At 38.6% G+C, this 141,696-nt stretch overlaps 1 protein-coding gene and 1 long non-coding RNA gene across 7 annotated transcripts; one reads left to right on the forward strand and one right to left on the reverse strand.

The window, feature by feature from the left end:
- Positions 1-13,323: 13,323 nt before the first annotated feature.
- LOC116783241 lies at positions 13,324-41,458 on the forward strand. The gene is made up of 2 exons (XR_004355577.1): positions 13,324-13,486; positions 40,369-41,458. It is a non-coding gene; the product is annotated as an uncharacterized LOC116783241 (long non-coding RNA).
- A 7,659-nt stretch (positions 41,459-49,117) lies between these two features.
- On the reverse strand, positions 49,118-91,231 carry DEUP1 (deuterosome assembly protein 1). Of its 6 annotated transcripts, none has more exons than XM_032680932.1 (15): positions 91,151-91,231; positions 89,789-89,853; positions 85,800-85,971; positions 84,341-84,436; positions 78,886-79,020; positions 75,857-75,964; positions 74,505-74,579; positions 73,211-73,423; positions 68,423-68,568; positions 67,691-67,796; positions 65,875-66,072; positions 64,821-64,907; positions 62,091-62,290; positions 55,575-55,878; positions 49,118-49,595 (listed from the first exon to the last, which is right to left on the reverse strand). In XM_032680932.1, the coding sequence occupies exons 2-15, from the start codon at positions 89,830-89,832 to the stop codon at positions 49,425-49,427; spliced, it is 2,055 nt and encodes a 684-aa protein (XP_032536823.1). In that variant the 5' UTR covers positions 89,833-89,853; positions 91,151-91,231; the 3' UTR covers positions 49,118-49,424. The 6 variants fall into 6 exon arrangements, 5 of the variants coding, with proteins under 5 accessions (XP_032536823.1, XP_032536824.1, XP_032536821.1 ...); XM_032680933.1 differs by having other exon boundaries at positions 91,181-91,210; XM_032680930.1 differs by lacking the exon at positions 91,151-91,231 and adding an exon at positions 90,840-91,124.
- Between the last annotated feature and the right edge of the window lie 50,465 nt (positions 91,232-141,696).

Genomic DNA, 141,696 nt, shown 5'->3' on the forward strand with positions numbered 1-141,696 from the left:
AACTCCTTCCAAATGTAAGAGTATAAGAATATCAATTATGTAAAAGTCTTTGCAAGACCAACTTTGAGGCAGAAAATTAAATCCGTCAGATTTTAGCTGAACTCTAGAGGCTGTAGTCCATTTCCAAAAATTTACAAAGACTCAGAGGTTAAGAAAACTCTACTAATCTCAAAAATCAAAGGCAACATTTAAAAAGGTATGGAGATGCCTCAGAGATGCCTTTTTCGTGGTACAGTTTATCATCAGGGTGATTTTTATCTGTCTCCCATGGCAGCACTTGAAAGCATGATGCTGGTAAGTTTTAACAGATTTTCTAGGGAAAACTTTTCCTTTTTAAACAGTAATAACATCCTTCCTGTACAATACATTAGAAATGTATGAATTTTCTGGTTCACAGAATGTATTATCAAATAACCATGGAAGTGAATTCTATTTCATTGGCTGATGTTTGCTTATTTAGGGTAAGGCATATCCCCTTTTATTTTTTAATTATTGCACTAGTAAAACACAATGAGGGTTAGATGCTAAAAGCAGAGATACAGATAACGAGATATAGTCTTTCTGGGGGAAATCTATGATTTACACTTGGATTTGTAATCTTACAAGGATTGGGAGGGATATGTCCCCATCCCACTTTCTGTCCATTCTCTGCCTTCTTCCCCACACTGGTCACAGAGACACAGGGTGAGAGACTGTTCTTTTTCAGTGTCAGTGTATGACCAGATCCGCAGCATGAATAACCTTCCCTGGGGTTACATTCACCCACACTCAGCACTCAGCCTCCTGTTAAGCTTGCTTTCTAAAAGACACTTGTCATAATATAAATTGGCAAGTCAGTCAGGGATATGGCAGGATCAGGCCCATGCTTAACCAATGGAATAGCCTTTGGAATCCTTCAGAATTGCCCTCTCTTAGTTGACCTTGCAGCTTTCAAAAGCACGGACCAGAAACAGAGGAAAATGCTTGCTGCCAAGTTAAGCTTACTCACAGGATTTACCTTCCCAGTTCCTTACAAAACAAAATGTAAAGTGCTGTAAGACAGTGGTTTGTAGAAATACTGCAGTAGTCTCCAAATGAATGGGCACAGCTTTATCACTGCAAACGTGGTCCCAATCTCCTATACCTCCCATTTATGCAGAATTTATTTTGACAACAAAAGATGTCTAGGCGCTTGAAACAGCTGTAGGATGAAGTAAATCTCCCAGATGAGAAACAAGAATCTTCATGTCCCCTCTCTTCAGAGAGTCTCATGGCTGCTCTTCCATAGACTTTCATTTTGGACTTGGACAGACCAAACAAGGACTCCTCCAACTCCTTCTGTAGTCAATAGGAACAATTCAGGTTGACTTCAGTCAGATTGGTTCAGGCCCCTTAATCTCCCTGCATGTACTTCCATTCAAACAAGCAATAAACATTGATATTACCAGGAAAAAGAAAGAAGACAAACAAAATAGATTTACAGGCCAGTTGGAATTACAGCACATTTATTTTCTTTAAAGTTAATGAGCAGCATAATCCAACAATAATTCTATCTTATGCTTTTCATAAAGCTCTCAAGGCATTTCATAATCAATTAACAGCTCAAGCACGTCATCATTACAGAACATTTTGCAATAAACCATTAGGAATTATTGTAGAGTGAGCTTTCCATCATCACTAAACAAACCACTACACAGCTAGGATCCATGCCAAGCAGGCTTTGAATTTTTTAATGAAGTTCATACATTCCCTGCAAGTATAGGATAAACCAGGGACTTTCTATTTGCCTTCTCCCCACCACCTGCAATTTTTTGTTATGTTTAGCCATTTCCCTGTGCTTTGGTGAGATTAATAAAATCCAGTGCTTCTGTGCTGCATTACCTTCAATTCAGATCTTTATGACAAGATGGATCGCAGTAAATGCAATATGGAGTAGTTATACTCGTGGATTGAAAATCAGTCCCTAGAATGACTTCATGTATTTCCAAAGCATTTCTTAGTGGATCTGTGAATAGGACTCCCAAACAAACTTTTGTTGCCTGTTCTTAAAGTCTCGCTACTCCTGGTTTTTTCCAGTTAATAATTCTGGACATATCCCTACCTCCTCAGATTAAACACAGTGAAGAGGGAGACAGCACCCCTGTAGTTTTTTCCAAGCTGTTGTCAGACACAGCAATTAAGTGCCTGGTCCTCACAGGTATTTTAGGGCAGCAGTAATGCAGTCTGGTTCCTTATATTCCAGAGATAATATCTATATCTGAAATTCAAGCTTGCACCTAAACAGCTCCCTCGCCTGGCAATAGCAGGCTGTTCCTTCTCCACCTGTGGTACTTGTGGCTTTCCCCACTAATCTGCCCAGCAACAGTTTGTCCCTTCCCTTCTTATCTTCAGCAAGTCTCATGTAAACATCGTGCTCTGAGATCAACTGCAGGAACTTACGGTATGATTTACAAGGAAAATAAAAAGCTGCTCCTTCAAAGATTAGACTCCTTTAGATCTCTGACTTTTGGTCCCTACACTGACAGCATCACACAGGACATAACTTTTAAGCTGTTTAAGCAAGACATGTTTTTGTTTTACAAAGAGAGCACACAGTGTATGATTAATCTTTTTCATGAGAGACATGGCAGTTTCCCTACTGTTATGCAAGACAATATGGTGTGATTGCTTCTGCCTCCTGTCAAGTCTCCAACTGGAAATATGTAATATGCAATGAAGTGCAACAAAACAGCTAAGAATTTGATGAGGTAGTTAAAACAATACTGGAGTAATTAAGGATCTGTATCTGTACTAGAAACAAAATAAGCCCTTTGTTTGGATGGTTTGATTAATACTCCACGATTGCAAGGCTACCAGTGGCACATAACTCTGTACAAAGTAGAAGATGTGAGTCAAAGAGTTGTCCCAATGGGAAGACACGAGAGTGGAAGAGCTGTACCAACTGGTAGATGACATCAGCTACAACATCTGGGACAATCCCTTGGGCCTGGTGAACGGTTTCTTCCCAGAGCAGAAACAGAAAGAGAAAACTGTTCTTGCAGCAGCTATAGCAGCAAGTTATACAGCGACAGGCCACTATATTTTTGCTAATATGTATTGCATTGCTATGATGCATTTAGACCTGTGGCAAATGTAGCAACAACAAAGAAGACTGAATGGCAGTGGCAGAAAAAAACTAGCAGCAACTGAATATATAAAACATGAAGAATTCCTTCTATGCACATCACATAAAAAAAAAAAAAAAAAAAAAAGCCAAGAGCTCATTGTTTACCTGCACCAAAAAAAGATTAGGTACTATTTAGAAGAGCAGTACTGAACCATGAATTGCTCTTATTTATACTATATCATGCAACATCACAAAAACCCTAAACAACCTGCTGTGCTCCAGAAGGCTCAGAATATAAGCAACAGAGTGAAGCTTACTGCTAGGCATCTGATCCATCATTCCTGTTATTTTGCTCTTGGTATCCTGTAACCTTAAAGGGATTGATCCCCTCCTATGTCCAGCTGCACTTCTTTTACACTCAAAAAGAGTAATTAATTCCTAAGTCTTTAATTCTATATTTGCAAAGTAATGGGACCTCTTCTTTAGAGAAGAAACACAGTCTGTGCACAACTGTTGAGTTACACCCATAGCCGTGCAGTCTATGCAGTTTATGTGGAAAAAGGGGAAAGGGTGGAAGCATAGACTCCCATTGGCTTCAAATGGGATACATGACAATAAAAGAAAAAAAATCTCCTTCAAAAAGATCAAGAAAAAATAAATGAAACAATTCCCTCCAAAAGACATATTACTTCTCTTTCTTTTCCCTCCTGCTAATCATGCCCTGTCTTGTATGCAGGCATCATCTCTGTTTTCAATGAGGGAGATACTCATGCAGTGTAGCCTTGCTCAAACTGAGAATATTCCTACTATATCTCCTAAAGTGGATGTATCAATTGATCCCACTCATCATCTGGAAATTGCTGTGCATGAGCCAACCCCAGCTTTCTGTGTTGTCAACTGAATGATGCACATTGCTGACAAGCTTGACAAAACCAGCCATTTCACCGTGGTGAACTGCAGAGTGATTGAGCCGATGCAGAATTCCGGCAGTATGCTTTCCTAAAGAGCTACTGCTTCACATTCCCCTCGCGACACAGAGAGTGTTAGGGCTGATCTACCCTTATTCCTTCTGCATGAATAAAACACAAACCACTGCAGTGATTATTTCTAAATAACGATTAACACCAGAGGAAGGCATACTAATATGAGCCATGATCTTGTGATGACTGTACTGCTACAAACTGCTTTAGATTATGTTCAAGGCTAAGCTCTGCTGTGCCTGCTGGATGCTCCTGATAAGTGTTTTACCTGACAGCTCACTGATAAGGATTCAAGTTTGAATCCAGCCCAGGACAGAAGTGCCCCAGTTGCTTTTTTGCCTTAGAGGTTTGAGCTTGTTTTCCCTTGGAAGTGCCATAATGTCAAAGTTAGAGAGCCCTCTGAATGTCTCCACCTTTGCTGAAGCTATTCCATTATATGTAGAATAATTGATATTAACAGGGACCTTAGAGAGTATGGCTTGTAACTTAGTGATTAAGGTGAGCACTAGAGACAGGATGGGGTTTCTCATCTGTTCTCCAGGGAGTATATGAGCTCTAATTTAGTAAGTATGTTATCGAAAGTTTAAGATGAATGCTAGGCAGGCAATGTATGACACAGTCTTAAATTTGTTCATAACAGTACTCAAAGGTGAATTGCTGTGGTAAAGGAACATCTTTACCACTCATTTCTCTGATGTGGATCACCACTGGATTCTGGTGCCTTCTGAAGTGACTTCAAACTGTGATCAGTGCAATACTGTGGGGTAATGCAAATTTTTGGAGGATCGAGTGCAACCATACAGGTGTAGCACAGTGGAGCATTTTCCTCTAACTACAACTAAAGGGGAGGAACCAGGCAACTCCACACTCCTTGGATGCAGAGAGGGTTGTGCAGTCATTTAAATCAGCTCCTGTTCCACTGCTGGGGAACAATGTGAAGATATGGCAGGCTTCAGTAGGTCTCTAAGATGAAGTGAAGCCTATTTCCAGTTGTTAGGGTATTTTTTTCATGATCTTGACACATAACATTTATGAAAAAATGATTAATACAATCAGTGGACATTAGAAGAATTTCATTAATTTCAGAGGGTCACAGAAATGACTTCAAACCAAAAGTCTTCACCTTAAAGAATCACTGACAAACTAGACTAGTCACACTTTTTAATATAAACAATTTCCAAATTTTGCTTTGAAAGCACCATTTCTACAGAGGTGGGGACTTTATGTGAAATTATCAATTTCAAAACAATTTCTATGAGGAAATAGTGAAAACCTTCCTCTTTCGGTATTCTCCAAATTAGAAATGTTTGACTTCAATACTGTATGCCATTTAGTGATGAAGCTCATATAAAAAATTAAATTGAAGCAAAATATTTGGAATACAGTAAGGTGAAACATGGGAAGTCATTTAGAATGATTTTTTTTTAATTTAAAAATTTAACAGAGACAATTCTCATCCCACTCATCTCCCTGCCCATCAGAAAAAGAAGAAACTTTTGTCCCACTTGGAATAAAGAAAACTTCTGTCCCATTTGGAATAAGAAAAGGTTATTTCAGGATTTTCACAGACTGAAAAAAATAATTTCCAGCCAGCTCTACCAAATAGACTACTGTGTCTCAGAGCTGTAAATACAGCTTGCAAATCTTCCATCTGTTTTTTTGTTTACAGTAATGGTAAGGTATCTGTCTAGGTAAGTCAGGTTTTCCATGACAACAGGGTGTACTTCTACATTTCCAGCTACTGGTGGGTCTTGAAAACACAAGAATAAGAGAATACAGAAAGAGAACCTTACAGGAAAAGAAAAAAAAACCAGCAAGAATCTCAAAAGGCAGAATTAGGTAATGCATTGTGTAGCTGAGCATGTTCAAGTAGGTAATTGTACTGGTATTGACTCAGTGTAACCATCTCTCTTTCATAAATGAATGCTTTGCATGACTGGTTTTCTGTGAGTATAAATGCATTGGATTTTTTCTTCTTATTGAATTTTATAGGAAAAAAAGCCAGCTACATAGACGGAGGTGAAGAGAACTAATCCCTATTATTTTATATGAGAGGAAGTATGAAACATATATACTAGTGAATCCATATGTAACTAGAGATTATTTGAACTGCTAGGGTGCATAATCATGTTTATCTCCACTGGGAAAAGATCCAAAGCTAGAATTCCAAATCTCAAGCCATTAGGAATGTACTATTTCAAATACCACCACCTCTGAGTGTGGGCTTCCATGTGGGTCCAGTCTCAAACCAGAATTTCATGCCCACCTCAGCTTGGTGAGATTGCTCCTGTTGTCCCTCATGCTGAGTAGCACCTGCTCGTGGAAGTTATTAGACTGAAGGAGAAGGGAGTATCTCCTCATTTCACTTCTCACAACACTGAAATAAAAGAAGTGCAATATGTATCTCTGCATTATAAGTATAGCACCTTGAGGGAAAGAAATAAAAGTTATGAATATGGCCTCTGGGATCCACAGGACTGAATTATTAAGAATGGCCACAGATACAATGTTAGATACTATATCCATGGATAGAATGTGGAGAAAGACTTTGGAATTGAGCCCAGAAAGAACTGCTTATACAAGGCTGTTCCTTGTGCTTCTCCTAAAATCTCCAAGTCTGATATTAATAAATAAAAAGGTTTGGAGGTGGAATTAAAATTACAGTTTTATAAGGGACAGGTCTTTACTGCCTAGTTCAGTTTGCATGGCAATATAGCCCTCACACTCTTAACCCTCACACTGCTTAAGCTTTCAAGAAATGTAGTAGTTGGGAAGGTCTTTACAGTCAAGTTACAAACTTCTTTTCAGTGACAGGTAAACAGGAACAAAACATTCTCTTTTTATCATGTTATGTATGGAAATGTTTTATAGTGCCATCATTAATGATATTTCTGGAACCAGCTGATCCACAGCCAGAATCTACTCCATAGCTCCACCCAGCTGTAAGCATAAATTCCCAACCCTTCCCATCTGACATAAACACATATATCCACCTTACGGTCCAAGCCTGACCGATCTCTCTTCCTAGGCCAAAAGTTGGCTCGTGAATAAGACGTTCCACCAGCCAGTCCAAAATCTTCACCCCCTCTAGCCACCAGTCCACGCTATCCAGCATCTCACTTTTGATGGTTTTGGTGGAGGAAAAGATATATAAAAGCACATCTGTCCAGTTTTGCCCAGGCAAGTGAGAGGCAAGGAAGAGAAGACTTCCTAATCACTTCAGAAAAATCATCTGAAGCACTGAGATATGACATTTAATTACAGACACTGGTCTATTACAGAACTGCAAGTAATATGAGCAAAGCAAGGACTGTGGACACAATTTTGCTCACTATGCCATGATCCACAAAGAACGGAAACGCTTCACAGATTCATGGTTCCTGAGACCAAAAGCAACTGCAGTGTCTCCAGCTGATAACCTCAGCCACAGGGGCTGTAGGTTTCTTCCAGATGATCTAAGCATATTTTGTAAAAAAAGATATTAATCCCTACTTTGAAAAAAGCTAAGTTAGAATGATCTACTACTTTCTTGTTAAAGCACTCTACTGTTTAATTATTCTCACAGATTGCATTTTATTTCAAGGTTGAATCTATTCCACTCCACTTTTGCAATGTCATCAAATGTGAAGACCCATCACAAAGAATTATAGTGACACCTATGTCAAAAAAGCACAGGACCCATATTTCTGCTAAACATGCTAAGCACAAAGCTGAATAATATACTGCTATGTGATTTTCTAATGATACCTGGAGATACCCACACTCCCTTTAATTATATTATTTTACTTCCCCAGTCACTGTAAGGTGATAATCAGGGAAGCAGGAGGAAGCAGAAGACTCTGTTATATGCCAGAAAGAATAAAGGACATGCTGTAAGCATCTATGTGCCAAAAGCTACTGAATCTTTCAACAGATCATTGAGGAGTCAACAACTCTGGTCTGGAAACAGGTTGATTGTTTAGAGAAAAGTCCACAACCGAAGCGGTCCTTTGGATATCTGGCTGCTATGATTTTGGAAAAATATAAAAGAGCTCACAGCATTAGTACATTTATATGCATAAGGAAGGCAAACTATCTGCTGAAATACATGGATCTTCACGTTAACTTTTAGAACTAAAGCTTTTTACACATAAGTTCCTCCAAAACATTTTGTCTTCTAACATCAACAGCAACAGAAGAAGTTGATGGCTGGTGTGAGAATCTTAAAGGAAGTGATAGCAAAGTGTTTGCTAGTCAAGTATACTTTCATGTCAAGAAATAAAAATAGAAAATGTCAAAATATACCTAAAAGTAACTACAAACATGTAAGCTAATAGAATTAATTTGCACTTTATTCTTGAAAGGTCTCTGCTCTTCCTGTAAATAGTCAACTTCCTTCAATTCCTACAAGATAATAAGAGTTGAAAGCATTTAGTAACTTCCAGGAAGTTGCTCAGCACTACACCAGAGTGTTTATAGTGCATAGTTTGAAAGTCTGACTGGTATGACAGGTTCTTCAGAGAGAAAGACATCTTGAGACAAAGCAAATCTTTCCCCTACTGTATGTCTTCAGGGATTCACCATAAATCACCTAACTGTTAACATATTTAGGTTGATTGAATGTGAGAATGTTATATGTAGACATCAGCTTTCCAAATGGCTGTGATTTAGAGAGCTGCAGGTGTTGCTTTTGTAAATTTCATATGGTTCAGTGCCAAAGCAGGCCACAGCGTGAAAAATTACAAGCAGATTTACTAAAACATTTTTTTCAATAGTCTGTACTGAAGAAAGCTTTGTCAACGTCTGTGACTTGTGTTTCCACTTCTGTAAAACATGACACTAGATGAAGCTGTCTAATCTGACTTTTAGTCACAATATTTAGCTACCTGAAAGATAAAGTATAATGAGACACTATACATTTCTCCTTTTTCAGTCTTTCTCAGTTTTGGAACTGTGAGCCTTTGAAAGCAGATGACACACTCAATTATTATCAAGTAAATTTTTTATCTGTCATTTAATCACTTGTGACAGCAAATGAAATTTAAAAAGGCTAAACTTGCACTACAGAATTAGCCTGCAAAATATAATAGTTACTGTAGTGTATCCAACATACAAAATGTAAATTACCTGTCAGGAGTTTCTGAATATTATTTTTATATTTTTTCAGGTAATATCAGGCAAAGTTTGCATTTCTATAATCTCTTTCAGAATGTTATACATCATGTCCTGCTGAAAAAGGAATTCTGAAGTCCAAGGGTTCTGCTGTGATTTGGAATACTAGGGAAAAAGGATAGTGTCTTAGTGTGTTTTAGTCTTAGTTTCAAATGCCTAGTTAACAGCAGCAGATGAATCCAGTTTTTTGTTTTCTATAAAAACTCACATCTTCTTCTAACCCTTATTTGAGAATCTACACTGAGCAAACTGTTGTGACTGTGAAACTGTTGTCAAGATTTCAGAAAAAAAAGAGTTCTGCAGGATGGTGATGGTACAACCCAACTTTACAACCTTGTCAATATGGTATAGTTTGTAAAGTCAGAAGAAAGTGCTGTGATCATTTACTCTTGTTTTCTGTATATATAGAGGTCATCATAATTTTTGGGCCCGAATCAGGAAAGCATCCTGTCTCAATTTAGCCACTATTAGTATTGACAAATTTTAAGTCATATCAGAGGTATATTACTCTCCTTGTTTATTTGCTTGCATGCTTTTAATCTCATTCTTAGTGTGAAAATGTTGAGCTTTAACTTTAGTTAAACAATCTGTTCCTAAGACCTTGTTCCTTACATAGTTACTTCCAGTTCATAGCTGATGAGCTCCTTAAAGCATTTCTTTGAAACACTTGTTCTATCATAGTTAGATTGAGCTCCAAAGATATTCTCTCCAGAAGAGAAAGAGTATTATAGTCTCTGGGACCATTCAGTGAGTGACATCTATCATGAAGCCATCTTTGAGAACATAGATTAAGAGCCAAGTGGATTTCTCATTTTTCCAAGACTACCAAACTACTTTCAGACAGTAATAACTAATTGTCACTTGTCTTCTGAAGTAGCTGCTGAGCTAGAAAAGAAGGCATTCATTGTCCATCATCTCAGGTACCATCGTTAACAGAACATAAAATTTTCTGGGCCTTATCTTTCAGTACTGAAATTACTCAGAATTTGTCTTTGACTTCATTGGCAACTGAGAAGTCTTGTAAGATGGAATTCATCTCACCCTGCTTTAAATATCTAAATCTGACCTACTTTTTATGGTTTTTTTTTTTGTCAGTAAAAGATAAATAGGTACTTTCGTGGTATATCCATCCCACCCAAAACTTGACAGATCATCTAGTCCGAGTGTTTGAAGTAATTGTATATGAGATTTCCATGTTAAATCTCTCTATCCATCCCACCCAAAACTTGACAGATCATCTAGTCCGAGTGTTTGAAGTAATTGTATATGAGATTTCCATGTTAAATCTCTCTATTTGACATGAGAAAAAGAAGACTGATGATGAGATTTAGGAGATGTCCCACAGAAGTATGGTATGAACAGAAAATAATGAAAACAAGAGTCCAGAGTAAATATGAAGAAAGTGTAGATCCAAAAAGAAATAAAAGAAAGGTAAAGGAGTTCTTAACAGGCAAAGACACTAGCAAAACTCAGAGGTGCAACTGCACAGAGGTGGAAAGTATCTGTGGTAAGAGTGCTGTGGCTCCAGCACACATTTGAGAAAAAGAAGTCCAGAACTGCTGGAGTTTATGAAAATCACAAATCCAAAGAGTCTTGGCAAATAACATTTGTTTTTTATTATCAGGAAATGTTTTGCAAATTGGGAAAGATATAACCCGGAAGGTTTTGCCTTCCAAGTTCTCAGAGAAGGAAAAAATTCTCAAGGGAAAGGGCCTCATAGGGCCCTTGTAGGGTATTGATAACACACTGGTGTTTTGGCTGTTGCTGAGCACAGCATCAGCACTGTGACATTCCTTCCTCAATCAAGGGGAAGATCCTGGGAGGGGACACAAGCAGGCCAGCTGATCCAAACTGACCAAAGGGATATTCCATACCATATGATGTCAGCTCAGATACAAAAGCTGAGGCAAGGAGCAGGAAAGCAGGCATTCACTGTCTCCAATGGCTGCCTGCTGAGAAACCATCACGCGTGCTGAAGCCCTGCTTCTCGGGAGCGGCTGACCATTGCTGCTGATTGGAAGTAGAGAATAAACCTTGTTATCTTTTGCTTTGCTTTCGCGTGTGCGAGCTTCCGCTTTGCTTTTGCTTCAACTAAACTGTCTTATCCCAATCCACGAGTTGTTTTCCATCTTACTCTCTCCCCTGTCCTGCTGGGAAGGGTAGTGATAGAGTGGCTGGGTGGGCACCTGGCATCCAGCCAAGGTCAACCCACCACAGTTTATTAAAGAACAGTCCAATGTCTTAAATGTGCACCAAACCTGCAGGTGTTCTGCAGACTTCACTGCTGCAATCAATACTCCAAAGAGCCCTATTTTTCTTAGACAAGAAACATACATATATCTGACATTTGAGGAAGCCAGGTGAATAAATCAATAGCTAAACAAAAATGCACTTAATCATATCTATTCTGGACAGATGCAGATTGGAAAATCCTATATGGCCCACGTATTGCCTTCTGCTTAAAGCTTAGAAATGAATTTGTGTTTCCTAAATGGCAACATCGTGTTGCTGAGCATCACTGAAGCTGGAGTGATCAGTAGTAATCAACTGTGTGCCAGCTAGCATTAGACAGATCTGTTGCTCAAACCTAAATTCAGGTATAGTTTGTTATTGGAGAATTTTAGCATACATACATAACTTAATAGCCAACAAATTATGTACTTTGTAAGTTTAGCAGCTTTACTGGAATATGTAGCAAAGATTCACACATTCACTTTAAATCTACTTGGCTGCATTTTCTTACCTAGAGTCAGCCCAAGGAGGAATTTAATATATACACATAATTTATCTTTCCTTAATGGTTTTAATCGGTGACCATTACTGGACATTTCTCATGGTGCTGCAAGTGATCATTAAATATACATAATAGCTCTACTAAATGAGCAGATAGCTCTAATGCCAACATTTTCTGCATTCAAAGGTACATTTGTGCATGGAATGGCTGGTATGCTTAAAGGTGCACCTTTCCTTGACATTACTTCATAAAGCCCTTTGAGATAACCAGAGTGCGAGAGATGTTTTAGAAAAACACGGTTTTATTTCTTCTCTGCTTTAGCCCTCAGCAATTCAGCATTATTTGAACATCAGCAACAGCAGTTCTTTACAACTTCAAAGTCAGATTCTAACCTCAAATTGGCAGTGCACCTCGAGATTAAAAATCTGCCCAGCACTATAAGAAATGGATGTTTTCAGCAGAAAGAAGAGAATAGGAGTTAACAACACTACAGTCTAATATCACTCAATTATGAGGTATATTAAGGCTACACTAAGGTGCCTGTCATGAACACTCTCGCAGGAAATACTTAAAGGATGAAAACCACTAGGCTTGGAAACAGTTTTGTAGCTATTATTAACCCGGAAAAAGGGTGAGATTCCTATCAACTGACCTTTTCAGTGAAAACCTATGTGTCAGGCACTCTGCAACCATGAAGCCCAAGTAATGTCTTTTATTTTCAAAATGTGTAATCCTGACGAGAAGAAAACGCAAATAGATGTCTGAGGTCTTTTATTTTTCTACCAGTTACAGCTACTGTCTGTTTTAGAAACACAGTGAGATTTTTCTCCTAAGTAAGAAAGCAGAGTGTCTCCCTGGTGGAATGAGCCTGAACTGGGAAGCAGCTGCAGGTGTTTTGAGGTCTTGCTGGTACAGAGGTAAGAGCAATTCAGGCTGCATTCGATGGGGCTCCTCAGTAAGTCCCTGTTCCTGGAGGCCTGCTCTCCATTTTTATTTTAGGCCCATTATCGCAGACTGATCAACTCAACAGGAGCTTCCATCCTGCTGATACTGCAAGAAGGCAACCTTTGTGATGTCACCTTATTTTGGCATCCTCCTTTTTAACCTCTCTAACCCCTCCTGCGCGCCTGCCCCACACAGCCAGTGGGCCGACACCTGAGGGGACCGAGTGTGACTCGCAAAGCTCCCAGGCCGGCAGCGCTTCCCTCCAGGAGAACCTGTCGCCGCGCTACCCGGGCGTGCGGCGGGGCCGGGGCGCGGCTCGGGGCCGGCGGGTCCCTGGGCGTGCGGCAGAGGGCGCCCCGAGTTCCGCAGAGCGGGGCCGGGAGGAGCCTCCGGCGCGGCCGGGGAGGGACGGAGGGAGGGCTGGAGCTGCCACGTCCTCGGCGCCGAGCGGCGGGCGGGGAGCGCCAGCCCGCGCCTGAGCCCCACGTGTGGCGGCGGAGCGGGGAAGTTGCCGGCGGCCGGCGCTGCGGAGTCTGCCCCTCTCCCGCCGCTGCCCGTCCCTCCCCGTCCCTCGGGCGAGCGCAACTCCAAGTAAGGGCGCGCGACGGCCCCGCTCCCGCCCGCTGTCCCGGGAGAGGCCGGTGGGTGCGGGAGGCGCTGGGAAGGGGGCGGCGGGGAGCGCTGTGACGGGGCGCGGGTCGAGCCCGCGGTGTCCCGGGGGAGCCGCGGGGCAGCGGGCTCTGCTCCAAGGCGGGACAACTTCCCGCGGACTTTGGATCCGAGCGCTCCGTCCCGGCCGCCGGGGCGTCGCGGTTAAGCCCGGAAAGTTTTGGAAGGCGGCGGGCGGGCTGGGTGCCGCGGCGAAGAGCCGGGAGCCAGCCTGGCTCGGCGCGGGCGGGCGGGAGCCGCCGCCGGGCCACGCTGCTGAGCCCCCGAGAAGCACCGCTGAGAGGTTAACGAGGAAAGTAGCTGTTCAGATGACTCACAGAAGACTTTCGGGATTTGTGTGGGTTTGCCCTTTTTTTTTTTTTTTTTTTTAATATACCTAATTTCGGTTCCCAGTCGCGAGTACAGTTGTGCCGGGAAACGACTGAGACCTGTGTTTAAGCAGCGTGTTGGAAAAAAAAAAAATCTCAGGAAAGCATTGAAAGGTGACCCAGGATAGAATCGAAACAAACTGTTCTGACTGTAAAAACGTGGGGTTTGTATCTTCTTTGTGCGTGTTTTGTCCCTGCGATGAGCTGACGTGAGTTCGGTGCGTAGTTTTGTGGTTCTCTTTATTGTTGGTTACCTTAAAAAAATTTATTTTCTGCTGTTTATAAGTCGATAATGGTTCATAGCTTTATTTTCTCTACTGCTTTAAATTTTCTCGTGTCACAGAGATTTACATTCCGTGGTTCCTGTCCTGCCTGAAATTTGTATATTTTTATCGATCCGTGCAGTACCACCCTGGGCCAGACCTCTCGGGATTTCCGTATTTCTCTCAGTTTTGAAAATCTGATTATCAATTATTTTTAGGTTTGTTCAGAATTTCCTCCTTCAAATGAACTAGAAGTCTTATAGGAATTCCCTGATGCCCTGTTAAAAAAAAAGTGAAATGAGTTTCTCATTGGTACATCTTTAATAACTTTTTGCTCTCCCTCACTCTCTTAATTGCCTTTTAGCGGTCTATTTATAACATACAGGTCTCCTAAATTGAAGCTAAGAAGAAAATTGACTTTAGATTGTTCTTAACTGTTGTTGATTTTACTGATTGGTGTCAGAAAAAAGAACTGCTCCTTGTCACAGCAATTTTAGCCCCTAGTTTCCCTCATACTTTGTGGGAAACATAGAAAGGACACCTACCAACAGGAATTTTGGGTACAGCTGTCAAATACCCCCCAATATTTTGGGAGAAGTAGGAACTACCTGTTTCTTTATCGCTTTTTCCAGCGTGGACTTGCACAGGTCTCTGTTCTGCTCTTCGAGAGGGTTTTTGGTGGAGCTCTTGGCTCTAAAGGCATGGTGGCTCAGAACAGCGTGGACAGCACTGGCAGACATACAGAAATAAAGACAAGCCATTAGCAGAGCTGGGCATTTTCAGATGCTGCCAGGGTGGACATTGGAAAGCTCTCCTAGGGAGTCCTTAGCACACATAACACGCTTTTGTGATATAATTGGTGTTCACAGACTGATGGGTCTGGTTTGTGTGAGACATAAGATGTTTAGTAGTGGCCGCATGTCCACACCTCCTGTTTGTAGAACACTATCAGAGCTTTGTAGCTACCCCAGAGCATCAGACACGGGTGGAAGTTGGCCTGTGTGAGGTGACAACCCTCCATCGTGCTCCCTAGCTGATCACGGGCTCCTCGCTGCTTGTTTGGATGTGTGCATGCAGTAATAGTGCAAGAGAGGACTATATGCTCGCTGGTTGCTGCTATATCCATATGCTAGCAAAATAACTTCAGTATCTTTTTAAAAATCAAATAATGTTTTTTCATGCATTAAATGAACAGGGTAATGCTTTTGCATATATATAAGATATACGTGCTGATTAGGTGATATGACCTATGTTCTTATTGGATGGTAGCTAAACTATACACTAAATCTTTGATCATGGTAATGTAATGCAGTTTCCTTGTTTGTTTTTGTTACAAATTTTCCTCCTTCATTGTCTTTCTCCTTTGCCTGTCACCTTGAAGCTCAACAAGGCTTGTCCTGGTGGTGGGGGTCCCACCAAGAAGCAGTGGTGAAGAGATAATGAGGGAATTTCTCCATGAGGAGTCACAGGAGTCCAGATTCAGCAGGCAGCACTGCTGTCATAGGGACCGCGCTCAGAGAGAGATACATTGATCTTTTACAGTAGTATCAGGGTTTGAGGAAACTGACCGCTAATTCGCTCTGCTGAACTGGGCTGGGTTTTGCTTGTACAGCTACAGCTGTGCTCCAGCTACTCCCAAAGCCATCTGAGCCCTTCAAGAATGGATCTGGCATCTCTTGATTCAGCTACTTTGGTGCAGGTGCTCCATAATAAAATGATCTTTATTTCTGTACTAATCTCTCCATCATGGATTGAAAGAAACATATATGGGTGGATTGATGTCTTATGGGTGGATTGTTGTCCATGATGTGCAATTTGTGTTGCATGCCAGTATGGATTTCTCTAGTTTTTGACTGATTATGGAAATCCTGTCATGCTTGGAGAAATGTCCAACAAAGAGATCTTGACTGTTGTCTTCTCTGGAGATTTCCCCAGGGCTGATTGCTGTAAAGGCCCACCAGAGCAATGGCAGGGCTGTAAGACCACAAGTTCTGTAACCAGGTGAGGTTATTCTTCACAGGGTGAGAGATCCTGAGTGGTCTCCATGACTGTGTTGTTTTATGTTGCTGCCTTTTTGGTTTTTGGTTGTTTTGTTTTGTTTCTTTGTTTGTGGTTTTTTTTTTTTTTTAATTATAGCAGTAACAGCTTTAGAGTAAGTACTCCATAAAACTGAGAAGTTACCTTTGTTTTTGCTCATTATGGGAAAGAGTTATGTTAACAGATGTGGGCTCTGTGAGGATTTGCTGAGCTCTTAATCCTGTTTGTGGCTAATAGGCCATGCTAATGTGGAAGGGCATCTCTTTCAGTATATAAAGGTCTTAACTGCTCCCTACCTTACGGAAACATGATGTTAAAATGCTCTAATTGTCTTAGCAGTAGTGACAGGCCATGAATTCATAGATGTAAAACCCTGCCTTTTTTTTTTTTAGATGGAGAGAGATATTTTTATTTGTTAAGATAAACCCTAAAATAATTACTGTAGGCAACAGAGGAGCAAGGCTTTGTATATTGAGTGGGGCAAACAGCCAGAGGTCAGGTATTTGAGTCCTTTAGGCACACGTGTATCTTGAGGGAATGAAAATGTGTGTTGGTATTCTCTTTGTTGTCTTTTGCCCTATCACTAGTTTAATTTCAGGGTTGTTTAGGTTTGGTGGGGTTTTTTTGTTTGTTTTCATCCTTCTTTGTTTTTTGTCTTGTACACTGGTTTTAGGTGCAGAGAAGTTAGTCACTTCTTTCTCTCTTAAATGTCCAAACTCTACACTTTTGGATGTCAACGTACCTAGAAGTTTCTGTTGCCTGTTGTCATTAGAAATGTTGTAGAATTTCTCAAAATATAGGGCATGCCCCATCAAAGTATTAAAGTTCTGAAAATGCAAGTATAATTTTAAGTTTATTAGCAACTTGACAGAGACTTATCTTTCTAGTCCATCAACATGCTGGTCAAAATTTAATCTAAATAAAATAGTGTGCGGTGACAGGACTTTCCACTGCAGTTTCATGTGTTTGTACAAAACACTGCTTTCCACCCTGTGTAATTAATGTATGCTATTTAAGTAGCTACGTCATTGATGGGGGCTACATTCTTGGAGGTCAAAGGAGTTACATTGTGTAGTTTTGTGGTGAGATGCTTTGTGGACAAAAAGCTTCTGAGCAAAGTATCTGCTTGCCTTCCTGTTTGCTCGTATGCAGTATTAAAGGCACATGCAAGACAGGGACCGTAGTTCCACCACAGTTCCATGTTAACCAAGCATTCAGTGGGAGATGTTGATAAAACCAGAAACTGGAGCTGGGTTTCTAGATGGAACATGGAGGGTAAGTGATTTGTGACACTGACTTGCAGTATGCAAGACACTTGATTTTTGGGTTTCTTTTGAGTGGAGGTTGCTAACAGTGCTACAACACTTCTATTTGCCCCTGTCCATAACAGCTGCAAGGGAAGGCTGCTTCCAAGACCATAATGCATTCTCTACTGGGCTTATAAAAATGAGACAGTAATACAGAAATTCAGTGAAAGTGTCAACCTTGAGGAAGTTTTTTTTCTTTAAACAGGTAGTAACAATAAGGGTGGGCTTCTCTCAGTCTTCTGCAGGTGCCTGTGGACCTGGAGGTAAACGGATTTAGAAAAGGAGTCTGCATGCAGACTGGGTAGGTTCTGAGCCACTCAGGTGGATATTGACTTTCTGCTTTATAGCAGAAGGTCAGAGGAGACAAGTGTACAGGGTTTTGCGAAATGGCCAAATGTGTGGTAGCAGGAATGCTGAAACTTACTTTGGACTTACTAAAACCTGTGAACCAGGACAGAATATGAACTCGTGCCCTAAGCCTTAGTGCCAGCTTGTCTCTTATCTGATCCCTTTCATGATTTTTATTTTATCTTGTTTGGATTGCATGTTTTCCATTAGACTTTTCTTATTATACTTTTCTTTACACTACAGGTATCTGTATTTTTCTTTCCTATTTACGCCCAGCTGTTCTTTGTCAGTTTGTCTTATTTTATTTTTAATTGCATTGTTAGATTTTTCTCCTGTGCACCCCCCATGTTGTTTACATTTGTTCATCCTTTATTCATCTTCTTATGTTTTCCGCCTTTTAACTCTTATCCTTAGAGGAACCAGTTTTACACTTGGAGACCAGCCCTTTCGTATTGATTGCCAGCTGCTTTTATTGAAACTAATTTGCATTCTCTGCTCTTATTGTGCTAGACAGAGGACTAGTGATTTTGAGTAAAGCTCTTTCCCGAAAGGCTTTGCTCAGAAATTGTCTCTGTATTTCACAGAAAGAGTGGAAAATAAAGAGTAGCATCAGTGCAAAAGCTGCTTCTGCCTAAACCAATGTGTTTGTGTCTCTGTCACAGAAAGAGTAGAAATGTGGCCTGCCCTGCTGCAGGCACAAATGACTTCTCCAGGCTGAAATGAGCTGGTGTGGTGAGGGGAGTGCAGAATGACGTGGCCTTATATTTACTTACGTGGGCAACCCTTAGACTCTGGCAGTAACAAATCCAATCCATTTTGACTGTGACTGTGTACTGCCTTGGTACTTTTGTTTATGAACACTTATGTAGCTGTGATTTTTTTTTTCTACAGACAGGTCAAAAAAAAGCTATGAATAGTAAGGATGTACTACAGTTAAAGAGTCGAAGAGCTGTGGTTGCGTAATGGTAAAGTTGGGGGGGGGAAGAGTTAAATTAGAGGAGATGACTGGAGAGACTTTAAGACTGGAAGTACCATCTGCCTTCAGATAGGCTCTTTCAATGAGTCTCTAATAAGGCTCCTGGAGCCTTACTAATTATTGCTAAGTATAAAACCCTTGTGTTTGGGTCATGTTGATTTTGGGCTTTGTATCGTGGTAGAGCTATGGATAATCATGACTTGGATGTACCAAACCTCAGGATGTATATCCCATCTCCTTCTCAGACTGCTTTGGGTTTATAAATTGGTCTCACTGCTTTTTCACCCGATGTCTGTTTGGTTTTGTCCAACACCTTGGCTTTGTTTGTATATTTAGAAAGGAGTTCTCTGACCATGATGCAGTGCTTGGTATCAGGTCTGGAGGGGAGGTATGTTACATAAATTTGTTATTAAAACTCACTGAAGTGTTTTGCCTCTCAAATGTTTATTCTTAGCATGGCTGCTTACTGGTAATTATGTGTCAATAGCATTGTTGCATCATGAAAGATCTTGTACTTTGACACCCAGCTAGAAGGATAACAAAGAGCAGGATACAGCTTTTAGTTATAAAAATGCACTCTCAAACACAGCTTAGGTACATGGCTGTCATGATACAAATAAGATGGAAGATCCCAGAGCCTTTTATTGGATGATACTGGTGCCAGTATAAAATATGGCTCTGAGCTTGCAGTCATGCCACAGAAGGGTTCAGGAAATTCACCTCTGGTTGCTTGTTTTTGCAAATTTAGGTCTGCTTGGACAAACTAGTACACTTGCTATGCTGAGTCTGGCCATCAACTCAACCTTCACAATGCAGCCTACTTTGAATAGAGGAACATACAGTTAAACTCTGGAGTAGTTTAGGACAGAAACTAAGGATCAACATGTGTCTGAAGAGGCTTGAGAGGTTTCGGTGTTGATGCTGCACAGCATCAGAAACACTCAAGTTTACTGAAAGGAGAGGCTTGTAGTTATACTATTGTAATCTATGAAGTATGTTTGAAGGCTTGGAGACTTGGAGTTGTGATGAAGTACTTTAGCATAGAGGAAAAGTCTGCATGTCAATTTTTTGCCTTAATGTTAGAGTTTGATACCACTATTCAGAAGTCCTGCTGCTGCTTCTTGCTGCTGAATTATTATTTCAGTCTGCAGAGCTAGCAGTTTCCCTCCATTGTTTAAGTCCTACAGTTGTAAGAGAGATATTTAACAGTACAGGAAACTGTCTGTAAGATTTGATCTGAAATCTGATTGCCTGAACTATTGCTAAGTCTTTTATATTTCTAAAAATTGAAGGTGACTTAGTTCTTTCTGTTCATAATTTATTTAGGATGTTGAACTCATTGTACAGTTATCTCCAACAAACACACTTTTGTTTTGCTTTTAAATTGCTTTATAAAGTGAGGAAGAGAAACAGAAATATTTGTATAAAATAATTTTACTGGTTTTTTTCCCATGTCTACCAGCGATAGCACTGCCTTCCTGCATGGGAGAAAGTGAGACCTTTCTGTTTTGTTTCCAAACAGAACAAAATGTAGAAGCCAATAGAAGTAGAATCCATTTGACTTTTCAAATGGTTGCCTTTGTTAATAACAGAAAGTTATTAAATTTAGCATGTGCTTAATGGCGGAGTAAGGGGAGTTCCAAACACCCAAAGAAAACTGTAGGAATAAATCTTTGGAGCAAATTCAGTAACAAATAGAAATATTCAAGTTGGTCTGTATATCTTAACATTGATTTCCTCCTGGACTAATTGTGCCCCTCCTAACACAAAGAGGGTACAACTGTACTCTGCCTTGCAGACTGACTGACACTTCTTTGCCCACTCTTTCAAATAATTAGAGAGGAGTAGGATCTTGTCTGTAACCCTTCGAGCTTTATTTCGGTGCTGTACTCAGTGTAAAATGCAGTATTGAGAGACTGGCCTTCTTTAGCACAGGCACAGCATCTGGAGCTGGTTTGCATCTCATCCCCTCTGAACAGGAGTGAGGAAGTTTGGGTCTGCCTGTGGTGTTCCACCCTGTCATACCCCATGACTGGTTCTGGTAAATCAAAGCTGTTGACAGCTGGCTTAGCTATTTTTTCATGTTTTTCCTTTGGAACTAGATGATCTTTCAGGTCCCTCCAACCCAAACCAATCTATGATTCTCTGTATATGTTCTTGCAATGCCCAAATGCCCGAGGTCAATCCTAGCTGTCCTTTGTGACTGAAAAACTTCAGTGGGGTTTGGTGAGGGCTGCAGTTTCTTTGGGATGGGCTTTTTTGAGAGTTGGTTTTTTTTTTGTTTGGTGTTGGTTTTTTTGGTTGGTTTTTTTGGTTGGTTTGGGATGTTTTGGGGGTTTTTAGAAGAAGGTAGCAGTGCAGTTGGTGCTAAGCTTTTAACTTCTAGATATGTTTTGGCAAAGATTATTTTTGGTCCGTCCCCCCCCCCCCCCGGTGCCTCTCAGAATAGTGAAAAGAACCCACTGGTCCCTAAAGCTTTCTTACTTAATGCACTTCCTTGACCTTTTCAACTACTTTGTGCTTTTGCAAGGATATAAACCTGGATATTTTACATATCCCATGTTACTGAACTAAATGACAAATTTGGGGTTTTGAGAGATAGGAGCTTTGATGATAAATGCATTTTTTCCCCCCGTATAACTTTATTTGTATTCTCCGTGCTGGGCACTCCTGAAGGAGAGATTCAGTGTGAAGAGAGGTCTTCTGACAGTTTTGCCCTTAGCAACCCTTAGAAGCACAGGAGAGGAAGAATTAAAGGAAGGAGCTGCAGTGTGCAAAGTCTGAAGAATTAACATCAGTCCCTTTTTCATATAAAGGAAGGAAAGAGTTGACTGGAGGAAGAAATCTTTCCTGTGGAGCTGGTAGAGAAGCACAGACAGTATTTGAGAGCCAGATAAGACCTCAGAAGCAGCAGAAGTGTATTACACTGCAGAAGCTTTCTGGGTTGTGATCAGTGTTCTAAAATACAGTCTAAGAAACAGTCAACAAAATACGTTTCCCAGGGGTTGAAAAGACTTCCAGTTAGTGAGTCCTGTTCAACTGCATGTATTTGATAATCCCCATATAGTGCAATTCAAAAGTATTCTTAAGCTTAACCTTATTTTAATTAAAAAGAGCATCATGGCAGAATATTCCACATTGCATGTTTATTGAACAGCATATACTGTCTGGACAAATGACTGAAAACTTTTCCACATGGTTTTTATTTGTTGCTATATTTCATGCCAAATTTTATTTGTTGCTGGGTTTTTTTTCTTATGAAATGAATGGGTATGAACCTTTTGCTGAATATTTCTATCCCATGAATGTTTTTACTCATTGTGTGAAAATATATGATACTGTGTTACAAAAACAGGAAAAAATCAGGTTGTAGGCATATATTGTAATGTCATTGGCATTTTTTTCCCTGTAAGAATTACATTAGATGCCAAAGGCATGTTAAGCTTGAGGAGGGATATAGTTGCTTTCCAAAATAAATGCTATTTATGAAAGTTTATTTCAAGTTGTCTACAGGAGAGTGAACATGCAAGCAATAGGGTATATAATGTTTTCTTTGTAACATACCTTTGGTAAATGTATTTTTAAAGGTTGGTAATCTGTTTCCTGCCTAGGAAACCAAGGAAGTCAAAGAGAAAAGGAGATTATGGACATATTTGTTATTCAGTGCTGTGTTGTTTCTCTGACTTCCATCTCCTGCACAGTTGTAAGCTCTGCAGGAAAGGGATATGCAACTTGTGTTGAAAACTTTTAGATTTCCTGTTTCTCTGAGCAAGTAGGTTTCTGGCTGAGCAAGTTAACTTTTACTGCTGGGCCATCTCTCCATATTTTCCCTTGCCCTGGAAAATTTGTGGTCTACACTGTTCCTGACCACCCCGCATAGTTAGCAATCCCTCCAGTCTCACAATGCCAGCAGTGTAGCGACACCAGCTCTATACAAGTCCCTTTGAATTCTGCTGTCAGTTGTATTTCCTGTGAATAAAGTGTTGCTGTTTTAGAATTCCAGGGAGCCCTGAATATAAACGTATCAATTATGTGTCAACACAACAGCATCTGTCGTTGAAATTGGGTATCATTTATTTGGCATCAGCATAGCAAAGATTTGGCTGACAGCCAGAGTGAAATATTCCAGCAGAAACTGCTGCAACAGGAGCCATCTCTGAAGTAATTCTGTGAAATTCAGGTGCTCTAACACAGTATTTTAATATATTTGTAAGACATTAGGGACCTTAAACAAAAAGCCTTTCATGTTGCACATTCTTACCTGCTGTTATTTCTTTTTCATGGCAAATTTTTTTTTATTGCTCCTGCTCTCTGAAGAAATACATGCAAGGTTCTAGGATGTATATATCCCACAAATTAATATCCTTTTTTGACTTTCCATTTCCTATTTCAACATAGTTTGCATAAAAATTCCAAATGAATGCAGGTCATGCCTGCTTTGGGGAAACTTTGCTTAACTATGAAAGAGGCAAGGCTTTCAAAATAGGAGCATAAGAAATTGTCCCTTTCCTTGTAAAAGATATACAGTTTACAATTTTTAATTAATAATTTAGTCTCTCTCATCTTCCTTGCTTTTTCTTAAATTTGTTCATAGATCTAAGTAGGTTTCACATTCCTAAAGATGTGAGTCAAAACAGTATTTACATAACTGAGTAAATATTTTAGAGTACCTGTGGGAAATGGGGAACTGGGATCACTTTGGTCTTATAGATGATCCTTATTATACTTGAAGGAGGGGAAGAGATAAGTCTTTGATTAATGATATAGCTTGTAATAGTTAGCTGGTTGATTCTAATACCTTTTAAAATATGAAAACAGGAGCATCAGAGTTAGAAAGACAAACTTGGGATCATGTAATGTATCCAAATGTTTACCTTCTACCTTTTTATTCACTCTGGGCTACAATCAGTCCCCATCCCTTCATCAAATTAAAGTTTCTCACTTGTGTGCTAAAAAACCTCCTTTCTAGGAAAGCTTTAAGAACAATACAGAGATAAGAGTAGTTGGAAGAAAATACACATTGGATTTTAAGTGCTGGAGGAAAAGCTTGTAGAATAAAGATGAACTGCTTTATTTTAAAGTTTTTAGGGTTTTTTTGTGTGTTCCTTCCTCTTACCTGAGGTTTGAAGTCCTGTGGAAGTTCAGTTTCTCTCAGAGGGGAGAGAACAGTGAAAGGGAGGTCGGTCCATCATATTGTCTGCATTTTAAATGAGTTGGTTTCTCTTTGGGCAGAAAAGAAATAGTAAATTTGGATTAGCTCTTAACTTCTTACTCTCAAAAGAAATCACAAATCTAGAGTTAAGTAATGAAACCTCTTTAGGAAAATCAATGTTACCTTTATCCGAGCTCAATTTATTCAAGAGGTCAGCTTTGTTGGCTGCCCTGGCATATCTTGAATTTAATGATTAACCTCTTAATGACTGTTCATGTAACTTCCATCTGGTATTTTATATAAGCATAAGCCAAGGTGATAATAGAATGCTTTAGTAGAATGGTGTGTGCTATTCAGGGGAAAATCTCTTTCCAAATCCTATATGCAGAATGCATCAGCCCCAGTGAAACTGAGAGAAGCCCATTAGGAAATCCGATAAGCTGTCTGCTCTCTAGGTGAGTTAAAATCTCTGTCCAGTGTGGTAATCAGTGATGTCTAACTGGTGGCTTATCTGGTAATGGTGCTGTCGCCTTTTATAGAGGCGCCTTCCCTTGCAGTTCCGCCAGGCATGGGTATTCATTTCAGCCACGTACAACACTGAGTGTCGAAGTGAGACCCTGTAATAAATTTTAAAATCCTCTTCAGAGTTGAAGCCAGCACCGTCTTGTTCTGTTGTGTCGCCCTTCGTTTCAGCAGGTTTCCTTGTGAGATCTCTCTAAGTGCTATGTATGCGGCAGCAGGCAAGAGGAGGGAGAGGGGGCTTTCCGTGAAAGCAGCACGGAAAAGTGCAGCAATAGGTTCAAGTTTCAACGTAGTGTCAAGTGGGCTTGCTCCAGTGGTAATTTTCTGCAGGTTAAAAAAAAAAGAAACATATAGTTTTGGGAAGTAAATATCAAAAATACTTCAGAAGTAGCTTTAGTTAATGTAATAGCTTGTAAAGTCTAAATCATTTTCCTGTTAAAATGGAGAATGTGAGGAAGAGCAATTCTAATGTCAGTAGTCCTTTATGTATTTATCTCTATAAAACACAGACCTGGTGTCCTTTCCATATCCATAGAAGTTCATGCCCATGGAGAGACCTGGCTGAAACCTGTGGAGAACTGCAATAGCAATCGAGACAAGTTGCCAAATGGGAACTGAACTTTTCATCAGCTCTTGCCATATGAACGTAGTCCTCTGTCTTTTGAAGGTGTCATCTGTTGGTAGTTGCTTCCCATCAGTGTTTGTTCATCTTCCTTCTTTCCTTTCACTCAAAGAGGGGGAATTTTGAATGCAGCTGTTATGATGGTTGGAGGGTTTTTTTTAATTGTTATATGCTTTTTGCTTGTGGGTTCCAGGAAGTTAGTTAGCATTAGCCATGCTTTGTACCTTATTTTGTATTTCATTCTAAACTTGCTATTGTGAAAGATATTAATATTGTGTCATTTCTGTCTAGAGGTTTATGAAAAACTCTGACCTGTTGTTAGCATCCCCAGTTGACTGAAACTGCAGCGTACCCTCAAGGAAAGTGAGATGATACATATGGTACAGCACAGTAGATAAAAGGTTATGCTTCTCTCTTCCCTTTTTCAAAAATCTGCTTTCTGGTTGTAATTCTGGTTTCAAGTCTTGGATAATTTGTGAAAAGAAATCTCACTGTTGGACAGAGGGGTAAGCAATGGCTGATGGCCTATATCATAGGGTGAATAAGCAGATCTGATACCTCTAGCCCTTTGTAGGAAAAAGATGGTTCTGACAATCCTTTTGCAGGTGTTGTGTATTGTCCTCTCCTCAAAATGCACAGAACGTGCTTGTTGATTCCCACAGGTTTTGGAGAGCCCATGCTATGGAGTATGGGTTCATTACACTTGGCATTATTTAGAATATTTAGGCTTTGGACTGGTTAGTAAGAGGCTCCGTGAAACCACTGTCTTGTTTTCTGTCCAGATATTTGGTTTATTTGCCTCTCTGTGTTGATCCTCTATCCCTCTTCTTAGTCTCCCTTCTTCCTCCCAGTTCAAATTAATGGCAGTTTTCGAGGAAATGAACATTTTCCTTTTCCTTTACACTTGCACTAGAACATCAAAGGACAAAATGCCACTTCTTCACTCTTAGGAGTGAAGTGCTATTTTATAGTACCCTCAGATTAAATACTGGGGTTGCTATAATCTACTTCTCGCACCGTAGTTCTTGTACTGAGGAACAGCCTGTTTGGAGCAGTGTTTGCAAAACCATTTCAGTACATCTCACTATTACCAACTCACTACTGCAACCTTATATAAGCCAGTCTCCATCCACTTAACTCCAGAACAACTGCGGTGATTAATATTTATATAAAAGCTTTCATGTTTCCACTGCAAAATTGTCTTACTTTGAAAAGAAAAGGTGGCTTTTTCCCTGTTGACTTCATGTGAAAAAGCTTGCAAAGGCTTTCAGCAGCACTGCAGCTGAGGCAGGCATCAGCAGAAGAACTAGGGTCATCTTTAATTCTGTATTTCACTTTGTGAAATTGCCTATTCCAAGAGAAATAAAACATTTACGTGTATATTAACCAATGTTTGCCAGCTCTTGGAAAAAAGCCAGTTCTCTCAGGGCCAAACAAATGCTCCGAGCGAATGAGTAATAATATGCTATTGTCACTCCTAATTTATGGATGAGTAGATAGAGCAATGTTTGCCATTTTAAGTTGTCCTATTCGCATGAAAGACTAGAAATCACGATTAGCTATCAACTTGGATTATCGATAGCATGTCTTCTTATAGCTGATTTACTCAGTATAGCTGTTGCAAAAGTTCAAAACCTCCCCACATGATAAAAAGTAATTGTGGAAGAGGATGAGAATACATGAAGGTTGCAGAGGTTTTGGGACACTAATTTGGAAGCTACGGCCAGAGGCTGAAAGATACATGGCATATCCTCTTTATAAATGACATGTCAGGTCTCTCTGTGCCTCGTTTATTTTCTGAGGAAATTTGTATCGTCATCTCGCTTGTAATAGAAAATTAAAAATCTATGGATTCTCAAGATAATGGCTGTATTGAGCTTTTGTTGTTGATGGATAAGTAAGAGGGGGGGCATAATCCTGAGTACCTTACAATGACATTTTTCTGTGTCTGAGCCTTTCCATTTGCTTAATCTTTGAACAAATGCAGTTAAAAACAGTTTTGAAAACTTTGTTTTACACATTTATGAACATTCTTTTGTCATGAAGTTAACAGCCATCTTGGCACAATTGGGGTGAATAAAAATAGCAATGAGAAAAATGGGTGTTTTTAAAGGGAACACTTAAAATCCTACCCTATGAAGCCCATATTAAATACTGCAGAGAGGCACACAGCCTCTGGAGTAGGAGTTTAAGGGAATGAGAGTCACTCTTGAGATTAAATTGTCCACAGAGTGTCCTGTGAAGTCTTCCATGAGATCTCCTGACTGGCTGTGGAGGAGTGTGCTATATCACACCTAAATACGTACGTAGGAGATGGATGAGAAGTAGAAACCTCAGCTGTCAGCCACTAAAAGCAAAGAAACACAGTAAAGAGGTGAGGCTGATCACTGATGTCTGTCTTCTCTGATGGATGGACTCTTCCACTTCTTTCAGTCTTTATTCCACTTCCATGCAGTTTTTCTCCCATGCACTGGTTTGTCTTTCTTTTCATTTTCTTGCATGCTGAGGGGGCTTTCCTGTGCTTTCGGTCTGGGCTTTATTGCCTTGCTCACCTACTTACACTGCATCATAACTTTCTTTTTTCCTTCCCCCCCCCTTCATTAAACTTCCTATCTGTCATCTTGTTAAAGGAAATAACAGCAAGGGCAGTTGGTGCTGATGTTGTAGATACCAGGATGCCCACAGCCCAGAGTGCAACCATTAATTCTCTGTCTGTAAGCTGTGGAAAGCTGACTCTGAAGAGATGCCTAAGGACATGATTCCTCAGCCCCTCTGAAAGGTCAGACGTAGGACTTAACTTTTGTACACTATGCAGCCTTAGCTGTCACTTGGTGTTCACAAGCACTTTGATAAGATTAAAAACTAATATGTCCCTGTTTTGAGAGAAGGTCAAATAATACATGATTCAAACTCTACATTCAAACCCTGGATCATGGGTAGGAACCTTTAAACACCTGTTCCCTGCACGTGCACAGTTCCTAAAACCATCCATGGGCCCCACTGCTGACTTGACTTCCACTGTTAGGGGTTCAGGGAACAACTGAATACTCCAGTAAAATAATATATAATAATACACATATCAAATGTGACTGATATAAACAATGAAGTAAAATAAGTCGTATTTTTAAGAGCTGGTCAGCAGCATCTTAATAAAAATGAGGGGGTGGGAGAAGAACTAACTGTACCACAACACAAACAAAACCCCCACATTAAAGACAAAAAACCCCCAACTCCCCCAAAACCCAACCCGCAAAAACAAAAAAACCCCAAACCAAACATAAAAAACCAACTCCCCACAACCAACCTACTCAGCAACTTGGAGCAATGTTTCTTGAAATTGCTCTAAAATATGAAACTATTAAGATTAATCTGAATCAATCTATACAGAGTAAGATAGATGTGTGCCTAGATCTCAGCAGCAGCAGGTGCTTGCAGTATTATAAATAGAAAGCAATACAAATTGAGGTGCTTATTAAATTTGCCTTTATGATGCTTTGAAGAATTGCCATAGAACAGAAAAGAAAAATTACCAGAGGCTCTGGATTAGAAGGATGACTTAAATAGCGTGCTGCCAAAGGAAACGAACATAAACTAGAATAAGTGATAGACTTGTTCAGAAAAGGTTATCTAACAGCAATTTGTCTCTAACATGCAGAGGTTGGCCAAGAGCTTTGGAGGGTTGAGATTGAACAGAGGAGGGCTTAATTTTTTTCGTCAATTTTAATACGGTATTGAGTTTTAATATATCTTCCAGGAGATTGCACTGTAATCCTTTGTAGCATTTACGTTTCTCAAGTTTTTCCTTAGTTCCCTTTTCTCCTTTCCCCAGCTGACAAAACCTTGCTGTGCTGTGACAAAATTCTTTGCTGTGTTTGTGAAATGGACTCGTTCGGAATTTTTGTTGACTTTCGGATAAGGCCACGATGAGGATCCTGTATGTTGTCCAGCATTTTCTAAAATTCTTGAAATACTGTAGGACCTCTGCAGAGAAGTGGCTGAGCAGAGCAGCTAACAAATTGTCAAGTAAACCAGATTAGAGCAGAAGGCTCAACTGGCAGACTAATAAAAATAGATCAAAATCTGCAATGTTTTTTTCTTTAATGAGATACTCAAATTGATTTCATTTGGCAGGGAGTATACCGGGAAGTCTTAGTGTGGGAAAATCAGTGCTTTGGGGAGCAGTGAATTGCCCCATGTGAGATCTACGATACTACTTTTTAATAGCAAAACACAGGCGCGCTTGCTGGTGGAGACAAGGTCTGCAATGGCACGGTGTCGCTCCTGCACCTTTCTCATCTGGTTACTGTCTTGTAAAATGGCTGGCATAGAAACAGTGAGGACATCCAGGTTAGAAGTGGTGATAACACATGTGCACATGCAGAACAAGTGAGTCATTATCACAGAGTGAAGGGGGAAAGGGTGTGCCATACTAAGCATTTAATATATTTTACCTATGGTTAGGAAATCACTTGCATCCATGTGCTTATGAGTCGCAGGAAAAAGACAACCTAGCCAATGCACGAGCACCTCTACCTTTGGAAAAATTCAGCAGGGAATGAAGCTGGTATCTTGAATTAATCTTACTGGGTTAATGGAGTATCATGTATCATTGGTGAGTCTCTGAGAGCACTGTGAATATAGCAGGTTGCTTTAAAAACAACCCGAGTGGAAAAGAAGGCTGTACAGGACTAAATGAGAAGGGTCAATGTGAATACTGTTGCATAGGGGAAGGTCATGTTTTGATCTTGGTAAGTGCTATAAGAGGAGGTCACTTGTAGTTTACAGTGGCTGAACTGTGGTACTGATCGGTAGCTGTTTGCTGAATGTTGCAGAGGAACTTCGGAGATCATCCTTCTCTGACTACCTGGGCTTGCTCGTAATGGACTTTGTTACACACATGGCTCCACATCATTTTGCTTCTGAGTTTTTGAGCTGGTGGAAAGTCTTGGCAGTAGAGGCGTAAATAAGAGTACATAAATAGGTGGTGCAAGGGCCAGTGTTGCAGAACTGATGAGGCAAAATAGGATTATGTTTAGAGGGTGGCTTTGCTGGAAAACTGTATTTGGTTAGACTATGCAAAACCTTTTTCTTTCCGTCTGTAATTTTATTAAGTCTTAATTAAAATTTCTGCATTTAAATTAGTTTACATTAATGTCACACTGTCTTATTACGTGTATATTGACAGACACTAACAAGGATTTGATCAACCTAATCCAGCTGTATGTAATTATGTGCCTTCTCCTTAAATAATTGCAAAAAAATCTATCAATCATGGCAGGAAAGCCAACTGCTTCATTATAATGTGGGATTATTTAGTGAAATGTAATAAGACTTCAGGTTTAAGCTGGGGAGTAAACAGAATGAGATTTTACTGAGACCAGTAATAGGAAGAGAAAATTCCCCACCCATCCTGTGTTGCAAGTCTCAGTTCTTAATCTTCCCTTCCCCCCCAGAAAAGGTGTCCGGATTGCATCGTTGTCACACTGATGTTGAGAATATTTCTGTAATTTGAAAGGAATTTGGGAAAGATGTAGATTCCTGGCTGCCAGAGAAGAGGTCTAGCCTAAACCTATGGTGCTGTTCTAATGTAATGTATTCATTGATAACTTGATTACGCAGATCAAATGAGAGCATGCAGAAGGCCACTGAGGTGGGAATGAAAGCCAAGCACTGCATAAGCTCTAAAACATCTGCCCTGCTTGGAAAACAAGTAAGGAAGGGAGTAACACAGGCACCCACTTCATCAATTGTATTTGGGTCGATTTTTGTGTGATTTAGTTACGTTCTAGTGCCATACAGTCCTTCCCTGGCACATGTACAAGCAGGGAGAGACAGGCATTTTGCCAGCAGTCTTTCCTCAGCCTCCTACTTGAAAATCATCCATGCCAAAAAAAGGTTGAAAAACCAGAACTTCAGACAAGCCCCGGAGGGGGTCAGTTTTGAGATCTGAACCCTTTGTTGAGCGTGCTCCAGCATTGCATCTAGCTTGCTTTAAAACGGTGAATACCTCCAAGTTACTGCATAAAATAAAATAAGTGCAGTTGTTGGTGCAGTGCTGTCCATTTTCCCCTGCAGGACTGTCTCAGGAGTATTTCAGGAGCCCAGGTACATGTACTTTTGCTTATACCTATGGCAGAAAGTTCTGTGTCTTGAGCTAGAAGAGCAAGATTTCCCTTTGTGCCTTTTGAAGAAACAAACTCTTTGTTTCACAAATAGTTTTGAGTCCGTCATACACAGATTGTCATGTGGTCAGAAAGTATACATATCTACATGTTGCCCTGGTGTCTTGGGACTGTTCTTTCAGCTTTTCTCTTGGTCACTCTCCATTGTCCCCCTCTCCAGTGCGCACACACGTGTACGCGCACACCCCCTGCCGCCCCAGGCTCAGCCCTTGCGCCTTTGTGGGTTTTGTGGTTTTAGATTTAGCATTCCATTCTTGATGTGGGCATGGTTTTTCTGCCTGCCAGTCTTTACCCTGGACTGAATTTTCAGTGCCAAAGCTTTAATGATAGTAGAATTATAATGAAAAGCAGTGACAGTCCCTCAGCTCTCCTGTTTGCATTACAAAACTGTAACATCAGGCTTCGGACTGCCTGGCGTTCTGCCTGGCGCGCATGCCTCAGGGATCTGTTTCCAACACCTTTATAGCGATGCTGTCTCACAGAGTGACTGTGTTGGGAAGCTTGTAGTTCGAACAGGAGAAGTATCAACCAGACCTCATGCTGGATTGTAGGAAAAGTGTGTTTCCCATTTAGGTTGTCATAATCTCGGAAGATGAGCACTGCTACCTCCTAGTGACAGTTCAGCTTGAGGCGTGACTTAGCAGCGACAGTTGAAGGTCTCAGTGGGCTGGCACAGTTGTACTGGAGAACAGGAACGTGGTTTTCACACCAGATTCCTGATGCTACCCCTTCTTGCAGCTGCAACATTCTTGGAATTGGTCTAGGAAAGCAGCACTTCAATTTTGAGGAGCTCTGACACCAGTTACTAGTTTATTTTTATTATTTATTTAGTGTAGCTATTTAGAAACTGACTGAATTTCCGTAAATACCCTGGAAAGAGAAATGTTTTGCATCCAAAGGAACATTGTCAGAAGCAGCTGAGAAAATTACTTTTTAAGAAACCAGCTGAGCAAACACATAATATCAAGTCACCTGCTAGGTGTTGTCGTTTGCTGCATTTATGCACGAGATCATCTGTAGCTGTAGAGATGGAGAATGGCAAGCTCTTCTTGTATAGCCTCCTCTATGAATCAAATTTATGCGGTGGCAGAAATTACATGTTTGTTTTTCTTGTGTTTTCAGTAAACATTAGTTGTATTTCTTCATTGGACTGCCTGTTGCAAAAATTGTCTTGATGCTGGTTCCTTATCTACAAAGAAAAATACGCGTTATTTATCCACCTGTTCGTGGAGCAAAATGACTTGTCTTTTTATTTATTTTGTTTTAATTGAATTCTGCTCTGTTTCTTTGCTGTGTTCAGGACAGGTAGGATTGCACTGCTATGCCGTATGCGCCAAAACCATTGTCACCTCGCCTCTGTTTAACAAGGCCTTCCCAAATGCAAAGATTCAGAGCTTTTTGTTTCTAATAGAGATTGCTCGCTATACCCAAGTCCTTAGAATTGTGAAAATCATATTGAAATAGCTTTCTGCTTTGGCGGCCTTGCTCTCCCTGACTCTCTGGCAGCATTCACTGCTGGCTTTCATTTTCCAAATGCTGTGAGTAGTTTGGAGACTCTCAAAGCTACATTTACAGTAAATGTGATGTTGCAGGAACGACAGGTCAATTCAGATTTAGAAAAAAACCCACCACCTCTCACTGAAAAATAATGTTAAACTGACTTCAAACAGAATCTTAATAGTTCCATATTGTTATGTGTGTAATTAAAAGCTTTTACCCTTGAAAACAGGGTTCTTTTGATTTGCTAATTGTAATTCCTTGCTACAGTCAAATAGACTGAGGTAAATTTTTATGGTATTAAGAATTGGTCTCATGCTGTAACATGAAAATCCATTTTTCACAGAGCAAAAAATTTCTCTTAACGCTTTTCTTCATTTTTAGCAGACTCTGAGATCGTGACAATGTCACTGAAACAGAAGATCTCAAATTTAGCATTGCAAGCATTATCTTCAGCTATGCATCAATTCTGCTGTGCAGTTTCAGTCTAAAAGGAATGGAGGACCCAGAGCGTTTGACCATGCAGAAGCAAAAGTTATTTGTGTGGCTGTTGTTGCAGTTGTTTGTTTTGTTATGGAATGACTCCTACAAATTAAAAGTTGTGGTTTTTTAAAATAGGTGATAATTTCTCTTCTTTAGTGATTGCACAGAGCTGTGTTTTGCTACCAAAAGAAGCTGTCCTGTAGCTGTAGGAATATTCACTTAATCATGGGACTGCTTTTGTGTTGCTCAGAGTGGTTTGGCTGGGAAGGCATGGGGGAGAGATGGAGGATGAGACTAGGACTGAAGTGTTTTGTTAATGCTCTGGGCAGGCTTGCCCTTTATGGTTCAGCTCTTTTAGTCAAATTGGCAAATCTCTGCTTCTAGTCTTTGTCACCCACACAAGTGATTACACAGAACCAGTCAAATAATGAAGATTTTTTTAAACTATAATTTACATTTAGTGTTTAAAATTAAGTGTCATAACTGGGCTTGAATGTGATGGAAATAGTGATGGACAACCTCTACTGCAGTTGCCTAAAACTGTTACAGTCAAGCTTTTTTGCTTTTTTTCCCTCTAGAACCCCCTGCATAGAGCCAGTTTGGTGAGGCACTGGGTGCCTAATGTGTCTGATTCAAACACAGGGGCAGGTTTAGCTTCTGTCTCTGCTTGGGAGTTGGGTGTGAACTGGTCCAAGCGCCCTCTGCAAATCCTACCCAGGTAATAGCCACACAAAGTAATGAATATGTTCTTCAGAGATGATGTCAGGATTGTTATTCTTCTTACACCTGCCAAAACTTAAACACAAGCTAAAAAACAAGGGACAAATTTGGACCTGGGAGGATGGAAAGGCTGAATGCAGATTGTTGTCTCTGGAGACCCCATCTAGAGCTCCAAGCACCAGTATTCCTGTTTGTAAATTTGTTCCAAACTCCTTCTGAAATACTTTTCCCGTTTAGCTGCATGTCTAAGCTGGCCAAAACACCTTAGAAATTTGTGACCTTGCTGATGCTATTCCTGCAATGACCAGATTCTTAGAGTTGCAGGAAAAAAAATTCCTCATCCAAAATGTGGTATGTCACCTTGAGGTAAAATCAGTTATAGAGTAATGATTAAAAAAATAAATCTGGGTTCCATGGGGTAGCCTAAAATAAGACTTGTCCTTCATTAAATTCATTCATGTAACGTGCAGTTCAGTCATTCACTAAAACCCAAACGATTTGCCTGGTTTCAAAGGTAGGAAATAAAATGTCTCTTGCTTAGACCCCACTTTAATTAAAGCTAGAAGTAGGAGTGATATAACTTCAGTTAATTTGTTGATTCTGGGCTCCCTGTGCTGGCTGGGGCAGCACATCATGTTAGGTTTCCTTCTGCTCTGTCAGAGCTGCCTTGCAGCTCACTGGCTGGCCACTGGCTCAGCTGCAAGGAAGTTGAAGTTGCACGAGGTAAGGGGAGATTAAAGCCTGTAGAAGTGTAGAAGACCCTGCACTGCTGCTCTGGCTGCACAGAGCTGCTGCCTCCGTTCTCCTGGGGCCATGCAAGGAGAGTGCTTTGTGCCATGGCCTGGGGCTTCAGCAGCGTTAGTTAGAGGAACAACCCTGTTTCCCTGGTGGGAAGGGTGGTCTTTGTCATGAGGATGGGGAGTGCTCCTGTTGTAATGACTGCTCAATGCCGAGCAGTGGTTCCCTGCTAACCAGCCTTCCTCTTGCCCCTTTAGTTCCCACTTCCTTCTCTTCCCAACTCTTAGACTCAATTCTTCCAGCCTGTGCGTAGCAGCTTTGGCTGCAGTACCCTGAAGTAATCAGCCCAGCAGCAAAAATAAGTAACAAGCTGATAAGCTTGTTGGTTTGGGTTCTTGACTGATGCTGGTATGTCCTGGTGATTGAGAACTACTGGTTTGGGGGCTTTTTAATGCTCAAATAATCTGAGGAGTATTGTCTGGTTAGATGTCTTGTGTCCTTTTTCCCTAGTGTTGACAGGCAATCTGAATACAGTGTGTCCAGACTGTCTGCTGGTTTGTTGTTTGGTTTTATTTTTAATGTCTCAGTAACATCCATGGCCCTAGGGGAAAATTTAAATTATAAAAATTAATTCTTGTCAGATTGATTATTTGAATTTCAAGTTGTTTTGCTGTTCCAGAAATGTTACAGTGTCGGTTTCAGGATCATGAAGCCAGGTTGATCCAAATTGGCTTGCAAACACTTGTAATTTTGGATTTGGGGAAAAACTAGTCAGTTTAAAACACACGGCTAATATGTTCATACTGTAAGGTGGGTGATAGTAAGTTCTTTAGACATTTTGAGACGTGCAGTTACACCAAGTGCAGGTAAACAAAACCTTTTGTGCGTGTGTTGCATTTACAACCATCTCCAGGTTTGAGATATTCCACAAGCACTGGTGTAGCCAGAGTCAAGACTGCCTTTCGAGGCTCACAGGAATAGCCATGTGTGGTGTGAGGAGCCTTTAATTGCGGATTACTAAGGGTCAGAGTTAATTTTACCAAAAAAAGGAGATGACAGACTACCATAAATTCTGATTGGAAAATTGTTGACGTGTTTTGAAGGTTACAAGTTCCAGTTGTTGAAGGATACTACAGGTTCCACTACAGCCTTCTAGTACAAAATTATCCCTGCTTAGTCACAGCTGATTTGCTCTAAGATGCTGGCAAACGCTTCAACATTGATATGATTGATTCAGTGAGTCCAACTGATTCATGCTTTTGGGTTTTGATATTAGCTCTGCAAAAACAGTGTAGAGTAACTTAATCCAGAAGATAGAACGAAGAGCACTTTTGTATATAAAAAGCAATGTGAATGATGGGCAAGGAGGAGTGTAATTTCTCTACCAGGCAAGACAGACTACTAAATTTGTGAATTTTTATTATCTTGAAGAATGATGTCTTTAGGTTTCTCTTCAGTAGTTTGAACTTTTTAATGTTTTGTTATGCTTGAAACCTTAGTTTTTCAGTGTAAAGCTGGGGTAGGCTCTGTGGAATGGGTGTTTCAAACAACTATACCAAGTCAACACTTATTTTCTTGACTTGGCAATCAAGATTGTTTATTTCTAGCCAGCACATTCCTGCTTTTGGGGGAAACTTGCTATAGTGACCTTAAAAATAATCTCATTGTCCCATGCAATTTTATTGTCAAATTTTAAATTGCAAAATTAATAAAAGGAAGGTGGAGTTAAAGTCTCTGGCTAGTGCCAGGCTGCTGTCATGGTGTTGTGAACTACAGATATGCCCCTTTTGCTAGAGTCTCTTAATCCCTTCTGTTGCAGTTCTACTTCTGTCCCAGTTGAGAGATTTGCTGACTTTCCAGTTAAAGCAGTAGTTGAACTAGTTTGGCGATCGTTTCTAGCCTGGTGATTCCACTTTAGTGATCAAGCATCCAGCAGATGCTTGGGCCGGTTGAGCAGTTAATAGAGACGGGAAGGAGCCTTAGGAGGATGTGTACAATCTACAGCAGTGAGCCCTCTCCTGTTCAGGGGAGACTGAAATGGAGACTCTCAGGCTCTGTTAGAGGAGGAAGGGTGAGTTTCCAGTTCTTCTGCAGCTGTTTGAGGGTTAGAGTTTGCACAGGATTGAAGTCCCCATGGGACATCACTTTTGCATGGACCTTTTGATAGCAACTTGCTCTGAAATGTTTTAAATGGGCGGTGCTAATGAATCTGTTAATTACATCCATCCCAATGCCATATTATTTCCTTCCTCTCTTCACTTGAGTTCAGCCTTCCCAGTGCACAAGCAGGGTGATTGCTGACTGAAGGAGGACATATCTCAGTAATGTCAGATAAAGTGTTCTCATGGGCTGTGCACACCACAGGAAGCAAGACCCTAATGTTGTAATCCTGTCCCTGTCACTGACTTGATGTGCTTTATGGATCTGTTTCTTTCCTTCCATAATTTTTAGTAGTCAGTTAAGTCCATGGGGGCTGGCAAGAGGCTTGGCAGCAGAAGGGGATAGCTGTGGCACCCTTACTGTGCTTGTGTACAACATGGGCTGTAGAATTTCCTCATATACCACTGAGCACTGGTTTTCCACTGCTGTTTCCTACCAAGATGAACATAGCAGAATCTACAGCATCCTGGACTTTTCCTGTGGGGAAGTGTTGTCTCTTGCAGCAACTTCCCCAATCCTGGTAGTCACAGCCTGGCGCCTGGTGGCAGCAGGAACCTGGCAGCAACTTGCAGAGATTCACTGCTTCCATTTTATGGTTGAATTAAGATGAACCCTAAGGCTCATCACTCTGAAAACTGTGGGCCAGTTTCTATGCGAGTCCCTCTTTGCCAGTAGCAAAGCCAAGCAACCCAATCTACTGGAAACATATCTGGAGATTGATGCCAGATTCCCAAACTGGAGAGCATCAGCTTACAATTCAAGTGGTGCTGACATTTGCGGGAAGGCTTTCTGTTCTAAGCCGTCAGATGTTAGCCAGTGTATGTAATTAACTTGGTATAATTTTGCTTCAGAATTAAATATTCATTCAAAAGAGACACTAAAAAACATCCTGATGTTTTTAATGTCTGGCTAGCAAGTGATGCTACATAGATCAAGGCATACATTTATTGTTAGAGGGATTGGTTTCATGGCAACTCCTGTTTGTTACTGTGGTACACAGGAAGTCCCAAAGGCTTTTACTGTCTGTCACTTCTTGGGTCTTGTGAGTAGTCTGGATACAAAACCCACTGACGTACACTAACAGTAGAGACAGAAAACAATACAAAAATACAGCCTGAAATGCTGTGGTAGTCTAATTATCCCAAAGGACAAACGTAGAACTTTATTTTTTGGATAGCAGTTTTTCTAGAGTTTGGTAATAAAGCTTGTGACCTGAGCAAGAGGAGAGGGAATGGAAATGGAAGGGGTAAAAGAGATTTCTTTTGCCCCAGAGGAAATTCAGGAGTTAGTTAGAGAAGTGATAAAACAACAAAACCAAACCAGAAACCCATTGTTCGCAGAACATGGAATACCAAAAGCTCTACCCTGAATCACTAAGAGGGTTGATGATTTGCTGAGAAGAAAGTTATGAAAGTTTAAAAATTAAGTAGTCCCATTTGATTAAAAGACTGATACAGGGTGTTGTGTTTAGTTTCTCCATCCAACTCGTGTCTACCTCTCCATCCCAAAGTTCATTGACCACTGTTATATATTTTGATTCTAATGGTGCAGCGTGTAGAAGGAATTAATTCTTTCCAAGACTTTAACTTTACTGTTTTCTCTTTTGAAAAATATCCCAAGCACCAAAATTTCTCTTCTGTGCTTTATCAAAACTGAAATGAAGGGTTTGCGTTCAAGTACAAGTTGAATTTGCAAAGTTTATGATCACAGAACAACTGTCTGTGTGTGCAGGGGATGCGGAATCGATGAATCCGGCCGAACACTGATATCTTGTCGTGCTTGAGATATTTTTTTTGGGGGGGTGTGTGCTTTTTTGTTGTTGTTTTCATTGTTTGTTTGTGTAGATTGTATCCAGGAAGAACCATTTAAAGCCAGAAATACTGATGGTTTGATCTGTTATCGGTTTTCTAGTACCACGTGGTTTCTCTGATAGTCTGGTTGATTGCAGCAGTTCAATTTAGCAGAGTTATTCTACATTTTACCTTAAATATTGCAGTATCTCACTAACCTAATTGCCTGAATGAGATTCACAGCAGGCAGATTGCTGCTGTTATGAGCAAGGTTGAAAACTCCTTTGTAGCTGCAGATAACCTACAGGTGAGTATTGTTGCTTGGTATGTGAGTGTTTTAGTTCAGTTTTGCTTTTGTGGTTGGGCTGACAAATCAGGTTGAGTACTAACACCAACAGAAAGTATCCCATTTTCAGTGAAACCTCTTCTTGTTATTTTAAAAAAAGTAGTCACAAGACAGCTTGTAGCATTGACCAGAGACAATACATCAAGAGGAAGTTGTGTTTGGGGTGAACTGAGAGAGCTTTGCAGTTTTGCTTGATGACACATGCTCCTCACCTACAGCAGCACATTAAAATCATCTTTATATTATGAAATAAGAGGGAAAGAAAAGAGGAGGTTGCAGTAACCACTAATTTCTACATACATTTTATTCTGAATATGTTAGAGTGGTGGAAAAATGTGAGTTCATAATTTACTTCAGTTCAGCTCACGATTTGACACCAGTAATCGTTACTGTCCAAATTTGTGTTTAGGTACGTGTGGCCTGTGTCCAGCTGTTGTGCTGCAGCAGAACTGAGGAATGTAGTGAAGAGGAGCGTAACCAAGGGCTGGCACCCGCCCTCACTGCACAGTCAGCCTGATTTTGGAGGCTTCTGTACCATGCTGTGTTTTTGTTAATCTCACATTATAGATACTTCTGCTTTTAAACATTGTCTAGTAGATGCTTCAGAGCAACAGCCTTCTCCTTTATTAGTGACTGCTTGTCTACACCAGTGATTTGTAAGCAGGCTGGTTATCACTTGGGCTCTTCTTCTTCTATCAGTGACAGCTGCAATGAGAATGACAGCACTGAGTCATGTTACGATTTAGACTTTGTTCTGTGGCAGCAGAACCAGAAGTATTAAATTAAGCAGTTCTTTCTCCCCATTCCTTCCTGTTAGAATACCCTTTATTCTAATAAAAACATGTTGTGGGTGATAAACACTTAAGATAGGATGTGTGCTTGCCTGTCCTTATTCTGCAGGTTTGTGGGGAGCCACAGCCCCTGAGCAGGGGCCTGCTGCTCTTTGAAGGAAGGGGCAGCTGGTACCTTTTGTTGACACAAGACTAATTCATATTATTTTCATTAAGTCTTCAGGTGTGTTACCTTGTTTGCCTTGGAGGATAAAATGTATGGTACCAGGCTTTGTTTCTGGCTTCACAGAGTGCAATTTCAGGGCTCTTGGACAGATATATGCCATGATGAACTGCTCTAGTTTCTAAGGGGAAACCGTTATGTGGATGATCTGAGTGAGCACACTGAGATTCTCTTTCCTTGAAAGAAGCTGCATTAGTGTCTGTTGGATGAAAGATTTACCAAGTGGAACAGCAAACGGTTTTAATAACTGGAATATGAATTGTTCTCTTTCTCTTGCAGTTTCTTGCACAGCCAACCACTTGAAGGAGAAGGAATTCTTCAACTCCTTGTTTCAAAAGACCTTGGACTATTTTCTGCTGTTCCACTCCCTTTGCTCCCACATTTGGCAAACAGAAGATCCGAAGAGGAGGATGAGGCAGCTAAGAGGAAAACCCAAAAAAGAGACCTCCAAAGATAAAAAGGAGAGAAAACAGGCAATGCAAGAGGCTCGGCAACAAATCACCACTGTCGTGCTTCCCACGCTGGCTGTTGTAGTACTGCTGATTGTTGTGTTTGTTTATGTAGCGACTCGTCCAAATACAACTGAATGATGCAGCTTTTCAGACTCTCTAGCTTTGGGGTATTAATAATTTTACCAAGAGCCAAAAGGAACTCTCTGCCACTCTTTCAGTACTTTACAAAGGAACTTGCTGGTATTTTCAATCTTTCTCTTGGTTAGGGTGCTGCGGATTCTCTTTAGGAATGTAACATAAAACGTATTAGTGAATATGCCAGTACGTTTTATGGCCCAGTTCATGTGCCTTTCAGACTTTTAAAATGGTGTTTTTCTTAAATCTGTTTGAAGCTCTATATTGTAAAAGGAAATTGTGTTCTGCTATAAATTTGTAAAAAATCAGCTTTCAGTTTTTATCGTTGTTATGGATAATGTTGCTCCCATGAGCTCTTGTGTGTCTACTTCAGAACTTCCAAAGAAGTACATTTCTTCTTTGTACTTAATGTCATATGAAGTGCTTAGATTCAGAAAGGATATATTTATTTTTTGAATAAAAGAGAGAAGTCTTACTTGGAATCTTCAAATTATTTTGCAAAAAATGTGACTTACTGTGAAAGCCTACATAGTGTAATAATTTTTTCATTAACCACTATATAGTACACTCAAAAAGAATATCTTTTTGGTGTGAGATGCCAACATGAAAAGTGAATACTTCAGGATCTGCTGGAAGGAATCTTACAGAATTTAGAAAGGGAGATTCTGCCAGGTTATGGTGAAGTAACTAATAACAATCTGCATAAATACAGATAGTTGTTTATCTGAATGTTCAATATTTAAATCTGTATAAGTGGCAATAAAAAGGCGATTTTGAATACAGCTCTTGATTATTCTTTTAATAAGGAAAGAAAAGTAACATGAGTGTAACTTTCGTCTCTAATCTCTTTGCTGAAGTGAACTGCTGTCCTGTGACATACCCCATCCGCTCATTTGAAGGAAGCTGTGAGTACAGTTTGGGCAGTTTTATTCTAGTAAATCAAGCTATACATTCTCATCAAAATGCTTCACTGACCCTGTGTTCTACTATACAGCTCTTTCTCATCCAAATCTTTTAAGGCACTCAGTAGGCATTAACCTTCAGAAGACTTTGGGGAGGGAATTTGAAAACTCTTCACTGCTGCTTAAACACAGGCCAAGCAAGGAAGAACTGATGCTACAGTGCACTGAAGCATGGCAGGAAATATTTCTGTGTCGAAAGTCAAAGACCTCTCGGTTCTTTCCCTCACATGTTGTCTTTTGACACAGGGATAGTCCCAGCAAAGTCAATGGGAATGTTCAGAGTTCCAATGACAGAGGGGGCTATGCTTCCTGTGTTACCCTTTTGTACTGCTGTGCAGAATGCTGCTGCCAGCCAGAGTTACTGTACAAAAAACCAGTTTATGCAAGCAAATGCAGGTCCTTGTAGTGCTCTTTGCCCTAAGGCCCGTGTTCCCACAGTGGGATGAGCCTGTGGCCAGCTGTAAACCAACTCCACTCAGAATGACACAGATACCTGATGGTGCAGGGATGGCCACGGCTCCTGACGCTTGCTGTGCCGCTGCTGGCAGGAGCATCTAGAATTAAACTAGCCCTGCAGACTAAGGTGTTTTTGAAATTCAAAATTCACTGAAAGCTAAAAGGAAGAGGTTGGATGAATTGTTAGATTGTTCCCCTGCTCAGCTTGCATCATAGTTTTTGGGATATAAGCACAACAAACACAGAGAGGATGGCCATTGTGGTGTGCCCACGAGTGACCAGCGGGAAGTCTGCTGTGGAACCCCTGTGCTCAGTGAGCTGTTACTGACACTGAAATTATCTGTGCTTTGCACTGAGAACTGCTTCCTTCAACTGGAGAGTGATGCATCTGTAAAAGTAATTGCTTAGTCTGTGTCATCTCCCAGCTGTTTCTGTTTTCCCAGGCACCAAATCCTTGTCCTATTTTTATTTCATCCTCAGTCAGGGATGGCTGAGATGGAGCTCTGGTAGATTGCACCTTTTTCACTGGAGCTGTTCAGCTTGAATAAAATTTGTGCCTGAGGATGCAAACAAAAGTGTGTGTAGTTTACATATGTGTGTCCTGGGGTGCTTGGTATCTGGGGCATCTAGAATGGAAGCAGAGTTTCTGCTAATCACTTCCATAGATTCCTCCTCATGCTCCTCTTTCATAGATCCTTAAACAAGATTTTCCTGTCCCTGCTTGTTCTGTGATACTTTCTGATGGCTCTAACAAAGTCCCTGTGACATTCCCATCTCCGAGTAGTAGGCTTATTTCAGTCCCTTCCACCTGCAGGGCTTTTTTATGAGCCCAAGCAATGATTTTATAATTTGGAGAGCTTTCCCTGAAGTTGTTCAGAGTCCTTATGTGATTTTTCCCCCTTTTCATTTTCTGCAAGAGTTGAGTCTGTGACAGAGGAGAGCAATGAACTGATGTACTGGTTGATAACAGCTAAATAGGTAAAAGGTCAGTTGGGTTAGATAACATTTATGATTACTTCTCTAATGAGATGTTTAATTTCTGCTGCTTTTTCTTATTCTCTCTGTCTCTTGTAATCTGCAAATTCTTCAGGTCACATTAATAATCTTTTCAGAGCCAAATGTCCATTAATATGAACCTATAGCTTGTTGCTCCCAAATTCCCAAATCTTCATTTGCGAAGCCTAGCCATGATGATAGCTTGTTGCTAATAAGAGACATTGTATATTTCAATTCTCTGAGATGTGCAAATTATACTGAGTGCTAATTGAGAGGACAGTAGTGTTACACATTCTGAATGATTCCTTATGCAGAATTGATTTCACAGTTCGACTCTTAAAAAAAATATTTTTTTCTCTAGTAAACAGTGAACTTGGATTCTAACATTTTCTACCAAATTCCTTTTTACTAGTATTGAATATGAGAATGTGCATTTGTAAAAAAGGTATGAAGCCTCTGCAGACAGAAACTGTCAAAAATCACTGGGTAATAATGGGGAAGTAAATTAATGGCAGTTGCTCAAATGTCAACTTGTGTGAGCTTCTCAACCGAAGGTGTAACTCTGTCTCTGGTTTTTTAACTGTATGTATTACTCCAACTGTCAGTTGCCTTCAAAAATGTTTTAGAAATAGGGTTTCAAACCTTTTCCCAGCATACAGTAGCTTGTGGGCAAAACTGAATGATTTATTACAAGCATTTTACCAGAAAACTCATGCTGAGATACTTCTTCAGCAGTGTCTTATGATATGGTTTCCAAGAGTGCTCATTATCAGGTGAAGTCATTAAAAACCTGCCATTGCATTCTGATAAATCAAATTATAGAAGCAGTTTTTTAAACCCAATTTTCCAAAGCATAAATCAAATCTGAGTCAAATACTTAAACATCAAAGTTTGAATGGAGTTTTATAAATGTCTGCAAAGTGCTAAGAAAACAAAGCAATCATGTCAAGCATTCTTGCAGTGGCTAAGTGCCCATCTGCATTACACATGGACCCAGCTCACCAAAGCCAAGTGAGAGAAGCCAGTGGCACTGCTTGTGGTCAGAAGGAAGAACTACACGTACTTTAAGAGCTCAGAGAGATTTACTTATTCACATCCTGATGTTCAGTTTAAATACATACATCAGAGAAGATGAACTGTTCTTTTTCCAGACTGTTTATGTTCAGGTTTGAACACTCCTGTAGCTCTGGAAGAGGTGAACTAGAGCCTGCACTTTGCCTCTGATTTGGACCTGCATTACAGAGACGATGACACTAAGTTGGGAGGAGCTGATGACTCCTTTGAGGGCAGAGAGGCCCTGCAGGGAGACCTCGACAAATAGAGAGATGAGCTATCACCAATCTTAAGAAGTTTAACCAGGGCACATATGTGCTGGATTCTCCACATGGAACAGGGCAATCCTGATGTGTGTATAGACTGGGGAATGAGAGGCTGGAGAGCAGTGCTGCAGAGAGGGACCTGGGGGTCCTGGTTGATGGCAAGTTGGATATGAGTCAGCAGTGCCCTGGCAGCCAGGAGGGCCAACCATGTCCTGGGGGGCAACAGGCAGAGCATCGCCAGCTGGTTGAGGGAGAGGATTGTCCCGCTCTGCTCTGCTCTGGTGTGGCCTCAACTTGAATATTGTGTGCAGTTTGGGGCATCACAATATAGGAAAGATGTTAAGCTATTAGCATCCAAAGGAGGCCAACAAAGTTGGTGAAAGGCCTTGAGGAAAGCCATATGAGGAGTGGCTGAGGTCACTTGGTCTGCTCAGCCTGAAGAAGAGGAGACTGAGGGGAGACCTCATTGCAGTCTACAACTTCCTTGTGAGGAGAAGAGGAGGGGCAGGCACTGATCTCTTCTCTGTGGTGACCTGTGACACGACCCAAGGGAATGGCCTGAAGTTGTGTCAGGGTAGGTTTAGATATTAGAAAAAGGTTCTTCACCCAGAAGGTGGTTGGGCACTGGAACAGGCTCCCCAGGGCAGTGGTCACAGCCTGACAGAGCTCAAGAAACATTTGGATGATACTTTCAGGCACATGGTGTGATTCTTGGAGTGTACTGCACAGGGCCGGGAGTTGGACTTCGATGATTCCTATGGGTCCTTTCCAACTCAGGATATTCTATGATTCTTACCAGGAGAACTTTCTTACCAGAGCAGGTGGTTCCAGTTCACATACCATGCACCAGCAAAGCAAAGCCCTGCCATCCATGCCCCAGCTGAGCATCTTCATAATCACTACAGATGGATTTCTTAGTTGATGTTGTCTTCTGCACAATACCTTTATTTGGTGAAGCTTCAACCAAAAAAATTCTTGCTATGGTGCTTACATGGGATGCTGAGGACCAGGACTTCATTAGGATTTCTTGCTCCATGTGTAATTTTACAAGGGTTAATATCAAGTAAATTCTTCATCTGTTGCAGGAAATTTGGTGACAATGGTTCAGGACTGTTCTTTGCATGCAAACATGTTCTCATAAAGTAACTGGGCATTTTTTCTTGATAAATGTGTTTTGAAGTCCCTGGTAGTTTGGTTAAGAGTAGATTAGAAGAACAAACTGATCAGTCTGTTGATTTAGGAAGGGACACCACAGTGCAGCATATCAGTGTCTAGCGGCACTGCTCAACCCACTAGCAGAAATTTATATGCACTACGTTAAATTACAGCCTATTTATGGATTTGAGGGTGTCCGTGTGATTAAATAGAAACTCCAACACAGTGAACTTTGAGATCTGATCCATACAGTGAGGAAAAAACAACACACAGTTCCCACATTGGTTTGGCCAATTGCGACAAACTCTGCTCTGAACAATCCTTATCCTAGCATTGTCTCAGCAGATTGCTGTGTCTGAGAAAAAAAACCAAAACACTTCCCTAGCACAAGGCAGTTAGTGTAAAATTTAGTGCATAGCTATTCTGAATGGAATGTGCTTATGAATGCTATAATTGGTTCTCAGGTTGTAAAGCCAGACAAGAATGTAATCCCATGATACAGGCTAAGGACCTTCTGCCAGTGCCCTCTGTCTTCTCCCAGCTGTTGAGTCTCTGGGAGACCCAGGAGCAGAAAGCAGCAGGACTGAATGGAGTTCAGTGCATACCTGAGCTGGCTATGTAATCCAAGCTTTGATGACTGGCATGATACACCACAGCTGTAAAGTCACCTGAGGCTCACCTCATTAGGCAGTCTTTGTTGATGATTTCCATCTCATTCTCACTGCTGGTGTTAGTCTAGCTTTGAATTATTAATTGCTGGTGGGCTTGATTCTAGGCACTGTTGTACCACTGTTAAATCAGGAATTATAAGCCATTTCAGTACAATAAAACCAGAACAGTGAGACTGGGGGGGTCAGGCACTTTCTGTAGAATGTCTGATCACAGCAGAGATTTATTAGCCTTTTGACTGGGTAAGCTAAAGTCATTGTTTAAGTCTACCCATTGGAAAAGCAAGAAAGCTGTGCCTGTGCTCATTCTTGTGTTCATTTGGCATTTGTGTTTTGCTGCTGCAGTTTGTATTCCTCTCTGCGTGGCTCAGAGTACGCACCATCTGACACACTCCCATTCTTACACTCCTAAATTTCCCATAGATAAAAGAGTAAGACATGGAATAAAATGCATTAAATACCCAACTTTCATGTGAGGCCCTTTTAAATGATTCTGTTCAGTTACTGTCATTTCAGGCCTCTCAGAGTAAGTTTTGGGGAGTGAATTGGACAGCAATGCTCTGGCAGCTCTTATGCCACTGACTATTTCAAAATTACATCTTGATGAAACATGTTGGCAATTGCGTGCACATGACCTCGGTTTTTCCTTCAGCAAAAGCTGGTGGCAGCCTGAACCATTGTTCTTTGTATTTAAAACAAGTCTTTCAACTGGGAGCCAAAAAAATGCTTTTCAGTAAAGCTTTGAAAAATCATCAAAGTCCAGCAGCTTACAAAAATTTTCCATTGCCTGGCTATTCACAAAGTAGAATAGAAATTGTCTATATGTTTTGGGCAATCCATAGCTCCTGAACATTGTGCCTTGTCCTGTCAAATGAACTTAATGATTAATAATTTTTTTTTTTTTTCATTTTTATTGGTGCTTTCAGGCATTTATAGCCTTGGACCCTTCTGATTATTCCTTTTTATGACAATATACATACATGCCCAACCCCCGTTTATAAGGTGTATAATTTCTCAGTCTTTATTATTTTTGCTGTCCATCATTCTTTAAGAAGTTTTTTTTGCCATGATAATATCAGGAACATGTCTCTTCCTTCAGAAACCTCTCATCAGCTCAGTCAAGCTTCTACCTTTTAATACAACTAAGGTATTCAAACCAGTGGTGTGGCTCCAACCATACTGTGGCAGCAAAGGGCTCATTTAAATTGGGGATTGTCAGATGAGCAACTTATGCTGTTTGGCTGGGGAAGAGAAGGGTGACCTTTCTGGTAGGTAGGTGTTAAAAAAATGGCACTTTGATCCATACTGTCTGAGCACATTTGTGGCATAATATACTCTGAGCAGGCAATAACAATAAGAAGTAGGCTGTTAAGCTACAGGTATTTTGCAGTTTTCAGTGCTTTTTACAGGGACTTTATTATATGGCGTTGCACAAAAAGCAGGCTGAAATTATCTCTATTGTTTCATTAGCCAAAATTAGTAGCTTGGCCAGACCTTAAAAAGCTTTAGAAAAAAAAATCTTATTCATTTTTTGATAATTTCATTCACTCACTCTGTATCATCACACAGACCTTGAGAGGTCTGTGAGATACCTTGAGAGGTATCCTCATGCCTGGACTGGACTCAGACACATACAGTTCTTCAAAGACATGGAGCATACTGTTGTCTTGTGTGTTTAAATGGCTAACTGGTTAATTTATTTCTCTTGAACTTCTGAAAGACAATATTTTACTGTCTTTTTGCTTCTACAGATCTTGCCTGGCTTAAAATTGAGCTTCATTTTCAGAGGCTCCTGAATTTCTTCACTAGTTCTTTTACAACTCCCAGATGCATCTCCCTTTAAGTTGAGGATGCATACATATTTAGTTTGTTCAGATGTCCTTCCGTCATCTTTTTATTCAGTCCTTGTTCCTCCAGCTGAGTCTAGTAATTTTCCTGAATTTTCCTGTAAAAGGTTCTTTGATGTCCTCATCTTCATTACTCATTTTACTGCAAGCTGAGCCAAACTGGTATTTAAAATCTTGGTATTTTGTGTAAGTGTGATGTAGTGTATTTTGTCTTAATGGAAATATCGCATCGAAAAAGAATTTACATTTTAGCCATGGTCTTGAATATTAATGAGGCTTCTTTTACTCACAAACTGGAGCAGTTTGACAGCCTGGTATTATTTTTATCCAGATTTTCCCAGGAAGTTGGCAACAGTATATGCTAGAAAGCAGTTCTTCAGTATCTCATTCACTAAAATTGGTGGTTCATCAACAGTGTCTGTAATTTCTGTTTCGCTTGCACAGCAATAGAATTCAGTATGAATTGCAAATAAAAGGAATCTCAACATTTTGCATTTTTTCAGCACATGGAGTTGAATTAGCTCTGCTCAGTTATATAACTCTTCCTATGTTGTAGATAAGTGTAAAGAATTTAAGCCCTTACCTAAGACAGATCACAAGTTGTCTGAAGTTAAAGTTTTTTTGTCCTGTTCCAATGTAGTTAAACAAGGAGCCAAAACATCAATACCAAAGAGATACTTTTGAATACAGGATTTAAAAATTTTAAGATGTTAATGTAAAGATCAGGCTCTGCCCCAGATGAAATCTATAGGTCTGGTAAAAGGGGCAGTAGGGGTGTCTTTAAAATATATACTTTATCTATTTATGTTCCCTTCATGGACAGACATGGCTTAGAGTGTAAGAAAGAAAGAGGTCGAACTTCTCATTTCCAGAGTCCCAAGGGCTACTTCCACAGCCAAGAATAACCAGAGCATAGATAAGCTCTTTATTCCAGGAGCTGTAACATGGCTAAAGGCCCTTATTAGTCTTCTCTACAATCTAGAGAATTTCTCTTGGCTGATTCCAATTTCAAGGGAATAATTCCACTTATTAGCCCTCTGTACACTACAGAATTTTAATATCTTACTTATTTTACAGAGCTGCAACAGGGTCTCTGCTGCACACAATTTGACTGTGCAAAACCAGCCTGTATATTTTAGAATATGTTTAGAGTTTATTTCGTAATACAGTCAAGTTACAATGTACTTAAATCCATAAGATAATGATGATCTTATTGAAAACATGGTACTAAAAATAAATGCTATTGGCAATGTGCCTAAAGACATTAAGCAACTAGTTGCAGATTTTAGTTTTGAGAAACTCATGTGTCATTACTTGGTTTTCTTTTCTTAATTGTGTGACTGACTTAAGTATGTCTGCTTTGCTGTATCCTGGCATGTTTTTTTAGAATATTTTCAGAATATCTTTGCAGCTCTTCAAGGTGCAAATTTAAACGTTCTTCAAACTCTCTTGCATGTTTATCTTCCTCTTGAAGGAACTTTTCTGTTGTTGCAAGGAAGGACATCTCATGGGGAGACTGAGCAAGGAATAGAAAATCATGGTTAGTAAAAGCCAGCAAGTACTACAACATGTTTTCATTATCAAATTCTAGATGTGAAAAACATCTTGACCTATAGCAGCTAGTAACACTATAACACTTTATACCTCACCAAGAAAACATGAAATCGGGCATAAATTTTTAAAGGCATCCATGTGCCTAAATGACATCAAGTGAACATGATGTTTGATTATCTCTGATATTCACAGCATTAGAATGTAGATTTAGGATTAAAAATTTAAATATTCCATTAGACAGAATTGTGCTGCTGCAGAACTTCTGAATTCTTTGGATCAGCTACAGGTTATGTTGGTTATTTGTATAATGTAGACCAATGCAGAGGACAATAACCTTTTTTGGAATTACAAAATATAATTAGTGTTGGATACTGCTGATTGCCTCCTGGAATTTTAGCTCTGCTTCTGTGATGTGATGCTTTCTGAGGAAAGGAAGAAAACCTATGCTCATTTCAGTACTATTAACTCCAAGCCCTGACATTCTGGAGAATGCACTGAATTTTATTCGCTGCAAGTAATTCAGCTGAAAAATCTTCTTTCCATTTAATGAGCATTTAGTAGCCTTAGACATAAACCATACCAAAAATCAGCCTTAAAATGGTTGTCATGGGATGCGGAGTTGTATGAAGCAAAGGACATTGAGTGAGTCTTTGCTGGAACAAGTTCTAAATTTTTAAGCAGCAATTTTTGTTAATTCTTTTGCTACTACTTAAGATGCATTCATTGGAATGTCTTTATCAAAAGAAATATGAAATAGTTTTTCTTTACCTAAAGATACTATGCTTGTTTAAATTCATTCAATGCTTATTTGTATAGATAAATACAATTTTATGACATGAATTTTTAATATTTGACTAAGAAGAAAACTTAGTGTAGTAGCTGTAATATTAAATGAAAGATTATTTTCTATCTTTATATGGTCATACATTGAGAAAAATAATTGGCATTTTTAATTTTAATTAAACCATATCTTAATAGTTTTAGTTACTGATTGAGTTATTAGTCTGGAATTTTGGGTTTTGCTTTTTCTAGAATTTAGGAGAGTTAATATCTCAGCACATCAAATAAGAATGCAACTATTCAAATGTTCTGTGCTAAAGGCCAATTTTATTACACTTGTAAGCTTTTACTCTAGGCTCCATTGTGTCAAAGTGAGATAGTCTGTATTTCCACAGCAACTAGAGACAAATTTGGGTTTTGTTTTCAATTTTGTTGAAAACTACCCTTTAGCAGCTTGTAAGTCCAAAAGATGCTAGGTAGAGAAATGCTTTAAAGCACCATTCTATTCAAACTCTTTGCAGGAGACTATGAGATGAAATTTAGAGATTTCCTATAGGAAACCCCTTTTCTTTTTGAAGTACAGCAAGTGATAGCTGGAAATGAATTCTGAATTTAATACCATCCTTCTAGAATGAGACAGGCTTCCTGATGTATAGGCCTCCTTAAATGAAATTCACAGATAAAGCAGAATCTTCCTTTTCTCAGTCCCTCCAAATTAGTGTTTTACAAGGATGGGGGAGAAAAATTTGCCCTGTACGAGTAAGAAACTCAAAGGTATTGGATCACTGTGTGCCACAACAGTCCTCTATCAATCCATGCACTAGCAGGAATAAGAAAGAATGTCAGTCTTCTAAAGTTTAAGAAACTGGAGGGACATCACCTGTCTTCTGGTTTTCTTTATAAACCCATGCATGATTTCCCACCCATAAATTATCAGTGTTTTCACATGAAGAGTTTTTTCTGAGATTCTGAATGCCATGGCCATATGCACATATATTCCTTCATGAGGATCACAAATACATCTCCTTTCAATGTTAGGACTCACTGATAGAGTTGGCAGTACTATTTTAAATTATTTGAAGAAGGCTTTTGTATTATGAAGAAGACATTAGATTTGGAGGCTTTACTTAAAGAATCACCATGTGTTTTGCTTACTGAATACCAGCTCTGAAATCACTGATTCAATACTGAGCAAATACTTGCAGTGAGAAGCATGAGAAACTGGGAAAATATAAATTTAATAGGTGTCATCACCTAGAGAAAAAAAGTCATGTCGGACTTTTCCATATGGACAGCAGATTTACACAGGTGCTAATCTTTGGAAACACTGCATCAAGTTACAAGAGATCCTTAGAGATTAATTATAACAATGCTTACAGTTACTGACTTGTCATTGGAAACAGATTGGCCTCATGATCAAGCTACCTTCCTAAACTGCTTCCTTTGCTTCAACTGGTATTTACTTTGATGTGTTTCTTCTTGAAAAACAGTGTAAACTCCAAATGAGACATTTCTGAATTCCCTCACAGTTGAGAAAAGAATGTTTATCACTTAGAATAAGCAGGTCTTGGCTCCCCACTGAGGGTCAGACATCACAGACTATGATTTTAGATGGGTCCCTAATGCACTGTTTTTCATGCACTTTGAGAGAAGGTTTTATCTAAACAGGTCTAAAAGGCAACATTCCTTGTTAGCAACTACGCTTTACTTTCCAAGCCTCTAGTCTGTTCTTTCATTACGTTCTTTATTGTCTTTATTTTTGGCATCTGAAGAAGAAAAACCATAAAGAAGCTGCTTTAATCCATGTCTCAGATGAGATTCATGCTCCCTAGTTTTGAATTTCTTTTCCTCAGATATCGTTTCTTTTATGTTTTTGGTTTCCTAACAGGATCTGGATAGAAATGGGTTCATTGTAAGCTTTCCATCTAACTTGTTTGGGTAATTAGGCAACAAGGATTCTACTTTTTCATTTTCCACACTGCAGCTGATCTCATATTTCTTTGGTGTGTACCAGTAATGAGAACCACCTTTTTGCCTCATTATTTTCTGGAAATGAAGAAGTGCACCTGATAGAGATGCATATTTCTACACATGAAATATGTCTTCTCTTTAAATAAGAACTACTCAAAGTGGTTATGCATTAACTCTGAATTCCTAGGGAGAAGCCCTTCGGGAAGGGATGTTCTCTCTCAAAAACTGCCTAATTAATTTGCCTAGAGTTAATCTCTCCTTTGCCCCATGAGTTGTCCCAGCATTCTTGGATGCACCTTCAGCAGGGCAGCAAGAAAGTTTTAACACTTGGGATATTTTAGCATTTAGTGTTCAAATCATGAATGGTCAAACCCCAGTGTTTTGGGAGTAATTTCCTCTAACCCTACACTGCAATACATCTTAAGCAGCAGGTACAGATGTCCGTCTTAAACATGCTTCTGCTCATATATGAAAATCAACGTTGAGATGGTTAGGAAATTGCTGAGTGACATAGGAAGACTTTTAGAGGGCCTAAGTACCTAATCAGCTAGGTAAAAATAATACCTAAGAGTGAGAGGCATGGATGACAGCATGCCTCATGGTAGGATCACAACTGTCAAAATGATTCCTAATAATGTCCAGTGGTAGAATTTCGACAACTTTCCATTGCAATCTATTTATTAAGCAAGTTCCCATAATAATGCTAGAAAGTTTCCTAATGCCTAATTTAAATTTTCATTGCTCCAGCTCAAGTCTTTCTTTTATTTCCAAGCCTTGAAAGCAAGAAAAAACATCTGTCCAGCATCTGAAAAGAAACATGAGAAGGTATTTGTGACTAAAAGATGAGGCAATCATTTTCTGAAATTGTTCATTTCAGAAAGAGAGCACAGCCCTAAGTGCTGTTCAGAGAAAAAGTATTTCCCTAGATTTGGAAAGCCCTGAAACAAGAATTTTTGGGGTTATTTCCAGTGACTCCCAGCTGAGCTTCCTAGTTTATTCTAAGGCAAGAATTACTCTACACATGTAACCTCTAAGTAAGTATGTGAAAGGGCAGAGGTTCCAGTGGAACATTTACTAATCTTTGTCTGAAGACTCTCGACCAGGAGGAGAGATGTAAGTCTTTGTCTAAAGCCCAAGACACTGTTTTTTCTCTTCCCTCAATACCGCAAGAGTAATTTTGGTATGTATCAGGACATCACCTGGAAATCTGATGTTTTCAATTTGTGCTACAAATATTCTTCAGAAAAATAGTGCCTTATAACATTTTCAGAAGTTTTGAATATACTGGAGATTTCACTTGGGTCCTGTCCCTGTGTCCTTTTCCCCACAAGTCCAGAAAACTCTGTCAAAGAACTCTGGTTTGCAATATACTGTATCTTTTTTTCCCTCTTTCTCCTTGATGCAACAGCTTTCCATTTGAACACAGAACTCTAGAGTAACATTCTGTTGAATGATTTCAGCACTAAAGCTGTGGTATCCAATGTCAGCCTGAATGATGATTTTATTTCAGTGGTCTGAACCTGTACTTGCTTCAGTGCCACTGATTTAGACTTAGTCTCTGTACAGGAAATATCCCTTGCTTAATAGTTTTGTTATGTACTTTGCCCACACACCAACTGGGAAGTGTTTTCCCTATAACCTAGTCAATTGTCTTAGCATTGACCCTGTCCTGAGTGCCAGCTGGGAAACAGTTTCACTGCAAAAGTGTCTCAGAATGGACATTTTTCCCAGGCTGACTGGAAACAGAAGCTTAGGGGTCTCATGTCTCTGAAACTTCTGACAGAAAAGAACTGGTGTTTGGCAGACTCTTCTGAAAAAGTCCAAACAACTCTTTTCATGATTAGAACTTTAAAGAGGAAAACCCTCAAGGCATGAGAAACCAAAAGCCATTTACTTAAAATTCCTGTGAAAAATAAGAATATAAAACTGGAAGTGCGGTCAAACACCCAGGACTACGTGGTTTTCACTGTTCTCAGGCTAGTGGGACACAAATGATGGGCCCACAGTCAGTGAAGGGCTGCACTGCAATCCCTGCTTCCTAGGCAGGTGATTATTATGATGTTTCCTATAAACAGTGAGATTCCAGAATGTGGAAATAGTCTTCCAGCAGCCATGTCTCTGATAGGAAAGGATGTGTGTTTGCTTCCAAAGTGGACAGCAGAACTGGGATACACAACAGACTGCTTGAAGATGACTGTTGGTGTCATGATGCCTCTTCGCTCCTACTTCAGGTGACAAGTGGCAAGAAAATTGCCTGTAAGTTCCCCCTAGTAAATGCTGAAGTCTTCCCTCTTCTACAAGTTCAGCCACAGCCCTGCAGCTGAGGATCTCCTGGTTACAAAGATCCATGTATCACAGCTGGACAGAAGGATGTTGACAGTTCATTCCTTACCTTGTTAGTTCCAATATTTAATGATGGTAGAGTTCTGTGATTTGAGGTCAGGAAAATAAGTGCTAAGTTTTCAAGTGCAAAAAAATAGTGGCCTGTAGTGGAGGCCTAAGGAAGAATAGCAGATACTAAAGAAGAGGATAAAACTCAAATTTAAAGAGAGATCTAAAGCCAAAGAATTACAGAAAGTTTTTTTTAAGTTGTCCTAGGCAAAGTGTAATTTGTGCCACTTGTCATGGAGATTGACCATTTCCAGCCTATGAAGACTAAAAGAATGAATGCTGTGCTATTTCTCTTTCATTTTAAGAAAAATAAGGATTACAGCAGTTATAATTTCTGTTCCTTTTCAGATAAAATAGCTAACATAGAAAATAGTTGCTGTGATTCCTCTGATTTCATCCATCAATCAGATGCTGTAGAAACTTGACTTGTCTAACAGCACTTAAAAGCAGTAACTTTGCAGGTATTATGGAAATACACTTAGAACAGAGTGCTCTTACACAGGTAATATGATGCAAAGTGCCCCAATATAGAAGCCAATAAGCTAAAATTTAGAAATCTTTCTCACAGTCACACAATGGCAGGTAATTATCACCATCCTTATTAGAACAGAGGTATGGCACAGTAGGGGATGTTTAATCTCCAGAAAAACTACATTTCTGTTAGGGTAAGATATTTCCATTTTTGCTGGGCTGGCACTGTATAAATAATAACAAGAGTGATCTAATTTTTGGCTCCTCCAAGGCTGCACTTGGTCCACAGATGGATTTTTGAGAATGTATGTGTTAAACAGTTACTTACTGATAATTTGATTTCTTCTGATAATTTCATTTCTTCTCCACTGTAAGCAGGGCTCAGTAAACTGCCTGTTCTGCCCATTTTAGGATATGGCCCACCAAAGCCCAAAGGATACCCCACTAGTGGTGATGGAGATTTATAAACTATTTTCTTTTCATGACCTCTGTGAAGTGGATGAGAAGATAAAGACCCAGTGATATTGCCTTGGCCATATAAAGCAGGACTACGGTTTCTGTGGTATCCACTGGCAGTAAGCTTATCAGTCTGTTGACATTCCATTTCCCCTGCATCTTTATTTTGGAATGATCTAAAAGAAAAAAAAAATCAAAGCACGAAAACCAGTTAAAACTATTAAGCTATCACAGCAAAGCCAAAGGTTTTTGTTTTCTCTGTTTACACAGTTTTGGTTATTTAGCTGTTCAAACTGCTTCATGCATGAAGTTGTGGGCATTACCAAGTTGCAGGAATTTAGCAACTTTCAACCTAAGTTACCATAAATGCCAGGGTGTGCATTCTCTCTCTGCTTCAGCTGTGACTTAAATCACCCTAATTTAAACCCTTGCATTGGAGCATAAATTGAGGAACCTTGCCTTTGCTGGTATAACTGTGTCAGGACAAGAGCTAAAATACAAACTCACTTCAGGTATTGAAGATGCCAATACTCCTTAAGTGTTTGTTACCCATCCTTTGCTAAAGGTTATAATTTCTTTAGCTTTTCAGTAGAACAAACTATGGAAGCACTCCTCAGCCATGTCCTAGCTTACAGTATGATAGGAACTACAGTGAATTTAGCCAACAAATAGAGGAAATGAAATATGAAAGTGTGAAATGAGAGACAAAAACTGTTATCAGTGGTTGGATAATTAGTAAATTTTGATCTAATGTCACCTTCAACAACTAGCTAGAATTTAGAATAAATAAATAAAAAATATTACAGGAATATTTGATCCTGCATTTTTACTGCAATGCTAATTTTGCCACTAATTTAATGACAACACTTTAGAGATTAATATAAAAAAATTAAATATTTTTAAAATAAACTTTCTAAAAAATTGTACAAGAACATGCTTTTGTAGCTATAAGTGAAATCTTCAAGCTTAAGAAAGAGTTTTTAAGTATTTTATGATGTTCTGTAACTCTCGTATCCCACTTAGAATGATCAGAATGATCAGAATTGATGTATTATATGAGGTATATATATGTATTCATATGTGTATATATATGATGTATACATTTGTATTCATTTGCAGTTCTGTAAAGCAAAAATTATTACAAATAACAGCAACTTAGAAAAAAAAGACAGCTATTTTCTTCCCATTCAAAATATTTTCTTTCCTGATAGTTAACTAAACAATTCTGATACAGAATTGATCAAAGAAGAATTTTGAGTCTAGCTTGGTCAAATGTCTGCTGAATTGCACTAATTATCAATGGCATAATTACTTTTATTATAAATCAAAACATGCAAAAAATTTATTTCAGGTATTATAAATTTCTGTCACAATATTTCTGACTGAGGTAAAAATTTCCATTGTACTGAGGCCTGAGCTTATGATGAAATTTTAATCTTGGGAGGTAACCACTAAAAGACGATAGCTGCTTGAGCGGATCCTATCATTGCAAATATCCTAAAACACTTCAGTAATTTGAAATGCGGCTATAAAAACTTTTAAAGAGCACATTCTCTGCCACTAAAATATAATTATTATAAATATTCAAAAGTATGCAGTGCTGTATACTTTTTTTTTCTTTTTAAATAAAAACAAGAACTTGCCAAGTGCAGGGAAAAGACTGTTTTCTGCAGAAAGATCACAACATCATTTTCTAATCTTAATTTAAATTATTTGGTGTTGGGAGAGGGTGGCTGTGCAGCCTTAATGGACCTGCTCATATATAAGCCCTTTGCTGGTTTTGGCTGGGGTAGAGTTAATTTTCTTCACAGTAGCTGGTATGGGGCTGTGTTTTGGATTTGTGCTGAAAACAGTGTTTTCATTACTGCTGAGCAGTGCTCTCACAGAGTCAAGGCCTTTTCTGCTCCTTGCTCCACCCCACCAGCAGGGAGTCTGGGGAGTGCAGAAGGAGTTGGGAAGGGACTCAGCCGGGACAGCTGACCACAGAGATATTCCAGACCATATGGTGTCATGATCAGCAATAAAAAGCTGGGAGAAGGTTGGCTAGGCATCAGTTGGTGGGTAGTGAGCAGTGGCACCATGCATCACTTGTTTTGTATGTTCTGATTCTTGTATCATTATTATTATTATTATTTTATTATTGTTATTTTCTCCTCCTTTTCTGTCCTATTAAACTGTATTTCAACACACAAATTTTACTTTATTTTATCCCAGTTCTTTCCCTGGCGGTGGGGGAGTGAGCGACTGTGTGGTGTTTACCTGCCCACCAGGTTAAACCCGGACAGCCCTGAAGGATGAAACTGAGTATTCAACAAATGGACTGTGTAGAACAACTCAGGGAACTAATGAAGAACATATTTTTTCTCTGATTATAAAAGAAGCAGTGATTAAGATACTCTGAATGCTATGAGAAACCAAAATTATAAGCACAAAGCTATATTAATTATATTACTATAATTTTGTTATTACTATAATAATAATATTAAACATTCTAACATAAAACTCTCTGAGACTATTCACCACATCTTCCAGTTTTCTAAATCACCTAAAATGTTTACCTTTATGGAGGCAGAGTTTTCTCCTTTCCTTCACGTTCTCTTTACATAAACACACTATACTCTTTGGGCACAGGAAAATACCTTTCTGCTTTTTTTTCCCTCCCTATTTTAAAGTACATTCCACATATTGTTTGGATGAAGGGCACAGTGAAAACCTGCCACAATTGAAGATAAATGGCATGAATAATAAAATCACAGATTTTTTTTTTTCATCTTGTGTTCTGACCTTTTTGGAGGTAATTTTCTCTCTAAACTTATATACATATGAAATCTGTATGATCCGTGTTCTTTTTTTCCCTTCAGAACTGCCTCTCTATGTATTTAATAACAATTATTACTGCTGTCTTATAGCTTACTTCATTAAGACCAAAATTTTCAGACTTGAGTGCCTGCAGTTATGGTAGCTCGTAGAACAGATACTGCTCCCTTGCACCCCTCCCTTCCCTATCCCAAAAATAAAGGACTGATTTTTTAAATGAACTCCACTTCCTACTGTAATCCACGCTGGGGCTGCTTGGTATTTTTGAAAATCATGACACCTACCCTGAGGTACTTTGATATGGATACTATGCCTTTACTCTGGACAGTGTTTACAGCTGGGGTTTAAATTTCTATCAGTTCAGTGCAAAATAATATCTAAGACCAGAGATCTACTACACAGATGTACAAGTAGGCAAATATCTGCAAATTTTTAAAAAACTGTCCACTTGTTAAGACTAGCAATGCAAATACACTATAACTGCAGTTGAGTAATTCATGTTTTCAGTGGGATTACTTCATAGGGTATTTAACTGCACATACTGCACAAAAATAATATCACTGTTGACATGGTGACATATGGGACAAGAAGCGAAAGAATTATGTCCTGACAAAGGGAATTTATATAAACAGGCATCATCTTTCCAGACTCATATATAAAATCAACCTGGTCCCTATGCAGTCAATGACTTCAAAACAAATTCCTTGCACAGCCTGTGCTGGTTGACATAACTAGTCTTGAGAAAGAAAACAACAGATCTTTAATGACCAGAATGTCTTCAAGAATTTGTGTTGATGCTTCTACCTTGCAAGTCTAACTGCTAGCTACATTTTAAAAATGGATAAAAAGTATTTTCATGAAGAGATTGTTTTCACTGCTTCCACTTTATCTACTGCAAGAACTGATACAGTGGTGAGTGTGGCTAAGAGTGTGTGACCTCCAAAGGGTGGTGAAAACCTCCTTAGCACAGATACTCCACTGTCAACACACATCATTCAAGCAATCCCCAGCTACTTTAGCAGCCATTCAGTTCTTTACCCTTCACTTTTGCCATATGATTAAAGTGCACTCTGGCTCGACCCATTATGTATTTTGTCCATATTTTTATGGTAAATAGGTAGCTTTTCATTTGGGAACTCACATCCATGTTTTAATTTTGGAAGAAACAAACTAAACACATCAGCTTCATCAGAGAAAGTCCTCTTCAACCATGACAAAATATAAATCAACTCTATGTGGCCAAGGTCTAAATAAAGGATTGAAATCTTGAGGTTGAGGAAAGCTTATGTAAATGCCAATTAGAAGTAATGCAATTATCATATAAGAGAACAGTATTTAATTGAGGTGGTTACAGGTAGAATGTGGGCACAGTCCTTTTTTAGCTATTCCTGCATATCTTACTTTGTAATGTTTAGAAATTCACTGTACACCAAAAGAAAGAAGAAATCATATTGCTTTTTAAATTGCCAACATAACTTCCTGGAACTTACTATGTTTTCTTTAGAGGTCTCGTTTCTAAGTCATCGTGGTGCCCATACCCAGGATTCCAGTACTGATCGAGACATATGACTGAAAAATACTGTAGAATATATATATATATATATATATATCCCTCCCTTGCACAAACACCATGTTTTCTATTTTTTTACTATGTAAAAAAAGTTTTTGTGCCCTTTCTCCAGTGCCATAATTACCATGGAAACAGAACTGCAAATTAAACCAGAAATAACAGGGTTTATGCTCACAATAAAATAAACATACCCCAGATTTTAACTCAACCAACATCAATTCCCTGGTTTATCTGCATATATTTGATGATTGAAAATTTAATTTTAGTTTTCTGGGAAAATCTTGAGGTAGTCCCCTGTCTGGGAACTGAGAACTGATAGTATAGAGAGGGCCCAATCTTAAAAAGACTGGCTGGCTGATGTGCATATACAGTACATATGAAATTTGCACATTTTTTGAAATCTGTGTATGTATTTATTTAGCTAGAGAGTTTTTAATTTAGGAATTCAAATGTGTGGTTTAGATCCTGAAAACTAGGCTCAATATATCTGTTTCATCATATCAATTATAATTTATATTGTGTTCTGTAGTGTGGCTAAGATTTCTGCTATGGGAAAGGTTAACTCTCCCAGTTTTGGTTCAACATCGGTCTGCAATGGCTATGAAATCAAAATCTTACAAATTACGTGCATAGTTCTATTGTCTCATACATGTACATTCTCATAAATGAAATTTCACAGTCCCTTATGTACAATTCTAAATTCTGAGAAAATGGGAAAAATTCTGTTTTTTCTCACTTGAGAAGAGTGGAAGCACGAGCAAAAATTGCACTGACCAATTTTGGTGAAGTTAGGAGACCTACAGATGCAGAATAATCTGTATCTTGGTTTGTAAATATTTGTTTCTGCAAAACCTTCAACATAATTTGAAACTTCATAGGAAAACAGCCATAACTGCCACTTCTGTTTATGTATATATATATATGCACATTATGTATATGCATATATACACATACATATAATATATCTATTTATTTATATAAACATGAATACTATGTCCAACACTAAACAACCTTCTTGAAAAGGAACTTCTAGGCAAAAATATATTGTGATGGCACTCTATTTTGCAGAAAGAAGATCATTTTATATTTTGCCAAAAACTATATGTAGGAGTTTGAAATCTTAAAATGTACAATTTTGGCTCCAACTATTTCAACTTTGCTTCACAGAACTATTTTATATTAGTGCTGTCATGTAAGGTCTTCATTACAAGCGATCAAAACATTTAGCTTCCTATTAATTTTTACTTTCCTGTACTGTGAAATATTGCTTAGCAGGGACTTTGTTTTCTTTTTTTTTTCCTGCAATGCCATGAAGGTAATTCAGTGCCTCACTGAATACAGGGAAATAAGAAGAAAGTCATCACCACAATGTTTTCTATGAGTCTGAGTATTCTTAAGTCTCATTATTTTTCCCTAACAAGGAGTTTATTGTAGTAATGACTTACTCAGGGCATCTGAAATTATGTTTCTTTTAAAAATCAGGTCACCCCAGAACACCAAAACCAGACAAGGCATTAAAATACATTTAATGAAACTTCCAACAAATTAAACTGGAGGGACACAAACCTTTTCAGCAGGGGTTGTAGTTCAAACTGCTTATTAAGATAACCTCCCATGGAGCAGTGTACCTCTCATGTTGTTTTTTTTATCCTTTCCTTGTCTTGTTTTTTTTTTTTTGGCAGTAAAAATACAGTCTGTCCTGTTTTGCAAAACCTGGAACTTGGGATAACTTGAGCAGCACATGAAAAGTTTTTAAAGTTGTTTCATGTGCTAAATACTAAAATAGGGATAAAACATTTCTGAACTTCATTTTTTGCCAAATTCCATCAACCACCCAGAAAAATGTAGGAACTGCTTACAAATATACTAACTAGGTCTGATATTTATGTTGGTGGGAGTTCTGAACGAACAGAAACAGAAAAAACTTAGCAATTTTACCCAGACAGATGCTTCCAAAACACTTACAGGAAGTTTGATATATGTGTACAATCTAATTATTACCTCTCTTCCTTTTCTTGCATCTTTGAATGGGTTTGGTAGCTGTGTTCTGTTTCTCCATATGTATCTGTGCAACCCAGTATTGATATTTCTCTGTCATTTTGTAGTTTAGCAACACTATTTTCTAGTCTTAAATTCTCATGTTTCATTTTGTGAACAGAAGCTGTGAAATTTCCATGTTCTTTGTTACATAAATCTATATTCTGTGAAAAGAGATAAAACCATCATTACGCAGTTATTTTTTCCACAATAAATGGGTGTATTTTTAACAAGCAAACACAAAACAATGTTCCATGCTAAAGAAAGACCTAGATACCATATATAATCATCCAGCATTTAGAGCAAACCAAGATAATTGCCTCCAGAAAAAAAAAATCACTGTAGATAAATGAAAATGAAAGAAAAACAGCCTCTATAACACAATAAAACAAATTAAAATTTCTCAATAAACATACATTCAGAATATTATTGTTGTAAATTCATCGCTTGCTTTGCAAAACTGATGACATAAAAGCAACCATAACAGCTATAGCTGCAGACTGTATTGCTCCCTCCAGTAACAATTCCTCCAAAAATAACAAGAAAAATTATAGAAGTTCATTACTATCCTAGATAGAGGGTATGTGCACAGGCACAATTTAATACCTGTGTTGAGATAGTCACCTTCAGTTTCAGAGGCAGTAAAGTAAAGCCACATTAGCATGGACCATTTTGTCAGTTACTAAACCCTGCTTCTCACTGGGTCAGCCCATGTGGCATACAAGTCAAAATACTCAAAGTGCAAGCCACATGTGCGCTGTGACCAGGGGCTAGAGCCCATCCACTAGGATACCAAGAAGGGACAATGGAGATTAGCTCTGGAAGTTGTCTAGCCAGGACACTCTGCTCTTTTCTTCTCCCATCACTTATTCCATGAAGCCTATACTGCACACCTATTTTGGAACTATCTCTCTGCAGAGTACTGCATTGGATTGGGTAATCTATTTGCCAAAACAGTATACTGTCATCAACAAGAAATTCTCAAAATGTTTATCAGATTGCACACAAAACACTAAACCCCCTTGCTTTTATTAAGTTGTTCTTTCATATATTTCTAGATTTACCTTATTCCTTTGGAACCTGGTAACTCATGAGTATTACAGGTTTGGTTCTCAGTATACTGCTAGCACAGCTGTGCTCCTGCACCTGAAACCTTGTCTATTCCTTCCACTAACTGGTTTGATGCCACCTCTTCCTGTGAACCTTGCCTTGCTTAGCTATTTTTAAGGGAAACTTATGAGCCAAGCTGGAATAGAAATGCTAGAAAGTATAAGAAAAATTAATATTTTTTGTAACGATGGGGGAGCAGGGCCTCAGCTATGTCTTGCAAGTGGGACGAGTGGCAGAACAGAGGAAGAACTAACTCATCCTAACAGTAATAGATCTAGAATCAGCAGTTAAGTTACAATGGCATGTAGCCCCAAAACTGAGCTGGCATAGCTATGTTTCTTTTGAAATCTAAACCCTGAAAGTAACCCTGTCTGATGATGCATTACACCATACTGACTTAGGTTGACACAAGTCTGAGAGGTCTATGTAGTGCTCCACCATACAGCACAAATGCATCCATAAAAATCTCCCCAGTTCCTGGAATCTGAATATCAAATATTTCACAATCTGAATATCAAATTTTTCACAGTCTTTATTGTTTAGATCCTCACAATACTTTAGTAAAGCAGGAAAGAATTATTAAGTCCACAAATCCACTGAAATGTATATTGACCTTGGTATATGTAGTAACTGGATTTTACTGCTAAAATTTAAAAACCATGTGAGGCATCCAAGGACTCTTGTCAGACAGCTCTTCTCAATCTTCAAGGAGAGTATCACAGTAGAGAAGAGCTAGACATGCATGCAGACATCCATCTTTGTTTCCACAATAATATATAATATATAAATACACATATATCCATAGTAGAGTATATGTATATATAGGTAAGAAATCACCGAAAGATTTATATGCTATGTTAAGGGTGTGGATATACGTGACATTCTTTCATGCATTTGTCAGATAGAGTAAGACAATTAACAGGCTACAAATCCCCCAAAAATGTATTTACCTCAGTACTTACAAACAACATTCCAGTGTTTGGGTTTTTTTAATGATTGATAGATTAACTGCAGATGTTCTGTAAGCAGGGGGCGTTTTGAAGTTTTTGTGGTAGGCAGCAGGTATCTTTATAAACTAAAGTTCTACATAACCTTATGGCACACTTTTTATTAATTAAATTTTAAACATCTCCTGTTTGGAGAGAAACAAATACTAAACTCTGAAAATAAGGTGGGTGGAGTAAAATGTGTCAGTTTTCTACACTGTTAGGTAAATAACATATGAACAAAGGTGTAAAATACTAAAAGGGACATATTTTTGTGTCTGTGAGGATGACTGTCTAAACTTAAACAAGTGACATCACTTACAAAAAAATAGGCTCCCAGAAACTGTTTAGTGTCTAGACAGTTACTGAAAAATTTAGCTTATTGTTTAATACAATTAAGGTAGAAATTACTCCTAGCTATAACCATCTTCATGCTGTGCATGAACACCACTTTGTTCTGATTATGTTGCACACCTTATTTTTATTTATTTACTTTATGCAAGCCAAAAATCTCTAAATCTGCCATGGTCTCAATCTACATTTACAGTAAGTATAGATAACTGTTCTCCATACTTCTTCATATATTAAAAAAAATTACCATGCAACTTTCATGCTCCTGGTTTTCCACCATCTCTTTTAGATGTGTGTTTTCAGATTTGATAACTTGGTATTGGAATTCCAATAACTAGGAAAAGATTAAATTCTTAGTTAAATACAAGAATATTACTGTTAACTCGAATAACACTGAGTATAGATATTTCAGTTTAATTTATTTAATTAAGTACGAACAATACTTACTATAATATTTTTAAATACAGCAACAATAAAGCAGAAAGAAGCATTAAGCCATCTATAGAAGATTTACAAATGTCTCTGATTTTATTTACCTTTTTGAAAGAAGTAAAGACTTATGAAAAAAAGGAGGTTCACATGCATTTATGAGATACAAAGAGGACAGATTTTACAGGTCACAGAAACTGAATGAAATCCTAGTCATGATGCCTAGAAACAACATCTACTCTTTTAGTGATATGATCAGGAATGCGACTTGGTAAAGAGTACCACACACTAGTGGACATCTCTAATTTTCCCCAAACACTAACTTCCCAATTGTCAAAAGTAAACTATTACATTAATCACAATTTTCAACATGTAGTGACCCTCTCAGAAAACCCACAGTCAACCATAAACCACTTAGTTTACAAACTAAATAATGAAGATAACATTTGTTTTTAAAACTGTAATTTGCCATTAAAACACTGTTATCTTAAGAGTTTCCAGCTCTAAAATTACAAGAATTTTCTATGCAGAAAGAGCTTTATATAACACTAAAAATTAGAAACTTTCTAGATAATCAAATAAACAGTTCTAGTGATAAAGCACATATAATAACCACAACTTGGAAGTTTTCAAGATCTTTTGCATGTTGAAATCTAGTAAGAAAAAATTGCAATTTGGATGTACAGTTGACATTTATTAGTGCTTTTGTGTTCCAGTGTCAATTTGGCTGCTTTAGTAATACTACACAGATATTACAGCGCTACTGATGAAAACTACATGAGAAATGTAATGTCTTTTTTTCACCGATAATGAATGTCATTATCAATAGTGTGGAGTAAAATGATGTAAGATGGTTTTGCCTGCTTGCATACCTGTTGTTTTGCTAACAATTTATCTTTTGTCTCTAACTCCATTTTTAACTGTCTTTCCAGAAGAGTAGCTTTCTCCATGATAGTTGCTATAGTGATCTCCTTCTGATGAAGCTCCTCTGTCAGGTCAGAGATTTCTGTCTTCATTCTTTCCTGCTCAGAGCAATGGGACTGTTCCTCTTGATAAATGTGGTTTCTTATCTGTAGCAAATACATTTCAAAAAGAAAAAATGTTGTGCAGTAAATATCATTGCATCACTTGCTACTTATCAGTGACTTTTTTTGCTGTTGCTTCCAAGACACCAACTCTTCTAACTGATTCAGAGATTTTGAGATTGTAAAATAAAATGTCTTCATGAGTCAGTGCACAGAGCTTTATTTATTTTTACATCTTTTTTCAACACTTCTCTTGTGAGAATTTGCATATTTAGTATTAGCAATGAACAAAATATAACATATTTCAATTAACGTTTTAAAAGAAAGTAATGAAAATAAAATATTGAAATTTATGGTAAATATCCAAGAAAATATCCATTCAATAAGCTTAAGTATGACTTATTTAAGTTGCTCCTAAGTTAGTTTAATATAAGTTTAATGAAACCTAAATTAACTCAGGAGCAATATAAATAAATTGATCTAGAGACCCTTTAATAAGAAACTATGTTAGAAATAAGGAGTATATATGGTAAATCACTTTATGAGAATTTTTCCTGCCATTACATATAAAATTTAAGGTCAAACTTTCTGCACTATCTCCTGTACAGAGTTCTTCAAAGTATCAACACAAAGATTGTTTTCACAATCTTTCTACTACAACCAACAGTTTAGTGCTGATAGATTTTTTTATTGTCTAAGAAACAAAACTACAAACACCAGCCTAACAACTTGTGAACCCATTCCTTGCAGTACTGTACACAATGAGTAACAGATGGCATTTCATTTTTATTTATGGAAACTGCACAGAAATATTAGAATTTTAAACAAAAATATGTAAGTGCAAAAAACCTAAGAGCTTGATCATGACTGTCATGCCAAAATTCTTGCATCCAAGTCAGCTTCATCAAAACAGAGACATTCAAAACCCACTTGGATGCATTCCTGTGTAACCCACTCTAGGTGATCTTGCCTTGGCAGAGGTGTTGGATTACATGATCTCCAGAGGTCCCCTTCAACCCAAACAATTCTGTGATTCTGTGATTCTTGCTTACACTGCTACTCAGCAAAACCACGACATGCCTGTTAGATGAGTTCTGAGCATCCTCTACATTCAAAGTATTTTGGCCTGCCAAGGCATCCACCATTCCACAGTGCCATGCCACAGCTGCTTGCCACAGTGCTTCTGCAATGTGCAATGCAAGGTGATGCATGGTTCAAACTAAAGAGCACTGCCCTAGACTGCATAGCAGGTACCTGATTAAGCTTAGCCTTGCGTGGGTATCGCTGTACTAACTTGTATCAGTTGATGTGTTTGCATATCCTGAGACCACCTACAAGCTACAACTTACCTCCTATAGGCTATTAATTACTCATAGCCTTGCAGGCTTTATTAGTTGCATGGCATTATCTGAATCACAGTAATGCTTAGGCATGCTCTCTCCCATTATTTCAATGATGTAGGTAGTTACTGCACGGGAATCAGAATGTCAATTTTACATCTACATAACTACCTCCAGAAATGCAACCATATATGAAATCTTTTTCACATAAGAAACCTCCATGCTCTCCTAAGCCTACAGTGTATTCTCCTGCTCTCTTCTGCGTATCCACATACCCTCCTCTCTTCTAAAAATCCTACACTGCAGTTAAGATCTGGAAATACCTTGTTTAGCTCTTCTTGTTGGCGTTCTTGACTTTCTGCAAATAGTAATAACTCATTGTTTTTATTTTCTAGTTGCTCAGTAAGTTGAACACGAGGTGATTGATGCCTTTAAATAAGAAATAAACAAAACATGAAACAAGCAGAACATTCAGTACTCTTTACCCTACAGTATCCTCTCCACAGTGTAGTACTGTGGAACACCTGCTTGCTGATGAAAAAAAACAAACCACAACCAACATTTGGCCTAAACCAGGTGGGAGATGTCTAGAGGTTCAGGACACTGCAAGTACATACAGGAATAATCCTGAAAGCTCTTGTAGACTGGTATTTCATATAATCTCAAATGGCTAATGGCTACAGCAGATTAGATAAACCATAAAAACACAAACATTTTAGTCAAAGGAGGTCAGAGGGAGTCTTAATTGCACTATTTCCAAGGTGTTTTAATGCTGAGAAAATAAAAGACTGTAAACACATTGGTAGAAATATATGAAATGCCTTAATTTGTAAAGATCTCGGCATCATTACAGCCTTTTAACAGAGTCTGCATCCACTGCCTGAAATCTTGTCATATATAATTACCACTGAAAATGCTCAGCCTAAAATTGTTTAGGATCTGATATTTGAATCCAGAGTATCTTTTTAAACAAAGTTAATGTAAATAAAATGTAAGAAAAAAGTCATTAGCTCAGAAGTACTTGTTAATTTAAATATTGTTTTCAACATACATACTTTATTTGAATTTCCTGCATATCTTTGTACTCTCTGATTTTCAATAATTCTGTATGCAACTGCTGGCATTCCAGCTGCATCCTTCTCCAGAGACCATCCCGTGACTGCAGTTCATGTCTCATTTCTGAAAAGTCTGCCTCCATATTCTACAGAAACAAACAAATGCATAAACAGTTAAATAAAATTAGACAGCTTAAAATGCTATATTGGAACACATTGTATTCAAGACCTGCATCATTTAATGAACGGACATACATGATTTTAATTTCTGAAAAAGGTATTGCTTTCCTGTCAGTTCCCTTCTTCAGAAATCTCATCTAAAAATCAGATGCTGAATATTCTTTAGCTCTTGCAATGTTCCAATGCATCTGTTTCTGAAACTATCGTAGGAAACATCATTCAGAAGTTCTTTATTGTACTAAATGCATCTAAAATACATAGTCTGCTTGTTTTAGCAGCATCATAGAACGTGTTTCACATGCAGGAATTAGTGCCATAAGTAGCTTCCTTTTTTTTTCTTAACAGCATTTCCAAATTTATAAGCTTGAAAAGTACAATGCTATAGAAATCATCTCCAAAACTAGGTCCATCTGCATGGTGTTAATTACTTCTTTAAATGAACATCACAAAATGTTCAAAAAATCACAAAAAGATTTTTCTTAGGACTTGACGAATCATATCTCTGTTTTACTTCTAATTTCTGATTGATAATGTGATAGACAACCTGAAGACATGTTACATTTGGCATAATAAAATATGAACTTCAAAAAAAAAAATCAGAATTCCACAAAAAAAATGAAAACATACTAAAGATAAGGACTTGGAAATATAAACCACGAATAACAAAAGTAGCAATAATAATCAGTTCTTGCAATAATAATATCCAGAGAATATTTATTTCTTGTCACCTAAGATCAAAAAGCATGTTCCAGATTAAAAAAAGAGGATTTTTCCAAGGATGTTGATCCTTTACCTTTAAAACTGAAAACATTAGTATTTCTCATAATTTCTTAATTTTATTTGAACATAGTTTCTTTAAAAGCAAAAATAAAGCCAAGCCTCTAAAGTTTCAAAAGACAACTGGAATCCAGAAATGACACTGCAAGAAAGAACTTCAAAGGTTTATTTCCCTTAGAGCCTCATATGAGAATGACCTTCCTTTCAAGAAGCCTGTGGTTTTCTTCTGGCTGAAAGGGCTGCTGAAGACAGATATGAAGTGCTTTTACGTTGTTGGGGTTTTTTTTGCAAGGGCTGCATATATGGATTAATTCATCTTATCCTTTGTTGCATTAAGGCCAAGAGAGCTTTTTTAAACACTGAAATGCAAGTCGGGGCCTATGCAGGTGAAATAAAGCTTAATGAACTGTTAAAATTGTCTGCAAGACTTGCTTATTATCATCTTCATGACTTCAACATTCAAGAAATAGCCACAATTATTTTATAATATATGAACCTGGGAGACAGTTACCCTTCTGATTTCATTCTGGGGTGGATAAAGGAAATGAATTTTGCACAATTGTGTGGCAGAAGTCATATTGTCTGTAGTCATCATACATATTTACATAAATTGTATTTTCTTCTGTAAATTATAACAGTTGCAGGAAGAACAGCAGTCACAGCAGCAGCTGCAATAATAACTGAAACAGTCCTTCAGGTCGAGAGTTTCACCATTTCACATATCACTTAAAAATATATATATACACCACTTATTATTTTAGAAAATATTTATTGCATCCGGTTAAAACACCAAAATTAAAATTAATTTTGAATCAGAAAACTTTAGGTTTTGTTTAGAGAACATCAAATAAAATGCAACCTATAAAGAGTCTATTTCAAGCTGAAAATTTACAAAACCTTCTCTTTTCTTCTGTCAAAAGTTTTGCTTTGACTAACTTGGCACGCTTGATACCAAAACGAAACCTCAAAAATTTCCTGATCAGCTCTAGTTCTACTCCATGCTGTTTTGTGGTGGGTTGACCCACCACAGCACTCCACAGCCACTCTATCACTGCCCTCCCCAGCTGGACAGGGGAGAGACATGAGAGAAAGGCTTGTGGGTCAAGATAAGGGCAGGGAGAGATCAGTCACCAGTTACCGCCATGGGCAGAACAGACTCAACTTGGGGAAATTAATTTATTAACAATCAAATCAGAGCAGGATAATGAGAAATAAAAACTAAATCTTCTCAGGTGGAGGATTCTTTACACTCTTCCCCTGCTCCAGTGTGGGATCCCTCCCACAGGAGACAGTCCTCCACAAACTTTTCCAATGTGAGTCCTTCCCATGGGCTGCAGTTCTTCACGAACTGCTCCGGTGTGAGTCCCTTCCATGAGGTGCAGTTCTTCAGGAACAGGCTACTCCAGAGTGAGTCCCCCACTGTGGGGTTACAAATGCTGCCACAAAACCTGCTCCAGTGCGGACTCCACTCTCCATGGGGTCACACATCCTGCCAGGAGCTTGCGCCAGCGCAGGTTTCCTATGGTGCCACAGCCTCCTTTGGACATCCACCTACTCTGGCATGGGGTCCTCCAGGGGCTGCAGGTGGATCTCTGCTCCACCATGAGCCTCCCTGGGCTGCAGGGGCACATCTGCCTCACCATGGGCTGCACCATGGGCTGCAGGGGAATCTCTGCTCTGGCACCTGGAGCACCTCCTCCCCATCCTTCTTCACTGACTGTGGGTCTGCAGGGCTTTTTCTCTCACATGTTCTCGCTCCTTCCTCCTGACTGTGGCTGCACGGGGCTCTTTTCTTCCCTCCTTGAACATGTTATCCCCAAGGTGTTTGTGACTGATGGGCTTGGCCTTGCCCAGTGGTGGGTCCATCTTGGAGCCAGCTGGCACTTGTTCTGTCAGACACAGGGAAAGCTTCTAGCAGCTTCTCACAGAAGCCACCCCTGGAGCACCCCAACTACCAAACCCTTCCCAATGCCAACCCACTGTTCAACACATCATATGATGTGTTTCTATGTAAATTAGTGTCTAGCAGTTTAATGCAGACTTTTCAAGAACCAAGCCCCCTGTGTGATGTTTTCAGGCTACTTCCCATGTATGGCTGCAGATAAGTTTGTCAGATAATTCATAAGGTAGAGAAATATAATGCAGTGTCCATTTGGATTTTCTAAACTTTGTATTTTCTGTACAGCCAACAAACTGGTCTTCCATACATTTCACTTGATCACTTGCTAATTAATAGCATGAAAGAAGTATTTGGCAGCACAAATGAAATGGTCATAGACATAGAGGATATATGAGGCACAATAAATGTCTTGCTTTCATTGCCATCAGACTTCTTCACAACAGGATTCCCATCTACTGCTTCCTCCTTTACCTATATCATGTTCAGCTATTCCCATCCTCCACCTATCTCTCCTTCATGCAAACCTGCTTACTGTTTCTGGCTGACAGCAGCCCTCACACTTCCTTCTTTCTCATACAGACATTCCTAAAAAAGATATTTCCTCTGAGCTACCCCTTTTCACTATAAATTGACGTTACATCAGTGTTTACCTTATGCAGCTATTTCCAAATGCAGTTTTTCTAATACAGCAGTGTTCCACACCACCAACACAGTTATTCTGCAACTTTCTGCCCTTTAGGTAACAATGTTATGTACATCTATCTCCACTTCTACTTAAAACATCTTCAGTGCTTCCTACACCTCCTGTATTTTCTTCAGCATTCCAAAATTCCTCCTGTTTGAAGATTTTCTTAAAGGCTACAGCACATGACATCTACTGTCTCCATCTTACAGCATCTATCCGCTTGCTCCAAATGCCATGGTTGTTCCACTCTGTATTTTAGTACCACTGCTTTTGGTGGCAGGCTTTTTAACAGGCACCAAAACAGAGGTTTTGCTTGTATACCAATAACTTGTAAAAGGCAAAAGACTCAGTGAACTAGTGTGCAAATGACATGACTTGGCTGTTCAGACAACACCTGAAATTAACCTCTGCCACATATATGCTAATTCCCATAAAATTTATTGCATATGCTGTTATAACTCTGCAAGGCTGTCTATAAGCAGAAATGGATCTTTCTCCAGAAAGAGCTGAAGTTACTAGAGGCCATTCAATATATTACTGAACCTAGAAGTGCTTAAATAAATAAGCAAAAGCATAAATGATATATGCTACCAGACAAAAACAGCAACGAGAATCTCATTCCCGATCTGTTTCAAACACAGCCAGTAAAAAAGGCTGTAAAGATCTTGTATTATCTCAGTCTTGTCAGAACTCATATACCAAGACCAAAAGAAGAGGCACAAATGGCTGTTTTCATAGATCAGTGCTATGCAGAAAAACAGTGATCTGGGGTAAGGTAAAAACTAATGGTTCTTTACATGGAGAGCAACTTAAAAATTCATTGACTGCAAATCTCCCCTCAAAAATAACAAAGTATACTGCACACTTCTGTATATACTTATTTACTAGCTATATGGCACAGTGTGCAACAAGACATAAATCAGATAAAGAGATTTCATAGAAGTCATTTGAATACAAGGAACCAAGGGAACTAGGCTACATTCCTGGAGATGCTATGGATAGAGGAAAGCTATATAACTCTAGATAAACAAGAGAAGAAAAAATATACTACTACAAATCAAACCTATTTCTGATTTACTAAAAAAAAAAATCATACTGTTCACAGATCATTCCGTGTTCCTGCAAAGAATACACCTAATGTACAGATCTTTTATGTAGGCATCTCAATACAACTTTTAAAAGTATACTCCTAAGTAATTAATTTTCCAGCATTAATTCCATAGTCACCATGAAAAACTGTTACTACCTGGCACTGGTTTTGGTACACTTTTAGATCTTCACGGAGCTTCAGATTTTCCTCTTCGAGTTTATTCTTGTTCCTTGCTATTTCACTCACAGTTGCCTTTAGTTTTTCAATAATCAAATCATCCTTTTCACTTTCAGGCTGGGCATAGGTAATTACCTCTTCTTGATTTTTTTTCTTATCGTGTATTTGGAATTGATAATTCTGGGTCTGCTTCTATAAAACAAGAAAATATTTTAAATGAATTCAATAATTACATGTAAATTGCTAGGACCAAACCGTTGGTACTGAAATCATAAAGCTATTTACATCTTCACCAGTATTTGCTTAGAAAAGGTGGCACAATTGGAACAGTTTTAATTACTTCTCTAAAGGATACTTCCTTTTTTTTTGGTCTCATGTTCCTTGCCCTGAGTAAAAATATGTTTCAGAAACCTTCAAGGGCATAGAATTTTTTCAAGGATTTTTTCTCCTGTGCTGTGCATTTTCCTGGTACTTAATGTTAATGATCCTCAAATGTGAAAAAGGTGATTATGATGACCTACTCAAAGCAGTTGCCTATAGAAAATAATTTGAGAGAAATGTTCCTCTTTGATTCATTGAACTCAGTAGGAGTTGTGTGTGTGTGCGCCTCAGGATAGATATTAACCTTTGACTAGGGGGCTAGCATTACACAGTTCATGTATAAACAGCTCAGTTACTACAGGAACTGTACTTCTTTGAGATCATTATCCTTAAACCTGGGGAAGAATTATTTGCACATTCTGTAGAGTCTTACACTTCATTCAGTTTCTTGTGCTAATTAAAATCCTAAAACCAAAACTTCAGAAAATTGGTTTGGCCAGTATTTCTGAATTCACAGGCATTGTGAAGAAGCATAATTACTATGGTAACCGGTTTTGCTGTTTAAAAAACTGTCCACATGGGCCCCTCTACTGGGAGATTAACAAGCAGTACTAATCTTTCAGAAGACTGAAAATTAGTTGAAAAATGACAACAAAATATAATCTGAAAATCATATATCATGTGCAGACACCAAGCTGAGCAAGAAAATATATCGTAAAAATAAATAGGGTTACAAACACCATATTTCACTGACAAGGACTGCAAGAAGTCATGCTTTAGACAGCTTTTGATGTTATTGACTATGTTCCTGTAATTTGTGTTGGCTGAGAACCTAAGCAGAATGGACCATTGGCTGCATATCAAATAAAAAGCCAAAAGAAATTTGCAGTTTCATTCCTAGAGATAACAAATTAAGGTCCTTTTGACATCTAAGTTATGGACTCTGACATACCAAAGTGTCAATGCATCCTGAGAAAAATATAGTGCAAGACTCCAACTGGCGATCAGAGACCTCACAAAAGAGCAACTAGAGACAAAGACACAGGAACAACTGACACTTTTGAAACAGTTGAGGGGTAACAATCCATCAGAACAGATGTTCTGTTACAGCTGTGAAGAAAATTGTCTTCAAAGAAAGTTCACTCTTGGCAATGAAAGCCTCAACAGAAAAATGCGAATGATCGCTCTGAGTACTCTATTTTGACTTGTCTAACTGTATAATCAATATGTATCAGTCAATAGTTTTGTCTAGTCAAAGACTTGGGTTTTTAACACATTTGTATGGAAGTTCAATAGTTGGAATATAATTCTCTCAGCAGCTAAACCCAAAACTTAACTGTCATTCTTGGAACTCTGGATATGAGTAAAGAGTCTCATAGGAATCGTTAAGAAAAAGCTTCACTAGATTAAGATCCAATGAGCTTAGTAACAGTGGAAAAGGGAATTACCAGTCAGCAACATAATTGGCTTCCCCTTACTTAATTTTCAAGGTGTCTTGCGGCCCAGGTAGTTTGTGAGTTATTTTCTTTTTCATTTTTTTTAGTGCAAGATAGGTCATCAAGACATCATTAAATCAACATTTTGTTCTGGATTGGAAGGAATTAAAAAAATTAAAATATGCTGGATCAATAGGCTATATATAAAAACAGTAATGAGCAAATTGGTGAGTGAAAAAGAATCACAAAGTCAGCCAAGGACTGAATCATAACTAGAAAGCTGAAAAATATGTTAAAAAAAGGTTTAAGTGATCCAGCAAACAACTCCAAGAGTGATTCTGGAGTAGCATATGAAAATTCATTTTTCTACATAAACAGTATTAGTATATATTTATGATCTTCAAAAAAACAAAGGCTAACAGACTGGAAGGAACTTTGTATTTGAGTCAACATAGTCATGGCACGTACTACTGGGTAAGAAACTTTTTAAATAACTTGTCATAATCAATTGCATATCAGTAAATTGCACAGAAGATAAAAGTATCTCCACAATATACTTCAAAAGTAAAAAAGGAATATTCACTGGGTTTTGCAGGTTTTTTGTTGGTTTTTTTTTTTAGAAATGTTATTTTCATCATGATACTTATTCATCTTCTCATTTACATGAGAAAATTAAAGTAAAATAACTGTATGTATCATTAGATCTTCCAGTATGGGCCTGCCTTACCTAATGCAATATATTCACTACCAATATAGACATGCATTATCAGATTCACTCTGAGCTTCATTTTTTTAAATTAAGTTAAAATAAGTTCTAGCTGAGCAAACCATTCATTTTCTTCCTAGAGCAGGAAGGTAGGACTTTTACCTGAAATAAATTATATTTCTCGGACAATAATTTTTGTTGAGCATCCAAATAAACAGGATAATTTTGGCAGATTGTCCCATTCTTACCCCCTTCTCTCAATTTAAATTCCTGAAAGACAGAAAAACAAGACTAGAAAACATAGGGAAAATATCTCTTTTCCATAATCTAAATATTTTTGCAATTTGTATAGTTCTAAAAAAAAAGTTAAGTTTTTTAATTAATACATAATCTTTCCATAATTTTGGAAAGAAGAAAATAATAACAATTATATAAACCAGCCATTCAGTCATCCCCACCAGAAAAAAATCCAATCTTAAGGGATATTAATCTGACAAAAATGGATGATAAACATAATCCCTGAATAAAAATTATCAAATGTATTATAAAACTATATAAATTATAAAACATATAAAATATTTTAAACAATTGCTGTAGATATTAGACTATTACCATAATATATTCATTTTATTGGATGGTTGTTCCTGTGACTTTAAAGTTATATCAATATCAAGCAGAGTAATCAACAGGGAATCAAATCCTTAATATTCAGACACATGTTTTGAGTGCTTGCTTTTTGCCTTCTTATTTTTCTGTAACAGATGGGTCAGCAGCTACCTTGAATAAATTTTACTTCTTGCCCTCTTTGCAATGGCTGCTTTGGGTTCTGAGTTCACCTAGTTTAAACAAAAACCTGTTTAATTCTATTACATCAGATTTATCTAATACTGGTTTTGTATTTGCACTTACATTCATATTTATAGAGTATCTGAATTTGCTTTTAGATCATACCAGATCTTATATGTTCACAAATAGACTTTAAAGGCAGTATACTAAAAAATAAGCAGGAGAACTCCAGTTTAGAGCTGTTGCTCTTTTAGTTTGAAAAGTTAGCAAAATAACAGTGTAATCCTTTATACAGTGGAAACTAATAAACTGTTATGAGAATGTCCTTTTTCACAATGGAAATGTTGTTCCAAAAAGACAGATGATGTTTTATAATTAACCTAAACTGGCATATTCCCCAAATTTAAAAAATAAGATTTTTTTTCTACGGAAACAAAATTGAATGCTTTTCAACATAGATTAATACAAATCTTATTTCGTAGCTTTCCTAATATCTGCCTTGGCATTTAAAACAATAAATATCTTTCTATTTTATAAAACATGATACAAATGGAGTTTCAGATTACTTAATGAGAATATCAGATTCAAGGTCTTACTGCTGAGCTTAGTAAATTTTCAACACAGTAATTATTTCCTGAATACTAGAATTTGCTAAATATATTCCAAGCACTTATTTTTCATACTGCATAATTAATCAAATTACAGCATTGTCTTACATTATTTTCAAATTTTAATCTTGAATAAGGTTATTCTCAAATTAGCTCGATCAGACAGTTTCACAGCAGTGATATATTTAGACAATGATAGATGTATAGCCCATTTATTGTTCTTGTAGTAGCAGCTGTTGGCAGTTATGCTGCAGTCCAAATTGTAGTAGCTTTTCTGATGGTAAGAACTTCCATGTGGAAGAGACAGCAACATCATGGAGAACTACGATGTGCCTAGGATATCTGTGTAGGTACAGTCACCTGAAGGTTGCAGAAGTTAATCTTGTATCTTATAGAAGAACATAAAAGACAGACAAGTCCAAAATAAAGACCCTAAAACCTTGCTTAATTACAGTTAAAGTACAAAAGTACTTAAAATCTACTACAGCTTAATTTTTTGATCATAAATTCTCAGTGTCCACATCATCTGCATCATAAATCTACATCATAAACATGTAAATCTTCCCAATGCTTAGCAGCTAGGCAACTAGCTCTCACTTTCAATTGATATTCCTCTGCTTGCTTTGCCTGCAGTTTGGTAAGCACTCTAAGCATATACTACTTTATTATGCTCTTTACAGAGGATGGCCAGAGAAAGCACAAATTTTTTTTGTGATCTTCCTATGCTTCATCAGATTACAGGTTAGACTGTTCTTCCCATATGTGGAAGACAGTTTCATAATCCTTCCACACAGAATCTGAAGTAGAATCTTCTCATGTTCGTTTTCTACCCAACAAACACGTTATTTTTTAACAGGCTCTGGAATTCTTCCTTTTGAAGTTGCTTCACTTTGCACAGAATACCAGGAAATTTATTGGGTAAGCAAAAAAGAAGCAGCAAAAGTTAGTACAGCTAGAGATTATATCACTCAGTTATAAGAACTGAGACTGGATACCAGTTTCTGTACCAGTGAATGGAGCCAGAGAAGTATTTGGGGAGAAGCCACCACTTGCAGGCACACTCTCTATATGCCAGTTCTCTATGTTGCCTAACTTTTCTGCTGGTCCAATAAACATTTGATTACTCCACAGATTGTAAAGTGAACTGTAACTCTGAGAAGATAGGGCTGGGAATTATGATCAGAAATAACTATCATCCTATATCCAAGAACAGGTCCACTACAATCCATTCTGTGTCCAAAGGGATAGGAAATGTGACTGGATTCTGTTCTCAGCACCTATTAGCTAGTCCCCCAGTCAGTATGCTGGATTCTGTGGCATGTATTTTACGTGCTTAATCCTTCCTCAGGCATCACCTTGGGAAACCAGGCACTGAGGTCAAGGTTGTGGATTGTCTCAGCTACATGGGTGCTGTAAAGATTCATGTGCAACAAGCAGTTTTCCAAACCTAAATCTTTTTTTTCCACGTAACCCAACATGGTCAAGGTTGTCCTGAGGTTTATAAAACTTGAATTAATGGTAGGTATTATGTGACAGTACCCTGCCTATGTAAAAGCTCTGATGAGATCATATAATCCACATATACACATATACTAATCAGGAAAACAGTAACATTTATTTATAGTTACACTTAAAAAAAATTCATATTAATATTAAACTCTCTTGCATCTCTCTTGCCAAAGCAAGAAAATGATATAATTTTTTAGAATTATGAGAAAATTAAAGCTTACAACTATAAATCACAGATTAGTTCTAAAGGGATATTAAAATTAGAATATAATAACAAAGAATTCTTACCTCCAGTTTCTTGTATAAATTTCTTGGGTCAGACGATGTCACTAGGCTTTCCTCACACTCTTCTCTACTGTTGACCTTTTTGTGTTTTAACTGGTGTGACTGTAGCTTTTCATAACTATGTGTCAACTTTGAAAACTAAAAACAAAAGCAGAGTTGAACATGAAAAAATCTATCAAAGATGACCACATGGCCAAAGTTTTCTTTAAACTAGAAACACCAACTGCAGCTTAAGCATTCTAAATGTTTAATCAATGTAACAAAAAATCAATTAATAAAGTTAATCTATTATAGATGAACAAGACTAAGCTCTCACATAAATGTTAGTTAACATTTCAAATGGGTTCATTTGACAGCTACTTAACTCTGCTGAAGTTCTTCATAGCAGTTACCCATAGAGTCACTTCCTTTATAATGTTTATATGGAATGTTCTATACTTGTTTACTGCCATCTTGTGTTGACATATTTAAAGGATGCTTCACTAGTAAGAATGACAGATTATCATTAATGTACTTTAAACTTGCATGTTTCTTTCTTATAGTGAAAATTGTGGAAATGTTACATGTGTGATGATTGCATTCTGCTGGAATCGTTAATTACCACAGAGTGTCTCACAGAAGTAGACACTAAATAGACAAAAGACACTACCTACTGATCTTACCATGAAAACCCAGCTTAGGACTCAGAGGAGAGGAGGTAGAGGCAGAGAAGGGAAGGCACCAAGGGAAGTACCAGCCCCTTCAGAAAACAGCTAGTCTGATCAACAGTTCACTCTACTGCACAAGCAAAAGTTCTCTCTAGTGTCTGTTAACAGGTTTGATACAGAAAACTGACATTATCTGGTAGGGATATGTACATTTGTTTTTGGGAAAAAAAGCAAACCCAAGAATATTGACAAAGGAAACACTAAAAATATAGTTTTAAGGAAAGCTGAGCAAAAGAACTTTGTGAAGAATGTTGAGTAGAAAAGAACCTTATAACTACTGATCGTGTCTCTTGTTGGTAAGTTCCTTTAAATTCAGGTATATATGACTTTAAAAATTCTGACTCTAACATAAAGTTCTTTGTATAACCAAACAAAATCCATAAAATCTCATATTCTTGTTAACTGCTCAAAGTGAACTACTGTTTGGAAAAGAAATTACTTCCAAGGAAGTAATTGGAAATGGAATGGAATCCTGTTGAATCAACACGGACTGAACAACTGAGGTTTGTGCAGATGGCAAAGATGGCCAAAGAAGTCTAGAAAAGATACAGAAACTGAAGCAAAAAAAATTGTATGGAAACTTCCTAGAGACATTTGAGATTAACTTGGGAATCATAATATGGGACAAAGAAAACTAATTGAAAAGCTGAAAAGAAGATAGATTGTCCTGGACTAGAAAGTTTCATGAAATGGGGAGGCCTGTGGATAGATAGATTTGACCAACTTGGAATGTCTGAACAGCAATTCTGTAACACAGATTTACAGAGCTGAGATACTGCCTTCAAAACTGAATCAGAAGTCTTGCAGAGTATCTGCCTATATTTGAAGTTGACCTTGCCAGAGAACACAGTTAAGATAAAATATTTGAAATTAGTCAAGAGTATACAGGCTCAAACAACATGGAACTCATTGCCCTTGGAAGAAAGATACCCTTTTGCGAATAACAGTTTTGCTCTTGAATATATTATGGCATATGTGAACTGCCTGGGAAGAGCAAACTCAGATAAGACAGGTATTAGAATGTTCATGCTAAAAAGGTTAGGAAATACAGCATCCAGCAATTCAGCAAATCAGTCTAAAATGGAACAGAATGGCCAAAATCAGAAAATTCAGTCTGAGCATTTAATGACATAATGACATATAGTAGTATATGTATATGATATATAGTAGTGTATTACAGACAGATTAGATTATGGATGTTATCATAACTAGAAACTAGACTAAAAGCCAAGAATCCTTCCATTTAATGCTAGATATTCACTTTAAAACATCCAAGTTGTTCTCTTTGCATGTTTTACATATTAAAGAAAAAAAACCAAACAAACAAAAGACCAAAAGATGAGGCACTTTAGTGAATTCTATGGTAGAATTAATCTAAGTTCAGATTTCTGAAAGTTAGACATACAAACCTGAGCTACTCTGCATTAGAAAAAGCTGCCTTCAAATGCTTAGTCATTTCAGCTATCTTAAATTCTTGTCATACACTGACATGAGTTGTATTCTAGGGGTGTCCATTTCTCTCCATTGATTCTAAGGGGGGCCTGAGGTAGTTCAGATGTAGCCATCTAGCTTTTAAATGTCTAAGCAAGGCAATTAGTTGCCAAGTGCTTAGAGCAAGAATAGATTCTTGTTCTTTTGTTGAGAGATTTCTGTCGTTTTCAAAATGAGAATAGCTATGAGACCTTAATTAAAAAAAAAAAAAGAAGGAACAAATAATGAAGATGAACCTCTAAAGTTTTTGCTATTTAATTATGACAAAATGTTGTACATTTGAATGAGTGCAGCAGTGTGGCCTAGGAGTTTCAGGTGACATACCAGGAATTATTTCCCTAACACAAGAAAAATATAGATATTACTGCATTCAACAGGCACACAATCAATTCAGTGGGACTACTGCTCATTAAACAGCTGCTTTTAGCAGTACCAAGGAAAAAAAGCAGAGAGAACAGAAGAGAAATTTGTTTGAAATAGTCTAGCATTCTGATAGCTAGAAAAAGTGATCCTTTCTATTTCTAGTGAGATTAGGGAGGAACAAATCTTGGGAGCAATTTTAAGAATACATCTGCAGAGAAAGCTACAATGCTATTGATATATAGTAATATACCATTTGTGCAAAACTAAAGTGTAGCTCTTAATATTATACAGTTTAGAAGGTGGTATAACTTCCAAGTGATGATAAGAACCAAAAGAAGGGAGTCAAAGGAGATAAGGCAAAGATTAATATTGTCAAGGAAGCTCTATATTTTAGATATGAGTTTGTGTAGCTGAGAATTGGGGACATTAAAATAATTTTATTGTAGACCCTGCGGCACTGTAATTCAAGAAAGAAACTTAATAAAGAGACTGGTAAAAGCTAGAGACACAGAGTGGGATAGTCCTGTCTAGCACAGGTGCTTGGAATTGTTCTGACAGGCAGACTTCTGTTTATCACAGAGAATCCAGGCAGACCTCCTAACATAGGCATTCAACAGTTTACTTCTTCAGTTAGTGTGTACAAGATGGGCATTTCATGAAGAAATATGGTTTGGTGAAAGGATAAGAATGGGGATCAGAAAATAAAATGGAAAGAGCATCAGTGCTGAAACCTTTGTCAAAATAAACAGGATGACTGAGAGAAGAGGAAATGTTTGGAGACATGGACTGGGAAAATATTCTTAAGAGCTACAAATCTAAACTTCTGAATAAAGATAAAAGAAGAAGCAATCAAGAAACTCAAAGAAAGGTTAGATGGTCTAAGTGGTAACTAAAGAGGAGGAGTTGGGCAAAAAATATAACCAGGTTTAAAGAAAAAAGCTTGTAGGTAGAAAATATCATATACTTTTTTTCTTTTAAAAAGGAGAAAACTCTGTATTTGCCTGTGGAAAGGACCTGTAGGGTAACTAATAGCTTCAGAATAAAAATCTGTATCAAAAATGGTCTGGAGTTTTAATTTCAGAAGGTTCAATTTCATTGAAGATCTTAGCAAGAACATGTAACATAAACCCAATAATTTTTAGCATGTGATTAAAAAAATCATTAAGAAGTGAAAAATATTGCAGCAAATTTGAAAAAGGATAGGACAAGAGAGAGATATACTATATTTTGGGAGATAGTTCTGCATTGCTAAAGGTAGCTTACATCTTATACGTAAAAAGTCACACTGGTTTTCACTGTGTGATGTTTATCTCCTCCATAACCATGCTAAGATGTTTCTTTTTATGTAATTTGTGTAAATGCTAAAACAGCTTTTATTTCTACCTACTTTCCCAAATGACTGAAAGTGTTAATTACAAAACAACCAAAGGATTCACTGCTTACTTACAGAACTGTTTGCCAAATCAATTTTCATATATAAAACAAAATATGAATTAAAGACAACATAACATTAAAAATAAGTAATGCATTTATTTGTTTTATGTATTCAGGTGGTGTTATCACTTCTAAATGAAAATAATGATAGCCAATTTATGCAATCTAAGATGATTATATAGTAAGTGTGATGACTGGAAATTATAACACTAAGTATCTCGCAGGAGGATCCAGGGAAGGGAACAGAAAAATGGCCAGAAAAACAATACAGAATTGTGTGTGTTAACTTCTTCAAACGTGAGAAACAGAAACAACTGAAGTTTCGTAAAAATTTTTGATTTATGATTGAAGTAGAAAATAGTGAAGAAACAAAAATGCAGGTGGCAGAGCAAACACAACCAAACAGAATCATAGAACCATAGAATGGCTCGGGTTGAAAAGGACCTTTAAAAGATCATCTAGTCCAACCCTTTGCCATGAACAGGGAGATCTTTCACTGGATCAGGTTGGTCAAAGCCCCACCCAACCTGGCCTTGGAATGGGGCATCCACAACTTCTCTGGGCAATCTGTTCCAGTGTTTCACCACCCTCGCTGAAAAATACCCAAACTGTTCCTCAGGTTTCAGTTTAAAACAGGCCCTGATAGGAAGTCTGTCCCCATCTTTCTAATAAGCCCCCTTTAACTACTGAAAGGTTGCACTAAGCTTTCCCTGGAGCCTTTTCTTCTCCAGCTCTCTCAAAGCCTGTCTTCACAGGAGAGGTGCTCCAGACCTCTGCTCATCTTTGTTGCCTCCACTTGACTCGCTCTGACCAGGTCCGTGTCTTTCTTGCACTGAGTGCCCCAGAGCTGGATGCACCACTCCAGGTGGGGTCTCACCAGAGCCGAGTGGAAGGGAAGAACCACCTCCCTCAACCTGTTGGCCACATTTCTTTTTATGCAGCCCAGGATACAACTGGCTTTCTGGGCTGTGAGTACACTCTGAAATAAATAAAGCTCAAACAAATTCCCAGTATCATTAATCTAGCTTACTCCTGTTTTGATACTATGGAAAGCTATACCTTATGAAAAACTACCAAATCACTTTAATAGTCCCTTAAAAGCAGAAAAATGTATAGCAAAGACATAAGAACAGTTTAAATCTTAAAATTCCTAATGTGCATCAGAGTCTTAATAGCATAAATCTAACTATCTGTTTTATTCATTTTTAGTTTTTATTAGTCCGAAGTCAGGAATCACATATCTGTCTTCATAACAGATGTTACAATCACATCAAAATCCATCCAAGCAGTTTGGACATGACAGTACAGAAATTATAATGGAGCCTGGGAGGAAGTTGTAGTCATCATCATTTGTGTGACACAATTCATCTTTCCCAAATCCATAACACTACATCTATATCATTTGGCATATATAAGCTTTTTATAATACAATCACAAAATAATGAAATTGACATTTTTCTTACTTGAGATTTCAGTGCTTGAAGCTGAGTTTCATAGCTCTGAGCCATTTCATATTTAGTTTTCTGTAAGTCTTCCAATTTTTGTTGAAGTAGTCCCACCTACAGTTAGAATAAGCACTCAAATGTATCTTTTCTTAAGTGTTTCAAAGTAGGTCATTTTTGGAAAAGTAATATTACGCTTTGGAAGAAGACCATTGCTTAAGGGAGAGATATTAAAAATATATTTTAATGCAGTAACTTAATAATAAAACTGGATACCACAAACCCAGATTGTGGTATCAACATCAAATTGGAGATTTTATAGTAAAAAATCTCAGTGTATACTTATGTTATGATTTAATGATAATATTGTACAAGGCTGTCATAAAAGATAATTTCTGAAAGTTTTTCTGACCCAGTTATGTGAATGAACTGCTGTGCCCCATTGTGAAAAATTTCCTTGAATGGCTCTAATAAATCATATGAAAGACTTTCCACTACTTATGTACAAATTATTGGAAGACCCTGTAGACTCATTTCAGCTCCCTAAGTACAGTACCATTTGAGAAAACCTGAATTATTACTGAGTTTCACAGAGATCTGAGAAATATGACCAAGTGCATACATGACACTTAGGCTTTTCTGGAAGGACAGCTGGAAGCTAGGCAGAATATGCTAAAGTATTTCAGGTAACATCTCTGTACAGGCAAATAAATTGAGGCTTTGAGGATTGGCTACCTGAATTATTCTTTTGGCTTCTCTGACCGAGATGACTAAGGGCAAGTTCCTAATTGCTCATTAGGGAGAGTTACTCCATTTTCAGAACTGCCATTGGCAGTTTAGACATCTAGCTCACACAGCAATGCCCTTGTGTAGACACCTAAATTGAGCTGTCCTGAACTAGAACTGAATGCTATGCAAGGATTTCTTGATGCTTCTGAATGAAAACTCAGCAGACAAGACTGTGAAGTACAGACAACACCAGGTACACTGGGGCTTTCAGTTTTGTACGGAAGTCGAAGTAGTAATACAATTCAAATCTTCACGATGAATAAAATTATCATACACAAACAGTATATCGTAAAATGATGAAAATCAGCTACAAACAGGAGCTACAGAGATATAATTTTGTGAACCTTTTTGAATTGTACACTTCCATTTAAAATTTCTGATGAAACGTGAAGTGTTGGCATTTAGAAAAAAACCATAAAATTATCTTTTTTACAGTTAAACTGAGGATATTTGATTTAGACTTTAGGGAAATAGAAGAAATACGAGATTTTCAATGACATTTTTACCATCACTTTTCAGAACAGAAGCACAATTTAAAACAAAACACTAAGGATAATTAGTGACCTTTAAAGGGTGTTTGGCATTTTTACATAATAGAACAAACAGGTCTCCTTATGGAGCATTTAAAGCATACTAATAAGTAAGTACCAGAATAAATATTTCCTTTATAGAACGTGATATTCTTAAATACCTCTTGACCTTTTTGATCCAGTTTGCTTTGGGCACTTGCTAATTCTTGATCCTGGATATCCATCTTTGCTTCTAAAGCTCTCATCTTTCTTTCCCATTCCAGTTGCTTCCTGTTTACCATGATGTCAATTTGATGCACTAATTCCTGAAGTTCAGCTTCACATGGAGAAGGTCTAAAAACATAAAAAGAAGAGATTTATTTTTTCAAGAGAGAAAACAAATTTTTCTTTACACTGCTAAAACTTTATTTTAATTCTGATGGAATTAACCACTTTTCAACATCAGAAAGAAATGGGAAAGGTAAATGATGCCTTCAAATATAGGTCTAGAGTCAAATGCTCAATTTTTGACTGCACTAAACTGGAAAAACAGCTACTTAGTATGGATATGTGTTTATCAAAGATCTGTTATTTGGTGCTTAAATTGTGCACATCCCTTGTTTTGATAATTATTACAGGAAATTGGAGCAAATTTTTTATATTTGTAATGTCATAATTAAAACTCTATGTGATTTTTTTAAAGTCAAATTCTCTAAAACTTCTTTTACATCAGCAAATCCTTGAAACTATAATATCATCAATGTTAAGCTTGGAAAGGTTTTTTAAATACAGACATAAATCTTAATGCCAAGAGGCATTAATGTTAAATGTTAAAACTGTTAGCAATGCCATAATGCCATTTTGAAATTCAATATGAAACATAGGATGATAATAAACGAAGCGCGAGCAAGTAGTACGCTGTGATGTTCATGCTGCAAAATAAAACTACCCCCCTTCCAAGTGCCTCAAACTCGTCTCAAAAGTAGCATTAATGATGCAGTAAACTTTGATCCCCTCTGGGTGGAATATAAAACAGGCTTTTGAAAACAGAAAACAAAGCCATACTGCGTCAGGATTACCTCTTCTTTGATACTGCTGTAAGGACCTGTGCCCTTCCAGACTCATGGAATGTCATGTGGCAACACCTTGGTGAACCACCAGCAATGACTCAGACATCTTATTTCAGCCTTCGGAAATAGGTACTTTCTTTACTGTGCATCACATAGATCATCTAAATATTATTATGCAAGTGCAAAGGCAACTTCTAGCCTAGATCATCAGATTACCCTTTCAGATCCTGACTGGGATCTTTCCCTTTTAAATTTCACTTCTCTCTTTCACATCATCCCACAAAAGGCAAATTCTGCAGCCCTTGCTAGAAAATTTTCTCTCAATGGTGCTTGCATTCTTCTTGAACCTAGACCCACCAATATATAAAAAAGAGAGATATTGAAAGAAAAATTCCCTCTGAAACAGCTTCTTAGTTTATCTTCACTATCTCTAATTTCTTACATGGATCCTCTAAGTACACTTGCAGCTGCAAAAGGACAGCTGTATGTGAAGAAGCTACAGATTACTGCTTCTGTTCCACTGTCAAAACTACTCTGTACCATGTCACTGGTATTGCTAACAGTGCTGCAGTTATCCCCACCTGCTAGCACAGAGGTACTACTTGCTGCTGTAGCTATTATTTTAGTCCACTAAGTGTTTTGAAAAGAATGCTAACTAGCCCTTTCATAATATGGCCAATCATGTGGTATCAAAATCATAAGAATTTATTTTATCACTGGTGTTGAATGCAGTGGTTTCTTTTGTTTAATATGCCGTCAGGTAAAAAACCACACAGACAATGAATTTGCTCATAAAGCAAAGAAGTATGCATGGGTTGTTTTACCTATATGGATACAGCATTCCCACTTTGTAGAATGCATACACCAAATGGGATTCATCACACAGGGAAGTAATGACTTGTACTTAAGCAAAAGGTAGCTTTTTTGGGGGGGTTCATTTACTTTGAATCAGCTCAAACCACTTAAAGGTAGCTCATTTTAGAGTGATGTAGGCAAGCTCTTAATCTTCTTTTATTCTGTTTCCATATAGCTGAAAATAGACATGATTCATATTCTGCTGTCATTAGTATCTATTTATCTTCATGTAAAACTAAATGTTTCCAACTTTAGAATAATCAAAATCCAGATTAAAAGTTTTACTCACTCCAGGCCTTTATCACAAATGATTTTTGCACTTATTAGACTTTTCTAGCCCTATTTATTTTTCTTTTGGACTTCTGCACAGGTCAGTATTTTTCTCACTGTTTCCTAGTAGACACAGAAAGAATATTATTGTCCATACACTTTAGAATAAAATTGTAATTTAGAAACTGCCATTTTAAGAAATGTCTTGACTGTCTGTCTCTACTTCATACCTTCTTCCCTTATTACTCAGGTTTGCTCATAAATAGGAATATAAGTATGGCCCTATTTATCCAAACACAAGCAAAACCTATGCAGTTAACAAATATTTCCATCTTACACAGAACATTCATTAGTTTTTGGTATTTAACTCAGATTCTTGAACCAATATTAATACATTTTATTATCGCAAAACTTGCTTTAAAAATAGGAAATATGTAAATCAGTTGTAAATAGTCCATTAGAATCTTCTATCCCAAAGTTCTATTATAAGAACTACAACTAATTTATTTAACAATTTTCAACCGTACAGCATCATACAGATCTGTGGATGGATTATTTGTTATTTATGAGTCTTTGCAGATGCAATATAATTGTCATGATTTCCACCACCATTACTCAGCCATCTTCCCAAATTTTAAAGCTTCTGCATTATCTCTAGAATACTGTCAGCATAGACTGAAATGAATGTCTCTTTTCACTGAATATGTAACCTAAACTACTCTTCCAGATTCTTTGTCTAGTTAATGGAAATAAATAACTACCAAGAATTCTGGTTTATGATGGGACAAATCACTCTGGAGTCATCTGCAATAGCCTAAAATTTCATATATGTCGATTAAAACACGGGCAAGGCAGAATCTGACCTCTTGAAATAGGCTTCTGATTTGTAAAACAGTATCCAAAGAATATCAATCTCTTGTTTTTTTTAATTCAAGTTTTTATATGACTACATTTACCAATCATATGACTAACAAAAAAAAAACAACACTCAAAGCAAAAGAAAAGGGCCACACCACTACTAAAATATAGTATTTTACTACAGCAATTTTTATCTATCATGAAAAGTGCATCCACTATTCTTTAGTACAACAAGGCCACTTTCAAATCCTATTAAAATCTTTCTTGGGCCAGAATAAAATGTGAGAGATTATGCCTGTTTCTATTATTTTAAGAAATACTTTTACACTTAATATATATCATATTACCTTGGACTGTTTCTTGGTACTAATGACAGAATAAACTGGTTAATTTGAAAAATAGGCAACAAGTTTATTTTCAAATTATGATAGATAAATATTCTGTTTAACTTATTACATGAGGAAGTACTTCTTATATTTCTGTTTTCCTTGAAGAGGCTGGATGGGATGAGGTCGTATATTCAATCTGACTCGTGTTTTCACTTCTTTAGGAAGACTTTATGCCGTATTAACATATTTTTTAGACTAACATTAAAAGAACTAATCTTGGATTATGTAAAAAAAAATAGACGTATTGTGATGGAAAGTGCACTTCATACTGGGGGAGAACAATTGTGGTTATTATCTGTGGAAAATAAGACTAGGGCTTTAGCAATGAATAGTCTTGGTTTTAAAATTTTTAATGTTTTAAGACCTGTGACATGTAAGTTGATACTGCTTTAGCATAGCAACTTCAACTGTTATTTAAAACAGTTTGAAATAACATTTCTTAACATCTTAATAAAACCCTACATAGCTTTCATTTCCCTCCCTTTTGTTCAGGTATGGATATTTAAAAAATTTAAGTAACTAACAGAAACAGTGAGTAGAGTATTAGCTAAAGTAGTAAGATGTATTGTCTTAATTATCAGTAACCTCTCCAGTTTGCATGGAAATAAAAAGAAATTGAGCATCAAGTTTGCTTCTAAAATCATTAATATTTTGTTTCGCATTTTTAATAAACCTGCATAATTCAATTCCATCATATTCTCAAGTCCCAGACACTAAGTCATTACTTACTTAGTGACAGCTTGTTCTTGGAACAATTCTAAGGCCTCCTCCATAATACTGATTGTTGTTTTAACCTGTTAAAACACCAAAAATCAAGTAATTCAGATTCTTAAATGCATACATTTACACAGCCAAGTAGTGCATACTGGATAGTACTACGCTTTCCTTTAAATCTCTGTAATTTTCCCATTGCAAACAACAAGGACAGGGGAATGCAGCTCTAGTTACAGGCTGGAATGGGCAAGACAAAAACTTCTGGAATAAGCTCAGCTCTGTGACAGCAGCTCTCGCATTTGGTGCAGCACTGACATACTAGAGGTGGTGCTAGCCTGAGCGTAGCCCTGGATTTCCATGAGGGACGCTCTGAAACACATAAACCTAAATTTGCCATAGATCCATGGCTGCATGCATCAAACATTTCCGTTCCTTTGAGCACCAAAATTAACGTACATCCAGGATATAATTGCTCTCAAACACAGTTTTGGACTCCTATTGATTATTCACTCCCTTCCTTGGCAGATGAGGTCTGAAACAAATAGTCGTCAAGTATCTCAGCAGACAGATCAGAACAAGGCTGTTACTGGGACCAGTCCAGTTCTGTGGGTCCAGCAGGACATGAGGATGTGGGGGCAAGCCTGCCTGCATCCAAGAACAGGAGCCAGCCACACTATAGGTGATGGGGTAGCATGAAACATCCCTAATTCCTCGTGGGAGCGAGCAGTGGGGGCTCTCAAGAGCACGTGTACCAGTACACACGGATGTGTGGACACTGTCACAGGGCACTGCAGCCTTGGCTCCACAAGGACCAGGCAGCTGAGGTGACATTGCCACAGGGGCACCGGCTCCAAGACGGACCGGGCACCTGAGGTGACACAGGCACAAGAGCACTGTCTCCACAAGGACCAGGCACCTGAGGTGACACTGCCATCGGGGCACTGGCTGCACAGGGGACCCGCACGTAAGGTGACACTGCCACAGGACCAGCACTTCTGACTCTGCTGGAGACCGACACCTCAGCTGAAACAGGCACATGGGCACTGGCCCCACAGGGGACCCATACCTGAGGTGACACTGCCACAGGGGCACTGCCTGGCTCCAAGAGGGACCGGGCACCTGAGGTGACACAGGCACAGGAGCACTGGCTCCACAAGGACCAGCACCTGAGGTGACACTGCCAAAGAATCAGCACCCGTGACACCATAGGAGACCGACACCTGAGGTGACACAGGCACAGGGGCAGTCATGGCTGTGCCGGGCACCTGAGGAGACCGGGGCACCGACAGCACCCCCCGGGTCTTCAGACACTTGAGGAGACCGGGACACCGACGGCATCCCCCGCGCCCCCGAGGCCTCCCCCTCCCCTCCCGTTACCTGCCACGTCCCCCTCCGCTCCTTCCGCACCCGCTGTCTCTATGGCCTCGGTACGAGCCCGCAGCCCGGCCACCCGCCCCGGCCTGCCCAGTCCCGTCCCGTCCCGTCCCTTCCCGTCCCGCCGCAGCTGCCGCCCGTCCCGCCGCTCCCCGCTGCCGTCGCCGCGGTAACGCGGAGGGCGGCGGGCGAGGCGGGAAGGTGGCCGGGACAGGGCAGGGACAGGGCAGGGACAGGGCGGGCACCGGCTCCGGCCGGGAGTGGAGGGGGGCGCCCAGGGTATCCCGGTGTCACGGCCGGCGCCACTCCCGGTGTCTTTTGCAGGGCCCCGCGTCCCTCCAGTAGCCGCCCATCGATCTGAAGGAAGCTGGAGCTGGAAATAGCACCCGGGGTAAAGAACATGTACTTCAACATAATTTAAGAAATCGTTAGGCAAGGTGGTTTGAGTTTTTTCTCCTCTTCCTTTTTTTTCCCCTCTCCTTCCTCTTAAAACACTGTTATTACTAGATATTGAAAAGGCTGAACATTATTCTTTCCTCCCTGAATGACTAACTATGCTTTTGTAAAAGGGCTTCAAATGATTTTCAGTTTATTTTGCAAACGACCTCGACCTGATGACATTTCTCTTTACATTCTTGTGGCCTTCAGTCTGTCTTATTCAACAACAAAATGCTTTTACCTCGGCTTTTTATAGGAATAATTTCGGGTTTTTAGGTTTAGTGAGTTTTTCTACCAGGATGGTACTATTCACTTTGTACTTATTGTTCTGAAATTGCACGGAGCATTGTCGGGAACTGCTAGTCTACTTCTGTACACTGAATTTCAGGCTTTGACTTTGTTTTACTTAGTATGTTTACTGAAATTAGCCAAGTGAGCGACATTTTTAATATCAGGTCTAAGGAATAATCTATTTTATTTCTTTCCTACATACGATGCTGAGGCAGATGGTTTTCATGTCAGCAGAAATGCTGTTTCAAACTATGAGATATGAAAAATACCTTTTTTAAATGAGAGACTAAAATAAAATTATATACAGAGTTTCAAGAAAGTCACAGGATTACAGAATTGGTTGGAAGGGACCTCTGGAGATGATCTAGTCCAACCACCCTGCCAAGGCAAGGTCATGTAGAGCAGGTGACACAGGAATTTCTGATAAAACTTACTTACTCACTCTGGCAAATAACAGACAATTTTCCCTTGTAGCCTTCCTAAAAGATTACTAAAATATCTTTATTTTTGATTTACACTTCTTTCATGGCTGTGTGTCATTTCAGGAGTATCCCAGGAATACTGATCTCTTCTCTGACGAGTAACAGAACCTGAGGGAATGGTCTGAAGTTGTGTCAGGGCAGGTTTAGGTTGGATATGAGAAAAAGATTCTTCACCCAAAGCCAAAATGCTGCTCCTGAGCTGAAGCCATCGGCTCCCAAAACAGCATCTCACAGCTCTGTAGCAGCCTTGAGCCCCAGTTATGGCTGCACCATGTCAGAGGTGGCCTGGAGGACAGGCAGCCAGGCACCTAGGGAAGAGTGGAGAAAGTTGTGGGACCTGTTGTTGGACTCAGAGCCCTGAAAAAATTTTCTTCATTACACTCTGTAATACTTCATGACACTTTTCTTTATTATTTACTTACTGTAATAGAATTAGTGTTGCAAATATAATTTCTTCTAATTGAAATAGGTTTGAGAATTTTTTTGAATAGTGAAATTTGGGATGATTTATTTTAAATACGTAACTTTAGGATGATTTAAAGTATTGTGTACTAGAAATAATTTTAATGTAACTCCTAGCAAATTTCCATTCGTTCATCTGCTGCAACTGAAGTGCATTTTTCATCCACATTTCCTGTGCATATATTTTAATTTCCTTCGTGTCTCATCCTCTCAGTGGTAATCAGTTATTTAGAAGTTTAACTTCCATCTGTCATGTACAAATAGAACTGGGAGGGGGGCAACTTAAAAAGTACAGAAAAATAATTTTTAAATTACCTATCTACATTTCAAAGCTTTTTAGAAGGACAATTCCACTGCCACTAGCAAGAGTTGTGCTTCTAACTCTCTGATGTACATTCAAATATCTCATTCACTATATTAGAAAAATCTGATATCAAATTGATGACCTTTCCTATTTGCTTTAGCTCATCCACATCATCTCTTGACTAGACCTTGCCTTATGAGACTCAAAACTTTTATTTGTGACTTTAAGGAACATTGTTTACACATGCCTTACAAAAGCCCACAAAAAACCTCCAAAACAGAAACAAACACAGATTATTTTCAAAACAGTTTATAGATTAAAATATTATCATCATGGCTGGGCTTCGCGAATGAAGATTTGGGAAGGGCTCTACCCACGTTTGTTGCAAGTGCGCTGGTGGCTAAAAAGGCCAATACGATATAGACACGTCCGATTGCAAAAGGCACAGCAGGAGGACTCCTCAGGTGGAATATTCTGCAAGACACGATTCTTTCTGTGTTGTCTTTTCTCCTCAAGAGTGATCCTGCGTGCGTTCTCAAAGGAAGCAGCAGCATTAAAGATAGTGTGTCTCCAGACCTCCCAATTGGAGGCCAGAGTAGACCAGTTATATTGATCAATATGGCCAAGGCTGAGATGTTGTTTCAGGGAGTCCTTGTATCTTCTCTTCGGGGCTCTTCTCTTGCGGCAGCCGGTGGCAAGTTCACCATAAAGCAAGATCTTAGGGAGGCGGTGGTGCCTGCTAGGAAGATGCCTTGCAGATGGATCTAGACAGATTGGAGCATTGGGCAATGATTAATAGGATGAAATTTAGCAAGTCAAAATGCTGTATTCTATACTTAGGGTGGTGACATCTTAGTACGTTTCTAATACTAAAGCAATAATACACAATTTACTGAGGCATGTTTTTAGAGCAGAATGAAAGTGGTGGGTGGCGTTAAAAGAGTAGTATAATGTAGATGTAATCTAAGTGATAAACGATTATATACCTACTGATTATTCTTCCTAGGTATTTGTCACTTTAATTCTTCAAGATGTTTGTTGGTTTTGTAGTATGAGACGTAATGGCAGGTAAAAACTAAATGCGTTTGTGTATTTAACTTTAAATACAGTTTATATTTACAGGACATATTCACACCTTATTTTGCAATCTCAGATGACAGATATGATTGAACATTTTTTTGCAGTAAGCTCAGTGTTGCTCTCATAAGAAACACTAATTTCTTTAGCATAGAAACCACATAGATATAGTGATATTTATATGATACACTCATAGCAACTCTGTGATAATTTATTGATTGCATTCTCTGTGTCAGTTTGAATATTTATGAACATATCAACTTAATTTCCTTATAGAAAGGAAAAGGAATAGCTCTGTATAAGCCATCCATCAACAACAGTGCAGAAGTCACTGAGAGACAATTAAATCTATGCAAAAAAATCCTTAAGACATAAGCAATAAGAGAAGAATGACATTTTAAAAAGAACCTTTGCAAGAGGGATTTCTACTTGTGAAAATTAAATGGGCATAAAATGTGCCTGAGGATTCTGAAAGGGCCTAACTAATTTACTGGCAGGAGTTGATAAATCCTGACATAGTACAAACATATAGGAAGAATAGTGTTTCTAAATATTTTGTTTCTGGTTTAAACTGAAAACTACTCTTTTCTTAAGCAGCCTATGAAATCACTGACAGGAAGAAGAGAAAGAGTTTGGATTTAGTAGGATTTGCCAGGTAAACCAATTGACATGTCATACTGTAGGCTGGAACCTAGTCTAAAAGTGGAGATTGTAAGAATCCTGTAAGAGGAAACCTGAAAATTAAGGGTAGTGCTCTGGGAGAATGCAGAAAGGAGATAAAAGTGCCATTAGACCGGTTTTTGTGAGAATTACAAGTTAGTGGTTGTGTGTCAATCTCTAAGGATGACAAAATATAATGACAGAATCACTGAGGTTGGAAAAGAGCCTTCAAGTTCATTGGGTCCAGCTTCTAACCTAGCACTGACAAGTCCCTTAGCACCGTAGCCAACACTTCCCTGTGCAGCCTGTTCCAGTGCTTGACAACCTTTTCCATGAAGACATTTTGCCTAATACCCAGTCTTAACCACTCCTGATGCAACATGAGGTCATTTCCTCTCCTATTGCTTGTTACTTGGAAGAAGAGGCCAACCCCCACCTAGTTAAAGCCTCCTTTGAAGTGATTGTAGAGAGTGAGAAGGTCCCCCCTGAGCCTCCTTTTCTCCAGACTAAAAATTCCCAGCTCCCTCAGCTACTCCCCATCAGACTTGTACTCCACATCCTTCCCCAGCTGTGTTGCCCTTCTCTGGACACGCTCCAGCACCTCCATGTCTTTCGTGGAGCGAGGGGCTCAGAACTGGACACAGGATTCCAGGTGCAGCCTCACCAGTGCCAAGAACAGGGGGACAATCACTGCTGTGGCCCTGCTGGCCACACTATTGTTGATACAGGCCAGGATGCCACTGGCCTTCTTGGCCACCTGGACTCGCTGCTGTCAACCAGCATCCCCAGGTGCTTTTCCACTCAGCAGCTTTCCAGCCACTCTGCCTGGAAGGTTGCATGGGGTTGTTGTGACACAAGATCTTTGTTGAATCTTATCTATATAATGCTAGATATTGTATGCACAAAAGAACAATCTGTTTTTTAATGTTTGCTGCTTATGTTTTTCTGGAAACTCATAATAGCGTTTAGCATTACTGCAACATCTTTTTGTGTGGCATAGTGTTTCCTTTGTAGTTATTGCTACTGAAGCATAACAATATTTTGTGGTTTAACAGCATGTGAATGGTTTCTAGTGCTCTATAGGCCAAGAATATTTCTGGGTTAACTTCTTTTTACTTATAAATTAAATTAAATTAAAAAAAGAGAAAAGATTCTTCAGATTGTGCATTTCATCTGTTGCGATATATCCTGCCACAGTTGCTTCAGTTGCTATACTGTGCCACACCAACATAAGGATTTGTTAAAAATTATCCTGGTTAAAATAGGCAAGTTACAGAAAAAATATAAGCTCTCTAGAAGCATGAATTTAACTTTGCACTGTCTGAAGGGATTACAGGAAACAAATCGTGCTTTGTTTTCATCCTGAATTTAAATTATGATAAGTCTAAAATTTAATTTTCAAGAGCACAAAATGTGTGAACAACTGTAGAAGCTACTTTTGGTCACATTTAAATTTGATGACTGAAGAGTAGATAACTGGAAGTTTTGTAATCTTGCATAGATTTAAGATTTTCTTTTTTGAAGCAAGCACATTAAGTGAATGTTCTGTTGAAATAATTAACAGTGCTGACATTTAAGGTGTCAGCCAGGGTTTCAGAGTTAGCAACTAAGGAGATGTCATGGGAGTCCACGTTGCTCACTTGCATAAGAATGTATTCATAAAGAATGCAACACTGTATTGGTTATATTAAGATGGTATTTTCAGGTTATGCTTGGGTGGTCAGGTACTCTTCCCTAAGTAACTTTATTTCTTTTACCTTTGGGTTCACTGTTTAGTTTTCTACTCATCTACTAATTTTTAGAATTAGTATTGGAGTACAGCGATAGAGCAATTAAAAAGTGTTGCTGTGTTGCCTTCTACAGAAATTCATTATGAAGCCTGAGCAAGGTTAAGCCCCCATTTTAACTTCACTGTAAAGAGGTATTTGGTCAGTCAGGTTGGAGACTCAGAGGCACATAGGATACTGGCTGTGTCACTCTGGCTTTTCTCTATAAACAGAAAACAGCTTTTTATCAGTCTAACATTTAAACTTAACCTTCTGACCTTGACAGTCATAATTCTATTTAGAGTGCAAATAACAGCATCACAGCATTTGTTTGCTGACTTTGCCTTCTGCAGACACTTGCTTTCAGCATTTACATGCTCAAGGCAGAGATTGGGCTGAGCAAGTACTGCACCTGCTTGAACACCAAGTTCTGCTTAACAGTTGGCATCTTACAGTGACGAAATTTCAATAAGTGTGAGTGCTCCTTGCAGGGCCAACTGCATCCAGATATATAACAGCAACAGCAGCCATGAAAACTTTGCTTCAGCTTTCTGGTAAAACCAAAAGCAAGCAAGGCTTTCCTATGGCATTTGAGCAAACAGAAATATTTTCTACAAACTGAAAATGAGGGTTGAAGTGCTCTCCCATTCTTCATCAGAGTAATCAAATTACTTCTAAGGGTGGAGCCTTAATCCTTGACTTTCCCTTCCCAACCTGGACATGACCACCTTATAAGACTACATTACAACTTTATTGCAGGCATCACTGATTATTGTAAGTACTAATGTTGTAAGTACTATTCTATTATCCAAAAGGTTAACTGGTCAGACAGATATAAACCGTGGTCAGTTTATTTTTTATTTAGGGTAGCTGATCAAATTATTGGGGAAAAATGTGCAGGACCCATCAGGAAAAACACAGGCATGTGTAATGCAAACACCCACAAACACAAATGTTTGGTCTGAATTACACTTGTTTTGAATATTTGACTGGCCAGGGCAAGTACTCCACACCTAGAGTACTGTGTCACACCTGGAGTACTGTGTCCAGTTCTGTGCCCCTCAGTTTAGGAAGGATATTGAAGTGCTGGAGCAGGTCCAGAGAAGAGGAACAAGGCTGGTGAAGGGACTCGAGCACAAGTCCTATGAGGAGAAGCTGAGGGAGCTGGGGTTGTTCAGCCTGGAGAAGAGGAGGCTCAGGGGAGACCTCGTCACTCTCTACAACTCCCTGAAAGGAGGTTGTAGCCAGGTAGGGGTTGGTCTCTTTTCCCAGGCAACTATCAGTAAGACAAGAGGGCATGGTCTTAAGCTGTGCCAGGGGAGGTTTAGGTTAGATATTAGGAAGAAATTCTTTACAGAAAGAGTAATCAGGCATTGGAATGGGCTGCCCAAGGAAGTGGTGGATTCTCCATCCCTGGAGGTTTTTAAGATAAGACTGGATGTGGCAATGTCATAGGTTATAAAAGCCAAGGGACAATTTTTCTTCCCCTGCCCAACTGTAAGAAAGACGGAGTTTGAACGGGAAGGGGAAGGGGGGGCCATTAGCTTTACAAAAGATCTAGCTGGCAGAACCACATTCCCAACTGATGGCCCATCTGAGACTGGAGTGAGGGGGGAGGAGTTTTGCTCGGTGGCTGCCCTCCTCACAAAGGGGAGAACAGTTTTGGGTCTGTGTGTGTGCATTTGGAAAAAAAGCCTTGAGGCTGGTTTTTCTTGCTCTCGACCTGGTCAGCCCTGACCACTGGCCTCGGCTTGCTTGCACACTGCCCTTGCCTCCAGCCCGAACCTGCTGTGATTTCATTGGAGAGTTTTGTGCTCACTGGGAGAAAGGGAGGAGCCTTGAAACACCGTCAGCTGAGGACAACAGTGAGTTCCATGGGGATAGACTGCTCTTCTTTTCCCCTTCTTCCACTGGGGGGAGGGTCCCCATTTTTTGGCTTCTCCCGTAATCCAAGACCCCCCACGAGGTAACCACCAGAGCCCAGCAGCGCCCCCGGCAGGCCACCACAGAGAACTGCAGGCTCTGCACCTCCAGTGACCCAACAGTGCCCCCTGCCAACCGTGATTAGAACTGTGCTAAAGGACAGAGAAGTATTCAGACTGTTTCTTTTTATTTTTTTTTTTTGAAAGGGACTTTTGGGTACAGGACTATTGTCTAGTTGTTTTTATGTTCTCTTACTGTCTTTGCCAACATACATATATCTTTTAATAAAGGGTTGTTATTTCTTCCTTTTTTTCCATGATTGCTTGATTGGAGCCTCTTAATTTTGGATTTACAATTGCTGAGAGAGAGGAGTTTGGTCTATCTCATAACTCATCCTCCTTAGCAAACATTCCAGTCTCTTCAAACTGAGACAGGCACTTAGTGCCATGGTCTAGTAACCACGGTGATAGTGGATCAAGGGTTGGACTTGATGCTCTCGGAGGTCCCTTCCAACCCAACAGATTCTATGATTCTATGATTCTATAATTCTTGGAGAGGTATTCTTGAAGTATTCAATCTGCCAACTCAGTAGGTGCAGCAAGAAAATACAATAGCTGACTCAGGCCTTTGCTCTTTTATGGCTTTGAGATAGCTTGGCCAAGTTGCTGCTGTACATTGCTGGGCCATAAGTCAGAGTTCTCAAAGCAGTGGCTCTTGCTGACCTCTCTGTCCAAACCTGGCTGAGCCAATTTGGGTTTGAGGGCTTGGTTTTTCCTCACTGGTACATTCAAACTTGCCACCTTCTGCTACTTGCTGGTTCCAGCCTGACCCAGATCAGGTCTTAAGGCCAAGCAATGAAGATACCAACAGCAAAGTGTATATACAGGGAAGGGTTTTCTGATACTCCTGGACATTGTCACATTTTATGTTTTTTTTTTTCCATGAATAACTGGCCAGGGTTTGAGCCCATTTTGCAAAAAAAGAAAACAGGAAACATCACTGTTGAATTTCATGAACTTCAACCTCCGAGAAATCATCCTTTGCATTGCTCTGTCTAGGAAACAGCCATTAGATCTATTTTTTTTTGCTTGTTTGTTTGTGGTGTACATACTTTAGAAGCTGACACCATTGATGCAAAGTGGTGACAAGAAAGTAGGAAAGAAGTCAGCCCTGGTTTTATTTGTGTCTCTGATCTTTGAACAATTAGAGTTATTTTCTGTTTGCTTTCTCGTACCTAAAACACAAGACTTCAGAATGAAGATGGTCCTGTAGCAGTCCATTACACACATTACTGTGGTGTGTGACAAACACCAGAATTAAGGGAAGAGTGAGAGAGGCTGAGGAAGGACTACGTAGATAAAGAAGACAAAGTAGATACAGAGCACATGGGGAAAGGTGTTGGGAGAACAGTAGTATGCTGTAAAGTAAGAGGAATGAGATTCTGACAGTAAAGACCCAAATCACCTTTGTATATTTGGAGCTGTTTGGGATGCTAGTTGCTTGGTGATGCTGGGCAAAAGAGCATTTGAAAGAGAAATTGTATCCATAATACAACATTTATGCTTTTTGGTCCAATTTTATGACATACCTGTGTTCCTTAATTGATTGTCAAGTCCATCCTGCCATTCATGGCTCCCTTGCTTCTGGAGAAGGAAAAGATTACAAGTCACATGAAACAGAGGACTGAACAAAAACAAAATGGAGAATCAGTCTTCCTTTCAAACTTTTGCAACAAGTATGAAGGAGAAAGTTTGAATGGAATTTCAGAACTTCATTAGCTACTCTCGTAATGTGGCACTAAAACCAGATGTAGTATGGACAAAGTTCTGCGGAGAAGATTTTGGTTCAGTAGGAACTTAATTGATTTCTGAATAACTAAATAACATGGTTATTACTAATCACTAAATTATTACTAATTACTTATTACCAATTACTAAATAACATGGTTATTACTATGTCATTAAATAACGTGACTACTGACTAATGTTAGAGCCACCGTGGAATTGTTCTACAGTGATCCTTTCATAGTCTCGAATATTCTTCCTCTGCCTTAAAACAATTCCGGTTCCATCTCTTTAAAATCTTCCGTATCCTTCACAGCTATCTTGCTCATTCTTGTTTAGGACCATTCAGATAAAAAATTACCTTTGACTAGAAATGGTGTGTTCTGCATCCCCTACCATCTCAGGAAAGGCTCCATTTTTGTTCCCTTTCTGGTGCTGCTTACTTTTAAAATTCAACTGTTAAATAATTAAATTATAGACTTTTAGAATTGCCTAATCGTGTGCCATAAGCACAGGGATTTGTGTATGAGATCAGTGCCCCAAATGTCCTTATTTAGTCTCCTATTCTAACTGGTTTTGTATTCCTGACTAATACCTGATTGCTGCAATCGATGATTGAGTGAATATACTTTTCTTTATGAAGAGTTTGTCGATGTCCTAGGATCCTCTGGGACAAAGGCAGCTGCATCTATATAAGGTGATAATAGTATTTTCCATCTTATCAGAGAAAAGTCCACAGCTGGGGACATATTAAAGCAATATTTTCAGCTCTCCACATTCCCAGTAGTTTAAATTGAAAAACCAAATATAAAATTGAAGACTAAAAATAGCTTCCCCCCACCTCGATTCATGATATTATAAAGAACCTCCTACATTACCTCCTTCTCTCAAAGCCATAATGATCTTTAAAGGCCAATTCTAATGACCTTTATATCCAGTCTAGATTTTATTAACTGAAACAGGGTCATTCTTCTGGAAGTTTTCTTCAACAGGCAAACAGAGCTCACTGATGTGATTTTTTGGGTCTTTGTCCAAGATTTTCCTAGTTTCACTTCTCTGCACCAAGAGGTTCTTCTTCCTACTACAGAGCAGTGAGATAGGGTCAGACAAATCTATACTTAGCAATTTTTTTGAAACATTTCATGCTCTGTGCCAAAACCATGCACTTATGTCAACGCAACTATTCAGTAGGATAACTGATCACCTGTATTATCTGAGGATGCTTAAAGGCAGTGGATTTTAGGCCTTCTTAAATACAGTTACTGCAAATACAGAAGCTATCTAAGCCAAATCTATACACATAACTTTTGGCAAATAGAGAAGGAGGGTTGTTCTTTGAACTCATGAATTCTGGACTCAACTCTGAAATTTGTCATATGCTTCATACACTTTTCAGCAAACTATTTGGATTAATTTCCATATATGGAAAATTGAGATAACATTAATTATATTCTCATTTACTGACCTATCCTTTATCTTTGGATGTTGCATAACTGCCCCTAAACATTTCCTGTTTATTATGCATGCAATATATAGGAAAAAGGGTCCTAGCTTGGTTAGTAAGTCCTGTCATCCAGTAATTCTCATGGCTGGGATTCCATAACTCAGTGTCCATGACATTAATTATTCATATAAATTTGTCATTCACAGATTGTTCTTCTTACTCACTTCAGCAAAAGTCATTTAATGCAATTTCATCTTGCTTGACAGAGAAAGATAAAACTAGGCCAAACTAATGTTTCTGTTAATATGCTGTAATGAAAAGGCATTCCGCATTCTCATCCTGTTTTCCACTGTGGTTCAACACATTTCATTGCTCATTTTATGACATGACTGCTAGAGTTGCACTGAAATCAGAGCAGTTGCATTCAGATTTTCAGAATTGGTTGGGTATTGGAAATTTTTATATGGCTTTTAAGCACTACTACATCTGAAAATTAGGCTTTTAATATAATTTTTGATCTATTTATTTAAATAATTATTTATTTCTTTAGAAACATTACAGATGTCTTTGTTGCAGGTTAGTATCTTTGTGCTAAAAATCAGCTAGTTTTTACTATTTAAGATTAAGTTGCTTTGATGGTTTTTGCTATAGAGTGTAAAGGATTTTTCCCACCGAGTTTTCTGCCGAAAAAAATTCCACAGATCAAAGCATCAACTGACATGCTGACAAAACTTTTTTTACGTTCTCCTTGCATTTTTTCAAACCTGGGGGAAAAAAAACTTGTGTTCTTTTGAGGTGTTGAATGCTTTATCAGTGCGTAGAGAATAATCATATTTGCAAAATTGCAGAGTGCTTTTTAAATAGACTCACAACATTGCTGTCCTTTCCTTAAGTTTTGGGAAGTGAATGTTACTCCTTTTTTTTTTTTTTTTTAAGAGCAGTTCCAAGCCACATGGCTAGTCATCTGTTACTGCCACATGGAGCCAAATCTGCGAACATTTCTGTTTCTGCCTCCTGCATATTTTCAGGGTCTAGTAGGTTATTTTTCATAGTTACAAAACTTGACATGTGTTGCTGCACAAATGGTGGATTTGGAAATATCTTCTGCCATTTTTAGTGTGTACTCAGGCTTACATTTCTGCATCATTCTCACTGTCTGGAAAGTCAGTTATTTGGTATGTGCATAGTTTGTGTAAGGTATAGTGTGCATACTTGGTGTAATGCAGAGCAAAGCAGCCTAAGATGAAATCTTTGGATCAAGAAGAGGATTTTACTCAACTGCATTTGAAAAATGCCTAAAGAAATCACAGGTCAATTGAGAATACACTATTTCTGTATTAAGCAGTTTCCTGTTACAACACCCTTTTTTGTTATCTTTCATTTTGTGTATATAACCACTGCACTATTAGCTTCAGTAAAGACAGATTGCTTCTTGCTACTAAGGATTTTATTTTTTTTTTTTGTCTATTGCTATTAAGGATTTTTCCCAGGCCTTTGTACCTTAATGTTCCCTTGCAGTGAGATACATGGCAAAATAATTTTGTAGCTGTTTACACAAGGCCAGGCATAGATTTTAATACTGTTTTATAGTTCTTTGGAGCCAATTGTGTGAACATTTTTTATTTTTGTCAAGTAAGGTTCAATTGTGTTATTTTCATTTCATTAAACATCTTTTCTGTAGCAGTAGGTTCTGGATGCCAAGTGGTATTTTAGACTTTTTAAAAAGTTACTATCTAGCAGCTGGTTTGTAGTATGTCAGCAATTTTGCAGTAATTTCACATTTTTGTGTTACTGGTTTGTGTTATTGATATGCAACAAATGGGAAGTAATTTCAGCTGGTTTAGCCCTCAGTTAAGGAAGCTTCTGGTAAGAGACTCTTCACATAGAAATTTTAAAAGTTAAGGAGATGAATCACAGAATCATAGAATGACAGAATAGTTTGGAACGGGAGGTAAATTTAAGGGTCATCTAGTCCAACCTTACTGAAGGAGCAGTGATATCTTAAACAAGATGAAGATGAAGAACAGACAAAGGAGGAAAAAAAAAGATTTCAGTGATTTACACAGCATGCTGAGTATTCTGTGATTTTTTTTAACTGTGTTTTTGAACACGAGATAAATGATATGTAGGAAGTGAAGAAAAATACAGACAAGCTGTGAAATTTTTTCAGTTACATTATATCAATTTTGTAATATCTGTATTCCACAAAAATATATTTGGTACATATGTGTGTTTAAGTTCCCTATACCTTTAAATCTCCAATTAACATAAGTATCTAGATCTCATTTAGGTATGCAATAGGTTTCTCAAAATCTGGTTAGAAATCATGCTGCTTTTCTATGATTTTAGGTCAAATGAAGTTAATCAAAGTCTCAAGACCTCTAAAGGTCTACATAGTACTTGTCTAGCTGAAATTTCTGACTTTCTGTCCCTTGATAGTCCATGAGAAGAGACTAGCATTTCTAGGCCCATTTCACCTCTTCCTAATTTATATAACTGAGATTGTTAAAACTTGCCTTTAGAGTCCCTGTTTCTGTCTAGTGACTATAAAGGAAAGTTACCATGCCTAGTTTGCATAGAAAACTGTATATTATATGTCTAAAGCTAAGTGAACAGAATTTTAAACTCAGGAATCACTTTTCACATCAGTGTGATACTTTTCACCATCTAAAGAAATTAGAATAGCAGAAAACACACAGGTAGTTTGAATATATAGTCCTATTAATTAATGTGACATTTCTTTCTTTAAAATGTTGCTGCTAATGAAATGATACAGAGAAGCTTGTCAAAGCAATGTCTCATAAAGTGAGAGATGTTATTTAATAGAATTTTGATTCCTTGACTTGCTGTTTTCTTTTTCTAAAAGACTGCTTTTTGAATATAATTTTGAGTGCAGGAGGAACAGAAAGTGATAAGTACTTAATTCCTGTTTGAAAATTAACCATGTGATATTTCTAAGGGTAGTTATTCAAGTGTTGTTTATTTGGCTTAGCTGTAGAGCACTGTAACATCTCAGAGACCTCCCAAAGCCAGATGATTATAGACATTTTATTTCTACACATTTCATTTTGAGATCTAAGATGGGGTGTTTCTAAATAGCAGGTCACGAAGGAGAAGGTTTCCTTACTTGGAAGTTATTTTTTAGATGAGTTACACATAACTAATTCTGATTAAGAAGTTAGTATTGCAATTATTATTGTGTGACTTTTTTGGTATTCTTATATTGTATAATTTTCATGCTTTTTTCTGATGCTTTCAGGAATTGTTGCTAGTTAGATGTGGAGTGTCTGGCAAACTTAGTATTGTTTACTTTGGATGGTAGAGATCATATTCAGACATCAGTATTTCTAGAATACCATTTATCCTCGAAGAACAGTGATTTATGAGTGGAGAGGCACACTTTCTCTTTAAGTAAAAATAAATTTCAGCTTTTTTATTCATTGTACTTCACTTTGGAAGCTGAAGGTTTTATTCTTATATTATAACTTTGGATGAAAGGAAATATCAAACAAAGCTATCAGAGAGTTCTACAGTTCATTGTTCTTTGTGTGTCTTTACTTGTTAATTTTCAATAATAACTTTGCCAGTAGGATCACTAACTCTTTCTGTTGTATTATTGGCAGATCTTTTGCTAAGGTTGCAGTCATACCAATAATCAGGGGCTTAAATAATTCTGTCCTAATCTGTAGGTTCTTTTTCAAGAATCCATATATTACACGAGTATTCTTCTAACATCTTGAACAATCATTATCTTCTGCAATACTACGGATTAGCTTTTACTTTTGGCACAAAGTTAATGTGAGTTAATCTGCTTTCTCAGATGATTATTCCTGTGTGACTGCTGTGCTTATTGTCTAAGGAGTTTTGTATTATTTTTTGAAGTTCTGTAACTACCAATAATGCAATGGTACATGCCCCTAAATGATTTCTTCCTCATCTGGATGTGTTCCTCTGCCCTTGATTATTTTCCTTTGTATTTCATATATGCTAGTAGATATTTCAGTTACCTTATGGTGTCTACTATAGTACCAGACATCAGTGTTTAGGCAGCCAAACCCTGCCTTTTTCTGCATGTTCTCAGCAGACAGAACCAACAGATTTTTTTCTCTTCTGGAAATGAGAGAAAAAGATCATTTTGGCCTTCTGATTTATGGCCTCTACAGATCCATGGTTTAGCCTGATGTTCCAGCATGTTATGACTCCCCTGAAGCTCATGCAGCAGCCTTCCATCCCTTTTCCCTTTCCATTCAGAAAGAGTGACTGTTTTGAAATATTCTTTCCTTTGGGCAAGTGTGTTACAAGGAGAAGAGAAAGCTGTGTATTTTGCGGACTATGGACGGCAGGAGTTTCGGAACGCACGCAGACAATCAATATGATCAGGCGATGTTCAATTTATTATTTAAATGAGTTAACTTTTATACAGTTTATTTTTTTCTGGGTATGTGATCACAACAAGGTGATTGGATAGCTCAGTCTGTGCACGCATCTCATGCATCAGTTCATTGGTTCTGGTGCTCTGTCCACGCAGCCTGACATCATTCGTGCCACCCAAAGTCCCTCCTATCGATCCGCCTTTAGGGGCTTTCCGAGATTTTCCAGGTGTCCCTTTATCTCCAGTTTTCCCACAACTTTCAACTATAAACACACGATTTTCTCATACCTTACAACTATAAACATACAGTATTCACACAGCTAACAACTATAAACTCACATAGTTTCACACAATCTGCAAGTATAAACACCATACAGCTTGCAACCTCCAAAGTTATCTCAAGCAAGGCCTAGTGCTTCTTAAAAATATGAATTGTTCATAATGTGTCCATATTCCTGCAAATACTCTGCAGCAGACAGTAAGTTAAGAGTTGTTTTAGATATGTAATATTTTTAGAGATTATTTCCTGAAATTTATTTTCACCTTGAAAGTCTGTGATTAATTTAGGGCAATTTTATTTTTATTATTTCTTTCTTCTATCTCTTTTTCACCTTGTCCCCTCTATGCTATCCTTATTTATTTGCATTATAGTGACTCCTACAGAATACATGCAGGATCTGAAGCTTCATTTATCAGACATTACACAGAGATCCCTGCTCTAAAGCTTAAATCAAGAAACAGAGATGACAGAATCAGAAGGCATGAACTATATTCCTAGTTAAAAATTCAGATTTTTTCACTTTGCTTATATATGACAAACATCATAGGAGGTATGATATATTTAGAATGTATACTTTTTAGCAGACTGTTCAACCTGACCATCTTCATTTCTCAGTTACTCTTAGATATCTTCTTCTTCAATAATACTAAGTTCTGTAAGCTTTGATTTTTCTTAAGGCTTTCTTAATGAGAAAGCAGGGCTTTTAAAAGAGTAGAATTTGTATTTTCTTTGATTTAAAAGTCTGTTATCTTTCCTCACAGTAATGTATTCTCATGTAATTCAAAATGACTGATACTCATAATTCTACAGAGGTTTTTGGTTTCCAGAGCTACATAGTGTTTCTGTAGAAACACTGCTTTTCTTTCAGTCCTTTGCAATAGTAGGTTTTCTGTAAGACCAAATTACTATTTTATTTTCTGAGAATGAGGCATTCATCATGTTTTACTGTGCCTTAATTTATAAACACAGTCACTTTTGAAGAAATTAGTGGATTTTTCATTGATGTTTTGTCATTGAATCACAGAAATGTTTAGGTTGGAAAGGCCTCCTTTAGATCAAGTTCAGTGCCACTGTTCAAGCAGGGTAAGTGAAAGCAGATGGGATTTCATGTTTTTTAATTTCTGCCCATTACCTCTTGTCACCTCAGTGGGCACTAGTGTGAAGAGTCTGGATGCCTCTTCTTCATTGTCTCCCATCAGGTATTTATACACCTTGATGAGATCTCCCTGAGGCTTCTCTGTGCTGAACAGTCCCATCTTTCTCAGTCTCTTCTGGTACGAACCAAGTTCCAGTCCCTTAGTGATCTTTGTGGCCCTGCTCTGAACTCACTCCAGTATGTTCATGTCTGTCTTGTACTGGGAAGCATTGGGCTCAGCACTCCAGATGTGGCCTCACCAGCCCTGAGTAGACCCTTGACCTGCTGGCAGCACTTTTCCTGGTGCAGCCCAGGAAGCTGCTGACTTTCTTTGCCATGACAACACCTTTCCTGCCTCAGGGTCAGCACTGTTGTGCACCAGGACCCTCAGGTCCTTGTCTGCCTTGTCAGCTGTTTTTCAGTCAGTCAGCCCCCAGCATGTACTGGTGCATGGCATTATCCCTCCCCAGGGGCAGGACTTTGCTCTTCCATCTTTTCAACTTCATGAGGTTACTCTCATCTGATGTCTCCAACCTGTTCTGACAGCATAGCAATCTGGACTACCAGCCACTCCTCCCAGTTTTGTATTATTTGTGAATTTTTTGAAGGTGCGCTCTGCCCCACCACCCAGTTAATTAAAAAAGGATAAAAAGCATAGGCCCCTGTATTGACTACTGGAACACACCACTAGTGAATTCCTTCCAATTGGACTTCTTGCAGCTGATCACAACCCTCACAACAACTGTTCAGCCAGTTGTTAATCCATCCATCCATCTATCTATCTATCTATCTATCTATCTATCTATCTATCTATCTATCTGTCGCGATTTTACTCTGGCCCAATTTTTCAACCCCCCCACAAAATTGCTAAAAAGCTGAGGGAGGTTTTACAGAGGCAAAAGATACTCGACATGGGGGGAATAATATTAAATTTATTGCTAACAGAATAAAAACTATAGAATAATATATACAACAATTCTAACTAGTTTTTCTTATGATGACAAACCCATGTATTTACAAAACAATCCCTCCTCTCCCCCACACTATCTGTGTAATCTATCTATCTCTCTATCTATCTGTCTATCCATCCATCCGTCAGTCTATTTATCTAACCTGAATTTTGTCATGTGGTTGATAAGGATGTTATGGGAGACAGTCAGTGTCAACAGCCTTACAAATGTTGAGCTAAGCAACATTCACTCCTCTTGCCTCGTCCATCAAGCTAGATGACTATCAGGTTGGCTAAGCATGATTTCCCCTTTGTAAATCCATGCCGACTAGTCCCAGTCATTTTCTTATCCTTCATGAGTTTGGAAATGTTTTCCATGATTATTTGCTCCATCATCTTATTGGGGACTGAGGTGAACCTGACTGACCTGTAGTTCCCTGAATCTTTACCACTGCTCTTCTTGAAGATAGGTGTGTCATTTACTCTCTCATAGGCTTCAGGAACCTGTTCCAGCTGCCAAAACCTTTCAGAGATAATCAAGGGTACCCTTGCAGTGACATCAGCAGGTTCCTTCAGTACTTGTGGGAAGTACAAGTGGCCCATCAGGTGGACTCCATCACCTGAGCCTCCTTTTCTGAAGGTATGTCTTCCCTCTGGTCTCAGACTTTTGCTCTGATCTGGGACACCTGGGATTCCTGAAGACTAAGCTTGCCAGTAAAGACTGAGGGAAAGAGGCATTGAGAATCTCATCCTTTCTCTTGTCATTTGCCATCAATTCCCCTGCCCCATTCAGCAATGGGCCCATGTTTTCTCTAGTTTTCCTTTTGCTGTTAATGTACTTGTAGAAAGCTTTCTCGTTGCTCTGCACATCCCTCACCAGATTCAACTCCAGGCTGGCCTTGGCATTCCTAATCCACCCCTGCTTCCAGCTCTTGTACACTTCTCTTTATGCCTGAATTCAGCCAGGAGCTCCTTTCACACCTATGCAGACCCCCTGCCGCTTCTGCTTGATTTCTAACTTGCTGAGGCGGATCTTTCTTAGCTTGTAGTGGGTGATTCTTGAATATCAACCAGCTCTGCTGGACCCCTCTTCTCTCCCATTGTCACATCATTTTATTCAATGGCTGACATTTATTTTTAATAAATTTTTACTACATTTTTAAGATTTTGGTTATAGTAAATTGTTTCCTATTTCTGATGGAGAAATTCTGTGTACAAAAAGACTGACTGTTATAATGATTAAAGGGTTTTAGAAGTATTTTAAAATTATTACAGTTATTTAATGTTGCTGTTAGTTTCCTGTCTACACTGCCAGCAGTATTAACATGAAAATTCCCTTACACTGTTCCTTTACACTACACTGGCAGTCTTCTGACTTTCCCTATCCCATTGAAGGGTCCAACTGGAGAAAGCAATAGGAAATGCAAGATGAAGAGCTGCATCTGAACTGGAACCTGGCTTTACCAGAGTGTGTGTCTGTTTTATGTCCAGTTCCTATGTCTTTCATAGAAGGCCAAATGTTGGACTTAGGCAGTACTGGTGTGAGATATGTCTTGCATCATAACCTTATGATTAGAAAACTTTAGAAAAAACCAGATTTGCTAAACTGATTCTACCCTTCCAAAATTTAGAGTATCTCTGGTAGGGTGCACTTTCTATCACTTTTATTGGAGCTTGATCAAGCTACTGTGTGTAGAAGAATTAAAAATTAAAGAAATGAGAGGAAAAAAATAAAAAGAGATAGATTCTGCAGAAGAAGAGGATATGCTCTGATGAGAGGAAAGGATTCTTCCATCCTGATCCTCGTTGCCTGTCTTTCTATATTTCATGACTTAAAGACTAAATGTCTTTCAAAAACCTTCTTATCACTGGATTATAGAGTCTACGATATAAGTATACTCATAAAAAGAAGAGACAGTGTAATGGTACAGTGCAATCTAAATAGGTGAGTTAGACAAAGGCTTGAAGAAAATCACAGCTAATTAGTATCACGGTTACCTGGTGCCTGCTAGTTTGAAGTCCTGTTTTATCCAGAAAGGCTATCTGGATTTCTTCACGTTACTTAGATAAAGTGTACACATACCAGGCAAATGTGTTTGAATGTGTGGGGAATATTTCTTCATTACAAGTCATTAGTCTATATTGCCACCCAGCTGTGATCAAAGAAACTAGGATATTACAGGGATTGAATATTTTACTTTTACTTCTGTTCAAAAAACAGATTACAGGATATGCTTTATTTGCAGCAGGAAAGAGTATGAACAGACTGCAACAGGAAGGATAAAAACAGGCCATTTGTAGCATTAATAGGCACAGTCTGAATTTGTAAAGAGAATTTTCTCAAAGGACGCAGGGACTGTGGGAATCCTTATCCTATGGGGCATTGTACTTTAACATGACAGCTGTCTTTTGCTGCCTCTTTTCTTCCCTCTCATTTGAAACATATAAGCTGTAGACCAAAACTTTAGTATGCATTTACATTTTCGTTTCACTAAGTCCTAAAGGCATCAAAATATTGTGTATTGGTACATGTGATTCTATGTTCAGTATTGAAGTAGGACTGGAAGGAATAAACTAACAAATGCTTATGATGAAATGCATACTAAGAATATTGTAAAACTTGCATCCGGTTTCCAGGTTTATGAACATACAGATTTAGAGGGTATAGAGAAAAAAATAATTACCAGCACTTGATAAATAGATAAAGTAAGGAATACAAAATAAAGACAATTATGCATGCATGTTTTACTTGTAGTTTTTCTTCAGATTTTTAGTTTTTTTGAATCTACAAAGAAAAAAAAAAGAATTTGCTGTAGATTTTACCACAGCTGCAGAGTAGAAGTTGTCTTGATATACAGGTATGTAAGATGCAGTACCTATATTAAAGGCAGCTAAATTATAGAAGTGTATTTGCTGCCTTGATAGCTGCATTATTTTGTCATGTGTTAAACCAGCTATCTTCTGTTATGATTAACTTAAAATATAATGATGACCTTGTGACAACAAATCCCATGAATACAAACTTCAATGTTAGTGACTCATTTTTACACACCTTTTTTCAGATGACCTGCCATCATCAATCAAGTGCTTTTTTCTGTTGGTCTTCCAGACTCTTCAGAATTTATCCACACCTCATATTAAGTTTGTTGCATGGCAAGCTGACTTCCTTTCCCAAATTAACACTGTATTGACTCTGAGACTGGGAGATCTTGTGTTGTGATCATAGAATTGACCGGGTTGGAAAAGACCTCCAAGATCATCAAGTCCAACCCTCGATCCAGCACCACCGTTGTTACTAGACCATGGCACTAAGTGCCACATCCAGTCTCATCTTAAAAACCTCCAGGGATGGAGAATCCACCACCTCCCTGGGCAGCCCATTCCAATGTCTGATTACTCCCTCTGTAAAAAATTTTTTCCTAATATTCAACCTAAACCTCCCCTGGCACAGCTTAAGATCATGCCCTCTTGTCCTACTGCTGGTGATATGTCGAGATCTCCAACACAGGCAAATGAGTCAAACTGGTTCAGATTTTTTCTGTGGAAATATAAAGAGTAATTTATCAAGGAGCTGTGAAGTTTGAAAGTGGATGCAAATGGTAAGCATGAGCTGTGTTTTTCCAGAGGAACATTGACTCTTTGTATTTACATTTGTGAAGATTTCCCCTGAAAATTTACTTAAATGTTGCAGGAAATATGTGCAGCTAGATTTCTAGATCACATAATTTTCTAGCTTTCCTTGAATTTAATTTCTTAAAAACAGAATGTAAATTTATAATTAACAAAGGATTGAAAGTAAACTCTCTTTCTGGTGATCTGCTTTTCAGTGTGGACATTAGAGCATTGTGTCCTGAATGCATCTGTGTCAAGGACTACTCTGAAAATACAATGAAAGTCAGAAAAATGGGAAAAATAGAATGGTTACAGTTGTGTAACTTCAGAAATGCAACATATAGGACCCATACTGAGTGTTTTATAGCACTTTCTGGACATGTAAATTGATAAAGTTCTTTCACTTGTACTTCTGCGAGCTCTGCACAGCAAGAGGCATTCCATTCCTTTACTGCCATTGATAAATGAGTTGAATTATTAGGACTGAAGGCATCAGAAACAGAAAGAACTTGGCATGATTATCAAATCAATCTGTAGCAAATTTTAGGACAAATAGCAGCGTGGTCTTTCATATATGCCAAAGTAAACAGCTTGCATTAGAGGCACCAAGGAAACAATAAAAGCTGGATCCCTACAGTGCCATTTGAGGTTTCTTTTCAGAGTGTAAGTTTTCAGAATATTACTGCCCTTCAAACACTATGACCGTATCACAGTTCAGAGATGAATTGTGAACGCACCAGAGGGCAGATGATATTGGATATGAAAAGAAATGTGAACTCCCCAACAGAAGTAATGCTGGTCAAGTTCTGTTTCAACAGGGACTTTTAAGGATTTAAGGGTCTCTTCATGCCCAGAAGAGATCATAGTGTCCAAATACCAATCTAGTTATGAAGAACAGGAGTGCATAATTAAAATTATTAATTAAAATTATTAAAATTATTAATTAAAATTATTAATTAAAATCTGATAATTAAAAAAACAATATGGGGTAGAAGGAGGCTACAAATGTGTTGAAGGTTTGGTGTCTGCTTTATGCTATAAGCCTTCATGCCTGGCGAGGAGAAAGAGGATTCACACTCCTTTGCTCCAGGATGCTCTGCCTTTTCCAGACTGCCATGTTCATATTTTGGAGAAGAGAGCATTTGTTTGTAGTTACATATACTGAGTAGCTCATCTACCTGTCATCAAAATTACATTCGTTGTTTTTGTTTTCCTCTCTAATAAATTTGGCATAAAATGTTTCCTATGATTAGTTTGCATTTCCTCCCATTTATTAGTCATATCCATTGTTTCTCCTTTTTCTTTTCCCTGAGAACAGGTTCAGTTGTTGGCTGGAGTGCCTAGCAAAATGAAGCTGAGGCACTGCAGTGTTCCTGCAGTACTAATGAGTAATAGTAGTTCTGGTAGTAATAGAAGGACTGGTTTGTTTAATAAATTTAGAAAGGAATTGGTTTGGCTGACTTAGAGCAGACTGAATGCTGCCTGACATTTTCCAAGGAGATGTTAATCATACTGTCTTCCTAGAAAAAATAAGCAAAATAAGGGAAAAAGAGAACTACAGACTAGTTAGTGCCCTTGGAGCAGGGAGAATATATAGCTGCTACTATGAAAAGGTGTGGGAGGCTGGAGTGCACAGAGATGTTAAATGGCTATTAGATATTAGAGGCTGTCACAAGTATAAACAGGGCATCTCAATATCAAAATGACATTGTGAAGAATTCGGAAATAAAATAACACCTTTCTGTTCTTACAGGCATACTTTTTAAGAAAAAAAAAATCACAGAACTAACTCACTTCTCTTGTTTGATTTTTTATGTTTTGTTGCAAGAGAATATAAGGATCCAATTTAATAATAATGGTTTTGTCTTGAAAACTTTTCACTGAAGCAAGTTTAAGACTTTTGTGAACTATTTACTTAACCATATTAAGTGGGCCTCTGAGAAGCAATGCAGAGATGCCCAAGTGAACCCTCAATGAAAGCCAATGATCTATTAATATAACTCTATACAACTAGTTTGCACATTAATTAATGTCAGGAGAGGCAAAGCGGAGCTGGACAAAACCTACTGCATATATTCTGCTAGGTGGACAAAAAACATTCATTTTGGAACCATAATCTGTTCCCATCTGCAATAATCTGAATGGCTTAATATATGGGATGAAATATATGGTTCAGTGTCAGCAAGACACATAGGGACACATGGAGGACAGGGAGGTGTCCTGCCCTACAGATCCTGTGTGACCAAACTGTTGGCCTTCTACCGTGGAGTGACTGTGTCAGTGGACAAGGGAAGAGCTACTGGATTTTTGTTAAGCCTTTGACATGGTCTCCCACAACATCTTTCTGTCAAAAATTGAAGAGGTATGGATTTGATGGATGAACTATTCAGGGATAAGGAATTGGTTGGATAATCGCATCCAGAGAGAAGTGGTGAATGGCTCAATGTCTGAATGGAGATCAGTGATGAGTGGTGTGCCTTGGGGGTCTGTGTTGGGACCACTGCAATTTAATGTTTTCACTGATGACAGAGACAGTGGAAGTAAGTGGACTCTCAGAAAGTTTGCAGATGAAACCAAGCTGAGTGGTGCAGCTGGCACACCTGAGGAACGGGATGCCATCCAAAGGGACCTGGACAAGCTTGAGAAGTGGACCCATGGGAACCTCATGAGACGCCAAGTGCCTGTACTCGGCACTGGTGAGGCCACACCTCAAATACTGTGTCCAGTTTTGGGCCCCTCACTCCAAGAAAGACATAGAGGTGCTGGAGTGTGTCCAGAGAAGGGCAACAGAGCTGGTGAAGCATCTGGAGCACAAATCTGATGAAAAGGGAGCTGGGATTGTTCAATCTGGAGAAAAGGAGGCTTAGGGGGGAACTTCTTGCTCTCTACAACTACCTGAAAGGAGGTTATATCCAGGTGGGGGTTGATCTCTTCTCCCAGGTAGCAAGCAACAGAATGAGAAAAAATGGCCACAAGTTGCACCAGAGGAAGTTTAGATTGGATATTAGACAAAATTTCTTCATGGAAGGGATTGTCAAGCACTGGAACAGGCTGCACATGGAAGTAGTGAGATCACCATCCCTGAAGGTGTTTTAGGCGTGTAAATGTGGCGTTTAGGGACATGGTTTAGTGGTGGACTTACAGTGCTGGGTTAATGGGTGGACTTAATGATCTTGGAAGTCTTTTCCAACCTGAATGAAATTGTAACATAAATGAAGTAATTATATTATTGAAAGACAGTATTATCACAATGAGGTTTCTGCATTGTTACTTTGTCTAATGGACATCCATTCTATTATGTACTGCACGGGTAGTATAATTTCCATATGCAGTTTAGGAAGCAGAATATCTTGCAGCTGACCTTTAATCACTTGCATTGAGTCTGTTCTCTCTAGTGATGTATTCTACTTTCAGCTTCCGTGAATTGGATCTGATACAGATGCTATTATGAAACAGAAAATTTGTGTGTTAATATTGAGACAAAGAGCAAATGACAACAGAAGTAGAAATGTCACACCTGATGGACCAGATTCTCATTTTATTTCCATCAGTTATTGCAACATAGTGGAATTACTTCAGCAAAATTCTGCCATAAATAAGCAATTGTGACATTATCATGATTAGAGAGGAAGCACTATCTAGAAAATAGAAAAGAAGAATTATTTAATATGCTCTAATGATAGCCAGTTATTTTCTGCATGATCTCAGGAAAGTGACTTAGTCTTTGTCACTCTATTTTCTTGTGATTTAAGTAGGTCCTACTAACAATTTGTGATTTCTTGTCCTGTCCATCACAGGAATGCAGAATGAGTTAGTCATTTCCACATTTTGGCAATATTTTATATAAGAGCATACAAACATGGTATCTTTTCATTCATTTAGTCTAAACAATCCTGATTCTTTCAACTTCCTACGACTGTATTTTCTGAATCAAGTCTTAACATTTGCTGCTGCTCTTGCTTTGACTGATTCAGCTCAACTGACTCCTTTGGGGGTAGTGCCTGGGGTTCCGGTCTGGTTTTGAGACAAGTATGTATCTCAGGAAGGGAATAAAGGGACTGACAGTAATGTAAAAAAAATTGTCTCATCAACCAAATTCTACTTCCAACCCCCAAATTACATTGATTAACATGGCCTGAATGAGAATTTAATCATATAATGAGAATATAATAAGATCCCAAGTCATGAAAGATTAGCATTTTTTGTATTCTTAACAGTAGTTCAGTGCTGCTAAATCCTAGTAGTTCCAAAAAGTATGATTTAGGATAAAAACCCCCTGCAGATTTAACTGATCCTTTTGTTAGCTATTTGGTTTTGTCCCTTGGTGTGCTGCTTTCTCTTTAGCTCTAGGGACTGGAAACTTAATTTAGCTTCTCATGAAGCCTACATTATTACTGTATTGAAAGAATCTAGAACTATAAGGAAAGAACTAAAATATCACCAAAATTATGATTAAATTTAGAAAATTGGTGACAGTAATTTGCATAAAGAATAACAGTCTGAAAGCCATTGATTTGCTAAGTAAGTCCATTTGTCTATAATTGTTGATAATGTACAGCAACATTTTAAAATCAACTGAGCTTTCTCTCATAGAGTTTCAGGCAGCTATGATTTCTTTGTCTTTTCTATTTTATTCAGAATTTTTACCAACTTTCCTGCTTTCCTCAGTCTGCTGAGTTTCAAGTCGAAATAGCCTTTATATAAAATGTAGAAAACAGTAGATAAAACATAAATAATGTTTATTCCTGTATGCAGATTTCCCTGCATATGTAGTTTCACATATCAGAACTACATTTATAACTTCTATAGATGGTTTTTCAACTCTAGGGGATCTAAAACAATGAAGGATGATTGAGATTGCTTTCTGTAGTATTTTCTATTTACTGTTAATCTGTTTATGATTCTGAAAGACTTGTTCCAAAGTCTATTAAAATACATGGCAGACTTCCACAAGTTTTGGATCCATCCTTAAATAACTAATAATATTCACAATGTATTTTCACTTGAAACCATAAGATTGGCATAGTATTTTTTGTTTCTTGTGTGCGTGAAGCTGTTGACTGAGAATTGTGGTTTGTCTAAGCTGGCTCAATTTTAATAGAAAAATTAAATTTGTGGCTTATATATCCTCCAAGACTGGTACATTTCCATTGCCTGGTAGTGTCTTGATTTGCAATATCTTAATTCTCAGTAAGATACTGAGATTTTACTGTGTTTATGTCAAAGCAGAATTTGGTCCAATGTCCTAAAGTTTATTTACATGTGTTCTTAAAGACCAGTTTCCATTCAGGAATGGAAATCTGCTGCAAATTTGCACATCCAAAAGCCCTCAAAATCTTGCAGCATGGCATCAAGCAAATGTGAAAACTCTAGTGAACTCTGAGATATCTACTGAGATGTGTAATAACATCTGTTAGTGTATGGTGTCTAGTTCACAGCTTGCTGAAAAAGCAAATTCTGCATCTTAAAAAATAATTTTGAGAACTGGGATGAGAAGTTAATACTCCAGAATTTTTAATGCAGAAATAATTCCCCAATATCTAGCTGTAGATATACTCCAGGGATCTCAAGGGCTCTTGTTTAACAATATCCTGCTTGGTGGCTATGAAAGAGTCTGAGAGCTTTGAAGTTGGAGCTCTAACACGCTTTCTTGTTTGGGACAGGATGAAGCTCTTAAGAACACAAATGTAGAGATAACTAATCAAATGCATGCTCTTTCATTATTCAGCCAGTAATTTTCTGAAGAAACAGTGAATTTAGCTGCCTTGTTTAATCCTGTGGAGTCACAGAGCTCAAAAGCTGAGGAATCTGAAGTTTTTCTGCATCTCTTGATGACTACTGAGGAAACAAACAAGTTGGCATGGAGTCATTCAAGTAACTACCAAAAAAGTAATGTGAATTAAAGACTCTAGTATAACAATTTATTACAGAAAATTTCTGACCAGCTCAGGTGTCATTTACAGATTCTCGGTATGAATGAAAAACACAATAAAAAATAGTCTGCCTGTACTGACGTATAAAATTATATGGCACTAGAAATTCAGTTGCTCCAATTTGGTCATGGAAGAGAAGAAAGACTACACAGAAATGCATTTCTAGTCCATCTCACCTTGCTGTCTAAGGTATTATACTTATGTGATAATGAAGAAAGCTGTGTTCTGCTGCTTTCCAAGCATAAAATGGGGTAATTATGAAAGCTGAAATCATAGAATAGAAAAAACCAAAACTCTCCCAAGTAAATGTCTTCAAGGTTTGGTAGTATTTCAAGCTACTTGAATTATTTTCATGGTGTTCAAACAGTCTGTAACTGAAATTATATTTAAAGGTATGTTTAAATACTTTGAAAAAAACCAGACATAAGCAGGAGTTTCTTGGTAATATATGATTGTTCAACTGTAGATGGAAGCTAGGGCAAGGATCTTGTGAAAAAAAAAGTAGGGCAAACAGATGAATTAATAATTTAATCTGAAGAAGCCACGCTAATTTGTAACCTTAATATATTCCTATACTTAATGTTTAGAAAAGTCTTGGGGTTGATCTTCTTTTACGTGGTGAAATTTTGGCATCTAATGCAAAAAAAAAATAATTTTGCACTTAACTGAAGAGGTACTTATCTTTGACATGTATTTTTAACATGAGTGGAATTGTCCTTCATCGTCCATAGGGCCACAAGGACACACATGTTTATATTGAATTGGTGAGGTTAGGTGAAATTAATCCTACGTTTAAGAAAGAGCAACTTAAAAACGAGATTGCACTTGGTTTTTATTCACCAAGTTATGAATATTTTTCATTACCTGTTCCTGAATAAGTAGGGTGTCTGTTTTCTCTAAGGTGTACACACATACACACACACACACACACACACACACACACACACACACACACTCTCAATTCCTTCAAAATCACCTTTAAATTGAATTGCAAACAACAAACACTTAGAGAGGTTCTTTTTTTGTTTGTACTCCTAAGCTGTGTACTGATCCTCATTTCTCCAGCGTGGACAATTTTTTTAAATTAACCTTGTCATATATGACAAGTTAAACCAGCAGATGTTTAGCGCAGTTCCCGTTATCAAAGAAACATGCAGATGCTGGCGAGTAACCAGTTTCTAGGTTTGTTTCTCAAAAGAACTGTCCTTCAGACAGCTTTGATATTATCAGGAAATAACGTCTGAAGTTTATGACACTGCTACACTTCCATCTGTCTCCAAACTGATGGTGGCAGGTGCATCTATCCATGTGCCACTTCATATCATGCTGAAGTTTAGAACCATAAATCATTCTGTTGCTGCAGTAGTGACAGGTGCAGGATAACAGATGCAGTCTCCAATATATTAAGAGAATGCCATGATTTATTTGAATTAAGGTGGTCTGGGGTTAGCAATCTGCTTGAAACTAGATAACCATATGGTGCATGGCTGCTAGATGAGAATATTTGCTGGTAATAATGTACTGTATTAAAATGCAAGCTCCAATATTTAGCCTTGGAAAGTGTCTCTTGACACCTGTGTCAGCTCCTTGAGATGCTTGAAGACTACATTATGTGAGCTGAAGTGCAGAATGCCACTAATCTTGTGACAGCAAGCTTGGCAACTGGGTACAGGTTTCCAATAGAGCGAAGAGTTTAAACACGCAAGTTTTCCCAATGGCCTGTAAGTTTGGCATGTACCTAAAAACCTGATTGAGGAGGGGTCTACAGGAAGAAGTTTTCTGATGAAGCGTTAATTGTTTTACATTTCACTTGTTAGTAAAAATGATCATGATGAACATATGGGCAAAGGAAGGATAACTCTGTAATTAAGAATATAGAAGTAAAAATTACAGAACTGAGGCACATGCAAGAACAACAGTAAGACTGATGAGTTCAGGTCAGGGACAGAGTGTCATCTTCATTACAGATTTCTCTGTAAAGAGACCTGAGAATACACAAAGGTGTATTCTAATAACAGTGGTCTAACAACAGTGGTTCCACACAGATTTCAAGTCAGGGAAAGCATAAAAATGCAGTGATGTCATTTAGGGATGGTTAAAAGTGTTCTTTATATAACTACAGGCCCGTTATTCTGATCCCAAAGGTATGAGAATTTTAAGAACACGTTGTCAGGGAACAACCAGGGCTGGCAGTTGCGAAGGAGCTGGCAGGGGTGGGTGGAGGCCTCAGGCAAGGCTGGTGAGGGCAATTAAGTACTATGAGTGCCCTCAGGGCCCTGACACATATTTTGATGGAAAAAGAAACCAAAAACAATGAAAAAATTGGGAACGAGATAAATTGCAGCTTGGGTTTACTGAATGTGAATTGCATTTGAATAGCCTGACATCCTTCTTTGCTAACTCATTTTCTAGACAAAAGAAATGTCATCGATATCATCTGTCTGGCCTACCAGCCATATGGGAAATTGGAGAAGATGCAAATTAGTGGAAGAAATTTCAGGTGAATAAGGAATTAGATAGAGGAGAGACAGCAATAGGTGCCTTTGAAAGGAGATGTACTATGTAGAGGAAAGTTAGGAGTGGAGTTCCTTAAGGAATAGTCCAGTGACTGATGCCTTAACTATTTTCACATCATTTTAGGATTGAATGTAGAAATGTGCTGACAAAACTTGCTTATGACATTGTGTTATGGGAAATTATTGGTACAGAAGAAGTTTAGGCTATCACACAATAAATAAATAGATGATCTTCAGATTCAAAGTACTGAAAATGGGAAAATAAATCCATATATGTGGAAAAATATCAAATCATGAATTTAAGGAATAGTAGAAAGAATTTCTGCAGTCACCCAAGAAGACATGTCTTGAAAAAACTAAGAAGGGATTTCAGGAGACTACTTTTTCACAAAAAGATTATGAGCAACCAAAGACATGCAACTACATCGCTGTATAAATAATGCCAAGGCATTGCATTAGTAGGTTTAGTAGATAAACAGATACTAGATAAAGATGACATTGTAGTATCCTAACAGTTGGATGGACTGCTCTTCAGGAGTCTGTCTCCCTCTCAACTGTAGCAGGAAATCAGATGTCTGAACTAGATTCCTACTTTCTATATCAGTAAAACAGGTGAAATAAGTGACACTTCTAATTAATAGTTAGCTGGAAATCAGGGATTTTTCATTTGTACTGATTGTATAAAAGAACAGTAGAAAAACCTGACCAGTCATCTCTCCATGTGTTTTCCAGCAGCTTCCCTTCTCCTTTGTTACCAAGTTCCCAGATCAGTGAAATGAAGCAAGCTGATCTCCAATTTTAGGACCTATTTGTTCATAAAGATTTAACTGTCAACAAGCTCTGTCTAACAAAGAACATCCATACTTATCTAAGTCCCTTCTCATCTCTAGAGTCAAAGTACTTTGCAGCCAACTGTAAGAACCTTGTATCAATGCTCTCCTTGCCACAGATAAAGAAACTAAGGCACAAAGATGGTGTATCTTGCCAAGAACCACAGACAAGGGAGTCATGCATGGGAACAGACTCCAGTAGTCTTGACTCTCAGTATGCTGCCTTGTCTACTGCTGTGTGCTGCCTCCCACAAACAAGTAACAAAACAGTTTGTAGAGATGACCTGTAGCATTCCTGACACGGTAACTATCCAGAAGGAATTTTTCCAGGCTATCAGATGAAACAAGAGAGGCAGAGAGGACAGTTTTTTGAAAGAAGAAATGTTTGGCTGAGAGACAAAGGTACAGAATTTTGTGAATGAGAGTTTTTATATGCAAAAAGAACAGAAGAGAAGCAGCAAGATCTTTTAGGCTTGTTAGGTATTAATTAATATGAAATTGTTACAAACCTAAAACTGGAAACCCTAGGCACCCTAGGCAGCAACAATAAATTACCAAAGTGACAGATTACCCAGCTGTTTTATCCAACAACATCCACATGGATATTTTACAGAGTGCCTCTGGATATGACTGATGATATAAAAAACTGAGGGATATCAGCTCTGGTGGGAATGGCCTTTTACAGGGAAAGATCAACAAAATCCATGAATTTGAGAAAGGGAAAAGGAAATGGGAAAGGAAAAAAAAAGAAAGGAGAAATGAAATACAAGAAAAAGGAAAGGGACATAGAAAAGGGAATTTTTTATGGCAGTTAGCTGAGAGGTGAAGTAATGGTGGTGGTGGACATTCTCAGAAAGTCTTTCTCTCCTATGCTCTCTTTGGTGTTCTCTCACAGATATTCTTCCTAGAGTAACTATATGGTTTCACCCCTATGCACTCCACCTCCTTATTACTCACCCTTATTCCATGTGCTAATCATACTGCTCAGAGCATAGCTTGATTGCATATATGTTGCCCAAAGTTAATGGTCTCCTGTGCTTTTTGCAAATGTATCACTGGGCAATGCTGGTTGGCTACCTAAAACACTGCTACTTCCTGCTATTGGCAGCTGCCAGGCACCTCATATTCCCTACCATAACATTATACACCAAAAGCCACAAAACAAATGGTGAAGAGGGATAGAAAGCCAAAAAGAGTGGTTCACACAGTGGTAGGAAATGCTTCTCATGAGAAATCCAATGCAGTGGCCATAGCTGTGGTCCAGAATCAGGAGTGCAAAGCTGGCAGGATGACAGCATTTTGTATAAAGAGGTACAAAACTCTGCCACAGCACCCTTGAGGTATGAAGGGGCAGAGCTGCACAGAAAAGTAACTGTCAGACTGCAGTGTTGCGAGGGAAAAGCAGCAGAGGTGCAGATGGAAAACTCTGGGCATCGCACAAGTTGCAGACTCCTCTGACGGGGCTGCAGTGCAGGGCAATAAAACCCCTCTGATCCTTCAGGCAGGCAGCTGATCGCTGCAGTCAGGGAGAGGCACAGAGTGCTTTCCCCAATGCCAAAGGTTGAGCACCAAGAGAGGACTCCCAAACAACCCTCTCTCTCTCTGCCTGTCACCCTTCCCATCTGTCTGTCTTTTGGAAAACCGTTCCTTCTCCTACAGGCTCCTAAGAGGCACTTATATTTTCCTCCCTACCTTGTGGAAAATCTTTTCATGTTAACATGTGCTCAAAACTTTATGGTTAAGGTATTGTTTTATTCAAAGATGCCCATGATTTCTTCTGTGTCTTGGGATGGGAGTAAACTAGGGCTCACATTCTGCAGTCACTGTCCTGACAGAGCTGTGAGAGCTATAGGATTTATGTGAAATACATAGTTTGGAATGAAGGATTTGGTAAAAATGAAAGAACCAGGGCCTAGTCATATTCTCACTTATTATCATGAGCTGGTAGCAGCATAACTGCAATTCTGCACATGAATTCAAAGTTCACAGCTTCCAAATAGGTCATCCAGAGGTCAGCAACAACTCACAGGATCTCTGGTATATCATTACAAGCTCTTTCAAGATGTGCAAGTAGGCAGATAGAGAAGAAGAACATTGTCCTTTTAATACTTGAGGAAACAAAGAACATCACAGTGTGAATGATAAGCAGTTGGCTTTGCACAGGTATCGTCTGGTATTCATAGATTCACAGAATTTCAGGCCACTAAGAAGTCTTAAATCATTTTTATTGACTCACTGCCTGTTAGAGGTTAATACATTTCACCCAGAGAAGTGAGCAATTTCTCTTTTCAGGTTACAATGAATGCCATTGAAATACCTTTGCCCACTATGGTTTCAGGTGCTGCTAAAGCTATTTTTCTTGCTTAAGTTTCTCAAAGATCCTTCTGTTTGTAATTCCTACAGGAAACTAAAAACAGTGGTGAAATATGTCTGACCTTTTGATCCTTTGGCCAGCTGGGATTTTTCATCTCTCACAAATGTTCCATCTTCTCTTGTTAGGACCATTCTTTTAATACAAATTTATCCCATTGCACTAACACAGTGTTCATTAAATTTGCGTTATTGTTTTTAATTAGACCACAGAAATGTGTTACTAGCTCTGACTTCACATACTGTGGGATTCTACACAACATTTGAATCTCAGTGGCATCCCATTAACCATCATCATTTTTACTTGCCTTAGCTGTGGTCAGCTTCAGGGATAGAATATAAAAGCGATCATCTTCTGTCTTCAGTCAAGCTGAGTAATGAGGCACTCCTTTACTGTCCATTCATTTTACAGTTACTGCTGACCCCAAATGGCTCTTTCATTGTTGCACAGCAATGCACAAAGTGCCTGGCTTTGGAAAGAGTCCAGTTTCCCTGAAATAATTATGGGCAGCAGAGAATTAGTATTCACTGTCTTTTTTCTAAGTCATTTTCTTTTCTTTCAATGTCTCTGCTAATGACTGTCATCATGTTGTGTTCCTGCATGATATGAACCTGGATTTTTGTCTGTCTTGCAACATTTTTGTAATCATCGCATTAATAAGACTGCTTAGTGTTATTGTAAGGACACTTACTAGGATGTGACTTTGTCTCCTAGGAGAACACAAATTCCTGTATACACTTATACTGACCTTTGTTACCACAAGACTTTTGGTGTTAGTTACATAGCGCTGTGTGCAGGAAAATGGATAAAACAAGTTAGGGCACTATGATCCACACGGGGGTAAAACAAAATGAGTAAAAACTTGGGCGCATGATTTGGCTTAAAGCATCACATTTAATGTGTCACACTCTACCTTAGAGGCCATTAACAAGGGGATGCTCTGTGGCTTCGTGGGACCTGCCCCATTTAACATCTTTACCAACCCTCTGAAGAAGGGGACACAGTGTGCCCTCTTCACAAATTTGCAGAGGCCACCAAACCAGGGGGAAATGGCAAACATTGGAAAACATTTTTAAAGAGAAATACAGTGCAGGTGAACATAACTAACATTCTTTTGAAACTCTAAAATACCCTCAATGAGAGAGACTCAGACAAAGGGAAAGTTATAATGAGAGAGGTAGGGGTGTGCATGTGTGTACAAGTGCATGCATGTGTGTGTGTGTCTATTTGTATATGTACGTATACATATCAGAAAAACTTCTCACTCTTCAACCCTGTTGTTGTACTTGTGAGCTACCTAGTGCACAAAGCTACAATGAAGCAACTAGTAATTTGAATTCCTGATGTGCTTACTGAGACTCTAATCTCTGAAGTAGTTGATACTACCTTAAAAAAAGATTCTTTCAAAAAACTGCATTTTACTATATGCAAAGGCCTACTGCATATTTTAGATTAATTAAGGAGTGAATGCTGTATCACGTGGTGATCTGAGATGTCTCTGATGTGTGCTACCCAGTCAGAAGTAAATGAATGTTATTAAAATTGTAAGACTAGCACAATCCTATGTCAGACTTCTTGTCCAGCTGCACTATTACATAGTTTTTAATTATCACGCACATTATCAAATAGTTTATCTACAGCACATCTTTTATCATCAGCTTTACCCTCATTCAATGAATGACCTCTCTTCTTTATTGCTTTAAAACTCTAAAACCTGCTCTGAAAAAAAAGATAATTTCCTTTTGTGATTTTCCATGTGGCTTTTTATTACCGGAATACCCAGGCATGTATTTACTGTTGAAAAATTCTTTAGGGTGGAGGGGAGATAATCTCATTTTACAGAGTGAGAATTGAGAAACAGAGGTGAAACAAGGGACCTTCCCCTGGGAAATAAAGAACCCAGGTGAGACTTTTTGAACACACCCATGTAGCAGCCACTGCTGCATCAGTACAGCCCTCCACTTCAGAATAAACCACCAGGTTCAGCTTCTCAGTTGCTTCAACACCTGATGCATTTTAGAACTCCTCTTTAGGCTGAAAGCAGATCCCAGCCTTACTGGGATTGTACTGGGGGATATGCAGTCTAAGTGCCTGGCACTGCATGAGAACACTAGGTTAGAGGTAAGGGTAGACTACTGCAGTGCAGGGCAGTGGTGGGCTTCCTTCAGCTGGAGCCCACCCTTTCTCTTGGCTGTCACCTTCCCTGGCACCTTCCCTACTACCAGTGGCCTCCTCTCTTTCTCCACACCTACAGGCCTCTTACTATTCCTTTAGCAGTAGCATCTTTCTATGGCACAAATGCTTATGGCTCCATGTCATTCTCCACTGTTTATCTCCACCTGATTTTTCTTCCTCATTTTCCTTCCCTGCATGCAGTAGCATGCAGTAGTTGAAGAGCTGTGCCCAAGTACTTCCACAGTGTGTTTTGTGTCTCACTGGGCACATTTCCAAGTGTTTGTAGCTGTAATTGGGGCCACAAATTGAAGTGAGCTCTCAATGTGACACTTCAGGCCCTGATTAATATTTAATTAACATAGTCCTTAAGCAATGAGTCATCGCATAATGTTTCTTTTGCAGTCTTACCCTGATTTTTGGTGGGTGATTCATGTAATCTTTTGTGAACTCTGTCACACCCTTCACCATCGTGGACAACAAACTCCCAATTACAGAATTACACTGTGGGAAACCAAACAGGTGTTCAGGCTAGAGGCCCTGAAGCAGCAACCCAGCCAGAGGCCTCAGAGATAACGCTGGATTACACCATTCCAGGAAATCAGGAGCTGTCGACAGACAAAATACTATTCTGACAATATTGAATATTTGCATTTTTTATGCAGCTGGGAATCAGAATATACCAACTGTATTCTTTTTAACCTGTACAAACTTTTAGCAAGTAATCCATAAGTCAAGCCTTTGAGAACCAATTTCATTTGTAAACTCAGTGTAACATTACCATCTATTTCTTTGAGAAGACACTTCCTATGTTTCTAAAAGTGGCAAAAACAATTACTCTTTTGAGTAATAATTAATGAAAAAGCTGATACAGGTGTTACAAAACTGGGGATTTCCTCTCTGTAGCCTGACTCTTCTTGCAGTGCTCCACGCACTGGCTCTTCATCTCCACTGATGGTGATTTCCACTTGCTGCTTATGAAACACAGAGCCACCTTTCAAGTACTTTTTCAAGGCTATGTATTCAAGTGAGACCAACAGCTGTCCTCATGATGCTTAAGAACCCACTAAAGGACTAAGGCTTCAAAAAAAAGTTTAATCAGTTTAAGTTTTGTCGGGGTTGACAGAGAACCTGTCAGCAGCCTGGCAATTAGTGATGAGGAATTTAAACAACTTTTAGGAAATATTTACTGTAATGCTGGACAGAACAAACGTAATGCAGCCCAGACCAAAGGTCACCAATCAAAATGTGTATAGTGTCACCAATAGCATGTCACAGCATGCACAGTGTCTTCAGTGTCACCAATAAGAGTGTGTGCAGTGTCTTATGCTTGAGACTTTTGACCAATTGTGTTGTGGCACGATAGTGTACAAAGAATATAAAAGAAACACTTGAGAGTAATAAACAGCTTCCTGATCACCTTGCACCTGGACTATGTCTGACTCTGATATCCGTGTCGCATTGGCCGTTCTGACATTATCAGCAACAAATTTTCTCTCTGCTCATTTTACAAAAGAAGGCAGAGTAGTGCTGCCAGCCCATTCTTTAAAGGATGCAATGAAATCAGCACCGAGGGAGAAGAGCTGGGTTTGAGGAGTAGCTTTCCCCCCTTGCTGTGCTAAATGTTTATGCAAAGTGAAGGGAACTATAGAGTATTGGTGTGTGATGGACTGAAAGCTGTTGAGTAAATGTCTGAATTAAATTATGTTGGTTTTTCCCCTCTCCTTTTCTTGGCAGAAGACCTTAGCAGGTTGCCTTCTGCTTATTTATTGACACTGCTGTTTTCAACAACTCTGAATCGCTACATAAGACGAAAAGAAACAAAGTAGACTAGTATGGCACAGTAAACAGTTTGATAGGTCAGGCTATCGTAAGCTTTCCAATGGGGAAATAAAACAGATAATATCTGGGTTGTTAAAGTCTCCCAAATGGGCAGCTGCCCAGTTTTCAGTAGGAACTCTGAAGAGCATTGCAGACATCAAATATGACATTTTTAATAGGGCTTGTACCATCAAAACACAGCTGTGCTCAACAGGCGGAGCGGCCGAGCTTGGTTCTTTCATTAATTCTGTTCCTTTGAGCTATTTGCACTAACACGCTCCAGAATAGTGAGTGGGTCAGATCAAGGGTCTGTCTGGCTCGGTATCCTTCCTCAGAAAATGTCCAGAGGTACACCCACAGGGACCAGAGAAAGCACGCAACAATAGTTCACCAAAATGTTATTCTAGCTTTCAACAGTTTGCAGCTTGGCGGCTTCCTGAGTCAGAGGGGATGTCTCTGTTTTCAGTCATTCTCTAAGGTTTCTTTTTCATAAATTTATCCCTCTAGTCCATGTAAATTTCTTAGTCTTCATAGTACTCTGTACAAAGGAATTCCATGGTGAAAATAATGTTCTTTTTAACCTGCCATCTGCTACTATATTTGATATTTCTTAGCTTTTCTATTGGGAGAAGCAGATAATGACTGAAACCTCTTCACACTCTCCATTTTACTTGTAATTTTGCTGATACCACTATAAACTGTTTTTCCCAGGATCCAGAGTAAGATGAGGCAGATCTAGTAGGCAGATATGGACCATTTTCTGTTCTGAGGATCAGTAACTTTGTCCAAAATGTCCAAATGTCCAAAAATGGACATTTCATGTAAGCAAACTGTGAGATCATGTTGAATCTGATAAATAGTTAAGACTGCAAAACAGGAGGATAAATAGGGAAAATGTCAAAACATTTCATTTTGACATTTTCAGAATGAAATATTTTGTATTTGACATTATCTATCTGAAACCTTCAAAGTTCTCTTCTAAACAAGAAAGTGGAATGAAAGGCTTACAAAAAGACCAAATAAGCAAAAAGACAACCAAACTAAACCCTTCATTTAGGATTGGATAAGAGATTTCCACTTAAACCAAAAGTGTCTCAGATTGTTTTGTACAACATTTGAATAGAAATGTTGTTATATTTCCATTCAGACCAAATTCCTGCTGTGGAATTTTTCAGTATGGCTGTCTCTGTGGAACAGAGACATCTGCCATGTTCCCATCCCTATTTACAGGGCTCTGAATGGCTTCTCCTTTTCCCCAATATTTTTGGTCCTTATTTTCAATTGCCATTCTTTTATTTGGTCACACACATTTATGTAATAGAAGGCAAGTACAAACTGATTTAATATTACCAATGCAGAAAGATCTGGCAAGACTTGGTCTTGTTTAACCTTCCAAACTAAAGGTTAGCAAGTAATATAGCTTCTCCATATAAATGCATAAGGACAGACATGTCAGGGAAAGGAGAAAATATTCACTGAGTGAAGATGATTTAAACTGAAAGACAAAATTGGCAAAAAATCCCAAACCACCTCATGTAAAAGAATTTAGCTAAGAAAACTTTTAACCATATGAGAAGCAAATTTATGGAGACTAAAGGGAATAGAAGAATATATTTAGGATGGAACATGATCAGTTTATAAAAGACTTACACGATACAGTAGTGTAGGATAAAATCCAGAATTTTTTGAATGTTTTGTGCCTTATTCAAACTTTATGGAAGTATATAGAAGTTATCTCATTTGCTACAAATCCAGCATTAAATATGTCAAAGGATCACAGCACTACTGCCACCTCTTAGCTGGCAACATTAATCCTAAACTTTTGGAATTTTAGTTTGATCTGTGGATGTGGTTTCTACAAATTGGCTCAGGAAAGTGTCTTTGACTCCCAGGTGACACCTGCTGTCAAAGATGGGCTGTCTTCTGGAATTATCATTGTGAGAGAGAATAGCTGAACAGCGATGTAACATTTTAGGGTGCTTGGATGATCACTGTGGCTGGTGGTGTGATTTATGCTGGAAAGTTGGTCACTCTTGTGCCTGGTACCAAAAGGGAAATGGTGTTGCTCCCGTGTGAGGAGTTAAATGTCTGCTCTTTGCTGCTCTCCTTGCACTCATCACTCATTGAATGATGTCTAGAAAAGATTTTTACACCATTTCCTGTCTTTAAAAATACATCCCATCCTCAGTAGTGGCTACATGCAATACATACTAGCCCAAAAAGTCTACAAGGCAGAAATTATTGTGCTATTTTCTTAGCATATTTTCTTACTCACATCTGTGGATTGAAGGTAACTTTAAATGTTGTAGCACACAGAAGTCAGTCAGGTAAGCCTCCATGTGCATAAATGGTACAAACAGAGAAGTCACTCTCTGCACTAAAAAGGTGATGTATGAGACATATGTGCCCAGAGGGAGAGAAAGCAAAGAGGAGCACATCATTGTGCTGGTTTGAATGCTTGTGCATAATTTCCTGCAAAGCAGTTCAGCTTCAGCAGAAATGATGGGAAGGCATCACTGGGATCAGCCTGTACTTGTGCTCTTTGCTCAGGTTGGTGGGCAGATGTCTGAGACCTGCCCATCACCATAGGATGGTCTGGCCACGCTTGGGCTGTGGCTGACCCTCGTCCCTGTCCCTTTACCTCCTGTGCTTTTCTGGATTTGTGCTATGAGACATGAGAAGTTGTGGATGCCCCATCACTGGAAGTGTTCAAAGCCAGGTTGGATGGGGCTGTGAGAACTTGGTCTAGTGGAAGGTGTCCCTGTTCATGGCAGCAGGGTTGGGATGAGATGGTCTTTAAGGTCCCTTTCAGCCCAAACCATTGTGTGATTCTATGATTCTATGATCACCATGTTGGGAAGGGCACTGCCCTTGCCATCACTGTCACCCTCAGCCCCCATCTCTCCTGCCCTTGCCACACCACTGCCTGACACTGAGGGACATCTCAACCTATACATTGGTTTTAGGTATATGTACGTGTGTTAAATATTATCCTGCTGACTTGAACACTTCGATGAGGATGAGTGATGTTCCTTTCTCACAAAGAACAGACTCGAATGACTACTCACTGGTTGCCCTATGGCACAGTCCTCAGTACAACATTTTAGAGAAGCCAGCTTTACCATCTGCAATTAAGGGCAGCTGCTGGCCACACTGCCGTGGGCCGTCCATGTCCATGGGCTCACCGGGGGCATTAATACACAAGCACCCCGGGGTTTATGGGGCGAGGTCATTAGTGTTTGTGCTGCTTTCCACTTGATGGCAGCAGAGCCCACAGCAACGGATGCGGGCAGGTCTGTGTGCGGATCTCTGGTTGTCAGTGATGGGGAATGGCAGGCGATGAGTCCTCACGGCAAAAAAGCGGCTCTTGAAAAGAATATTAGGTATATTTCGATAATATGGATTTGGATAATTTGGATGTATGGGTAATAATATGGATTGCAAAATGTAATGGTGGTGAGACCAGCTCTGACAAGAACTGGAGTGCTCCTGCCTATTTCCAGAAGCAAGAGGCATAAATACAGAGTCTTTTGCAAGAGATGAAATCTCCACCACTGTAACTATGTATGAGACCAGGTTTTCTCAAATTTTCTTAAAAAATTCAATAGCTTGGGAGAATATTTCATATTTCAGGTTAGTTTTGTCTGCTTTCAGTACAAACAGTTTGTTCTGAATTTCAGTGTAATGTGCAAATAGAAAGCACCCAGAAGTTTATAATTTCTGAGGCTGAGCCAGTTTTCGGTACCCACTTTACAATTGTTTTCAGGGAGGTGTCCACAAAAGAAGCAAAATGAGAAGAATTTCAGAGAATAAATAGAGAAATGCAGCAAGGACATAGATTTACAGAAAGAATATTTTCTGCAAGGTAATCAGCTACTCTGTAGGCAAGTCAGGCTTTTAATTAGGTCTGTAGTTGCAGGTGTTTCCTAAGAGCCTAATCAGCTTTGGGGGAAAATATTATTTGGGGCAAACTAGAGAAACTTAAACTTTTCTTAGCTCTGTCTCCCACATTTCACCTCACAGCTGCATAATTTACTGTGGTGTTTTTTTTAACTCTTTTGGCATACTGCAAGGTCTGAAATGGAGGCTGGTCTTGTTCTTGTCTTTGCCCCAAGGTTAAATTAACAGAAATAGTACATATATTTTTCAAATCACATCAGACACTAGTATAAAAGTGATCATCTTCTTGGAAATGTTTGCCATTGCTATTCAATGGCTCTTCATTTTCCTGCCAGGATAAGTAATATATTTTAAAAAGACTAATTTCTCATTGTAAAGTTATGTACTCTGTAAACTGAAGAAAAGAGTCAAAATGTCAACTGCTTTGGACATTTCTGTTTTGTTAATTCTGGTGGAATTGCAGGTGCCATGTTATTTCTGCTGCTTGAAAAGCAGGGCAGAAAAACTTAGTGGAGGAAATTGGAAGTTACCAGAAAGCCCACCTACAGCTTTCCCTGACAAATCACTTTCTGAAAATGTTTGCTCTTTTTGAAACAATATGCCACCCCACCGTCTTGTGTCCCTTTAAAAAGCACATAAACCCTAGAAAAATAAAGCCATGATAAAAAGCACTTTCTTACAAAAATCGAAGAGGTAAACAGATGGGCGTATAATCCCTTGTCTTTTCTTGCCTCTGTTTGTCTTTCAAAGGGAATTCTGGTGTTTCACATACTGCAGGGGCCATAGAAGGAGTAAGCAGGAATAGCAGTGATATTCAAGACTATGAGTTACTTACTTTCCAGATCTTCATCTGTTTTTCATAAGAAAGGCTCAAGGTAATGAAGTAAGACTCTACAGAGTGGACATCTCACTCCAGCTTCCTTGTCTTTTTTTTTTTTTTTTTTTAACCTGCTTCAAGTTCCCTACAGGACTAACTTTACAGAAACTTTGAGAGCTTATGGGATGTGTTGGTGGGATGGTGAACTGCCAGAGGCACTGGACAGAGGCAGAGAGAATGATGCTCGCTTTCTTTCTCCAAACCTTTTAAAAATTCCTACTTCCACAGATATTTCACTACTTTTTTTTTTTAAAACTTGCTAAAGCATATATTTGTGGTTTAGTAACTTCTGCATGCTACAGGTATCTGTTGCACTAAGTGTTAACTCTGAATTACTTATTCACTACTTTGAAACAGGGTTATGAACAGTGGGGTGTGTGCAAGAAAATCTAGATAGTGTGTCCATCATCTACATTGACACACACTGTTTTTTGACCTAAAATTACTCTGTGACTGCAGTGCATGACATATTTTTAAAATTCTATGAATCACAATTTATTTTCATCTTTGGGGAATGTGGGAAATATGTTACAAGCCTCTGACACAAGTATCATAGCCAGTAATGTCAAAATTTTAAACTTGCCTAGGTCTTTATATTCCGTTCATGGAAGGTTTATTAAAAAGTTAATGTATTATTAATCATTATAAATATATTACAGTTGTAAATCAAGCACAAGTGCATCAGAAGCATTAATAACCTGTGGTCGTGGATAAGCATTCACAAAAAAGTCATAAAAAACCCCCTATATAGGTTGAAATAACCATTTATTAGAACATTTATTACACGCGCAGTAATATTTACAGCCCTACCTTGCAGGCAACTTTGATTGAGATTTATTTTTTAAAGTCTGAACTTTCTTGGTGACAATTTCTGTGAAACTTCCTTGCTGCCTGATTCATCTAACGCAGCTGAACAACACTGGGAGAGCAAAACCTGCCAAGCCGATTTTACATGTGACAATCAAAGGCAAGGACTCTTGACAGGAGCCTTTTAATGAATCCATGTGAGATGGATGTGGGTTCCTTCAGTGGAGAGGGAAGAGTCTCACAACATCTCACAGAGATCCCTTCTAATAGTAAGTCATCTTTTGGAGATAGATTTTTTTCCACCTTGTTTTCAGAGGCAAATAATGCCAAGTGCCACAATTGGGACATTTTACTTGGGAAATGAGTTTCAGATACTAAGGGGAAACTTATTTTGAGACCTGTGATGGGGACTCAACCGCCTGCATTTTGCTTTCTCTCTAACTCTGGTTTAGCAGGAGGTGTCTGATGTATTCCCCAGTGAATGACACAGCCTTGCCCACAGAGAAGCATAAAGCTGAATGGGAGTGGGGAATAACAGCACTTTGGCACAACTTCTCAGCATCTTCTTTTGTCTCCTTGTGCCACACGCAGAGATGAAGACCCTCCAAGGTACTTGTTGGTTAGTTAGCAGGGCTGCTCTTACAGTTCAGTGCTACCACTCCTACAAACCATGATATACGCTGATGCTTACTGCTACACACACTACCTAACATCTGTATCAAATAGCAGAGAAATTTGTAACTGAGTGTTTAGTGTGATTTATTCACTTAATTAGAAAGAGTTTGAAGAAACTGCTCATGGGGAGTTAGAAATACTAGACAATGGATGAAAAGATGCAATCCTAAACTATCGGTCAGATGTGGGCTCTGAGCTTTGCTGCTAGAACAGCTCTTGAATAAAATGCCAATAGACTTTCTGCTTCCTTGATTGCTCAGTGTGACCTGGTAAAGGCAGCAATAGTAACACCACTGCCTAATGCATAACAAAATCCAGGCTCTGGATCCCTGGTATCTCAGGGGGCAACTGCTGCAATAGAACAAGGCAAATTCAGGGTTATTCTGAATAATGGCAACTGCTAGTTCTTCCCCCAGGGCTTTTTTAGGTTGTTTTCTCAGAGATGGGCAGGATCCAAGCCCTGCTGTCTTATAAAATTACATATTTCAAACCTTTCAAAATATCACACGACAGTTAGCCATTTAGATCCACCTAGAAAGGCAAGCCCTATATTTGTAGTTTTTTCTCTGCCAAGTGTGTAATTTTCTTGTCAGACTAGAATCTTCTTCATACGCATGCATGCACAGACACACACATAGAAATCTCCTGCTGTAGACTTTTTCTTTTTCCTGGAAAGAATTACTTTTATTTTCTCTTTAGGAATAGCCTAAAAACTTATTTTATCCCTTACTGCTGTGCGGGAGGTATTAATTATCTAATGATTCCAGTTTATAGGGGTGAAAGGTTTTTGAAGTTTCTTTATAGTGGCAGAGATATGAGAAACACCTAAGTTACAGCTAGGAAGTTTTGGAGACCAAATTTCTTTATTCAGCTGTTATAGGGCTTTTATGCCCAACACTTGGAATAATTTCTGGGTAGATTAACGAAGCTACAATTAAACAAAAAGAGACTATCATGTGCTCATGCAATGGCCTGAATAGAGTGACAGCAGGAATAGAAATTATAGAAATTATTCTGGTCAGAGAAAAAAACCCAACACAAAGAATCTCTATATCAGCCTAATTTCTTATGGAAATTAATTTCTCAGCTGGATTCCTTCAACTGAGGGTGTGTTATCTCTCCTCATTACACATCTATTAATCTTTAAAATGAAACAAACAAACTCTTGTTCTTTCAACTTTTAGAAATAAAATATGTTAGAAGTTTTCGTAGTTTTGATAATACATTCTTTCTCCTCTTTTCCTCTTCTGGCATTAAATGTAACAGAATGAACAATGCTAACAGTTTTCAGTTTTATTTTTTCCACTTGTTAAATTGAAAAATAACAAAGCAGCTTGGCAAGAGGGAAATGAAATTCTTCTGAGTACAGAGAAGATAAAGTTAGAGGAAACAAAGAGAAAAAAAGGGAGAAAAATCATTAAAACTTCCTGTGAAGTTTTATTCCACTGAATCTTTCAGCCAACAAGCCAAAAATCTTCTCTTTAGGCAGCTTCCCATGAAGAAGTCTGCTAGATGTAAAAGCTGGAAATCCCAGTGTGCATCTCTCAGTTTCCTTTCTACCTGCTCCAAGTTCTATGTTTTTTTCATGCAGGATTGATGTCAGTTGTCTCCAATCAATGTGCAGCAAATGTGGCTGAGAAGGAATCTTTGTCCTACTTTTAGTTAGAGAACCTCTGCTTGTCTCTTCCACTCTCAAGGCAGGAATATCCATCTGACCTTCAGCTGCACTTGTGGAGAGCAAGAGAGCCATAGGGTAAGATCATTTACTGTTAGAATAATAGACCTACACATGTCTAAAGATACTCTGATAAAATTATTCTCATGTAATTCCAATCATCTATATTTTTAGCCCATTATTAGCTTTTAAGTCTTAATTGGTGCCGGATGTGTCCATCACGTTACCTGTTATATCATCTGGCTGACACTTTAAAAGTAATATAATGGGACATAAAAGTTTAAAATTAAAGACTACTTAATGGTACTTAATGTATAGATCTAAAAATAAAAAATCACAAGGAAAAATTAATACCAGCTGGGCTAGCTCATAAAAGACCTGTACCATCAACCATGGATATGTCTAAAAAATTGCTGTACTTTTACAAACGGATGAAAGCAGCAGCTGGTGTAAATCAGTACAGGTCCAGTTATTTCAGTAGCGTTGGCACAGAATCTTATCCTTTAAACGAGGTGGCAAGATGCTACTAGAAATGTTTTATTTATATTAAGTAACTCTATTTCTGGGCTTACAGCCTGATAAAGTTGTTGTTCTCCAAACAAGTAAAACAATTCTCTTTGCTCTAAAAACCTTCATCCTCTAAACAAGGAATAAGTTTTAAAATAAAAGTAGTTAAACTGTACAAAACCCCAAAACTGAAGATGCAGCCTTAACATAGCAGTTTTACCATGCTTTATGATGCAATTGTTGTAGATTTTGTTCCTGCAAGTGGTCTACAAATTTTGGTAGTAACTTGAGAGTACACCTGAAATGTGTCCTCAGGCTGTGAAGAGGGCTGCAGTTCAGAGACCTGTAGCTCATTACCATGAGGGCTGTATGCTGAGGTCACATTTACATGATTTAATGAGTGTAGTCCTTGACCCCATGGGCCAAGTCCACATAGCTGAAGGCAAGTTGCCCATCTGCATCCACACTGTCTTATACTTGGACACGGGTCTTCTCTGGATGATGTTTTGTGCCCCTGTAGCCCTGCAATGAAGTTACTCTCCTGCATATTCACATTTGGGGTGTTTGTAACGGTGTAAGGGCTGATTCTAAGCCTACTGGTGTGGTGTGTTCATAGCACAAAACTGCAGTTACCTGTTGCCAGGCCAGACACGCGGCTTGAGGGCACTTGGGAGTTGTTAGTCTTTCTGCAGCAGCACTGGAGGAACCAGGCAAAAATGGGCGCAGTCTCACCCACACTGTGTTTTGGAAGCTGTGCTGGGAGTTGAGCTCTTCCCCAGATCCACTCAAGGAGCTGGAAAGGTAGCTGGAATTGTTCCAAATATCTTTGGTGGACCAGAATTAGCACCATAATCAGAATCATTGCACGCTTCAAGCTTCAGGAAAGTTGTGAAAATAAGGCTTCAAAACCACCTCAGTACTTGAAATGCACCAAAAAAGTCTGACTCTGTATTTTGGGCCTAAATGGAAGCTAAGCTATTTTGAAAGTCTAGTCTTGGGTAAGATGACATGCAAGGACAAACCTTAAAACACCAGTTGCGTGTACGTACCCAGTGTGACCACTCTGACAACCTTATACATGGTCTATGGGAATTCCAAACCTCCAGTCCTCAAATCACATCTGTTGAATTTCTTTACCTCTGTTATTCCAGACACTGGTTACTGAAAACCAGAAAATAGTTATTGATCCTGTTAGAGTCAGGTCCCACCGTATTCTAATGGAAACTGATTTTAGAATTGCCACTAATTATACTAAGTCTTTAGGCAACTTTAATTAAGATTGAAATTGATATCTCTAATTGCATTGGTTCTACACTTAAAATGAAGTTTTCTTCAACAGTTTTCTTAGGACAATAAATGAGGGAAAGAGAATGGTGATAATTCAATAGACACAATCACTGCGTATCAGGAGAGTCTCATCAAGTCAAGTACTAACTTGACAAGACATTTGCATCTGGAAATATTGCAGCTATCTTTGTTGCATTTATCTTCTACTAATTACTTAATCTAGTGATTTTTGTCTGGTCCAGGCAAATTTGCACAGAAAAATATTACTTCATCTGTTTTCTTTCATATTGCCAGTTCCACACTTAATCAGATGGCAATGCCTTTCCCCAGAAATATGCGAAACAATCCAGTTTCAGAACTAGTATCAGAAGATTTTTAACAGAAATGGAAATATAAACCCTATAGCAGGTCAATAATGCTAAGACAATCCCAGGTGGAGGCAAAAAACTGGAATCCTTTATTGGACATACAGGCTGATATTTTAAGGGTCTGGGGTCTACATATTCATGGGGGGGCTGAGCTATTACAAACAAGGATGAGGTAAGGGAAAAACCCAAGTTACACCTTTTGGGTTTAGCACATCATGGGGAAAAACTACTTATTTTAGGATTACATTTTTGGGGATTTACATGGGGGAGAGATATCCAATGTTTACAGAATACACAGGATACACAGGGAGAGGGAAAACAACAATGGATTTTATGCAGAGGCTTGATAACATCACAGCATAGTCTCTCTGTATCTTGGCAGGATGTTCAAACAGGTGACATCCTGTTTGGTCCTCAAATGCTCTAAAGAATAAAATCTTTCCCCTGTACTGAAGCTCTTCACTTTTTAAAACTCAAGTGGATAGTGTCAGCTTTTCAGCTTGTGAATGCTCTTTATTGTCTGCCTCACCCAAACATTACAAGACTTTAAATAAGCTGCCAAAATCTAGTATCTGAGTGAGAAATGTCCCCTTGTTAAGCACTGTCAAATTACTGCTGTCTGCTTGTGGCTCTCCGCTCCTGGATGACGTGCTGCTGAAGCAGCAGCAGTAGACTCACCTAGCCTAGTCCAAGTCAAAAAATAAACTGTATCAAAATTTCCTTCACTTTTTGTGCTAAACAGATCTTCACAACTGCATCCAGTTCCAGGGTCAAACAGGCTTCATTTGTTAAGAAGCCTAAATCTAAAAACCTATTTTAAAGAAATCTTATAGGCCTGAAACCATAAATAACTATTTGGATCTTCAGGTGCTCTTAGATACCTCATACCTGTTTATTGCCATGATAGTTTCAAATAGTAAGATAAGATATATAAAGTAGACAGTATATATTATGTGCTATATAGCACATATATAATATAGCATATAGTATATAGCTGAAGTCCATTCACAGCTATCAAGAAATGAAGAGCCATTGCTGCCTCAGCTCAGCCAGGTGGGGTGGGGCTTGTGGCAGCCACAGGGATGGGACCAGTACCCAGCTCCTGCAAGAGGAGCCCTTTGGGCATCTCAAAGGGATGCAGCCTCCTCACCAAGGGGAACCTTGCTCTGTTTTACTGTCAGTACAGAAAATTGTGTTCCACTATCTTGGAGAGAGCTTAAGAATTTAAGTTATAAGGGAGATACAAGGTTGAAAGTTGACTTTGTCCTACAGTTAAAAATTGCAGCAAACCTGGGTACATGGAAGTTCTCCACTCCCAGGACCATTCCAACTGGTCTCTGCTTTGATGAGACAATGGACTGACTGTGAACTGGACCCACTGGAGACTGGACCAAATGTCACAATCAAGCATTTCACTTATTGCTACAAGAGCTCTTCAGGTGGGAATTTCAAACAGCCATGGAGATCCCTCTTGGTACCTTTTGCTTTGTCTGGATCAATCCATAGGTACAATTTGTATGCTTCAGTGAGTTGACTGCCATGCTGAGTGGAGAATCTGGACATTCCAGAAACTCCTTCAGGCAGTTGTTACTGCAAAATTGACCAAACTCTACATAGATAAAACACATGCAAATAGTGTAAACTCTTCCTACAGAAGAAAAATTGGTCACATAGCACAATCTTCTGTTGGCAGTTATGATAGATAGGGGATGTTTCTTACACAGTGTCAGGAGTGATGGATCTCAGATGATCTGCAGTGGTCATGCAGCAGCACAGGCCAGCTGGCTGTGTGAACATTATACAGCTTTTACAGTTTGCTTAAACGCTACTTTTACAATTCTTTTCTCTAATTAGTTTGTAATTTCCTTTTAGTGGCAAATTACTCCTTCGGAAAGAGGATTTATACCCCCAAAGCTCCCCACACAGTAGCACACTGGTGTACACATGCACAGATGAAACCCTCAAAAAACAATTTAACTTGTGCATACAGGCACATTACGGACAGCTTACAAGGGGTGCTGGTTGCTGGCCAGGCTTCTCCAGCCTTTTTCCCTTTTCCCTTGGACATTGCTGTCCCTTCTCCATCTGCTCCACTTTGACTGCTGCAGGCTCAAACAGGGTTGTTAAGCAGCCTTTGGTACCTCAGCTGCCTTGTTCAGGACTGGCTCAGGTACCTCTCATGGCTCTGAATTACATTTTTGAGACTGAACTTGTGGACTCCAAGGGAAGGGTTTACGCAATTACACCTGGCTGTCAGTATTCATTCAGTCACAGTAACTCCTCTCTGGGGGAAGAGGAGTACCCTATTACATCTGTCTTGTACTCTCCTAAAATGAGGTCAAAAAAAGTGACAAAAGCATATGTAAGGGTAAGAAAGTGTCTCTGCAATGCAGGGAGCAGCTCTGCCTTTTACTACTCAAAACTCCTGCTCAGACTTCATTGAACGTCTCCTGAAAAGCTCTTGAAATGAAGATCTGACCACTGGGATTCTGTTTCCTCAGAAAGGAGCAGTATGACCCACCACACACTTCTCTGTCTCGTAGGGTTATAAGTTCATATGTCTCTGGCTGGCAGACAAGCCATTGGCTTGGATGGGTTACTTGGACTATAGTCAGGGATTGGATAACAAAGCAGTAGGAAGGATGAGGACGAATGAGTCTTGTGTCCATGTGCATATATGATGGACAATGAAGCAGGCTGAAGCCCTTCCCTTGTTCTCTGTAGAAGACAAAAGACCCACTCACAAATACTCCCTTCCTGGTTATTTTCACTTTGATCCTAACACGAGGTTTTACTACACAAGGCTGTGGGCCATGTGGTATGTTCTGGCAAGGACCACATGCTAACCTTACAGATTAACTCCAGGACGTCTCCAGCAGCCCAGCTCTGACATGTATAGAATTCATCATTGACACTCGAACATTCCTCCCAGCTTTGACTCTACCAGCTCACACCATATGAAAGCAGCTGTGCCTTCTGGGCATCAGACTTCTCAGTGGTGTTAATTAAACCCTACAGGCTAACCTATGTCAATATAATTTCTTTTTATCCCATTCTAGATATGGTTCATAAATAGTGGCCAGGAAAAGATTTTTTTTATGAGGGGGGTCAATGAGAGAAAAAATTTGAGCATTGCCCCCAAGAATAGCTGAGAAGAAAATGACATTGCCGTCATTGGCAGATTTCCACCATTCATCTGTATTTGCAATGTGTTGGCTTTTGTCAATAAGACTTTATTTTTGTCCAGTTCCTCCTTATAGGTATCGGAATTCTTTATAGCCTGTTAGGTCACTGTGAGACATATTTAGAAACACAATTAGTGGTCCTAAGGCTCCATTCCTCTGTCCCCAGGGGAACTCAATTGAAAATGTTTCAGGACAGTGCAGCAAAATAACATGGCTTATCACACAAGGGAAAACCTTTTGTGCAAATAAACTGAAACTAAAATATAGTCAGTGAAAACTGCATTCTCCCTGGGCACAGAAAGAAATGATTATGTGGCCAGTGTTGTAAGAAATGTGTTGCTTTCCAGAAAGGAAGAAAGAACCAAACAGAACTAAAATGCAGAAGCTGTTTAAGGACTTTCTTTCTATTCCATGTAAGTCTGAAAGATTGTACTTTAAAAATAATTTCTGTGCAAATAGCTTCTCACCTAACCTTTAGGGAGTATTTGGACTACATCTAATGTACAAGCAGTTTTAAAACATAATACTGAGGACTTAAGAGCACAACCACTGCATGACTTCCTGTCATCAGTCATCTCCAACTTGTCCCCTATGCCCTCTTCAACTCCAGTCCAAGTCACACTACAGGGGCAAGAGTCTAAGTTAT

This window comes from Chiroxiphia lanceolata, chromosome 2 (genome assembly GCF_009829145.1).
Source record: "Chiroxiphia lanceolata isolate bChiLan1 chromosome 2, bChiLan1.pri, whole genome shotgun sequence".
NCBI classification, from domain to species: domain Eukaryota; kingdom Metazoa; phylum Chordata; class Aves; order Passeriformes; family Pipridae; genus Chiroxiphia; species Chiroxiphia lanceolata.

Excerpts from the sequence above, each read along its gene's own strand:
- DEUP1 (XM_032680930.1), bottom strand. The coding sequence starts at position 90,980 with ATGGTGTCACGGGTGCTGATTCTTTGGCAGTGTCACCTCAGGTGCTGG. Across the intron at positions 89,854-90,839 it reads CTGTGGCAGTGTCACCTCAG|GTTAAAACAACAATCAGTAT; the intron begins GTATGGGTCCCC and ends GTGTTTTAACAG. Across the intron at positions 68,569-73,210 it reads TGTACCAAAACCAGTGCCAG|AATATGGAGGCAGACTTTTC; the intron begins GTAGTAACAGTT and ends TTGTTTCTGTAG.